Source organism: Mobula birostris, chromosome 12 (genome assembly GCF_030028105.1).
Source record: "Mobula birostris isolate sMobBir1 chromosome 12, sMobBir1.hap1, whole genome shotgun sequence".
Taxonomy (NCBI): domain Eukaryota; kingdom Metazoa; phylum Chordata; class Chondrichthyes; order Myliobatiformes; family Myliobatidae; genus Mobula; species Mobula birostris.
Genome location: NC_092381.1, coordinates 84,369,498 through 84,513,676, shown reverse-complemented (window position 1 = coordinate 84,513,676; position 144,179 = coordinate 84,369,498). Strand labels below are relative to the sequence as shown.

Sequence of the window (144,179 nt, the reverse complement as noted above, 5' to 3'; positions counted from 1 at the left end):
CAGTACTCACAATCAGCCTACCGTCCTCCGCTCAGTACAAAACAGTGCTCACCATCACCCTACCGTCCTCCCTTCAGTACAATACAGTGCTCACCATCAGCCTATAGTCCCCCCCACAGAACAATACAGTGATCACCATCAGTCTATCGTCCTCCTTTCAGTACAAAATGGTGCTCACCATCAGCCTACTGTCCTCCCTTCAGTACAATACAGTGCTCACTATCGGCCCACCATCCTCACTTCAGTACAATACAGTGCTCACCATCACCCTTCCGTCCTCCCTTCAGTACAATACAGTGATCACCATCAGCCTACCGTCCTCCCTTCAGTACAATACAGTGCTTACCATCAGCCTACCGTCTTCCCCACAGTACAATACAGTGCTCACCATCACCCTTCCGTCCTCCCCTCAGTACAATACAGTGCTCACTATCAGACTACCGTCCTCCCTTCGGTACAATACAGTGCTCACCATCACCCTTCCGTCCTCCCTTCAGTGCAATACAGTGATCACCATCACCCTTCCGTCCTCCCTTCACTACAATACAGTACGCACTATCAGCCTACCGTCCTCCCTTCAGTACAATACAGTGCTCACCGTCAGCCTACCATCCTCCCTTCAGTACAATACAGCACTCACTATCAGCCTACCATCCTCCCTTCAGTACAATACAGCATTCACCATCAGCCTACCGTCCTCCCTTCAGTACAATACAGTGATCACTATGAGACTACCGTCATCCCTTCAGTACAATACAGCTTTCACCATCAGCCTACCGTCCTCCCTTCAATACAATTCAGTGCTCACTATCAGCCTACCGTCCTCCCTTCAGTACAATACAGTGCTCACCATCAGCCTACCATCCTCCCTTCAGTACAATACAGTGCTCACCATCAGCCTACCGTCCTCCCTTCAGTACAATACAGTACTCACTATCAGCCTACCGTCCTCCCTTCAGTACAATTCAGCGCTCACCATCAGCCTACCATCCTCCCTTCAGTACAATACAGTGCTCACCATCAGCCTACCGTCCTCCCTTCAGTACAATACAGTGCTCACCATCAGCCTACCATCCTCCCCAAAGAACAATACAGTGCTCACCATCAGCCTGCCGTCCTCCCTTCAGTACAATACAGTGCTCACCATCAGCCTACCGTCCTCCCTTCAGTACAATACAGTGCTCACCATCACCCTACCGTCCTCCCTTCAGTACACTACAGTGCTCACCATCAGCCTATTGTCATTTCCACAGTACAATACAGTGCTCACCATCAGACTACCGTCCTCCCTTCAGTACAATGCAGCACTCACCGTCATCCTATCATCCCCCCCACAGAACAATACAGTGATCACCATCAGTCTATCGTCCTCCTTTCAGTACAATACGGTGCTCACCATCAGCCTACCGTCCACCCTTCAGCACAATACAGTGCTCACTATCAGACTACCCTCCTCCCTTCAGTACAATACAGTGATCACCATCACCCGACCGTCCCCCCTTCAGTACAATACAGTGATCACCATCAGCCTACCATCCTCCCTTCAGTACAATACAGTGCTCACCATCAGCCTACCGTCCTCCCTTCAGTACAATACAGTGCTCACCATCAGCCTACCATCCTCCCCACAGAACAATACAGTGCTCACCATCAGCCTACCGTCCTCCCTTCAGTGCTATACAGTACTCACCAGCAGCCTACCGTTCTCCCATCAGTACAATACAGTGCTCACCATCAGACTACCGTCCTCCCTTCAGTACAATACAGTGCTCACCATCAGCCTACCGTCCTCCCTTCAGTACAATACAGTGCTCCCCATCAGACTACCGTCCTCCCTTCAGTACAATACAGTGCTCACCATCAGCCTACCGTCCTCCCTTCAGTACAATACAGTGCTCACCATCAGCCTACCGTCCCCCCTTCAGTACAATACACTACTCACTATCAGCCTACCGTCTCCCCTTCAGTACAATACAGTGCTCACTATCAGCCTACCGTCTCCCCTTCAGTACAATACAGTGCTCACTATCAGCCTACTGCCCCCCTTCGGTACAATACAGTGCTCACTATCAGCCTACCATCCTCCCTTCAGTACAATGCAGTGATCACTATCAGCCTTCCGTCCTCCCTTCCGTACAATACAGTGCTCACCATCACCCTTCCGTCCTCCCTTCAGTACAATACAGTGCTCACCATCACCCTACCGTCTTCCCCACGGTACACTACACTGCTCACTATCAGCCTACCGTCCTCCCTTCAGTACAATACAGTGCTCACTATCAGCCTACCATCCTCCCTTCAGTACAATACAGTGATCACTACCAGACTACCATCCTCCCTTCAGTACAATACAGTACTCACAATCAGCCTACCGTCCTCCGCTCAGTACAAAACAGTGCTCACCATCACCCTACCGTCCTCCCTTCAGTACAATACAGTGCTCACCATCAGCCTATAGTCCCCCCCACAGAACAATACAGTGATCACCATCAGTCTATCGTCCTCCTTTCAGTACAAAATGGTGCTCACCATCAGCCTACTGTCCTCCCTTCAGTACAATACAGTGCTCACTATCGGCCCACCATCCTCACTTCAGTACAATACAGTGCTCACCATCACCCTTCCGTCCTCCCTTCAGTACAATACAGTGATCACCATCAGCCTACCGTCCTCCCTTCAGTACAATACAGTGCTTACCATCAGCCTACCGTCTTCCCCTCAGTACAATACAGTGCTCACTATCAGACTACCGTCCTCCCTTCGGTACAATACAGTGCTCACCATCACCCTTCCGTCCTCCCTTCAGTGCAATACAGTGATCACCATCACCCTTCCGTCCTCCCTTCACTACAATACAGTACTCACTATCAGCCTACCGTCCTCCCTTCAGTACAATACAGTGCTCACCGTCAGCCTACCATCCTCCCTTCAGTACAATACAGCACTCACTATCAGCCTACCATCCTCCCTTCAGTACAATACAGTGATCACTATCAGCCTTCCGTCCTCCCTTCAGTACAATACAGTGCTCACCATCACCCTTCCGTCCTCCCTTCAGTACAATACAGTGCTCACCATCACCCTACCGTCCACCCTTCAGTACAATACAGTGCTCACCATCAGCCTATCGTCCCCCCCACAGAACAATACAGTGATCACCATCAGTCTATCGTCCTCCTTTCAGTACAATATGGTGCTCAGCATCAGCCTACCGTCCTCCCTTCAGTACAATACAGTGCTCACTATCAGCCCACCATCCTCACTTCAGTACAATACAGTGCTCACCATCACCCTTCCGTCCTCCCTTCAGTACAATACAGTGCTCACCATCAGCCTACCGTCTTCCCCACAGTACAATACAGTGCTCACCATCACCCTTCCGTCCTCCCTTCAGTACAATACAGTGATCACCATCAGCCTACCGTCCTCCCTTCAGTACAATATGGTGCTTACCATCAGCCTACCGTCTTCCCCACAGTACAATACAGTGCTCACTATCAAACTACCGTCCTCCCTTCAGTACAATACAGTGATCACCATCACCCTTCCGTCCTCCCTTCAGTACAATACAGTACTCACTATCAGCCTACCGTCCTCCCTTCAATACAATTCAGTGCTCACTATCAGCCTACAGTCCTCCCTTCAGTACAATACAGTGCTCACCATCAGCCTACCATCCTCCCCCCAGAACAATACAGTGCTCACCATCAGCCTACCGTCCTCCCTTCAGTACAATACAGTGCTCACCATCAGCCTACCGTCCTCCCTTCAGTACAATACAGTACTCACTATCAGCCTACCGTCCCCCCTTCAGTACAATACAGTGCTCACTATCAGCCTTCCATCCTCCCTTCAGTACAATACCGTGATCACTATCAGCCTTCCGTCCTCCCTTCAGTACAATGCAGTGCTCACCATCACCCTTCCGTCCTCCCTTCAGTACAATACAGTGCTCACCATCACCCTACCGTCTTCCCCACGGTACAATACAATGCTCACTATCAGCCTACCGTCCTCCCTTCAGTACAATACAGTGCTCACTATCAGCCTACCATCCTCCCTTCAGTACAATACAGTGATCACTATCAGACTACCATCCTCCCTTCAGTACAATACAGTGCTCACCATCAGCCTACCGTCCTCCGCTCAGTACAATACAGTGCTCACCATCACCCTACCGTCCCACCTTCAGTACAATACAGTGATCACCATCAGCCTACCGTCCTCCTTTCAGTACAATACAGTGATCACCATCAGTCTATCGTCCTCCTTTCAGTACAATACAGTGCTCACCATCAGCCTACCGTCCGCCCTTCAGTACAATACAGTGATCACTATCAACCTACCGTCCCCCCTTCAGTACAATACAGTGCTCACTATCAGCCTACCATCCTCCCTTCAGTACAATACAGTGATCACCATCAGTCTATCGTCTTCCCTTCAGTACAATACAGTGATCACCATCAGTCTATCGTCTTCCCTTCAGTACAGTACAGTGCTCACTATCAGCCTACCGTCCTCCCTTCAGTACAATACAGTGCTCACCATCAGCCTACCATCCTCCCTTCAGTACAATACAGTGCTCACCATCAGCCTACCGTCCTCCCTTCAGTACAATACAGTACTCACTATCAGCCTACCGTCCTCCCTTCAGTACAATTCAGCGCTCACCATCAGCCTACCATCCTCCCTTCAGTACAATACAGTGCTCACCATCAGCCTACCGTCCTCCCTTCAGTACAATACAGTGCTCACCACCAGCCTACCATCCTCCCCACAGAACAATACAGTGCTCACCATCAGCCTACCGTCCTCCCTTCAGTACAATACAGTGCTCACCATCAGCCTACCGTCCTCCCTTCAGTACAATACAGTGCTCACCATCACCCTACCGTCCTCCCTTCAGTACACTACAGTGCTCACCATCAGCCTATTGTCATTCCCACAGTACAATACAGTGCTCACCATCAGACTACCGTCCTCCCTTCAGTACAATGCAGCACTCACCATCATCCTATCATCCCCCCCACAGAACAATACAGTGATCACCATCAGTCTATCGTCCTCCTTTCAGTACAATACGGTGCTCACCATCAGCCTACCGTCCTCCCTTCAGCACAATACAGTGCTCACTATCAGACTACCGTCCTCCCTTCAGTACAATACTGTGATCACCATCACCCGACCGTCCCCCCTTCAGTACAATACAGTGATCACCATCAGCCTACCGTCCTCCTTTCAGTACAATACAGTGATCACCATCAGCCTACCGTCCCCCCCACAGTACAATACAGTGCTCACTATCAGCCTACCATCCTCCCTTCAGTACAATACAGTGCTCACCATCAGCCTATCGTCCTCCCTTCAGTACAATACAGTGATCACCATCAGCCTACCTTCCTCCCTTCAGTACAATACAGTGCTCACCATCAGCCTACCGTCCTCCCTTCAGTACAATACAGTGCTCACCATCAGCCTACCATCCTCCCCACAGAACAATACAGTGCTCACCATCAGCCTACCGTCCTCCCTTCAGTACTATACACTGCTCACCATCAGCCTACCGTCCTCCCTTCAGTACAATGCAGTGCTCACCATCAGACTACCGTCCTCCCTTCAGTACAATACAGTGCTCACCATCAGCCTACCGTCCTCCCTTGAGTACAATACAGTGCTCACCATCAGCCTACCGTCCTCCCTTCAGTACAATACAGTGCTCACCATCAGACTACCGTCCTCCCTTCAGTACAATACAGTGCTCACCATCAGCCTACCGTCCTCCCTTCAGTACAATACAGTGCTCACCATCAGCCTACCGTCCCCCCTTCAGTACAATACACTACTCACTATCAGCCTACCGTCTCCCCTTCAGTACAATACAGTGCTCACCATCACCCTTCCGTCCTCCCTTCAGTACAATACAGTGATCACCATCAGCCTACCGTCCTCCTTTCAGTACAACTCAGTGATCACCATCAGTCTATCGTCCTCCTTTCAGTACAATACAGTGCTCACCATCAGCCTACCGTCCCCCCTTCAGTACAATACAGTGATCACCATCAGCCTACCGTCCCCCCTTCAGTACAATACAGTGCTCACTATCAGCCTACCGTCCCCCCTTCAGTACAATACAGTGCTCACTATCAGCCTACCATCCTCCCTTCAGTACAATACAGTGATCACCATCAGTCTATCGTCTTCCCTTCAGTACAGTACAGTGCTCACTATCAGCCTACCGTCCTCTCCTCAGTACAATACAGTGCTCACCATCAGCCTACCATCCTCCCTTCAGTACAATACAGCACTCACTATCAGCCTACCGTCCTCCCTTCAGTACAATACAGCATTCACCATCAGCCTACCGTCCTCCCTTCAGTACAATACAGTGATCACTATCAGACTACCGTCCTCCCTTCAGTACAATACAGCTTTCACCATCAGCCTACCGTCCTCCCTTCAGTACAATACAGTGATCACTATCAGCCTACCGTCCTCCCTTCAGTACAATACAGTGATCACTATCAGCCTACCGTCCTCCCTTCAGTACAGTACAGTGCTCATCATCAGCCTACCGTCCTCCCTTCAGTACAATACAGTGCTCACCATCAGACTACCGTCCTCCCTTCAGTACAATACAGCACTCACCATCATCCTATCATCCCCCCACAGAACAATACAGTGATCACCATCTATCTATCGTCCTCCTTTCAGTACAATACAGTGCTCACCATCAGCCTACCGTCCTCCCTTCAGTACAATACAGTGATCACTATCAGACTACCGTCCTCCCTTCAGTACAATACAGCTTTCACCATCAGCCTACCGTCCTCCCTTCAGTACAATACAGTGCTCACCATCAGCCTACCATCCTCCCTTCAGTACAATACAGTGCTCACCATCAGCCTACCGTCCTCCCTTCAGTACAATACAGTACTCACTATCAGCCTACCGTCCTCCCTTCAGTACAATTCAGCACTCACCATCAGCCTACCATCCTCCCTTCAGTACAATACAGTGCTCACCATAAGCCTACCGTCCTCCCTTCAGTACAATACAGTGCTCACCATCAGCCTACCATCCTCCCCACAGAACAATACAGTGCTCACCATCAGCCTACCGTCCTCCCTTCAGTACAATACAGTGCTCACCATCAGCCTACCGTCCTCCGCTCAGTACAATACAGTGCTCACCATCAGCCTACCGTCCTCCCTTCAGTACAATACAGTGCTCACCATCAGCCTACCGTCCTCCGCTCAGTACAATACAGTGCTCACCATCACCCTGCCGTCCTCCCTTCAGTACAATACAGTGCTCACCATCAGCCTATTGTCATTTCCACAGTACAATACAGTGCTCACCATCAGACTACCGTCCTCCCTTCAGTACAATACAGCACTCACGATCATCCTATCATCCCCCCCACAGAACAATACAGTGATCACCATCAGTCTATCGTCCTCCTTTCAGTACAATACGGTGCTCACCATCAGTCTATCATCCTCCTTTCAGTACAATACGGTGTTCACCATCAGCCTACCGTCCTCCCTTCAGTACAATACAGTGATCACCATCAGCCTACCGTCCTCCGCTCAGTACAATACAGTGCTCACCATCACCCTGCCGTCCTCCCTTCAGTACAATACAGTGCTCACCATCAGCCTATTGTCATTTCCACAGTACAATACAGTGCTCACCATCAGACTACCGTCCTCCCTTCAGTACAATACAGCACTCACCATCATCCTATCATCCCCCCCACAGAACAATACAGTGATCACCATCAGTCTATCGTCCTCCTTTCAGTACAATACGGTGCTCACCATCAGTCTATCATCCTCCTTTCAGTACAATACGGTGTTCACCATCAGCCTACCGTCCTCCCTTCAGTACAATACAGTGATCACCATCAGCCTACCGTCCTCCTTTCAGTACAATACAGTGCTCACCATCAGTCTATCGTCCTCCTTTCAGTACAATACAGTGATCACCATCAGCCTACCGTCCTCCTTTCAGTACAATACAGTGCTCACCATCAGTCTATCGTCCTCCTTTCAGTACAATACGGTGCTCACCATCAGTCTATCGTCCTCCTTTCAGTACAATACGGTGCTCACCATCAGCCTACCGTCCTCCCTTCAGTACAATACAGTGCTCACCATCAGCCTACCATCCTCCCTTCAGTACAATACAGTGCTCACCATCAGCCTACCGTCCTCCCTTCAGTACAATACAGTACTCACTATCAGCCTACCGTCCTCCCTTCAGTACAATTCAGCACTCACCATCAGCCTACCATCCTCCCTTCAGTACAATACAGTGCTCACCATAAGCCTACCGTCCTCCCTTCAGTACAATACAGTGCTCACCATCAGCCTACCATCCTCCCCACAGAACAATACAGTGCTCACCATCAGCCTACCGTCCTCCCTTCAGTACAATACAGTGCTCACCATCAGCCTACCGTCCTCCGCTCAGTACAATACAGTGCTCACCATCAGCCTACCGTCCTCCGCTCAGTACAATACAGTGCTCACCATCACCCTGCCGTCCTCCCTTCAGTACAATACAGTGCTCACCATCAGCCTATTGTCATTTCCACAGTACAATACAGTGCTCACCATCAGACTACCGTCCTCCCTTCAGTACAATACAGCACTCACCATCATCCTATCATCCCCCCCACAGAACAATACAGTGATCACCATCAGTCTATCGTCCTCCTTTCAGTACAATACGGTGCTCACCATCAGTCTATCATCCTCCTTTCAGTACAATACGGTGTTCACCATCAGCCTGCCGTCCTCCCTTCAGTACAATACAGTGATCACCATCAGCCTACCGTCCTCCTTTCAGTACAATACAGTGCTCACCATCAGTCTATCGTCCTCCTTTCAGTACAATACAGTGATCACCATCAGCCTACCGTCCTCCTTTCAGTACAATACAGTGCTCACCATCAGTCTATCGTCCTCCTTTCAGTACAATACGGTGCTCACCATCAGTCTATCGTCCTCCTTTCAGTACAATACGGTGCTCACCATCAGCCTACCGTCCTCCCTTCAGTACAATACAGTGCTCACTATCAGACTACCGTCCTCCCTTCAGTACAATACAGTGATCACCATCAGCCTATCGTCCTCCCTTCAGTACAATACAGTGATCACCATCAGCCTACCGTCCTCCCTTCAGTACAATACAGTGATCACCATCAGCCTACCGTCCTCCTTTCAGTACAATACAGTGCTCACCATCAGCCTACCGTCCTCCCGGCATCAACATAGCATGCCCGCAATTTACTAACCCCAACAGTAATAGCTTTGGAATGTGGGGGGAATCCAAAGAAAACTGACACAGTCACAGGGAGACCATGTAAACGCCTTACAGACAACGGCGGGAATCAAACCCCAATCTGTGATCACCGGCACTGTAGAGAAATTGGGCTAACAACTACACTACAATGTCCTTTTCATTTAAAGGGGTAATTCTATCCATGTTTTCCTTTGTCCCTTGCCTCCTTCCATACTCATATCATCCTACAGAAGACCCATCCCTGAGATCAAACATACTTTACACTTTTCTATCCTGCTCAGTACTGTAGGACAATTACTACTCTGCTGTCAAGTCAAATTCCGTCTGTCCAGCATATGACTGCAAACACTCGAGAAAACCAGCTGATGGTTGAGGGTGCTTCCCTATTTGCCTTCTATACTTATGCAGAGCCTCTATTGGACTACCCTGATTAATCGCTGCAGCTTCTAATGTAGCCCCTTATAAATCACCTAGTGCCCCCTGCTTGTGCCAGCTCCTACCGGCAGGGCTGAATGCAGCATTGAAGTTCGACATAGGAAGGTTAATGGTCAATCCTCCCCTTTGTCTAAGCCATGTATTATTTCTGTGTTGTTGATTGTGCTGGAAAAGTTCTCAAGGATCATTTGCCAGTCCACACTTGCAGCTACAGCACTCAGAGTACATCAAAAGTGGGAGGATACTATGTCACATCTGGTCCCCCTAGCTCTGGTGTCTCCTGAACGTTTCCCCGTGAAAGCTGTAAAACCACTGAGACAGCAAACTCAAACATCCTCGCTATTGTAATGTGTCACCTTGTCTGCTATATCACTCCAATCTACAACATCATTGTCACTTGTCCTCACCACAAATACACGTTTCACTTCTCTCTGAGCTGAGAGAGTTCACCTTGCAGCTTCTTCATCTGTTTGAAACACTTGGTGTGATCAGCGCAGCTTCTCCTCTTATCTAGTGCTGACTTCTGTCCTGCATCCATGGCAGTCCATAAGTCCTGAGGCTGACTTTTCCATTTCTCTGCTTCCATACTTACCTTTCAAGATGCCACTTTTCTCCATTTCTCTCATCACAAATTCACACTGAGCCTGAAACTGACACATATATCAAATATGCCCGCCCCTGCACCCGCACCATTTCCTTTTCTTTCCTTTCTCTCTCTCTCCAACTCTTCCATGCACTCACATTTTCTTTGTGTATAACTGTACAGTAATTTCCCATTTTAATATCCTAACCTCCTAATCTATGTGGTGGTTCAACTCAATGCAGGTCTAGTGTGACTTCTGCACTACGTTTACAGCAGGCCATATATCCTGACACTGACTTTTCCATTTCTCTACTCTATTTTTGCTTTTTTTTTAACATTCCTCTTCACTTTTTTCCTTCTTTTGTCACATGTTCTCACAGAGCCTAAAATGGACACGTGTATCAAATTCACCTACCACTGCTCCCAAAGCACTTTATTTTCTTTGCTCTCTCTCCCCAACACTTTTCAGTTTCTTTTTAACTCTATGCTACATAGGTGACCGTATAGATAATTACCCATTTCAATCTCTTAACCTCCTAATCAACTGATCAACACCATTCTTTCATTCATTATGTGCCATGTCATATGAAGTAGATGATCATGGGATTTCCACGACCATGATTGTTCTTGGCAAATTTTTCTACGGAAGTGGTTTGGCATCGCTTTCTTCTGGGCAGTATATTTACAAATCAGGTGACCCCAGCCATTATCAATACTCTTCAAAGATTGTTCACCTGCTGTGGTTGCAAAACCAGGACTTGTGATATGCACCAGCTATTCATACGACCATCCAGCAACTCCCCCCGTGGCTTCAGGTGACCCTCATCAGGGAGACTAAGAGGTACTACACCTTGCTGAAGGGTCACCTGTAGGCTAGTGGAGGGAAGGAGCGTCTTACACATCCTTTGGTAGAGACCTGTCTCCACTCAGCTACGCTCAACACCACTAAAGGTGTCAAATGTGTTACAGCTCTTCATACGGGATGAAATGAATTAGAGGGTAAAGCTTATTTTGATGCCCAACCAAAACCTAGGGAGTTGGAAATTGGACAGAAGGTCATCGACAGAGTGGTCTGAGTCACAGTGGTAGGGCTTTGGCTCATTCGGGCCTCGGCGAAATAAGTGGGTAGGTGGATTGCATTTTTTCCTTGCATTTTTTGAGGAATAGAGAGCATGTCTGTAGGGTTAGTACTTTGCACTGGGTGTCAGATTTGGGAATCTTTGGAATCTAGTCTCTCAGATGGCCACATCTGCGCCAGGTGCACCGAGATGCAGCTCCTGAGAGACCATGTTAGAATCTGGAGCTACGGCTTGATGACTTACAGTTTATGAGAGGAAATGAACTTGAGATAGATAAGAGCTACAAGGAGCTGCAGGGGTTAGCTAAGTGGGTGACTGTCAGGGAAGGTAAGTGAAGAGCTCAGATAGTAAAGAGAACCCCTGTGGCCATCCCCCTCAGTAATCGTCATCTCGTTTTGGATGCTGTTGAGGGGGGTTACCTGACAGAGGATGACTATGGTGATCGGGTCTCTGGCACTAAGCCTGGTTCTGTGGTGCAGAAGGGAGAGAAAAATATGAGGAATGCAGTAGTCATAGGGGATTCCATAGAGAGGGGAACAGACAGGAGGTTCTAGAAACATAGAACATAGAAATATAGAAAACCTACAGCACAATACAGGCTCTTCGGCCAACAAAGCTGTGCCAAACATGTCCTTACCTGAGAAATTACCTGGGGTTACCCATAGCCCTCTATTTTTCTGAGCTCCATATTCCTGTCCAGGAGTCTCTTAAAAGACCCTATCGCATCCACCTCCACCACCGTCACTGGCAGCCCATTCCACGCACTCACCATTCTCTGCATAAAAAACTTATCCCTGACATCTCCTGTGTACCTGCTTCCAAGCACCTTAAAACTGTGCCTTCTCGTGTTAGCCATTTCAGCCCTGGGAAAAAATCTCTGACTCGCCACACAATCAATGCCTCTCATCATCTTATACACCTCCATCTGGTCACTTCTCATCCTCCATCACTCCAAGGAAAAAAAACTGAGTTTACTCAACCTATTCTCATAAAGCATGCTCCCCAATCCAGACAACATCCTTGTAAATATCCTCTGCACCCTTTCTATGGTTTCCACATCTTTTCTATAGTGAGGCGACCAGAACCGAGCACAGTACTCCAAGTGGGGTCTGACCAGGGTCCCATATAGCTGCAACATTACCTCTCAGCTCCTAAACTCAATCCCACAATTGAAGGCCAATGCACCATATGCTTTCTTAACCACAGATTCAACCTGCGCGGCAGCTTTGAGTGTCCTATGGACTCGGACCCCAAGATTCCTCTGATCGTCCACACTACCAAGAGTCTTACCATTAATACTATATTCTGTCATCATATTTGACCTACCAAAATGAACCACCTCACACTTATCTGGGTTGAACTCCATCTGCCGCTTTTCAGCCCAGTTTTGCATCATATCAATGTCCCACTGCAACCTCTGACAGCCCTCCACACTATCCACAATGCCTACAACCTTTGTGTCATTAGCAAATTTATTAACCCATCCCTTCACTTCTTCATCCAGGTCATTTATAAAAATCACAAAGAGTAGGGGTCCCAGAACAGATTCCTGAGGCACACCACTGGTGACCGACCTCCATGCAGAATATGACCCATCTACAACCACTCTTTGCCTTCTGTGGGCAAGTCAGTTCTGAACCCACAAATCAATGTCCCCTTGGATCCCATGCCTCCTTACTTTCTCAATAAGCCTTGCATGGCATACCTTATCAAATGCCTTGCTGAAATCTATATACACTACATCTACTGCTCTACTTTCTTCAATGTGTTTAGTCACATCCTCAAAAAAATCAATCAGACTCGTAAGGCACAACCTGCCTTTCACAAAACCATGCTGACTATTTCTAATCTAATTCCTTACTGAAATAAGACTCACTGGTCTATAATTTCCTGGGCTATCTCTACTCTCTTTCTTGAATAAGGGAACAACATCTGCAACCCTCTACTCCTCCGGAACCTCTCCTATCCCCGTTGATGACGCAAAGATCATCTCCAGAGTCTCAGCAATCTCCTCCCTCACCTCCCACATTTGCCTGGGGTTGATCTTGTCCGGTCCCAGTGACTTAACTGACTTGATGCTTTCCGAAAGCTCCTGCACATGCTCTTTCTTAATACCTACATAATCAAACTTTTCAGTCCGCTGTACGTCATCCCTACAATCGCCAAGGTCCTTTTCCATAGTGAATAGTGAAGCAAAGTACTCATTAATTACCTCTGCTATCTCCTCCAGTTCCATACACACTTTTCCACTGTCACACTTGATTGGTCCTATTCTTCACGTCTTATCCTCTTGTTCTTCACATACTTGTAGAATGCTTTGGGATTTTCCTTAATCCTGTCCATTAAGGCCTCCTCATGGGCCCTTCTGGCTCTTTCATTCTTAAGCTCCTTCCTGCTAACCTTATAAGTTCTAAATCTCTACCATTACCTAGGTTTTTAAACCTTTTGTAAGGTCTTCTTTTCTTCTTGACTAGATTTACAACAGCTTTGTACACCACAGTTCCTGTACTCTACCATCCTTCCCCTGTCTCATTGGAATGAACCTATGCAGAACTCCACGCAAATATGCCCTGAACTTTTGCCACATTTCTTCCATACATTTCCCTGAGAACATCTGTTCCCAATTTATGCTTCCAAGTTCCTGCCTGAGAGCCTCATATTTCCCCTTACTCCAATTAAACACTTTCCAAACTTGTCTGTTCCTATCCCTCTCCAATGCTATGGTAAAGGAGATAGAATTCTGATTACTATCTCCAAAATGCTCTCCCACTGAGAGATCTGGCACCTGACCAGGTTAATTTCCCAATACCAGATCAAGTACAGCCTCTCCTCTTGTAGGCTTAGCTACATTTTGTGTAAAGAAACCTTCTTGAACACACCTAACAAACTCTACCCAATCTAAACCCCTTCCTCACGGGACATGCCAATCGATATTTGGGAAATTAAAATCTCCCACCACGACAACCCTGTTATTATTACACCTTTCCAGAATCTGTCTCTCTATCTGCTCCACAATGACCCTGTTACTATTGGCTGGTCTATAAAAAACACCTAGTGGAGTTATTGACCCATTCCTGCTCCTAACTTCCACCCACAGAGAGTCTGTAGACAATCTCTGCATGTCTTCCTCCTTTTCTGCAGCCGTGACACCATCCCTGATCAATAGAGCCATGCACCCACCTCTTTTGCCTCCCTCCCTGTCCTTTCTGAAACATCTAAAGCCTGGCATTCTAAGTAACCATTCCTGCCCCTGCACCATCCAAGTCTCTGTAATGGCCACAACATCATAGCTCCAAGTACTGATCCACACTCTAAGCTCATCCATTAAAATAGACACATCTCAAACCATCGGTCTGAGCATGTCCCTTCTTTATCACCTGTCTATCCTCCCTCTCATACTGTCTCTAAGCTTTCTCTATTTGTGAGCCAAATGCTTCTTCCTCCGTCTCTTCAGTTTGGTTCCCAACCCCCAGCAATCCCAGCTTAAGCTCTCCCCAAAAGCCTTAGCAAACCTCCCTGCCGGGTTATTGGTCCCCCTCAGAATCAAGTGCAAACCATCCTTTTTGTACAGGTCATTCCTGCCCAAAAGAGGTCCCAATGATCCAGATCTCTGAATCCCTACCCCCTGCTCCAATCCTTCAACCACGTATTTATCCTCCACCTTACTCTATTCCTATACTCAGTATCACGTGGTACAGGCAGTAATCTCGAGATGACTACCTTTGTGGTCCTGCTTCTAAACTTCCTTCCTAACTCCCTATAGTCCGCTTTCAGGACCTCCCTTTTCCTGCCTATGTCGTTGTTACCAATATGCACCATGACCTCTGGCTATTCTCTTTCCCACTTCAGGATATCATGGACATGATCAGAAACATCCCTGACCCTGGCACTTGGGAGGCAAACTGCCATCCGTGCTTCTCTCCTGCACCCATAGAATCACCTGTCTGCCCCCCTAACTATAGAGTCCCCTATCACTGCTGCCATCCTCTTCCTTTCCCTACCCTTCTGAGCCACAGGGCCAGATCCTGTGCCAGAGGTGCGGCCACTGTTGCTTCCCCCAGGTAGGCCATCCCCTCCAACAGTACTCAGACAGGAGTGATTATTGTCAAGGGGTACAACCACTGGGGTACTCTCTAGCTTCTGACTTCTGCCCTTCCCTCTCCTGATTGTTACCCACTTATCTGTCAGCCTGATAGAGATACCCGCATGGTGTGTTGCCTCCCAGGTGCCAGGGTACGGGATGTCTCAGATTGGGTGCAAAGTATTCTGAAGGGAGAGGGTGAACAACCAGAAGTTTTGGTAAATGTTGGTACCAATGACATAGGTAGAAAAAGAGAGGAAGCCCTGAAGAGAGAATTCAGGGAGTTAGGTAGGAAGCTGAAAAACAGGACCTCCAGGGTAGTAATCTCAGGATTGCTGCCTGTGCCATTTGCTTATGATCAAGCATATTAATGCGTGGCTGAGAGATTGGTGAAGGGGGCAGTGCTTCAGATTCCTAGATCATTGGGGCCTCTTCTGGGGGAGGTATGATCTGTGCAAAAAGGACGGGTTATACCTGAACCCAAAGGGGTCCAATATCCTAGCAGGGAGGTTTAACAGAGCTGTTAGGGAGGGTTTAAACTAATTTGGCAGGGAGAAGAGAACCGGAGTGATAGGGTTATGGAAGGGGAAAATAGAAATAAATCAAAGATAGCGTGCAACAGAGATGATAGAAAGGACAGGCAGGAGGTGAGGCATAATCACAGCCGGTGGGATGATATATAACAGAGAGCAACGAATACCGGACTGAAAATGTTATATTCGAATGCACGCAGCATAAGAAATAAAATGAATGATCTCGAAATTCAGCTACAGATTGGCAAGTATGACGTTGTGGCCATCTCTGAAACTTGACTAAAGGATGGCTGCCATTGGGAGCTGAACGTCCAAGGATATATGGTGTATCAGAAAGATAGGTTAGTAGGCAGAAGGGGTGGTGTGGTCCTGTGTATAAGAAATAATATTAAATCATTAGAAAGGGATGACTCTGATCGGAAGGTGTAGAGTCTCTATGGGTTGAGTTAAGAAATGACAAGGGTAAAAGGACCCTAATGGCAGTTGTATACCGTCCTCCAAACAGCAGCTGGGATGTGGATTACAAATTATAGCAGGAGGTAGAAAAGGCGTGTCAGAGGGCAATGTCATGATAATCATTGGGGATTTTAACATGAAAACTAGGCCAGTACTGGACCTTAAGAGACAGAATCTGTAGAATGTCTAAGGGATGGCCTTTTAGAACAGCTTGCTGTTGAGCCCATGAGGGATCGGGTGTGCTGGATTGGGTGTTGTGCAATAATCTGGAGGAAATAAGAGAGTTTAAGGTTAAGGAACCCTTAGGGAACAGTGATCACAATAAGATTGAATTCACTTTGAAATTTGAGAAGGAGAAACTAAAATCCAATGGGTCGGTATTTCAATGGAATAAAGGAAATTACAATGGCATGAGAGGGGAACTGGCCGAAGTTGACTGGAAAGGGACATTAGCAGAAAGGACAGCAGAGCAGCAATGGCTGGAGTTTCTGTGAAAAATGAGGGAAGTGCAAGACAGATATATTCCAAATAAGAAGAAATTTTCAAAAGGAAGAAGGACACTATGTGGCTGACAAGTGAAGTCAGAACCAAAGTAAAAGTAAAAGAGAGGGCATACAAGGAAGCCAAAGCTAGTGGGAAGATAGAGGATTGGGAAGCTTTTAAAAACTTGCAGAAGGAAACTGAGAAGGTGATTAATAAAGAAAAGATGAATTATGAGAGGAAGCTGGTGACTAATATCAAAGAAGATACTAAGAGCTTTTCTAAGTATATAAACAGGTAAAAGAGAGTTGAGGGTAGATATAGGACCAATACAAAATGACGCTGGAGATATTGTAAAGAAAGACACAGAGATGGCAGAGGAACTGAATGCGTATTTTGCATCAGTCTTCACAGTGGAAGACATTTGCTATATACCGGACATTCAAGAGTGTCATGGAAGTGAAGTATGTGCTGTGAAAATTATGACTCAGAAGGTGCTCTGGAAGCTGAATGACCTGAGGGTGGATAAATCTCCTGGACCTGATGAAATGCACCCTCAGGTTCTGTAGGAAGTAGCTGGAGAGATTGCGGAGGCATTAACAATGATCTTTCAAGAATTGATGGATTCTTGCATTGTACCGAATGACTGGAAAATTGCAAATGTTACTCTGCTATTTAAGAAGGGTGGCAGGCAGCAGCAAGGAAACTATAGACCTGTTAGCCTAACATTAGTGATTGGGAAGTTGTTGGAATCAACTGTTAGAGATGAGATTATGGAGTACCTGGAGACTCGTTACAAGTTAGGCCAAAACCAGCATGGTTTCCTGAAAGGAAAATCCTGTCTGACTAACCTACTGCAATTTTCTGAGGAAATTACAAGCAGGGTAGACAAAGGAGATGCAGTAGATGTGATGGATTTTCAGAAGGTCTTTAATAAGGTGCTGCACATGAGGCTGCTAAGCAAGATAAGAGCCCATGGAATTACAGGGAGGTTACTAGCATGGGTGGAGCATTGGCTGACTGACAGAAAACAGAGAGTGGGAATAAAGGGATCCAATTCTGGCTGGTTGTCAGTTACCAGTGGAGTTCCACAGGGATCGGTGTTGGGACCGCTGCGTTTTACGATGTATGTCAATGATGTGGACCATAGGATTAATAGATTTGTGGCTAAATTTGCTGATAATGCAAAGATAGGTGGAAGAGCGGGTGGTGTTGAGGAAACAGAGAGCCTGCAGAGATACTTAGATAGTTTAGGGGAATAGGCAAAGAAGTGGCAAATGAAATACAATGTTGGAAAGTGTATGGTCATGCACTTTGGTGGAAGAAATAAATGGGCAGACTATTATTTAGATGGGAAGAGAATTCAAAATGCAGAGATGCAAAAGGACTTGGGAGTCCTTGTGCAAAATACCCCAAAGGTTAACCTCCAGGTTGAGTTGGTTGTGAAGAAGGCAAATGTAATGTTGGCATTCATTTATTGGATATGATGTTGAGGCTCTATAATGCACTTGTGAAACCACCCTTGGAGGATTGTGTGCCATCTTGGGCTGCATATTTTAGAAAGGATACACTGACATTGGAGAGGGCTCAGAAAATGATTCTAGGAGTGAAAGGGTTATCATATGAGGAACGTCTGGCAGCTCCTGGGCTGTATTCCCCGGAGATCAGGATAATGAGGGGGGATCTCATAGAAACATTTTGTATGTTAAAACACCTGAACAGATTAGATATGGCAAAGTTATTTCTCATGGTAAGGGAGTCTAAGACAAGAGAGTACGACTTCAGGATTGAAGGATGTCCATTTAGAAAAGAGATGCAGAGAAATTAGTTTAGTCAGAGGGTGGTAAATCTGTGGAATTTGTTGCCACAAGCGGCTGTGGAGGCCAAGCCATTGGGCGTATTTAAGGCAAAGATAAATAGGTTCTTGATTAGCCAGGGCATCAAAGGGTATGGGGAGAAGACAGAGGAGTGGAGATGACTGGAAGAACTGGTTCAGCCCATGATTGAATGACAGAGAAGACTCGATGGGCCGAATGACCTACCTCTGCTCCTATATCTTATGGTCTTATGATTACTGTATGTCAGCTAGGCTCCTTTACATCTCCAAGATTTTTAGGGTGTAATGACACTAGTGACAGAATCAGTCCATCAATATATCCAATCCAGATATCTCCTGGTAAATTGGATTGGTATCACATAACCAACTTAACCCCTCAGAGTTAAGGTCAATGCCCTTTTATAATTGAGGTTCACAGAAAACTCTGACAATGGGATGCTTTAAACTGGAATGATGACAATGCTCTTAGTTTTGTTTTTCAGCCAAGTAGAAGTAATGAGGACAAAGGAGCAAGGCCCTCCCCAGTAAGCTGGGTGGGCATTTTGCTGGATGTGTCTGGAGACTTTAAAACGGAAGGCTAAAGCTAGACAATTGTTGCAATTAGAAGCAGAGACAATAGGAAAGGAAGGTATTTGAGAGACTAATCCTCACAAAAAGCAGAAGATGGAAGTGTTAAATTTAAAAAAATGCACCAGATAGATCAGATGTTTAGTCACATAGAGAAACTGCTCTTGATGTTCTTTTACAGGTATTCAAAAATAACTGGGGTTGGATGCTGTGGAGAAGCAGCCTGATAAAAGTCAAAGATTCTCCCGAAGGTTGCATATTGACGATTGCAGTGAACTACTGTCTATTTGAATATTCACCTGCAGAAATGCGAAGATTGAGGACTAGGATGGTTATGGATGAACTGGTTACAATATTCCACAGAAGTATTAACTTGGATTTCATCAGATGGCAACAACAAACTCTGTGGGTGGGTCAGATGTAAGGGTTGTGTGAAGTTACAAGGAAATAAAATGAAATTTAATCAGGACTTTGATCTAATAATATGGGACTGTCAGGATAAAGGTGGGGAGTAACTCTTTAATCATCCATGCTTCAGGTTACAAATGGGTTATTACTTGAATACAACTTAACTGTCAAAGTAATGTTGGGGCAAAACAAACCAAAAACAAATTGATCAATTGATATGTATCCTGGCAACTCCATTTCAGTCACTTTACTGCTTGAGACTGTCACCCTACCTCCTGAAAACTGAAAAATGACACTACTGTCTCCCCTCCCACTGTGGAAGGGATGACACATCTTTCTCCCTTGTTAGTGTCAGAGAGAGAGAGAGAGGTGGGGGGGAGAGAGAGAGAGAGGGGTGGGGGGGGAGAGAGAGAGGGAGAGGTGGGGGGGAGAGAGAGAGACGGGTGGGGGGGGGAGAGAGAGAGACGGGTGGGGGGCAGGAGAGAGAGAGGGAGAGAGCACCTGTGGCATGTCGAACTGTTGGGTGAACAATAGTTTCTGTTGGACTGCAGGTCATGGTCTCTCTCTGGGCACTTTGCTATTGCTTGCTTGGTGGGTAGTGGGTGCTGATGCTTTCTGCTGGAACAAGTGGGGGAAGGGAAGAGTTGATGCTTTGTTGCTGCTTATGCGTGGGAGAGGGGAGGGGGATTTGGGTTTGTAATGTTTTTCTGTCATTCATTCTTTGGGGTTTTCTTCTGTTTCATGGATGTCTGCAAAGAGTAAGAATTTCATGTTGTATACTGTATACATCCTCTGATATTAAATGGAACCAGTGAATTGTTGATCAGTACCAACAGCTACTAGTCTTGGTTGTGAATGAGGTCCAAAAAGAGACAAAGGGGACATTACTCAAACCTGGTGTGAAACCACCCATCCACCTCAGTATATAATGTGTCTTCCTCTGCATATGTCATTGGTAATTTAGATGGCTGTTTGCTAAGTTTGTCCATAATGAAGTTATTTTGACATTAGGCAATTTTATCAAACTTTTAATAAGAAGAACCTATTATATTGATCAGTATTACACTCACTACACTTACGATATAAACATTATGTATATACTTTATGTGTTTTATGATTAATCCTCTATTAATTCATTTTATACTGATTGTTTTTTTAAATACACATTAGTATTTTTATGGCAACATTCGAATATAGAACATAGAACAGCAGAGTGAATTACAGGCCCTTTGCCCCATAATGTTGTATCTACCTGCACTTTATAAACCTACTCCATGTTCAGTCTAATCCTCCCCTCCTACACAGCCCATAACTCTCTATTTTCTTACATCCATTGCCTACTTAAGACTCCCTTTAATGTCTCTAATGTATCAGGCTGTACCACAGCCCCTGACAGTGCATTCCAGGCACTCATAGCTCTGTGCGTAAAAACCCGAGCTCTGCCGCCTCCCCTAACATTTCCTCCAGTCACCTTATTTAATGTATTCTTGACCTGGTCTGAACTAGTATTCACCCGAACTACCTAAATTATTGTGATCCCCCAGAATATTCTGTGGATCTGAAATGAGCAGGTGTTGGCCTAAAGAACTTCAGAATCTGTAAAACAGCAGGCTCACTGGAACAAATCAAGAATAGTGGTTGAGTAGGTAAAACAAAGCAACACACATCAAAGTTGCTGGTGGATGCAGCAGGCCAGGCAGCATCTATAGGAAGAGGTACAGTCAACGTTTCGGGCCGAGACCCTTCGTCAGGACTAACTGAAAGAAGAGATAGCAAGAGATTTATATCAAACATCATTTTTGTCATGTGATGAAAAAAAGCAGAGGCTGATATTTTGTGAGACTGTTCTTGTGACCACCGTTTTGTGAACTGGTTTTCTGAATTAACTTATTTTTGGATTGTAGTAATCAAAAGTGGACATAACGAAAGCCCTGCTGATAATCTGTTAAATCAGAGAACGCTTGCAAATAAGAAGTTACTTGTGGGATGCTCATCGATAGTTAAAAAGATCAATGCAGGTTTATAAGAAGAGTACTCTGAGTCCATGAACTGAAATAACCTCAACCAAGTTTCTGACTTCATCTGGATGTAACTGGTTTGAAGTGTCTTGATTTATATAAAAAACAAAGGAATGACACTAGGGACATTTCTTTAACCGGGAGAAGAGGAAAGAGGTAATGCCACTTGTACTCTTGAGCTAGAGCCCCTGAAAAGTAGCCTGATAAATCAGAACCAATGGATTCCACATTAGCAATGCAGCATAGATAAGGAAAAAGAATAATAACGAAGAGTTTCAGAGGCAGAGCAGAGGAACTCTGGAGATTAACAATCACAAAGAAGACCCCCCCCCCCCCATTTACCTAAGTTGAAGTGTATGGTTATGTCCCATAGTGTTCACTGTCGAGTGAATCTGGAGTTCTATCATATTGTGTTGACTGTCTCCGGTGGAACCTTTGACCACAAGAACTCTTAATAATTGCTCATTATTCATGGCCAAGTCTAAAAAAGATCTTTGCAGGCTCGGTTATGTAAGATGCTGTCCCTGAGACATTCCACAAATTCTTCCTCAATAATACCCTTGTCTCTTTGGGTAGTCCAATAAATAAGTAGATTAAAATCTCCCACGACAATTGCTGTTCCCTTTATACCTGCCATATATATTTCTCCATTTCCGCTCTGCCCCATCACAAGGTCTGATTATAGGAGACTAAAGACTATTATCAAATGTGTCTTCTTTCCCTTGCTGTTAATGATTTCAACTCAGATCAATTCTACGTTACTATCTATTGTTTCTGTATCACAGCAGAACATTGCTCTGATACCTTCCTTGATTCACTAGGCTGTGCTGACTCTTCTCCTTTTTGGCCAGTTCTTTTGGAACATTGTACAACTTGGAATACTGAGCACCCAGTCCTGGCCATACCCCAGCCATGTCCCTGTAAAAGCTGCTACAACGTTCTTGTATGTTGCTATCTGTGCTGTCAATCCATCCAGATTATTGCAAGTGCTCAGTGCATTCAAGTAAAGACAGATAAGCTTTGATATTTTCCAGGTTTTATTAACTCTGGATTTGCTCTGCACCGCACACTGTGACCTGCTTTGCCTCAATTACATTTTGCTTGTCAATTTCCCACCTTCTCCATCCTGTATCACTGCCCTCTCTTTTCCTCTTGACTTATCAGACATCCCATTCTTAAACTTCCATGGTTGAATGAAATATGTCAATAAGTCAGCCAAAGTGACTGGCATTGAATACGTGATATCAATGAACTAATAATATTGAGTATTTGTCCCACTTTCGTTGTATAGAAGATGAAGCAGTACAGCACAGAAACATTTCCTTCAGCCCATAATAGCAGTGCCAACCATGATGCCAATTTAAATAGTGTGTACTGTATGCCTGCACATGGCCTGCATCCTTCCATTCTCTGCCTATTCATGTGCTTGTCTAAAGACATCTTCAATTTTACTATTGTATCTGTTTCCACCACTTCTCCGTCAGTGATTTCTAAGTGTTTAGCTCTCTCTTTATATGTAAATAATATTGCCTCATAAATCTCCTTTAAGACTTTCCCCCTCTCACGTTAGAGCTATGCCCTCAAGTATTTGAGAGACAGCTGGTGGCCATTTACACACTGGAGTGAGAGGTTAGCTGTGGAGCTGACATTACCGGGCTGGAGATTTTTCGCTGACCGTCGTTGGCTGTGGAACAGAAAGAAGGGAAATCTAGGGGAAGTTCTTTCAAGTGTGGCAGGCCATCTGAAAGAAAAAAAAGGTGCAAAATGATGTGGAAATGTCAGTGCAGTCATTTCACCAGAAGGAAGGGTGCTAGGAAAGCCTGTGAACATTGGATGTGTGGTGATCAAATCAAGGACTGACATAAAAGGAGGGCTTATTTCTGGTGGAGGATCTGCTTGGAAATAAATAATGTGGTAGAAAGCAGATGGAAATTGAAAAACTAATGCAGAGTTACTTAAGGGGATGTGATTTTTTTTGAAAAAAACAGGTGTAAGGATTTGATTGCACCTGTTGCAGACAATTTGGGTCTTCCTCTTCATTTTAAGGTTTTCAAAATTCAGCAGCACTAATCGCACTGCTTAAAGTTCACCTGCACTTTGAAAAGGGGTGATGCAAGTGGTCTTTGCAGAGATAACTGTGATGTCATTGCTTGAGTTGGGGATTTTTTTAAATCTTTCTATAGATAACTAAGTGGGAAAAAATACTTCACCCGTTGGCAGATTTGCCTTTTACAGTAATGTTTGCCTTTGATTGGGTCTGCATTTTGTTTCAATGTTGGATCTGACCACAGCAGAAAACATACCTGCACCCTATATTCAGGCATGCTTGCACACAGTCATTGAAGAGGGAAGATGACATACAATGTCAGTCTGAGTCATCTATTTTGGAAAGGGAAATTTACTGGAACTCAGTTATGCGAAACCACCAAGCAGCAGTACATAATGCATCTGAAAATGCAAACAAAAAGTAGGTCAAACTAAGATAAGTACTTTAAACAAAAGATAAAAACACTTAGCAAAATAAAGCCATGTTGTTTACAACGCATATGTTCATAAATTCCTGAGGTGATTCGATGGTCAACAGTGTTTGCATAACTTTCTAGCCATATTTCACAGGAGTCCACATTCAGTGGACTGGTTTAATTTTCCTTTCAACTCATTCTTATCTGTAATGATGTGAACATCTGGACTGAAGTGAATCCCTGCACTTTCTAAATATAACAAGAGAGGTATTTACCAGGGGTGATTGATAAGTTCATGGCCTAAGGTAGAAGGAGTCAATTTTAGAAAACCTAGCACATTTATTTTTCAACGTAGTCCCCTCCTACATTTACACACTTAGTCCAGCGGTCATGGAGCATACGGATCCCTTCTTTGTAGAGGTGGTCCACAGACCACAGCAGGGGTGATTGATAAGTTCATGGCCTAAGGTAGAAGGAGATGAGTTATTAACTTCAAACTTTCTGCATAATCACTCAAAGAGTTGACCTGCATATGCATGTAACGAGAGCTGTATAACTCATCTCCTTCTACCTTAGGCCACGAGCTTATCAATCACCCATCTGTGGACACTTTCTGGAGGTCCAAGATCCGTATGCTCCACGACCGCTGAACTAAGTGTGTAAATGTAGGAGGGGACTATGTTGAAAAATAAATGTGCTAGGTTTTCTAAAATGGACTCTCTCTACCTTAGGCCATGAACTTATCAATTACCCCTTGTAAAACAGTGAAAGTACACTATATTCTATAAAACCAGAAATCTATACCATTCAATTCAGACTGTTTCTCTCCTGTGATAATGAACTGAAGTCTCACAAAATCTTGACACTATTAACTAAATACCAGGTCTGCCAATTCATTCTGATCGAAGAATGCTGTGGCATTGAAAATAAGCTGAACACAAAATAGAGCAAAATTGTCTCCAAGTCCTAACTTTCTGACAGACTTCTATTTGAGCTAGAGACATGATTCCAGTGTAAAACAGACCTCAGTATTATCAGTAATATATGCTTATTTTCACATCCAGCATGATTTACAATGTCATTGGTCCAGAAAACAAGTCATTGCTCCTCCTTAGAAACCGCTGAAAGAAGTCAATTGCATATTGTTTTCAGGTTGCTATGTCACACTTTGTGGCTTCGCTGCCCATACTTAGGTCTGAAAATTACTTTCACACTCAATAGATCTTGCATCTTTTGTTTGTTTTTCCGGACAATATAGAAGGATGTTATCAGGCCCATTGAGCCCATTTTGGGTCCTATAGTTACAACCCCCTGTTTATTTCCCTTCATTGCCTCTCATCTGCCTATTGATCAACACCACACCCACACCAACTCACTCCAAACTCTCCTGCCACCCGCCAACACTGAGGATTGATCACAGCCAGCTGGTCTACTGATATATCTTTGGGATGTGCATTCCTGAAGAAAATCCATGTGCACGGCAAACATGCAGACTCTTGATGCATAGTCACCGTGGTCAGGATAGAGACTAGGTCACTGGAGCAACAGCTCTGCTCTGACACCTCCCTCCCATTTCTCGATCTCAATGTCTCTATCTCTGGTGACAGTTTGTCCACTGATTCTATTATAAACCCACAGACTCGCACAGCTACCTGGACTATACCTTCTTCCCACCCTGTTACTCGTAAAAACACCATCTCCTTCTCTCAATTCTGCAGCCCTCACTGCATCTGCTCTTAGGCTTTGCATTCTAGAATGAAGAAGATGATGTCTTTTTTCAAAGAAAGGGCCTGCACCATCAATGTTGCCCTCAACCGCATTGCTTCCATTTTGTGGACGTTTGCTCTTAACTCATCCTGCTGCCACCCTTGCAGTGACAGGGTTCCTCTTGTCCTCACTTACCACCCCACCAGCCTCCGTGTCCAGCACATAATTCTCTAAAACTTCTGCCATCTCCATCACCAAACACATCTCTCCCTTCCCCCTACTTTCTGCTTTCCACAGAGATGGCTCCCTACGTGACTCCTTTGTCCATTCGTCCCTCCCCATTGACCTCCCTCCTGGCACTTATTCTTGCAAGCAGAGCAAGTGCTACACCTCCTCCCTCACTAACATTCAGGGCCCTAGACAGTCCTTCCAGGTGAGGCAACACTTCACCCGTAAGTCTGTTGAGGTCATATACAGTGTCCGGTGCTCCCAGTGTGGCCTCCTGTATATCGGTGAGATCTGACATAAATTGGGAGACTGCTTCGCCAAGTACCTACACTCCATCTGCCAGGAAAAGCGGGATCACTCAGTGGCCACCCATTTTAATTCCACTTCCCCTTCCCATTCCAATACGTCTATCTATGGCCTCCTCCACTGTTGTGATGAGGCCACACTTTGGTTGGAGGAACAACACCTTATATTCCATTTGGGTAGCTTCCAACCTGATGGCATGAACATCGATTTCTCAAAGTTCTGGTAATGCCCACAACCCACCCTATCCTTCACCATTTCTCATCCCTTTTCCCTCTCTCACCCTATCTCCTTGCCCACCCATTGCCTCCCTCTGGTGCTCCTCCCCCTTTTCTTTCTTCCATGGCCTTCTGTCTCTTTCATCAATCAACTTCCCAGCTGTTTACTTCATCCCTCCACCTTCATGTTTCACCTATCATTTTGTGTTTCTCTCTCCCCTCCACCCACCTTTTAAACCTACTCTTCAGCTTTTTTCTCCAGTCCTGCCAAAGGGTTTTGGCCCAAAATGGTGACTGTACTCTTCTCCATAGATGCTGCCTGGCCTGCTGAGTTCCTCTGGCATTTTGTGTGTGTATCTCTGTTACTGTGCCGCTGTGCTGTCCTTGTATTCAAAACTGACTACCAACAGTGTTCCCCCAGACCCACTAATCCACCATTGGAAATGGAAGGTGAACCTTGGAGATGACACAGGCTCCTGATGGGAACGTATGGCGGAAGGCATTGAAGGCCACATCAGCAAAGACAAAGACTGTACCCACTGAGACCTTAAAGCAGGAGTTCCCAACCTGAGGTCCATAATGGTATTGGTCCAAGGCATGAAAAAAGGTTGGGACCACCTGTTTTAAAAGGAGACTAAGTTTTATCTGGAGAACGCCTACACAGTCTTCAACATTCAACAAGGTCTTATTGAGATTATGACTACATATACAGGGTCACATATGCACCTGCACTACTCTTTCAGACAGTCAAGGTCATGGTCATCTTCAGCCATTACAAGGTTCTTCCTAAGGAGGAAACATTTCAGCTACATCTATTCTATTAACTCACTGAGGATCTTGACAGACAATGAGAAATGGGGATATTTCTGGTCAAAGAAAAATCAGATAATTGCCATAATATTCTGTTGATCACATTATGCAGAATAATCAGATGTTTCTTCTGATGCTTCTGTGATATCGTTGGAAAGAGAATATAAACCCTTCATAAAACATTTCTATTTAATCTCAATTTCTCTGGCAGCTTCTTTAAATGAAGCAATCACCAAGAACCCATTGTTGCATTGCTGATCCCATTAATATGGTAGATACTGGCAGATATTTAGGTATTAAGAGAATCAAGAGATATCGAGTCAAGGTAAAAGACTAACCTTGATTTTGCTGAATGATAGATAATAAACTGTTCACTGCTGTCATTCTACATCAAATACTAATTTACTGACATACCAGAGTGTTTAGGACAACAGCTATACCACTGATAGAATTCCCTGGGACGATGGAAGAGAAGCCAGACAGAGTGTTGTAACAAGGATATGTCAGTCAGGTTGGTGTGGTGAATGGAAATATGCTGGGCTGGGTTTGGAAAAGGGAGAGGTGAGTGCTGTCCTCAGAATTGCCCCAAGGCCTTTAGCAGGCTCAGTCTGAGCTGGGTACCCTGAAGGAGGACTGTGTTACTATGTGAAGGTGATGTAGAATCTGAAAATCCCATGAATGATGTTACTTCTGGCTGGGTACACTGATGTAGCCTCACGAACTAGAGTCAAGCAATAGCCAGAGGGGTTGAGAGTGGCCAAAGGCACACAGTAAGGGAAGTCCAGAGATGATGGCTTTCAAGGGTTAAAAATTTCAGCAGGGGAAAGGGAGCCCCAGAGACTCTAGAGAGAGACAGAACAAGAGTTGGGATGTGAAACAGAATGGGACAAAATGGGAAAGATTAAGAAAAATTTTAAAAGTTTTGGAGATGATGTAGAACACAATTACTGAAGGAATTAATGAGATATTGTTGGACGTTAAGATTCAGGAGTTACACTTGTTGCTGAGAACTGTATACAATATGCTCTTCTTCTGGTCTAGTCAAGTATAGTAACACTCATTTCAAGATGAGAGGTTAATGAAATGTGTTGTAGAAAGCTTCTGTTGTTTATTTACTGTCAGCAGCTCACACTGCTGAAATGTTTATTTTTATTTATATTAGCTCCGTGACTAAAATAATTTATTAAAATAGTAACAACATTTTTAATTGATGACTGTTTTCTCAATAACTGGCATGCAACTTCATGCTATACAGTATGTAAATAGCAAATTGAAGAAAATATTTGAATGTATGTGGATATTATTAGATTAGAAATAGTTTAGGGAAAATCAAGCATATACCATGCATGCAATATGTACACATAATGTGTATATGTAATAGCATAATTATGGTATAAACCTAGTTAAGTGGATGGATTCAATAACCACTTTGTGCACCAGTTTTGACTCAGTGTTGGCTGTCTTATCCCTCTGTTAAAAGATTAGTATCTGCTCCTGAAGCTCAAAGGAAGTATCTTAACCCAGCTGGAATGAGGTTCTCTGGCTATTTTCTTATCTTTGCTGGAAGCTATTTTATAAATCAGGCAACCCCAGCTAGCCTGGGAGAGTTTGTAAACTGTGTAGATTATAACTCCATTCATGTGCTACTGACGTGAAAGTACGGACTGAATGTGATAGACTCCATCACAGCGGGCCTGATGTTTTGGCCTAGCCTTCTTCATTCACTACTTGCATTCATGATGTGCAACCTGCTGGTCCTTGGAGTAGGAACATATCATATGGCAGAAGGCAGTGATGTAAATACTCCAAACATTTGGCTGGTGTTTCCATGGATGAAGGCATTATAAATCCTCACAACATTTTGGTTCTCATGCCTGAGAAGGGCTTCTCCTATCTCCCACAAAGATGCATATTGGGATCAGCTAACAAAGTTAACGACACATGCCGGTGCTAATAAGCCTGATTCTGATTCTTATTCTTCTGCGCTGCCTGCCAATGCACCTCAACTCTTTTTTTTGCAAATCCAGCTCCTGCACGCCACTATCATTCTCACAGAAAGATAGAGCATGGAAACAGGCTCTTCACCCCACCAGTGCAAAGCTGGCCATCAAGCAACCATGTTTTTACACTAAACCCCGTTTATTCTTCCCACACCCCCATCAACTCTTCCCAAGATTCTAGGACTCACCTACAATTAACTTACATTGCCCAGTGAAGTGACCTAGCTGCATGTTTTTTGGGATGAGGAAGGAAAGCAGAGGTGAAGCCCCAGCTGTGTGTTTTTAGTTAATCCCATTAGCAACTTCGCTGGTGAACAAAGAACACAGGTCCCATCAGAGGTCAGCAGCAGCCATCTGGAGGACTTGCTTGCGAACTGCGTACCGTATGAGTCAGAGGCATGATATAGCTGTATAAAACTGGTGATTAGGCCACACGGCTAATTGCATGCATGTAGTTCTGGGTTCTCCGTTACAGGGAGGATGTGGGGAGCTTTGGAGAGGCCTCTGAAGAGGTTTACCAGGATGATGCCTGGATTAGAGGGTAGAAGCTGTAGGGAGAGATTGGACGAACTTGGATTTTCTCTAGAGTGCCAGAGGCTGAAGGGACACCTGAAAAAAATTATAAAGTAATGAAAGGTATAGATAAGGTAAATAGCCAGAACCTATTTTTCTGAAGGTAAAAAATTCTAATACTAGATAGTAAACTGTGTAAACTGCTTAAACCCCTAAATTTGTCATTGGTACTTAAATGCACACAAACAATGAAAAAATGATATATGGAGGAAATTCCCTAGAAAAACTTTTGAAATTAGCGATTCTGTATCTTATAAATGATATTCACCTTATTCATAATGCATATTAAAACTCTTACTGACATACAGACCAGACACAGTTTTAAAATGTAAATCATATCCCAATCCATCCTTTTTAATGCAATTGAATTTCAATTCATTCCTGTTATGGCTCTTCTCACCCTCTCAACTTCTCACCCTCTTCATTTGCTCCTGATCAATTTTCTATGCTGTTACATATTTTTTAGTTTTTTAGACATATAGTACAGTAACAGGCCCTTTCAGCCTACAAGCCTGTGCCGCCCTATTGCACCCATGCAAGCAATTCACCTAGTATCCTATTTGTCTTTGGAAACCAGAGCACCTATAGGAAACCCATACAGTCACACAACTCCTTACAGACAGACAGCAGGAATTAAACCCAGGTCATTGGCACATTATCAGCGTTATGCTAACTGCCACACTATCGTGCCACCCCAAATCATCTCCATCACTTTGAAGCCCCCTGTGGGCCATTATTACCATCTGAACCCACTATTGGCAAGCTATTTGGCCAGGGGAACTACAAACAAAAACCCCTTCCTAGAAGAATTGTGGTATTCTGACCACAAGGAATATAATCTCCGTCCATTTCTATTGAGGATACTGAACCCCAATGTATCACTCCTAGCTCCATCTGAGAGGAGGTAATTCATCATAAAGACCAAAGGGTTGGCTTTGACTTACAGCTAATGACTAGTGGATTTGCCACCCACCACCACCATAGACCCCAGTCTCAGCAAACTATGGAATGCACCCAGGCACCTTTCCGGACTACCATCTCAGAATCAAACCAAGGCAGTTAGCAGCAAAGGCAATGTCTTATTGTACACAACACAGTACACATTGCTTTCTGAGAAATACTAGGAAGAGACTAATCATTGTGAATATTTACAAACTAAAGTCTTCCTGAAAAATAAGTTACATAGCTTTGATATTATGTTTTACATTAGTTTAAGGCATGCATTGAAATAGGGGCAAACTGTTTTACTTGGAAGAGTTCACATCAAATGTCTGAGTAAATTATAGGATGATGCTTTAGAAAATGCATCAACCTTTCTTCCTAGATTAGAGTGCCCTCTGTTGGTATAATATTGTACTGCAGCATCAGAATTTCACAGTGGAAGCGTCTGTCAGAGACCGCTGCCATTGTCTGTCTAGGGTACAGAGACATCATGGCTAACTTATCGAGCAGATTCAAGTTGGCTCAGAGACACTGTGCTCAGTAAAAATTTGATGTACTAAGGGAAGGGGTAATCAGTACAAATTAACAAAGAGGGAAGGTCAGATAGGAGTAAATTATGGAAACTGCCTATCAAAGTTTCACCATTAATGTCCTTTCTCTCCTGCATGACTGCCCAGCTCTGCAATCCTTCCATCAGCAGTCCTCCAATTGCAGAAGTCCGAAGGAATTACCTCTCATTTTAAGATGAATGGAGAAATGTCAATGGCACTTCCCGTATTGTTTCACACAAGTTAAACTTTATGCTCCTTATTTCTGTGTCTGGTGATGACATTTGGTAGGGTGCCAGGGTTCGATTGTTACAAGACTGGATTGGACAGTGAATCAGTGGCTCATTGAAATCAGAGGCAATTTCAAACACAGAAGGTGGTCATTTAGCTATTGCATCTATGCTCCTTAACCTAACCCTGCCCTCCAGCACCAGGTCTTTTGCCCTGCAGTTTAGAGCTCTTCAAATGCTCTTCAATGTGAGAGGTGTTTGATTCTCCCAGAATGCAGAGTCTGAGCACTGGTAGGAATATCAAGCTTAGAAGTGAATTCGTTCTCATTTTCTTCCAAAAATATGTTTTAATCAATAAAAACTAAGGGAAATACAATACAATCAGCTCATGTCTTTCTTTACATTTATTGTGCTATTAAACTATCATATGTTCTTTGCAAAGTAGCAAATCTATTTATATTTCCTCTTAAAACCCGTGAGATATTTGAGATTTTGTTACGCAGAGCTCTGCCCTTCGGCTTCCGGTGGCGGCAGGACCATCGACTGTGTCCGTCCCCATCGGGCCTTTGCCGTGGCTGCGTTGAGCTTCAGTGCGTCCTTCAGTTTGTCAGAATCAGAATTACAATCACGTTTATTATCTCCAGCATATGTCATCAAATTTGTTGTTATGTAGAAGCAGCACATTGCAATGCATAATAATAATAAAATGTAAATTACTGTAAATATGAGGGGTGATTGATAAGTTTGTGGCCTAAGATAGAAGTACAGTAGTCAATTTTAGAAAACCTAGCACATTTATTTTTCAACATAGTCCCCTCCTACATGTACACACTTAGTCCAGCGGTTGTGCAGCATACGGATCCCTTCTTTGTAGAAGTGGTCCACAGCAGGGCTGATTGATAAGTTCATGGCCTAAGGTAGAAGAAGATGAGTTATTAACTTCAAACTTTCTGCATTATCACTCAAAGAATTGAACTGCACGTGCATGTCACGAGAGTGTCTTGGACCTTCAGGTGGTCCACAGCAGGGGTGACTGATCAGTTCATGGCCTAATGTAGAAGGAGATGAGTTATACAGCTCTCATTACATGCATATGCAGTTCAACTCTGAATGAAAATGCAGAAAGTTTGAAGTTAATGACTCATCTCCTTCTACCTTAAGCCACAAACTTATCAATCACCCCTGCTGTGGACCACACTCTGGAGGTCCAAGACGCCGACTTCTACAAAGAAGGGATCCATATGTTCCACGACTGCTGGACTAAGTGTGTAAATGTAGGAAAAATAAATGTGCTAGGTTTTCTAAAATTGACTCCTTCTACCTTAGGCCACGAACTTATCAATCACCCCTCGTATACATATTTAAAAAGTTAAATTAAATAGACAGTACTAAAAGAGAGAACATTAGTGAGGTAGTATCTATAGGTTCAATGTCCATTCACAAATCAGATGGCAGAGGGGAAGAAGCTATTTCTGAATCATTGAGTGTGTGCCTTCAGGCTCCTGTACCTCCTCCCTGATGGTAGCAGTGAGAAAAGGGCATGTCCTGGATGATGGATGGTGCCTTTTTGTGGCATCACTCCTTCAAGATGTCCTGGATGCTGGGTAGGCTAGTGCTAACTGTGTTCACAAATCTCTCCAGCTTATTTCAATCCTGTGCCGTGACACCCACCCCCCACTAGACAGTGATGCAGCCAGTTAGAATGTTCTCCACAGTACATCTGTAGAAATTTACAAGTGTCTTTGGTGACATATCAAACCTCCTCAAGCTCCAAATGAAATATTGCTGCTGTCATGCCTTCTTTGTAAGTGCATTGAAATGCTAGGCCCAGAATAGATCTTCTGAGATGCTGACACCCAGGAACCTGAAAATGCTCACCCTTTCCACTGCTGATCCCTCGATGAAGACTGGTGTGTGTGCTCTCAGCTTACCCTTTCCGAAGCCTACAAACAATTCTCTGGACTTACTGAGATTGAGTGCAAGGTTATTACTGCGACACCATTCAGCTAGCTGATATATCTCACTCCTGTACGTCTTCTCATCAACAATTCTGCCAACAATAGTTGTGTTGTCAACAAATTCCTAGGTGGCATTGAGCTGTGCCTAGCCACACAGTCTTGAGTGCAGAAAGTGTAGAGCAGTGGGCTCAGTACACACCTTTGAGGTGTGGCAGTGATGATCAGCGAGGTGGAGATGTTATTTCCAAGCCATACAGACTGTGGTCTTCCGGTGAGGAAGCTGAGAATCCAGTTGCTGATGGAGGTGCAGAGGCCCAAGCTTTGGAGCTTTTTGATCAGAACCGTAGGAATGGTTGTGTTAGACGTGGAGCTGTAGTCAGTGGACAGCAGCCTGATGTAAGTATTTGTATTGTCTGCTGATCCAAGGCCACGTGAAGAGCCAATGAGATTGCATCCGCTGTAGACCTCTTAGAGTGATAGGCAAATAGGTCCAGGTCCTTCCTTAGGCAGGAGTTGATTCTAGCCATGACCACCCTCACAAAGCACTTCATCACTTTAGGTATGAGTGCTAGCAGATGATATTCATTAAGGCAGATCACCCTCCTTTTAAACCATAGACCATAAGATATAGGAGCAGAATTAGGCCATTTGGCCCATCGAGTATGCTCCGCCATTCAATCATGGCCGATCATTCCTTCCCCTTTTTAACCCCATTCCCCAGACTTCTCCCCGTAATCTTTGATGCCCTATCCAATCAAGAACCTATCAATTTCTGCCTTAAATATACCCAACGACTTTGCCTCCACAGCTGCCTATGTTAACAAATTCCACAAATTCATCAACCTCTGGCTAAAGAAACTTCTCTACATCTCTGTTTTGAATAGACGCCCCTCTATCCTGAGGCTGTGCCCTCTTGTCCTTGACTCTTCCACCATGGGAAGCATCCTTTCCGCATCTACTCTGTCTAGGTCTTTCAACATTAAAAAAGTTTCAATGAGATCCTCCTCATCCTTCTAAATTCCAGTGAGTACAGACCCAGAGTCATCAAACATTCCTCATATGATAACCCTTTCATTCCCAGAATTATTCTTTGAACCGCCTCTGGACCCTCTCCAATGCCAGCATATCTTTTCTTAGATAAGGAGCCTAGAACTGTTCACAATACTCAAGGTGAGACCTCACCAGTGCCTTAAAAAGCCTCAGCATCACTTCCCTGCTCTTGTAGTCAAGACTTCTTGAAATGAATGCTAACATGGCATTTGACTTCCTCACCACCGACTCAGCCTGCAGGTTAACCTTTAGGGTGTTTAGCACAAGGACTCCCAAGTCTCTTTGCATCTCAGACTTCTGGATTTTCAGCCCCTTTAGAAAATAGTCAGTATATTTATCTCTACTACCAAAGTGCATGACCATTCATTTTCCAACATTGTATTTCATTTGCCACTTTCCTGCCCATTCTCCTAATCTGTCTAAGTCCTTCTGCAGCCTACTTGTTTTCTCAACACTACTTGTCCCTCCACCAATCTTCATATCATCTGCAAACATGGCAACAAAACCATCTATTCCATTATCTAACTCATTGATATACAACATAAAAAGAATTGGTCCCAAACCGATCCCTGCGGAACACACTACTAACTGGCAGCCAACTAGAAAAGGATCCATTTATTCCTACTTGCTGCCTCCTACCAATCAGTCAATGCTCTAACTATGTTAATAACTTGCCTGTAATACCACGGGCTCTGAACTTGGTAAGCAGACTCATGTGTGGCACCTTGTCAAAGGCCTCAGAAAGTCCAAATATCCAACATCCACTGCATCCCCTTTTACTTGTAATCTCCTCAGAGAATTCCAACAGGTTAGTGAGGCAAGATTTTCCCTGAAGGAAACTATGCTGACTTTGTCCTGTGTCTCCGAGTACTCCATAACCTCATCCTTAACAATTGACTCCAACATCTTCCCAACCACTGAGGTCAGGCTAACTGGTCTATAATTTCCTTTCTGCTGCCTTCCTCCTTTCTTAAACCGGGAGTGACATTTGCAATTTTCCAGTCCGCTGGCACCACGCCAGAGCCCAATGATTTTTGAAAGATCATTGTTTGCTAATGGTTCCACAATCTCTCCTGCTACCTCTTTCAGAATCCTAGGGTACAGATCATCTGGTCCAGGTGACTTATATACTCTTAGATCTTTCAACTTTTTGAGTACCTTCTCCCTTGTATTAGTAACTGCATTTACTTCTCTTCCCTCACACCCTTCAACATCTGGCACACTGCTAGTGTCTTCCACAGTGAAGACTGATGCAAAATACTTATTAAGTTCACATGCCATCTCCTTGGCCCCCATTATTATTTCTCGGGCCTTATTTTCTAGCAGTCCTATATCCACTCTCATCTCTCTTTTATTTTTTACATACTTGAAAAAACTTTTTCTATCCACTTTGATATTGTTTGCTGGCTTGCTTTCTTATTTCATCTTTTCCCTCCTAATGATTCTTTTAGTTGCTCTCTATAGGGTTTTAAAAGCTTCCCAATCCTCAATCTTTCCACTAATTTTTGCTTTGTTATATGCCCTCTCTTTCGTTTATACATTAGCTTTGACTTCATTTGTCAGCTACAGTTGTATTATTCGGCCTTTTGCATATTTCTTCATTTTTGGAATACATTTGTCTTGCATCTTCCTCATTTTTCCCAGAAACTCATGCAATTGCTGCCAGCAGCTCCTTCCAATTTACTTTGGCCAGCTCCTCTCTCATACTACTGTAATTTCCTTTATTCCACTGAAATACTGCTACATCAGACTTTACTTTCTCCCTATCCAATTTCAAGTTGAACTCAATCATATTGTGATCACTGCCTCCTAAGAGGTTTTTTACCTTAAGCTCCCTAATTGCCTCTGTTTCATTACATAACACCTAATCCAATATAGCTGATCGCCTCACAGGCTCAATGACAAACCACTCTAAAAATACATCTTGTAGGCATTCAACAAATTCATTCTCTTGAGGTCCATTATCAACCTAATTTTTCCAATTGATCTGAATGTTGAAATCTCCCATGACTATTATAACATTGCCTTTTTGATATGCCTTTTCTATTTCCTGTTGTAATCTGTGGTCCACCTCCCAGCCACTGTTGGGAGGCCTGTATATAACCGCCATCAATGTCCTTTAACCCTTGCAGTTTCTTAACTCACCCACAAGGATTCAATTTTTTCAAATCCTATGTCACATCTTTCCACTGATTTGATGCCATTCTTTACCATTTTTTTTTGGACACTGGTATGATTGTTGCCCTTTTGAAGCAGGTGGAATTTCAAAATGTAGCAATGGGAAATTGAAGATATCTTTGAACTCACCTGCCAGTCGGTTGGTGCAGGTTCCCAGAGCCCTACCAGATACACCACTGGGGCCTGTCGCCTTGCAAGGGTTCACCCTCTGAAAGACGTTCTGATGTCAGCCTCTGAAACAGAGATGAAAGGGTCAGTGAATGCTGTAGGGAAACTCTTGAGATAGCACTCCGTAAGTTGTACCTGGCCTTCTTGGATAGCTCTGGATTGCCAGAGTTCAATGTCACAGGCCTAGCCCTCAGCAAACTGCAACTCTCCTGGTTCATCCATGACTTTTGATTCGAGTATGTGTGTCAGGGCTTCTCAACCAGGGTTCTGCGAGAGATCATGATTAAAAATTAAGCATCGTTTTTTGAGCTCCGTATAACGCACGATGCTAGCGTTCAAAGTGGTGGGCAGTGACCAAGCAGCCCCGTTAGCAATCTCGTTAGAGGTCTCTCAGCCCAGTATGGCAGAGCGCCGTAGGACCATGTTTATTTGGTTGAGTCCATTCTCAGTTTTTGACACGAGATACAAGAAGTTGTTGATAATTGGTGTACGCTGAGGGGCGGACATTAGGCTGATGAGGAGCGCGAAGTGCGTTTTCCAAGCATTGAATGGACTCACTCAACTTGGGCAGTGATGACAGCCTCTCCTTCCCAAATTACCTCCCCCAGATTCCCCTTACGTGCTGCCGACTGACTTATGGAAGCAAACAAACTCTACTGGTGTGGTAGAAAATAAGGGGGAAATTTTCTTTCTAAAGGAATTTTTGCACACCGGGATTCGGCTGCTAGCCTACAGCTTTGCTATTGTTGTAAACATTACAAAAGTTGGATTGTGTAAATCAGAAGTGAATTGCACTGTGAAGTTTTTGCATCTTTTGCGATTTTCTCATTTAGTTATTTATTATGCTATTCTAATTAGCAACCACGGACACAAAAAAAAAGTCCATCTTGACAATCACAGCTACTTATCAAAGGGTTTTACATGGACTGGTGATCCAAGTTGTCCTATTCCATTGTGCCTAGTCTGTGGCAAACAATTTGCAAATAAAGCAGTGGCTCCAGCAAACTTGAAAAGACACTTAACTACAAATCATAGCCATATAACACGTAAAAGTGCTGAGTATATTATTGGAATCTCAAAACAGATTAAATCATTTGCTAATAAGGTCCCAGTCAGTAAAAGGACTCAGGAAGGAAGTTATTTAGTAGAAAAACTTATTACCCCAAAAAGGAAAAGTCACACAGTTGGTGAGAACCTAATAATGCCAGCATGTAAAATTATAGTGGGTGAAATGCTAAGACAGGATGCAATACAAGAAACTGAAAAGGTTTCGCTCTCAAACAGTATAAATAAGTTGACATATTAAGATATATCACATGATGCTGAAGAGGTCTTGTGTGATAAACTGAAAAACAACAGCCTCTCTATCCAGGTTGATGAGTCAGCAGATTCCACCATCGAATGTCATTTTATAAGATTTGTAAATGATGGTGACATTTAAGAAAATGTTTCTGTTACAAAGAGCTGCCTGAAACAAGCACAGGAAAGATATATTTAGTGTTTGGTCTTCATATCTTGGAACAAAAGTCTGTCTTGGAGGAAGTGTGTTGGCATTTGTACTGATGGCACCCCATCAATGGTTGGCTCCATGAGAGGATTAGTTTCTCGTGTAAAAAAAGAAAATCCAGATATTATCATAACACACCGCTTCAACATTGCAAATAAATTTTCATGCTGTAAATAGCATTAATTAAAAATCAATTTACAAACTTTATTTAAATTAAATCTACTGAGCTTACCTTTAGAAAAATTTAATACCATTTTGGCTTAAGCCAGTTATTTAACAGAAATGTTTATGTTTGCCTATGGGTTTTTAAAATTTATGAAAGGGAAAGAAAGAGATTAATTTCAACAAAGGTAAGCTAAGCTTAACTATCTGTTTTTTTTCCAAGAAAGGTTGGCTAAAAATTTATTCTCTGTTCAAAAGAGCATTCACAATTATTTTTGGATTATTATATCTACAACTTACTAATCATGCTAACGTACTGTGAGTTCTGGATATAATAATTCTTACTCAGTCGTTCCTTGAGACCTGAAAATTGATTGAAGAGTTTTCCAGGGCAGGAAGTTTGAGAAAGGCTGATGTTTGGTATTGTAGATCAGTGTGAGGCATTTGATGTTTAAGAAAACCCGTGACAACTCAATTATTGTAACACTGAACACAAAAACGAGGCAACAGTCCTTCATGTAATTACGTCATTACGCCAGACCAGCCTCTTGAAGTGAACCCCAGCTTAATGTTGGTGATTGTAAATTATGTATGTTTCCACCAATTACATTACCCTACTCAGGCCCCCCAGCATTCACTAAAACCGCCATTGTGAGCCTGTCTGGAGCTTGGACAAGCCACCCAGCTTGGATTTCATGTCCCATGGGTGGAGGAACAGCAGGCGTCTCTGGCTCATCCAAAGGTTTGTTGACAGGCTCATGGTCATGTCATGACAGCAGGGGCATGGTAGCGGAATCCTAAAAATCTTGGTGGGTGATCATGGCGTTATGAATAAAGTCACCTTGCACTCCTAGCGGCTGCCCGTAGACCAACTCAGCCAATAAAGACTGCAGGTCCTGAGCCCCAACAGGACCCAGAGGAGACTATCATGCCAACACTCATCCATCAAGGAGGTCCTCAGAGCAGCCTTTAAGGGGGGGGGGGTGGTAAAACTGCTCGCAGAGGCCATTGGATTGTGGGTGATGCACCCTGATGTGACGTAGCCTAACACCGAGGTTCTGAGCCATCGCAGCCCAGAGGTCTGGTATGAATTGGGGACTGCAGTCGGAGGAGATAACAGATGGGGTGCCAAACCAAGCAACCCAGGTACTGATGAACACCCGAACCATGTCTGCAGGCATCGTCGACGCTAGAGGGACAACCTCTGGCCACCTGGTGATACAGTCCACCATGGTAAGGAGGAGGATGAAACTACAGAAGGGGGAGAGGGGGCTAACAAGGTCCACATTGACATTGTCAAACCGCCACACAGGGACCTGAAAAGGAGCCAATGGCACTTGGACAACCTGGTTAATTTTTGCCCACTGACACTCCACACAGGCTGCAGTCCAATCACGTAAATCCGTTCCAGGCCGTGCCACACAAACTTTAGTGCGACCAGTTTCTGTGAGGCCTTCTGGCCTGGATGCAAGAGGCTATGTATAGAGTTAACACCAGTCCGCCTTCAATCTGTGGGCACTATGGGGCAAGGGCAACTGGTTGAGATATCACACAAGAGAGAAATACTAGCTTCCCTGAACTTAATGTCAGCCAGTTGCAAGCCTGTGACTGCTGCTCAGTAAGTCTGGACCTCTGGGTCAGTAGCTTATCCATTGCCATGCCGGCATAGTCGACCCCTATGTGTACGGTCTCAATGGCTGGCCATGAGAGGCAATTGTCCATGGCACTATTTTTCCCATTGATATGTTGTATATCAGTTGTAAACTCTGACAGGTAGGCTAGATGGCATTGCTGCCATGCAGACCAAGGATATTTTGGCCATCGCGTGCATGAGGTGTTTGTGGTCAACAAATGCCCGGAGTTAGCGACATTCTAGAAGAAAATGAAAATGGTGGACACCCCAAATAGAGACTGAGAAACTCATGGTCAAGCGTGCTGAACCTCCTGTCAGGGGATGGAGCTGCCAGCTGAAGAAAGCCAGCAGCTGCCACATGCCTTCGACCAACTGTTCGTGCACAGAACCCACAGCTTAGTCTGAAGCATCGGTAGTGATGGCTATAGGTCCATCAGGGAGCAGGTGAACCAGGAGGTTCACATTGAAAAGAGCTCACTTGGTATCATCAGATGCCCTGGTCATGTCCACTGACCCGTCAGGCACATGACTAGTGATATTGCCTGTCAGCACACTCTACAGGAGGAGCATAAATCAGCAGGTCGCAGGATGAAGTGGTGATAGTAACTCACCATGCCTAAAAACTCCTGTAGTTTTTTTAGTAGTGAGGGGTGATAGGAAATCCCTAATAGTGGCTACTTTTGATGGGAATAGTTTTGCACCTCCTGCAGAGATGCAATGGCCAAGAAAGTCAATGATTGACAACCCAAACTGCCATTTAGCAGGGTTAATAATCAACTTTTGTTGACTTAGGTGCTCAAAAAGTGTGTGGAGATGAGATACATGTTTGGATTTGTATGCAATGGCGACAAGTATGTCATTCAGGTAAACTAAAAGATTATCTAAGTCTTTTAATACAGAGTCTACATCAGCCTTTGGAAAGTCTGAACCACATTTTTCAGCCTAAATGGCATACACAGAAAGTCAAAGAGGCCAAATGAGGTTATTGCAGCCATTTTGGGAATGCCCTCCAAGCACACAGGCACCTGAAGGTAGCCTCTAACCAGATCAACTTTGGAAGAAATTAACTTTCCATCTAAACATGCCAAAAAGTATTGGATGCATGGGTTTGGGTAACAATCGAGCATGGCACCTCGTTAAGGCATCGGTAATCGCCACATAGCAAGCTCCATCAGATTCAGGGACCACATGGATTGGTGAAGCCCAGGGGCTATTTGACCAGCGTACAATACCGAGACTTTCCATGTTGGCAGACTCTGTCTTCGCAGTTGCCAGCTTTGCTGGGACCAGCCTACGCACGCGGGCATGGCATGGTGGGCCTGTTATAAGAATGTGGTGCTCGACCCCATGTTTTGTGACTGCATTGGAAAATATGGACTTTGGTGAAGCTTGGGAATTCACCCAGCAGGCGAGTAATCTCACATGTGGTGGTGCGTGTGCTTGACAGAGTCGTTGTGGGGAATTTACTGGGGAAGCAGGGTAATGACCCAAAGCCCTTGACACCCACAAGCTGGAAGTTCTTAAGATTGACTAACAGTTCTTGGGTACACAGGAAATCTGCACTGAGCAGAGATCTAGCCACTTTAGCCAGGATGAAGACCCAAGCTGAACGTCACCCACTGAAACAAAGCATCACCCATCATGTCCCATAAGTCTGGATCCTGCTGCCAAGTTGCTGACTGGGCTTACTGAGGTAACAAAAGGAGGAGGTATGATGCAACCCTCCCTAGCTGAGTGTAGACTATCAGCCAATTTAGCAAGTTCTCTGTAGTCCTTCATGGGTACATTAATGAGGGTTATGCAGACTTGATCAGGCATTTGTTGCATGAAGAGTCTTTTAAAAAATAAAACAAGGGTAGTGATATCCCAGGAGAGACAGAATGTGGGCCATTCACTGTGATGACTTAGCATCACCAAGGCCAGGCAAGGAGAACAACTGTTTGGCATGCTCAGACTCTGATAGTCCAAAAGTCTGTCCAAGGTGAGTTTTCAGTGCCTGGTATTTAACATGTTCAGATGGGTGTTCTAGCCGTCTCACCCCTCTCGATGCTGTGGAACAACTGAGGGACACTATCACATTGTAGAATTTGGCGTTATCAGCGGTGATTTCCTGCAATGTGAACTGGACATTGGCTTGTACAACCAAGCAATGGCATTTTGCTCCCAAACCTCCAGCAGCTTCAAAGCAGTTGTGTCGGCTGACGTGTTCAATAACTCTGAAATCATCCTAGATTATCAGGATCACCAATGTGGATTGTCACAAATAAAATGGCGTGAGGCTTTTTATGTTTAAGAAAAGCCGCATTAACTCATATAATGTAATCCAAACACTGAACATAAAGGCGCGGTAACAGTACTTCACAAAATTACATCATCATATCAGCCTCTTAAAGGGAGCCCCATCTCAATGTTGGTGGTTGTGAATTAGCTACAGTACATTTCCACCAATTACATTACCCTACAGTACGTTCTCTTAGGCACACGCTCAACCACATAGGTTTTAATGAAGTCAGTGACAACTGTGGTATACTCGTTCAGACTCAGAGATGAATCCCTGAATGCTGTCGAGTCTACCAATTTAGAGCAGTCCTGTAAGCGCTCCCATGCCTCCCTCGTCCATACCTTCTTGGTCCTCTCTACTGGTGCTGCTGTCTTCAGTCTCTGCCTACACTCAGGGAGTAGAAGTACAGCCAGATGATCAGACTTTCCAAAGTGTTGGCATGGGATAGCACAGTAAACGTTCCTGATGGTAATATAACAGTGGCCCAGTGTGTTATCTCCCCTGATTCCACAAATGATATGCTGGTGATAATGACTTAAGGATTTTTTTTTCAAGTCGCCCTGGTTAAATCCCACCCACCCCCCAAAATGATGGGAAGGCACCAGGGTGTGCTGTTTCCTGCCTGTTGATTATGTTGCTCAGATCGTCTAGAGCCTGTTTGACATGGGCCTGAGATGGGATGCACACCACTACCAAGATGATGGCTGAAAACTCCCACAGGGGATAAAATGGATTGGACTCGATCACTAAATACCCCAGGTCGGGTGAGCAGGACTGGGACAGAACCACCGCATTTGTGCAGCACAAGGAGTTAATCATACAGCAGACTCCACTCCCTCTGCCTTTGAAAGACTCAGCAGTGCTATCTTGGCAGTGAATTATGAAGTCAGCGAGCTGTATCACTGTTCTCTTGCAACTCAGATAGTACTGGCTGGTGGAATTTCCTTACCAACGTTTTCTTGCAATCGAAGTTTCAGTTCAGAATCATAATCATATTTTTTTATCACTGACTTAGATGTTGTGAAATGTATTGACCTGCCATAGTAGTTCCATGTAAAGACATAAAACTACTATAATTTACATAAACAATAAATAGTGTAGACAAAACTTGTTCTTGGGTTCATGAACCATTCAGAAATCTGATGGCAGAGGGGAGGGCAATCATACATGTAGAAGGAAGTCAGAAGTTCTGTATGGTGTTCATCAATAATCTTCCAGCAGTGCTTGATATTTGTCCCACTGTATATCCCCGGGAACAATTCCTGTGTCAGAGTCCTCTATTATGCAGGTGTAGATAGTAATGGAAAAGGATGGGTCAGGTCCACAGGTTACGGTCCTAGGCTTAATTAAGGGTAAATAGACAGGATCCAGCAGAGGTCAATTGAGTAAGTGTCTTTGAAAGAAAAATAACAAAAGGCAAGTGAGGGTCTTTTCAGAGTTGGATTGCAGCATGTTCTTGTCAGAGTGAAGAGTAAACCTGACAAGTTTAGGGGAATTTGGCTGATGAGAGATATTGAGGCTCTGGTCAAGAAAAAGAAGGTTTAGAAGCTTGAGCAACACACATCAAAGTTGCTGGTGAACGCAGCAGGCCAGGCAGCATCTGTAGGAAGAGGTGCAGTCGACGTTTCAGGCCGAGACCCTTCGTCAGGACTAACTGAAGGAAGAGTGAGTAAGGGATTTGAAAGTTGGAGGGGGAGGGGGAGATCCAAAATGATAGGAGAAGACAGGAGGGGGAGGGATGGAGCCAAGAGCTGGACAGGTGATTGGCAAAAGGGGATACGAGAGGATCATGGGACAGGAGGTCCGAGAAGAAAGACGGGGGGGGGGGGGGGACCCAGAGGATGGGCAAGAGGTATATTCAGAGGGACAGAGGGAGAAAAAGGAGAGTGAGAGAAGGAATGTGTGCATAAAAATAAGTAACAGATGGGGTACGAGTGGGAGGTGGGGCCTAGTGGAAGTTAGAGAAGTCGATGTTCATGCCATCAGGTTGGAGGCTACCCAGACGGAATATAAGGTGTTGTTCCTCCGACCTGAGTGTGGCTTCATCTTTACAGTAGAGGAGGCCGTGGATAGACATGTCAGAATGGGATGTGGAATTAAAATGTGTGGCCACTGGGAGATCCTGCTTTCTCTAGCGGACAGAGCGTAGATGTTCAGCAAAGCGGTTTCCCAGTCTGCGTCGGGTCTCGCCAATATATAAAAGGCCACATCGGGAGCACCGGACGCAGTATATCACCCCAGTCGACTCACAGGTAAGTGTTGCCTCACCTGGAAGGACTGTTTGGGGCCCTGAATGGTGGTAAGGGAGGAAGTGTAAGGGCATGTGTAGCACTTGTTCCGCTTACACAGATAAGTGCAAGGAGGGAGATCAGTGGGGAGGGATGGGGGGGGACGAATGGACAAGGGAGTTGTGTAGGGAGCGATCCCTGCGGAATGCAGAGGGGGGGGGAGGGAAAGATGTGCTTAGTGGTGGGATCCCGTTGGAGGTGGCGGAAGTTACGGAGAATAATATGTTGGACCCAGAGGCCCAAACAGTCCTTCCAGGTGAGGCAACACTTCACCTGTGAGTCGACTGGGGTGATATACTGTGTCCGGTGCTCCCGATGTGGCCTTTTATATATTGGCGAGACCCGACGCAGACTGGGAGACCACTTTGCTGAATATCTATGCTCTGTCCGCCAGAGAAAGCAGGATCTCCCAGTGGCCACACATTTTAATTCCACATCCCATTCTGACATGTCTATCCACGGCCTCCTCTACTGTAAAGATGAAGCCACACTCAGGTTGGAGGAACAACACCTTATATTCCGTCTGGGTAGCCTCCAACCTGATGGCATGAACATCGACTTCTCTAACTTCCGCCAGGCCCCACCTCCCCCTCGTACCCCATCTGTTACTTATTTTTATACACATTCTTTCTCTCACTCTCCTTTTTCGCTCTCTGTCCCTCTGAATATACCTCTTGCCCATCCTCTGGGTTCCCCCCCCCCTTGTCTTTCTTCCCGGACCTCCTGTCCCATGATCCTCTCGTATCCCCTTTTGCCAATCACCTGTCCAGCTCTTGGCTCCATCCCTCCCCCTCCTGTCTTCTCCTATCATTTTGGATCTCCCCCTCCCCCTCCAACTTTCAAATCCCTTACTCACTCTTCCTTCAGTTAGTCCTGACGAAGGGTCTCAGCCTGAAACGTCGACTGCACCTCTTCCTAGAGATGCTGCCTGGCCTGCTGCGTTCACCAGCAACTTTGATGTGTGTTGCTTGAATTTCCAGCATCTGCAGAATTCTTGTTGTTTTAGAAGATTGAGATTGAGTGAATCCCTTGAAAACTATAAAAAGTTCAAGGATATTCTTGAGGGAAATCCAGAGGGCAAAGAGAGGTCACAAAATGGAACTAGCAGGTAAGGTTAAGAAAAATCCCAAGAGGTTCTATAGCAATGTTGTTGTTCGTCCATCGTACGTCGATGAGGACCTTAACACCATTATTGATGGTGTCGAGACTAGCGCGTGACTTGGATTTAAGTGAGGGAGAGTTGCGCAGCGTCAGCCTCACTCTCTCTTCCCAATTCCCATCTGGATCCAGTGGCAAGACAGAGTCGAGACGGCTGGAAATGGGACTAGGCGCAGTGGATGACCAGGACGCCTTCTGTGTCTTGTCCTGCTCAACACATTCCATGACGCTTGCAGAGACCGCCTTCTTGACCGTTGGACCTTCCATTGGTCTCGTCCGCTCAATCCGCTGGAGTCTGTCTTCACATGCTGGGATAGACAACTCCCTATCTCACCAAGGGTTTGAGACCCGTCGGCTACCCTCACCTGGTTTAGCCGGCTTGTCGAAGCCATTGCCCGGGGTGTGGCCGCTGTCGCATGCAAACAGCTATGGGGAGCCACAGGTGAGAGCTGAGTGTCAGATGGGGACCAAAGGTGGAGTAACCGCCCTGAAAAGGACGCGACATGTTACCCCACCAGAGGTGCTACCCCCCCCGACACCCCATACGCCCCAATATTAAGAACAAAATGGTGGCTACAGAGAATAGGTCCCCTTAGAGATTAGAAGGGCCAACTATATCTTGATCCACAAGAGATAGGTGGGATTTTTAATGAAGTTTTTGTGTTGCTGTTTACTGAGGAGAAAATCATTATTGCTCAAGAAATAAGGAAAACAAGCCGAGATGGGCTTTGGAAGATATTCATATTACCATGAGATGCTGGAAGACTGGAGGACTGCAAATTTTGTTCCATTGTTCAAAAAAGGCTCAAAGAACAAACCGGAAAATTATATGTCAGTGAGCCTGAGGTCATTTGTAGGTAAATTAATGGAAGGTATTCTGAGGAATTGGATATGTAATCATTTAGAGCAGGGGTTCCCAGCCTGGGGCCCATGGACACCTAGGTTAATGGTAGGGGTCCATGGCATAAAAAACAATCAGGGACCCCTGACATAGAGAGACGGGTCCTGATTAGGGATAGTTAGCATGGCTTAGTGTGTGGTAGGTCAAACCTAACCAAGCTTATAGAGTTTTTGAGGAGGTAAGAGGAAGGTTAATGAAGGAAATGCAGTAGACATTGTCTACCTGGATTTTAGCAAGGTCTTTGACATGAGAGATTGGTTCAAAATGTTAACTTGCTTGGTATTCAGCATGAAGTAGTAAATTGGATTCAGCACTAGCTCAGCAGAAGACTGAGAGTGGTTGTGGATAGTATCTCTCTGGTTGGAGACCTATGTCTAATGATGTGCTACAGGGATCGGTGCTGGGTCCATTGTTTTTTTATCATCTATATTAATGATTTAGAAGATAATGTAGTAAACTGGATCAGCAAATTTGTGGATTACTCTGAGAATAGGGGTGTAGTGGAGAGCAGGGAAGGCTATTAAAGCTTGCACTGGAATATTGACCAGCTGGGAAAATTAGCTGATCCATGGCAGATGGAATTAATGCAAACAATTGTGAGGTGTTACACTTCGGCAGGACCAGCCAGGGTAGAACTTACACAATAAATGGTAGGGCACTGAGGTGTGTGTAGAACAAAGAAATCTGGGAATTTGTTGAAAGTAATGTCACAGGTAGATGGAGTCATAAAGAGTTCATTTGGCACATTAGCCTTTGTAAATCTAAACACAGAAGTCGGGACAGTATGTTGAAGTTGCATAAGATATTGGCGAGGCTGAATGTGGAGTATTATGCACAGTTCTGGTCACCTAGCTACAGAAAGATATTAATAAGCCTGAAGGAGCACAGAGAAATTTTACAAGGCTATTACCATGACTTGAGGACCTGAGTTATAGGGAAAGGTTACTGGGTTGGGACAATATTACCTGGAGCTTGGGAAAATAAAGGGAGGTCTTATAGAAGTATATAATATACTGTGGGATATAGATAGGGAAAATACCTGTCAGTTTCTTGCCCTGAGGTTGGGTGAGACTAGAAATAGAAGTTTAAAGTGTAAAGTGAAATATTTATGAGTGTGGTATGAGCTGCCAGCAGAAGTGATAGATGCAGCTTCAATTGTAGAATAAAAGGGAATTTTGGATAGATATATGGATGACAGAGGTATGAAAGGCTATGGTCTGGATGTAGGTAGATGTGACTAAGTATAATATACTGTAGGTCAATACAGGTTAGATGGGCCAAATGGCCTGTTTCTATGTGTAGTGCTTGGTGACTCTATGGCTCTCCAATGAGGAGGTGTTTGCAGCCTTACAGCACACTAAGGGGGATTGGACAAGTGCATCCTTGGACTTTGTAGGAGGCAAGAGTGGAAACTGCCAGGGTACTTGCAGAGATATTTCCTGCAGTGTTAGCCACTGGTGAAGTTCCAGAAACCTGGAAGGTAGTAATATTGTTCCATTGTTTAAAGAAGGTAGCAAGGTCAAGACCAGGAGATAGAGTCAGGTCAGTTTGACATCAATAGTGGGGGAGTTGCTGGAGGACATTCTGAGGAACAGCAAGTGGTAGACAGAATCTCACCAGGAGGAGTCAGCATGGCTTTGTGTTTCAGAATTTATGCTTCATGAGCCTTTTTAAGTTTTTTTGAGGAAGTAACCAAAAAAGTAGATGAGAGTAAGGGAGGTAATGTTGCCATTTCCAGGGCAGCATGCATTAGGAGGGAAGCTCCAACTCTGCAGGATCTAACTGCCAGACAAGCAAAGACTTGATGCCTGATAGCAAGTTCTGACGGTGAAGTATTAGACTCAAAGTGCCTGTGCTCTGCACCACACTCCTCCTTTCCTCATCACCTTTTTATACTATGCTCCTAAATCACAGTATCTCCCTCTTCAAGAGATGCAATCGCTCTCCAATACAAGAAATCACTCTCAGTACTAAATTCCTTACTTAGGTTTGCTCTGGACACATATGCCAAATACAACAGTTTCTTCGCATTTTCAATCTCACCAAGCAGTAACTTGCAGCAAAGCCATTGCTTTTGCACTCATGTGAAAAATTTGCACCACACCAATACAGTATCAGCTGTGTAACACAATACCAAGCCAAACTTCACAGCAACCACAACAAAAGCTCAAGAGCTTATACTGCCTACAGAAAGGAGTACAATATATCGACTTCTGAGAAGGATTAGTAAACATTATCATTCTTCACTCCCTCCTTGGAAATTAGAGAGGTTTCTTATGCAACACACCCAAAGAGTGAAAGGCAATTTTATATCATTTTGGCAATTGTGTTGACTAGATCTATGTCTAAGTTTCTTCTTACCCAGAACCTTGGTCATTTTTTTAGTAAATAGCTCTGGATAGTATCTGTTAAAAATACTGTCATGTCTGGTTTCAGAATTCCTAAACTTTAAAGCTTTAAAACTAACACTTGGAGATTCAATCTGACTCTGTGTTGTAATGTAAAATGGTGATCATTTTATATCACCCAATTTGTATTTCCTTTGAGATACTGGGAACAGATTCCTGATTGGCCATGTGCAACCAGTTTAGTCAATCACTGTATCTCACTGCCTAAATGCTAATTGTTCATATTGGCAGATTCAGTAGTGGCGAGTGATCTCAAAATTCTATTGAGTCTAAATGTCCATCCCAATTTTACTCACCTGCAAACTGCAGCACAGAAATCAGGAATGTCTTAAAGAACAGATGTCATCCCACCCGATCTCTCATCCCATCCCCACACTCATTGCAAGGAGCTGAGCCAAGAAATCAGAATGACTTTGTATCAAATCCCTCCACTTCCTGCGAGCCAGACTCTGCTATGTTGGGAGTCACTAAACTTACTGTAAATGCAGATAAGTGGTTGTTTATCCTTGTTTAAATTAATATTATTGCTTATAACTAAAGAATATCATTAGATTGCTGTTTATATATAAAGTATACAGTATAAATAAACTTTACATACAGTACAGTAATATTGATTGTTAAATAAAGTTAATCAATATTACTGTATATAAGTGGTCTATTCACATAAAATTTATGAAAAGCAACAATTGAAAAATGAATTTATTTTATTTGATTAAATGCTTTTGCCATTCTATTAACGCCCACCTTCATCTCTCTTTTACTTGTCTGTTCTCTAAGCTGAGCTCCCCCATCAGCTTCAGCAGAGCCGGTTGAAGGGAAATGAACTTGAGGAGATCAGATCAACTTGGACCCGCCACAACTCAGCACAGTTGGCTGTAGCCAGGGTGAGTGTAATTGAAATCATCGTTTTGGGATTTCACTCTAACTTTCAGCCTTTGGGTGAAAGTAGTGCCATGGCTGGGGCTTCTAGAACATCAGTGGTACATGTCTGTCCTACAAAGCTGGACAGAATAAGATTAAGGGTTTGCACTAAGGCCTCTGCAAGGTTGGAGTCATTCAGCATGGAAACTGGCCCTTTGACTCAGCTCATCCATGCTGACCACAAGCTAGTCCCAAATTTGACCCATATTCCTCTAAACCTTTCCTATCCATCTACTAGTCCATAGGTCTTTTAACATTGTTTCTGTACCAACTCAATCACTTTTATCCACCTACAAACTCCTGGTGGCAAAAGATTGTTCTGGAAGTTCATATTAAGTATTTCCCCTCATACCTTTCCCTTCCCAGCCAAACTCCATAATATTGAATGTTAGCTTTCTTCAGGATTGCCAATGCATACCCAATTATATTATGCATACATATTAGCCATCTTCCATAAACTACTCAAGTCACCGTCCTCACTGAGTTCTCTGCAGCAGCACTTGCATAAGACTTCATCCTCCAAGCAAACTGGCATCCTTCCTCATCCTTGTTTACAATGCTCTTGTGCCTGGGGCCTTACCACATGTAGATCCCACCTCTGACTATCCTGAACTGTATTTGGGTGGTATCCACGAGCACGAGAACAAGTGAGGGCGAGTCCTTGTTAGCACTTTGAATAACCAATAGAAAGAGAGTTCAAGCGTGAGGCTCTTTTTGTTTGCACCTGGTGATTTAGAAGAGAAACGAGAGATGAGAGGAAGTGGGATGTGGCAGGGATGAGTGGATATACTCTCAATGGACTGTCCCTGATTACACACCATGAATTCTGACATAGGGAGCTACTGTGGGGAATCAGGCTCGTTGACCCCCCCCCAAATCCTCACTGACTATCAAACACACCCCCACCCCATTTACAACAATTCCATATTAGCCACATTTTGTTATTCCCCCCTTATTAACTGCCCCATGTTCTTCCACTCACCTGCACACTAGGGGCAATTTACAGTGGGCAATGAACCAACCAACTTACACATCTTTGAGGCTTGGGAGGAAATTGAAGCACTTGGGGGAAATCCACATGGCGACAGGGAGAATATGTAAATGCCACACAGACATCAGGATTGAAGCCCAGTTTCTGGCACTACGAGGCAGCTGCACTGCCAGCACTGTGCTGCCCTTGGTCCTTCTGTAAGTGCTTGTAATTCAATGTGTTTAGAACATACAAGCCATTTCTTCCCTTCTAGTTACTTAGCCTGCAGCTGCTTGGTTGCCATCTTCTCCTGTCAGTGGGGAAGGATGCTAGTGAATGCCTGGCCTGGCTGTCTGTTGGGTAATGTGGCTATCGTCTGTGAATAACCAGAAGTGTGTGCAGGTTGTGGCAAGAGTTGCGATGGTTGTGATTGTGAGGCAGGGTGAAGCATGCACATGTTGAGTACAAGTCATGGTCGAAGAGGCTTGGTGGGTGTAGGGTGAGTGGTACTGTAGTGAGCAGAACTGGAATAGTGCTACCAGGGGTGGACTACAGGATCTATAAATCATTCACTGACCCTGATCGTTCTTGTGAGGTCTTTCAAATTCTGGCATTGCATCTCAATCCTGAAGCCATAATCTTGGTATTAATCCCAATTCCCTCTGTGCCTACTGCCACCATCTATCTATAGGGCTGCTTTCACCATTGTAGATAAGAGGCGTACATCCTTGTAGCCACCTCCTCCGCCAAAAGGATATCTATAAATGGTGTTTGAGTTCTCCTTTAATCGACCATTATTCCTCCTTGCACAACTCTGTTGCAATAATTTCAATCCTTCCATTTGCTGAGGGGTACAGGCTGACTTCAAACATTGCAGGCTGGCATCAAGTACTAATACTGAATCCCTATAAAGTAACTGACATAGTCTAGTGCGTCTGCCTGCAGCAATCGTGATGATATGCACTTGGCCCTATTAAATCTTTCTACCCTGTACTGTGAAATACGTAGCAATGGCCAAAGCAGTATGAGATGGCTTTCAAAAGGGCAAAGAAATGGTGACATCAGACACTGTACTCACATGTTATGATCCACATCATCCAGTGAAGCTTGCCTGTGACCGCTTGCCTTATGGAACAGGTGCAGTAATGTCACATGTTATCAGTCATGGAAGTTGTTACGAAGTTAGACTCATATTTTGGACAACCATGTCTTTCTGTGAATTAGTTTAATGTTTAATGTGGGCATTAATTAATCAAGTAAACTGAACAGAATATATCTTTCCACGGATCAAATTCTCCATCAAATTAGAGAGAAATAAGAGCATTGGAAGCGAAGAAAATAACACAAAATTGTGTTAAATTGAAAACTCTGTATCTTATGCTTTCAAAGTCCTTGCATGCTTTACTAAAATCTGTCAGATTTAAATAGTAGGGGTCTAACCCAAAGCAAAATATTGCCAATGCTGGTTGCTTCTTACAAAAACAGAGTATGCTCTGAATGTTCAACTACTTCTGCTATAGCAGAGAGTTCTTGAAGCAACAGGTCAAACAAAAGCTATCTGTGTATTTTCATTTTAATTAATACTTATCACCAGGAGATGGTGCTTTAAGATCACGGGTTCTGTTTAGCTGATTTAATATCTATGTCCAACAGGAGGAGCCCTGATGTTAATGAGAATAAGAGAATCATATTTGAATCCTGAGAAGCAAACAAGAGATAGTCAAGCTTCCTGGATTTTGAATGTGGCTTTTCAAAATTCCAAGCAGTGCCTGTGCAGTTGAGTTTCATTAGCAGCACAGCACATACAACTTTGGTTTCAGTGAAGAGGTGATTTGATGGAGGTGTTTAAAAAGTTAAAAGAAATAATTTGGAGAACTATTTCCTTTGATGGTCGAATCAAGAACAGAGTTATTTCAGAAGAAAGCTTGTTTCTTCTACGGGGTAATCAGATAGCCATTTCTCACACACTATAATAGAAATTTGGACTCTTTCTCAGCATAAGCCTTCTGAATGTAATGAAAATCATTATAGACTGACAACCCAGAATATTAGTTTTATATAAACAGAGAATGCTGGGAACATTCAGCAGGTCAGTCAGCACCTGTGGAAAGAGAAATAGAGTTAATGTTCCTTTGCTATTAATTGACAATTCTGTAGTATTTTAGAAAAATACCAAAATACCAAGAGATCTCTGATATTCAGTTGAGAGAGCAGATTGAGTGTTACATGGACATTTAATTTCAAAGGCAACTTGTCTAACAGAGCAGCCCTCCTTCAGCTCTGCATATGAGGGTCATCCAGGAATCTGTGCTCAAGTGCCTCTTAATTCTGTGAAACAACAGCTAAAAGCATTCCCCTTTGTTGCCATGGATACTTGCTGGGGAGCACTTGAAATGATCCACCAATTTCTGCACTAAAGGAGTCTATTTTCTCACTAAAATCCATAGACAGCTGTCTTATATGGCAACTCTCTGCTGTGCCTTGCATTACTTGTATTGTGGCATGTGAATCGTGACAACCAGATAGTTTCCATTCAGTTCCCAACCACACCAATGAGTGTGTGGGGTAGAGTGAAACTGATAAATGTCAACTGGAATATTTGAATATTGACCCAAATCAAATGAGCTATCGTACTCAAAGTGATGTTAAAACCGAAAATACCAAATTAAGAGATTGTGCATATCTGAGGATCGTCATTTCTTCTGGAAATTTGGGATTTCCACATAGCCTATCCTGCCCATGCTGAAAATGCTGACAGGTCACCTGCTCTCTAGCGTCTGTGAACATTAGTTGTAACTGACCGCAGGAAACCTGATAAGTTTCATCCACCTCCACTGCAGCTCAGCGGCGGCCTCACGTGCTCAAACACTTTATCTTTCCCCTTCCCCCTCGCCCTTGCGCATGAAAACTTCCATATCACAGACATGATCCATACTGTCCTGTGTTCCTCAAGGCTCTTCTCTTTTCTTGCCACTGCCACAGCCTCAACTTTTTCCTTCTATTCATTGCTCTGTCCCCCTTTCACCTTTTCACTTCCTGTCAAGCTGTTTACAGCAGATACATAGAAAATAGTAAGGTTATTAATGTTGTTAATGCTTTGTCAGGATTAGTAAGGCTATTGAAATTTATTCTTTGAAAATTGGAATAGGTTTATTAATTCACATGAACAAAATACAGTAAAAAGCTATGGTTTTCCATGCCATCCAGACGGATCATTCCATACACAAGTACATTGGGGTACCAAAAAAGAATCAATGCAGATCACAGTGTTAGAATGCCAGGTAGGCAAATAAAGTACAGGGGTCACAATGAGGTAGAGTGAGAGATCAAGTTCATCTTTTAGTATATGGGAGTCCAATAACAGTGGCATAGAAGTCGTCTTTGGATCTGTTGCTTTGTACTTTCATGCTTTTGTACCTACGTTCTTGTGCAAAAGACTTTGGCACATTTACAGTATATAGTTAGGGTGCCTAAGACTTTTGCACTGTACCATAATTATCAATGTGGAGCGGAGACCGAGTTTGTAAATCTGGCGGGAGCAAAGGATATTAGGAATGGTGAGGGCAGAGCACCGTGGGAGGGGTGTGGGGCAGGTGGCAGAGAAGGAGAACCAATGGTGTGCCCTGAGACACCAGGCAAGGTCATTTGATTCCAAATAATTGGTTTATTCATCTTTATGGAATATCTCTCTGGTGTTCCTCACTCCCTCCCCTCTTCCTTCCCCTTCTCACTTCCAGTCCACAATAGAGACCCAGGTTTCAGAATCAGAATCAGGTTTATCATCGCTCGCACGTCATGAAATTTGTTTTTTTTTCTCTGCAGCAGTACTACAGTGCAATACATAAAATTACGACAGTACTGTGCAAAAGTCTTATGCAAGCTAGCTACAAGTATGTGCCTAAGACATTTGCACAGTATTGTATTACCACGTGAGTGGAGAGAAGAGAAGATAACCAAGATGGCAAGGGCTCTTGATCATATTGGCTTACAGTGGGAAGTGTAGATGGAATCAATGAAGCAGAAGCAGGTTTGTGTGATGGACTGGGCTATGTTCACAACCTAGAATCTGATGGAATTAGAATAACATGTTAAGACATGTTAAAGTCCTTGTATTTAACAATTACTGAGCAATAATCTAGTTTGGTATCTTTATTAAAAGAGATGTAAGAAAGATATATGGAATACCAAAGTAGCTAAATTAGATAGTTAACTTATTTAGTTGACACACACAAATAAAAATTGGAACTAAGCAACTACCAATTCCATTACAGTTGTGAGAAAAAGTATTTGTCATCTAAGTTAAACATAGAAAGAAATTCTAAGTCTGGATTCAAGAGAACAGCTCAATCATTTGGTTTCATCTGAGTGGTTTTGATGTGAAACCAGTCAGCCTCTAAACAAGCTCAAGTTTATCATTAAGGGCATACATACCCAGAGTATGTATAAATGCCATGAAAATCAGCTTTTGACAGCAGTTTATCACAAATAATAAATACAAGCTACATTGTAATGAAAAATTGTAAGATTTGTTCTTAAACAGCAAGTGGTATTTGCAAACAAAGGAAGCACTGCACATGTCTTGAAGGTGAGAGGATCTACATTATTACAACTATACAAAGAATTAAATACAAAAAAAGAAGGATGCTTTTACAGAAGGATGCAATATAGCACTCATCAACCAATTATGAACCTATGATGGACGGAACCTCAGGTGTCCGATAGCCTTTCATGCAGCCTTTTCTCTATCTCTTAGTACCAAAGCATCTGGCTAAAGGGATGATTCCCATCCGTATTAGGAAGGAGACCATTCTTATACCTTTCAAAAATCTAACCTAACTTTTGCCCCAGTATTTCTCCATTTCCTAGTGGTACAAGCCCATGCCTTCTTACTTCTCACGACCTTTGGCCCAGGTACATAATTTAGAAATAGAGACAGCAAGACTGCAAAGAAGAAAGCATTCTTCACCAGTACCAAGACTTAGGGATATATGTCCGTGCACATCTTCAGGCCATTCCATTACCACATTCCAAGATGATACTATTTTATCCTCTAACTTCCATTTTGTGTTACACTTTTTACTAAGGAGGAGTCAAATTTAACTCTTTCCTTACATACTTCAATTTACCATATATCATATCATAAAAATGAAGATAGCATAGTATCATGACTGAGAAGGAATTTTTAACCTCCTCCTTGTATGTGGAATCAGACAGGATTGGATACAACAAGGAGCTCGCTGCCTGCCTTATTTTGTTCTCGATTGAAGTCAAAGGGCAGGCAAGCAGGCCAGCACAGTAGTGTCCTGGTTAGTGCAATGTTTTTACAGCACCAGCGACCTGGGGTCAATTCTGCTGCTGTCTGTAAAGAGTTTGGACATTCTCCTCGTGACCACGTATGTTTCCTCTGGGTGCTCAGGTTTCCTCCCACATTCCAAAGATGCATGGGTTAGTTGGTTAGTTGGGCAGCCTGGGTTTGTTGGGCCAGAAAAGCCGGTTATGGGTGTTCCAGTGATGTCATCATTCAGAATGGCTGCTTAAATCAATAGCTCCTCTGGAAAAACGCATATTTTGCCACGTTAATCTATCAAATATAAGATCTTTAGAAAATATCTGAATTGATAAGGGGGGAAAGAATGAGGAAGAAGAATGATTTAAAAAAGCATGACTGCAGAGCCTATGGAAGAGAGAGATACAACAAGCGGCTCTCCTATACGTGCGCATGGTGGCGAGGTTGACGCGGGGCCTCGTTCAGGCAAAGTGGCAAATATGATAAGGGAAGTCCAAAAAGATATAAAACAGCAACTAAATGATATAAAGTCAGAGCCCGCCAACGTCAATCAGAAAATAGCGATGGCAGAGACTCGAATTGAGAAGATGGAAGATCACATGCAGACCGTGGAACAGATACTAAGTAAGATGGTAAAAATACTAAATCAACAGGAAAGTAAATTGCTTGACCAGGAGAGAAGATCACGACTGAAATATATCAGGATTGATAATGTTTCCGAAGGAGCAGAGGGATTGTCGATGACGAAGTTTGTAGAAAAGTTGCTGCAGGAAGCGCTGGAGATACCGCCAACTATGGAGATTGAAACTGAGAGGGCGCATCGTGTGCTCGCCCCACGGCCCTCCAGAGACACAGAAAGTAAGCCACGCTCAATAATACTTAGATTCCTTGGATTCGAGAGCAAGGCAGAGATTCTACGAAGGGCCTGGGGTAAGAAGAGGGTGTTTTGGAATAGGAAGTTACTATATTTCGATCATGATTACCCCCTGGCAGTCCTACAGAAATGGAAGGAATATTCCGAAGCAAAACGAATATTAAAGCAAGAAAAGATTAAATTCCAAACCCCGTACCCTGCTAAACTGAGGGTATTTTACCAAGAAGGGGTAGAACTATATCAGACGGTGGAAGAGGCGACTACAGACATGAAGAACAGAGGGCTGCCTGTTAGTGTGGTCAAACAAGGGAAAGCCTGGCCGAGCAGTTATCCCGATCTGCTTGGGAAATAGTAAGAGAACCGAGAAAGCAGGGGATGGGAGGAGGACGAGAGAAGAATATTAGGAAGAGACTGTGAGTTCTCTGAGGACAGCCCTCACCTCCTCCAGAAGAGCCATAAGGTTTGACTAACTTTAAAAGTGCTGATCAACTAAATGGAAGCAAAAATAGATGGTGATATACCTATCTCGAGAAACATGTATTATAATGTGGATTTTATATTACTCAATTTTTTAAAATTCATTCATTCAATCCTTTTTCCCCACCTAAATGAGAATATATACACGGGAGGAATACACAGGGAAATCATTTCTGTGGACATAGATTTTTTTACTTACTTTTATAGGTACTGCAGCGGGGGCCCTCAACTCACAGGTAGGAGGGGCTATCCCCCACAGCTAGACGTTCCTTCTAGCTCAACCCAGGGTCATCTAGAGACCCCAACCTTGGAATCACACCTTGGTTACCTTTTTTTTAGTATCCACGTTTCTTGGCTCTTATTTGTTCAGGGAGTAGATCAATTAAGTTAAATTCTGCAAATTTCAATAATATACTAACAGATAAATACACATGGCTAAGGACAAAGTAAAATTCATTTTTTTAATGTCAGTGGGCTGTTGAATCCAGTCAAGCGCAGTAAAATTCTATCAAAAATGAAAAAAGAACAAGTCCATGTAGTATATTTACAGGAAACTCACTTAAGTGATAATGAGCATGGAAAATTAAAGAGAATGGGCTTCACTAATTTGCTTTTCTCCTCATATAAATCAGGACATAGAAGAGGAGTTGCTATTCTCATCTCAAGCAAGCTAAATTTTGAAAAAGTATTCGAAAGGGGAGATAAGGAGGACAGATATATTCTGGTAAGGGGGAATATAGATGGAAAGCCAGTTACTTTATTGAATATATATGCACCCACAGGAAGTCATATTAGTTTCTTCCAGAAAATTACTAATATCATGGTAATGGAAACAGGTCTCTTGATATGTGGGTGAGACTTAAATTTAAAATTACAACCAAAGTTAGACTCTTCCAATAGAAAAACTTATGAAACAAAGTCTTTACATAAGAAAATTAACACTCTTTTTAAGGATGTTGGTCTAATTGATATATGGAAGGACCTTTTCCCCGACAGAAGGGATTACATTCATTATTCTTCCCCCAATTCCATATCTACAAGAATAAACTACTTCATAACATTTGGAAAAGATAAAGACAAAATAATCACCTGTGGAATTGGGACAATAGATGTAAGTGACCATGCACCTATGTATTTATCTGTTGATTTTGACCTACAACCAAAGAATACTATTTGGGAACTAAATTCAAGTCTACTCAATGATCCCTATTTTAAGAAACAAATTAAAAAAGAAATTGGTCTTTACTTAGAATTCAATAATACTGGAGAGGTTTCACCTCCCATTTTATGGGATACTCTGAAGGCTGTCTTAAAGAGGGAAAATTATAGCTATATCTTCATATAAGAAAAAAATGGAATAAAACATTAGGGGAATTACAAAATAAGCTGAAGGAACTAGAAAAAATCACGAATTGAGTTTGGCACAGGATACACTAGAGGAAATTTTAAAAATTAAGAATGAAATTAATAGTTTGGTTACACAAGAAATTAGAAAAAAATTAATGTTTCTGAAACAGAGACACTATGAAAGTGGATCTAAATCAATGAAAATACTGGTGTGGAAACGAAAAAAAAAATAGCAGAAAATATAATCCATAGAATTAGGGATCCAAGAACAAAAGTGATAAAAAATAAACTAAGCGAAATTCAAGAAGCTTTTGAAATGTTTTACGAATCTCTATATTCCAAAGTTCCAGGGGAAAGCATAACCCAAATTGACACCTTCCTGAATTCTTTAGAATTACCCAAGCAAAGAACAAAACAGAATGATGACTGCTGACATAACTGAAGCTGAACTAAAAACTACAATTAGTAGGCTTAAATTAAGCAAATCACCAGGATCAGATGGATATACGGCAGAGTGGTATTAAGAGTTTAGAAGTGAGTTTTACTCCCCACACTGAACTGGGCTCTTTGAAAGGCGCAAATGTCACCCGCTGGAAGGAGGCAATAATCTCAGCTACAGGTGTCCCCCGCTTTTCGAACGTTCGCTTTACAAAAACTCACTGTTACGAAAGACCTACATTAGTACCCTGTTTTTGCTTTCAGAAGGTGTTTTCACTGTTACGAAGAAAGGTAGTGCGCGATAAAAAATCAGCTGCTCTCCCCCGGATACGGAACGGCATTGCTTAAACACGTTGCATTGAGCAGCCGTTAGCAAGATGAGTTCTAAGGTGTCGGAAAAGCCTGAAAGAGCTCATAAGGGTGTTACACTTAGCGTAAAACTAGACATAATTAAGCGTTTAGATCGTGGTGAACGAAGCAAGGACAAAGTGAGTTTGGCTTGTGGAAGCTGACGAAGATGATGTTGAAGAAGTTTTGGCATCCCATGACCAAGAACTGATAGATGAAGAGCTGATGCAATTGGAAGAGGAAAGGATAACAATTGAAACCGAATGCAGTAGCGAAAGTGAAGTCATCCAGGAACTGAACGTGAAGCAACTGCATGAGATTTTCGCTGCAATGATAAAGTACAACTTTAATTTTGAAAGGGTACGTAGGTTTAAGGGATATTTGCAGGATGTTTTGAGTCCTTACAAAGAACTGTGTGATAGAAAAATGCTCGAGGCTCAGCAGTCAAGCAAGCCTTCCATATCAGCCACAGCAGACGAAGAACATCGACCTTCGACATCGAGGCAGGCAGTCGTAGGAGAAGATGAGCTGCCTGCTCTGGTCGATGATGAGATGACACCCCCATGTCCCACCACCCCAACCCCCGGGCCCCGGGCCCCGGACCGCTACTGTACCGATTCGCGGAGAATGCAGCGGTAGCCGGGAGGCACACAGCACATCTTTAAGAAAAAAGCTGAAATAAACATGCTAATTAATTAGGTGCCGCCTAGCACGTAATTGTCAGCCCAGATCAGTGCCGATGCAATTGGCAATCGCCTCTGATCTGCGCCGACATTTATGTGCCGGGCTGCACCTAATTAATTAGCATGTTTATTTCGGCTTTATTCTTAAAAATGTGCTGTGTGCCTCCCGGTTACCCCTGCGTGCTTCGCAGCAATGTATCAGTCGGCAGCCCGGAGGGTGGGGGCCACTGCACCACCCAACCTGCAACGACTCAGTCTAACACACCATCATCAGTGTGCTCGATGTCTTCCCAATTCCGGTAAGTGATACTACACTGTACATACATTATTTCTACTTTATATAGGCTGTGTATTTTTACATGTTATTTGGTAGATTTGGCAGCTTCATAGTTTAAAGGTTACTGGAGAGCGCCTTTATGCCAACAACGCTTGCGTGAGATTTTCTGCCGAGAGCATTTGCATGAGATTTTCGCTACGGAGATCTGTGCAGGCAATCGTTATAGAGAAGTATTTCTACTTTATATAGGCTGTGTATTTATCATATCATTCCTGTTTTTACTGTATGTTACTGTTATTTTAGGTTTTATATGTTATTTGGCATGATTTGGTAAGTTAATTTTGGGTCTGCAAACGCTCACAAAATTTTCCCATTTAAGTAAATGGTAATTGCTTCTTTGCTTTACGACATTTCGGCTTACGAACCGTTTCACAGGAATGCTCTACCTTCGGATGGCGGGGGAAACCTGTACAGGTTGGCGCAGATCAGAGGTGATTGCCGATTGTATCGGCACTGATCTGGGCCGACAATTACGTGCTAGGTGGCACCTAATTAATTAGCATGTTTATTTTGGCTTTTTTCTTAAAGATGTGCTGTGTGCCTCCCGGCTACCGCTGCATTCTCCGCGAATCGGTACAGTATCTGTCCGGGGCCCGGGGGTTGGGCTGGTGGGACACGGGGGTGTCATCTCATCGTCCATCAGGGCAGGCAGCTCATCTTCTCTTATGACTGCCTGCCTCGATGTCGAAGGTCGATGTTCGTCGTCTGCTGTGGCTGATGTGGAAGGCTTGCTTGACTGCTGAGCCTCAAGCATTTTTCTATCACACAGTTCTTTGTAAGGACTCAAAACATCCTGCAAATATCCCCTAAACCTACATACCCTTTCAAAACTAAAGTCGTACTTTATCATTGCAGCGAAAATCTCACGCAGTTGCTTCACGTTCAGTTCCTGGACGACTTCACTTTCACTACTGCATTCGGTTTCAATTGTTATCCTTTCCTCTTCCAATTGCATCAGCTCTTCATCTATCAGTTCTTGGTCATGGGATGCCAAAACCTCTGCAACATCATCTTCGTCAGATTCCACATGCCAAACTCACTTTGTCCTTGCTTCGTTCACCACGATCAAAACGCTTAATTATGTCTAGTTTTACGCTAAATGTAACACCCTTATGAGCTCTTTCAGACTTTTCCGACACCTTAGAACTCATTTTGCTAACGGCTGCTCAATGCAACGTGTTTCAGCAATGCTGTTCGGAATCCGGGGGAGAGCGGCTGCTCGGGGCACGCGCTGCCTTTTATCGCGCGCTGCCTTTCTTCGTAACAGTGAAAACACCTTCTGAAAGCGAAAACAGGGTACTAATGTAGGTCTTTCGTAACAGTGAGGTTTCGTAAAGTGAACGTTTGAAAAGCGGGGGACACCTGTATACCGAAAGATGGAATGTGGGTCATTTAGACCAATATCTGTTCTTAATGTGGATTATAGAATACTTACCTCCATCATGGCCAAATGATTAGAAACGTTTCTACCCACACTGATACATAATGATCAGACAGGTTTTATACAACAACACCAAACACAAGACAATATACGAAGGACACTTCACATTATGGATCATATAAAAAAAATGAAATTGAAGCAATAGTGATAAGCGTGGACACTGAAAAGGCATTTGATTCAGTTAATTGGAATTTTCTATACAGAGTTTTACATAGATTTGGTCTACCTGACACAATTATTAAAACTATACAGGCACTATACGACAATCCTACTGCCAGGATTAAAATCAATGTATATTTATCTAATAGTTTTACGCTAGAAACGGACACGAGCCAGGGTTGTACATGGTCACCGCTACCCTGGGCATTATACCTGGAACCATTAGCTCAATACATCAGACAAAATGAAGATTTCAGGGGAATTACTATTAAAGGGACAAAGCATAAATTGGCCTGTTAGACAGATGATTTTTTGATCTCTCTAGGGCAACCAACATACTTTTTACCTAAATTGATGCAGTCCTTTGAACAATATGGCCAATTATCGGGATACAAGATCAACACAGATAAAACCCAACTACTTTCATATAACTGTAGCCCACCAAGAAAAATTGAAAGTAGATATCCTTGGGCATGGCAAACAGAGTCTGTCAAGTATTTGGACATCATTATGCCAAAAGATTTGGCAAAACTATCAGAATGCCATTATCAACCTATATATAAAAAAATTAAGGAAGATATAACAAGATGGAACCTAGTTCCTTTTCTTGGTCTCAGTTCAAGGATTGAATCTATTACTCTCTGGAATTTAGAAGATTGAGGGGGGACCTTATTGAAACGTATAAAATCCTAAAGGGATTGGACAGGCTAGATGCAGGAAGATTGTTCCCGATGTTGGGGAAGTCCAGAACGAGGGGTCACAGTTTGAGGATAGAGGGGAAGCCTTTCAGGACCGAGATGCGGAAAAACTTCTTCACACAGAGAGTGGTGAATCTGGGAATTCTCTGCCACAGGAAACAGTTGAGGCCAGTTCATTGGCTATATTTAAGAGGGAGGTAGATATGGCCCTTGTGGCTAAAGGGATCAGGGGGTATGGAGAGAAGGCAGGTACAGGGTTCTGAGTTGGATGATCAGCCATGATCATACTGAATGGCGGTGCAGGCTCGAAGGACTGAATGGCCTACTCCTGCACCTATTTTCTATGTTTCTATGTTTCTACAATGAATATACTGCCCAGACTACTATATCTCTTTCAGACTCTACCAATAGAGATTAACCAAAATTAATTCAATGAGTGGAACAAAATGCTATCAAGATATATATGGCAAGGTTAAAGGCCTAGGGTTCATCTCAAAACTTTGCAATTAGTCAAGGAAAAGGGGGGATGGGGCCTACCTTCTCTTAGGCATTATTATTTTGCAGCACAGTTGAGAGCTGTGATATGCTGGTGCAACCCATCATATGACATTCAATGGAAAAAAATTGAGGAGAGGATACTTTCCATCCCCATACAGGCAATTTTGGCTGATAACAACCTACAAAGTTACATAAATAATATTGATAACCCGTGGGTGAAATGGACTCTTAAAATATGGAAAACTATCATAAAAGAATATAAACTAGAGAGAGACATTGCAATTCTTAAATGGTGTGCATGTGACTCGGATTTTATGCCGAATAAACTGAGTGCTAGATTTAAGGACTGGACAGCTAAAGGAGTAACAGCTATTTGCAATATAATGAAAGAAGGAAAATTGTTCAGTTTTGAAATGCTCAAAGAGAAACACATTAAAAAAACAAGACTTTTACCGATATTTACAGATGCAACAGAATGTTAATAGGACGGTTAAAAATGTAACCGAGTCAAGTACATGTCTGATAGAGTTATTTAGAAAAGCATATAATTCAGACAACGGTAGTAGAATCATTTCAAGCATGTATCAGGGTTTGTCAAGTCTTAAAACACATTCAACTTCATACATTAAAACAAAATGGGAGAAGGAAGGAGGGATAATAATATCTGAGGAAGACTGGGTAATAATATGGAGATATCAATGGAAGTGTACCAGTTCACAGAGTTCAGGTGGAAAAACTTGATAAGATATTTTATTACACCCTCTCAGAAATCCCCCTGTTTGCTGGAGAGATTGTGGAAATCAAAATGCAAACCATTATCATATTTTCTGGGAATGCCCCATCATCAAAGACTATTGGAGTGGGTTACATAATGTCCTACAAGACATCTTTAAATGTGAAATACCCTTAGAAAGTAAGACCATATATTTTGTGTCTATACTTCAAGAATGGTTGAAAAGGGATAAATATTTAATGAATGTACTGCTGGTGGCTGGTAAAAAGATCCTTACCAGGAAATGGTTATCACAGGAGAGCCCAACTTTAAATGTATGGATGAAAATTACAATGGACATTTACAAAATGGATAAGATAACAGCATCTGTTAGTCATAAGTTGGAACAATTTTATTCATACTGGAAAAAATGGTTTAACTACATAACACCTCATAGGCCTGATTTTATTCTCACAAGTCAATGAATATGTTGTAAAAAAAAAGATCACTCCCTACTCTGTACATAGTTTTCTTCTTTCAACTGTTCTTTCTTTCCTCTCCTTTCTATAAATGTATACCTCAGTTAAAAACTATGTGGAGATTTGTGACAAATATGATTATATGATATATATGTACAGTATCTGAAATACATGTAATGGAAATGTTTGTTTGATGATGAAATTCAATAAAAAATACATTAGAAAAAAAAGAGAAAGGCCGGTTACTGTGCTGTATCTCTAAAAATAAGTTCCTGAACTTAAAAAATGAATGAACTTACTTCCAGCCTGACAACTGATGTTAAAACGTTCACCTAAAATAACACGTGATATGGCAATGTCCAATGGAATCAGAAGGAGAAGAAATGGAAAAAGCTACCACAAAATAAATCAATGTTTGCAAGAGGAAGTTGGTGCAGTCCATTGGGTAGGGAAACTGGCCAACTGGCTGTGGATGGAATCCTTATGAAGGAAGACAATGGGAACATGCACAGTTCCACACAATACCAATTGGTTTCTGAAAATTTATCACAGACGGGCAAAGTTGTGAAAATATATCACGGGGAGAGGCACTTGGCGCAAACAGCATGGGTTAAAGGCCTGTTCTCACGTTGTACTATTTTATGTTCTGTGGTTGTATGACCACAGTGAGAGGCCACTGCATATTTCACACAGGAAAATTAACTCAGAAACCAGGTCAGGTGAATGGGCCTGTTAAATTCGTCACTTTCTTTCTACTCTGTTCATGTGAGTTGACCTGTGTGGACGACAAGCAACTGAATTAACTCACTGAAGTCCACTGGCAGGAAATGTCACTTCACCCCTTGATTGCAAAGCAATCAAGCACATTCAATCTCTGCACTGAGTTGTTGCAGATCTTTTCCAGGTTATTGAAGAAGCAAGGAAGAGATTATGTTTTTGGTGTAAGTGCATTGAGTTGCATCAAATGAATCCATCTGAGAATTTCTCCAAAACTAACTGCTACAGATAAAACAAAAGACATGCCAAGGGGTGGTAGTTTCAGAGATAACAAATGATTGTCAGCTTCCTGTGCAATCTCAACTCAAGCATGCCGCACAAATGTTACAATCTGATTTACAAGGATGTTGCCTGGATTGGGGAGCATACCTTATGAGAATAGGTTAAGTGAACTCAGCCTTTTCTCCTTAGAGCGACGAAGGGTGAGAGGTGACCTGATAGAGGTGTACAAGATAATGAGAGGCATTGATCATGTTGATAGTCAGAGGCTTTTTCCCAGGGCTGTAATAGCTAGCATGAGAGGTCACAGTTTTAAGGTGCTTGGAAGTAGGTACAGAGGAGATGTCAGGGTAAGTTTTTTAGTCAGAGAGTGGTGAGTGAGTGGAATGGGCAGTCAGAGGTGGTGGTGGAGGCGGAAACGATAAGGTCTTTTAAGAGACTCCTGGATGGCTACACGAAGCTTAGAAAAATAGTGGGTTATGGGTAAAGCCTAGGTAGTTCTAAGGTAGGCACAGCTTTGTGGGCCGAAGGGCCTGTATTGTGCTGTAGGTTTTCTATGTTTTATGATATGGCAATGTTTCAGTACCTTCAGATTCAATATCAACAATTTCTCCTTCAGCTCCTCTCACTTTCTCCAAACTCAAGGGATAGTCATGGGCACCCACATGAGCCCCAGCTATGCCTGCCTTTTCATTGGCTCTGTCGAACAGTCCATGGTAATGCTCCCCATCTCTTTCTGTGCTACATTGACAACTGCATTGGTGCTGCTTCATGCACCCATGCTAAGCTTGTCAAATTCCAGTTCTCTGGCACAAGTGTTTCATAGAATGTAGACTGAATCGTCAGTTGATAGAACATAGAGCATGGAAGAGTACAGCACAGCTACAGGCCACTCGGCACACAAAGTTATGCCAGACCGGTTGAAAAAGCACATCAAAAATATCCAAACACAAATCCGTCCTATCTGCACCATACCTATATCCTCCCATCTTCCTTACATCAATGTGCGTATCAAAATGTCTCTTAAAAGCATTTAATGTATTTGCCTCCACCACCATAACAGGCAGTGCATTCCAGGCATCCATTGCTCTCTGAGTAAAAAACTTACCCCTCAGTTCCCCCTTGAACCTACTCTCTCTCCAATTTAATACATGCCCTCTTGTATTAGACATTTCAACCCTGGTGAAAAGATACACTCTACCCACTCTATATATGCCTCTCACAACTTTGAAAGCCTCTATCAGATCTCCCCTCAGCCTCTGATGTTCGAGAGAAAACAACCCCAAGTTTATCCAGCCTCTAAACCAGGTGGTATCCGGGTGAACTCTTCTGCACCCTCTCTAAAGTCTCAACATCCTTCCTATAGTGGGGCAACCAGAACTGAACACAATACCCCAGATGTGGCCTAACCAGAGTTCCAATAAAGTTCCAACATAGCCTCCTAACTTCTGAACTCAATGCATCAACTATTAAAAGCAAGCATTCCATAGGCCTTATCAACCTGTGTAGCCACTTTCAGGACCTAAAAACTTGGATCCCAAAATCTCTCCGCTCAACAACGCTCTTAAGGACTTTGACCTTAAAAGTGTACTGACTCCTTGCATTTACCCTGCTGAGGTACAACACCTCATATTTAACTGGGTTAAACTCCATCTGCTGTTTCTCTGCCCATATCTAGAACTGATCTATATCTCACTCGTCTTCTATTCTATCCACAACTCCAACAATCTTCGTATCATCTGCAAATTTACTAACCCACCCACCTACATTTTCATCCAGGTCATCTATATACATTACAAACAGCAGAGATCCCAGCATAGGTCCCTACAGAAAATCAGTAATGACAGATCTCCAGCCCCTTCAACAACTATTGTCTGTCTTCTATGCGCAAACCGGTTCAGAATGCAAACAGTCAATTTGCCACAGATCCCATGCATCTTAATCTTCTGGATTAGCCTCCCATGAGGGACTTTGTCAAACGCCTTACTAAAATCCATATAGACAACATCCACTGCCCTACCCGCATCCATCTCTCTTGTCACCTTGTCAAAATACTCAATCAAGTTGGTAAGGCACAACCTGACATGCACAAAGCCATGCTGGCTCTCCTTAATTAGGCCATGGGTTTCAAAATGCTCACATATCCTATCCCTAAGAATTTTCTCCAGCAATTTCCCTACAACAGACGAGAAGCTTATCGGTCTATAGTTCCCAGGCTTTTCCCTTGATCTCTTTTTAAATACAGGTACAACTTTAGCCACTCATCAGTCCTCCGGGACCTTGCCTCCAGAGACCATGAAGATACTGGTCAAGGCCCCAGAAATCTCATCTCTTGCCTCCTTCAATAACCTGGGGTAAACCCCGTTAGCCGTCTTAACACTCCTGAGGAGGCCCAACACTTCTTCCTCCTTGACCTCTAAAAGTCCTAACATATCTATACACTCAGCACTGATCTCCTGTTCCTCCACATTCTTTTCTTTCATAAATACTCACCAAGTACCTCACTCACATTCTCTGCATCCAAGCAAATGTTCCCCCTTCATCCTTGAGTGGTCCCACCCTCTCCCTAGTTATTCTTTTACTTTTGATATGTGTATAGACTTCCTTGGGACTCACCCTAACCCGACCTGCCAAGGTGTTTCCATGGCCCCCCTTGGCTTTCCCAATTTCCTTCTTCTATTCTTTTCTGGCTTCTTTATAATCCTCATGCGCTTTGTTTGATCCTGCCTTCCAAAACTTCACATACCTTTCCTTTTTTCTTCTTGACTAAATCCATCACCTCCCTGGATTCTCTTATCTTTCCATCCCAGTCCTTCCAACAGGAACATACTTTTCCTGTATCTACACAATTGACCTTTAAACACGTTCCACATTTCTGATGTGGACTTGCCAGGGAAAAGGTGTTCCCAATTAATTCTTCTTAGCTCCTGCCTAATGCTCTCAAAATTCATCCTAATCAAATTAAAATTCTACCACAAGGACCATACCTATCCTTATCTATAGCTCTCCTGAAATTTAAGAAGTTGTGGTCACTATTCCCTAACTGTTCACCCACAGAAAGGTCAGTCACCTGGCCAGGCTCATTACCCAACACCAGGTCCAGTACAGCCCCTCCTCTCATCAGAACTAGAGGGCACAGCCTCGAAATTCAGGGGCGACTTATTAGAACAGAGGTAAAAGGAATTTTTTAGCTAGAGAGTAGTGAACTTGTGGAATGCTCTGCCACAGACTGTGGTGGAGGCTAAGTCTGTGGGTATACCTAAGGCGGAAGTTGATCATTTCCTGATCAGTCAGGGCATCAAAGGATATGGTGAGAAGGCAGGTGTATGGGGTTGAGTGGGATCCGGGATCAGCATGACGGAATGGCGGAGAACACTCGATGGGCTGATTGGCCTGATTCTGCTCCTATGTCTTATGATCTTATGGACCATCCACATATAGATTTAAGAAACCTTCCTGGATACACTCAACAAATCCTGCCCCATCTGAACCTCTTACACTAAGAAGGTTCCAGTTTATATTAAGGAATCTCAAATCCCCATGACAACAATACTATTATCTTTACTTGTTTCCTTAATCTGATTCTTCAATGTCCTGGTGGCTATTAGGGTGTCTGTAGTACAATCCTATCGGTGTGAATACACCCTTCCTGTTCCTGAGATCTACCCAAATGGACTCAGTGCCTGACCCCTCCATTATGTCTCCTCTGAATACAGCTCTGATATTGTCTCTGATTAGTAGTGCAACTCTACACCCTCTTTTCCTCCTCCTCTATCTTTTCTAAAACTTTGAAAACCTGATACATTAATTGCCCATCCCTGCCCCTCTCCCAACCAAGTTTCGGTATTGACCACAATATCATAGTTCCATGTACTGATCCATGGTCTGTTTATCACCCTTACCCATAATACTCCTAGCATTAATATATACACACTTCAAGCTATCTAGCCCTTTGCACCTGTTTTATCAATTTTGCCTTTCAGTACTTTTCCTAACATTTACCTTCTAGTCCAATCTTTCCCTTACAGACTTAGGGCTCCAGTTCCCAGCCTCCTGCAAAACTAGTTTAAACTCTCCCGAGAAGCATCAGCAAACTTCTTGGCCAGGACATTGGTTCCTCTCCATAAAGTACACGGACAAAATGGATATGTTAAATTCCTGTAAGTCAATGGTTAATCCTGAGCTGACTTATCTTGCACAAGTCTGTATAAAAGAACTTTGAGAGAAGTGTCAGTTTCTTTGAGAGGATGTGGAGGAGGGTTACGAAAGTCATGCCAGCTGCAAAGGATTAGAGAACATTAAGACCATTTCCTTAGAGCAAAAAGAGGATAAGGAAAGAGTTAGCAGTGATGTCGAAAGTTACGAAGAGCTCTTATAGAGTAGATAGGAAGAGATAGCTTGAAATCCAGAACTACAGGGCACAGATGTAAGGCGTCTGGGTGGGAGGAGGGGGCAGGAGGACAGTGATGAATAATTCTCTGCAGTAATTATGAGCAATGCACCAAACAGCTCATCCTCTGTTAGGATTCTGTTCGCTCCGTGTTTCTATTAAACTGCTTTTCTCTTCCAATGGCTTCCACTCTGTAGTGAGCCTGAGGGAAAACTTTGAACATAAGCTTACAGTTATGCTGTTTTGGACATCCACCACATTTTTTTTTACTGAGATACAACACAGAGGAAGCCCTTTGGGCCCTTCGCTGCCTGCACAGCAATCCTCCAATTTAGTCCAAGCCTAGTCACAGGATTGTTTACAACAAGCAATTAACCTACAAACCAAGTCAAGTCAAATTTATTTATAAAGCGCATTTAAAAACAACCCATGTTGACCAGCGAACTGTACAAACCATAACAGATAGCTAAAATCACAAATACAAGAAACACAGATATAAGTAACAAGGCACACAGCTTATAGGCACAAAATAAACAACACATGAACCTAGGCACAAGCCAAAAATCAGCCACACCAGGAAGATTCAAACGCTAGTGAATAAAGATAAGTTTTGAGCCTGGACTTAAAAGAGTCGATGGAGGGGGCAGATCTGATAGGGAGGGGAATGCTGTTCCACAGTCTAGGGGCTACAACAGCAAAGGCGCAGTCACCCCTGAACTTAAATTTAGATCGCGTGTCAGCCAGGAGCCCCATGTCAGCCAGACTGAGGGACCTGGAAGTAGAATAAGGGGTTAGAAGGTCTGTGATATAGGAGGGGGCCAGCCCATTTAGGGCTTTATAAACAAACAGGAGAACCTTAAAATCAATTCTAAACCCTACTGGTAGCCAGTGGAGAGAGGCCAGGATAGAAGTCATATGGTCCCTCTTCCGGGCACCTGTCAGGAGCCTGGCTGCGGCGTTCTGGACCAGTTGCAGGCGGGACAGGGACAACTGACTAATCCCAGTTTACAGGGAGTTGGAGTAGTCCAAGCGGGAGGATATGAGGCGTGGATGACTTTCCCGAGGTTTTTTAAAGAGAGATACAACTTGATTTTGGCAATAGTACAAAGCTGGAAAAAACTGGCTTTTACTACTACAATAACTTGCTTGTCAAACTTAAAGGTGAATCAAATATCACACTAAGGTTCTTGACATGAGGTTTTGACCAGTACATGTTTAGCCTCTGAGAGGAATCCGGAGCATCTGGAGGAAACCCACACAGTCACAGGAAGAAGGTAAAAGCGCTTACTTTCATGGCCAACAGAAGAAAATCTAGAGTGCCCTGCCTAACTCCATTGTTGGAAGAACTTCAGCAGATAGACAGAAGGAGCTGATGAAGCAACTCACCATTTCCGTTCTGTGTGGGCAATAACTACTAATGTTGCCAGCAGTACCCACAACCTGTGACAGAATACAAACCTGGAAATAACTCATACAGAAACCATAACAATGGAGCAAAGTGTACGCTCAGTGAAGTCCTGATGAAGGGTCTCGGCTCATCACATCAACTGTTCATTCATTTCCATAGATGCTGCCTGAGCTGCTGAGTAGTTCCTCAAGAATTTTTATGGGTGGAGCAAAGTGTAAGCTTAGATATTCCAGGATCGTTCACTGTTCTGATGCGCCCCTGAATTGCATTAGCCTACCCGACTTCAGCCAAGCCTGAACTGACTGAAGATTATGTGTAAAGCCAAATGCCAAATAAATGCCAGCCAGAGAATTAAAATCAATTGACTGGGTAAAGAAGAACTTGCCAGCTATTTGTCTCAACATTTGTCAAAATTTCCTGTCTGTGAACAACTAAATCTTTTACAAGTAAAAACTACCATCCCCATATCACAATCAGATAAATTCCAGTCCACACTCAAGTAAAATACAATTATCGTTGTGTTATTTATTGCAAATGGTAAGGCAGATTATTTCTTAGCTATAAAGTTAGTGAGTACAGACACTCAGTGGCCACTTTATTAGGCTAGTTATCTAATCAGCCAATCATGTGGCAGCAACGCAGTGCATGAAAGCATGCAGACATGGTCAAGAGGTTCAGTTGTTGTTCAGGCCAAACATCAGAATGAGGAAGAATGTGATCTAACTGACTTTGACTGTGGAATGATTGTTTGTGCCAGATGGGATCGTTTGCGTGCCCCCTAAAGTACTTAACTACGCAACAGTACAGAGTTCATCAAGAATGGTGTGAAAAACAAAAATAAAATCCATTGAGCAGCTGTTCTGTGGGTGATAATGCCCTGTTAATGAGAGAGGAGAATGGCCAGACTGGTTCAAGCTGACAGGAAGGTTCCAATAACTTAAATAACCACGTGTTACAACAGTGGTTTGCACAAGTGCATTTCTGAATGCACAGCATGTCAAACCTTGATGTGAATGGGCTACAGCAGGAGACGACGAACATACAGTCAGTGGCCACTTTATTAGGTACAGGGGGTGAAAAACAGGCTGTCTATTTAGAGCAACACAAACTAAAACCTGGAGGTACTCAGCAGGTCAGACAGTATCTATAGAGATGAATAAACAGTTAACATTTTGGGCCGGGACCCTTCTCTAGGACTGGAAAGATGACAGAATAAAGAGGTGAGGGGAGGGGAAGGCAGATAGCTAGAAGGTGATAGGTGATAGAGGGGAAAGAGTCTGATAGGAGAGGAGAGTGGACCATAGGAGAAAGGGAAAGAGAGGGCCGGGGGAGATGAGAAGAGTTAAGAGACCAGAGTGGGGAATAGAAGAGAGGAGAAGGAGAGGGAATTTTTTTTTACAGGAAGGAGAAATCTATATTGATGCTATCAGGTTGGAGGCTACCCTGATGGAAGATAGGGCTTTGCTCCTCCACTCTGAGGGTGGCTTCATTGTGGCATAAGAGGAGGTCATGGAGCCACATGTCGGAACAGGAACAGGAATTAGAAATAAAATCTTTGGCCACCAGGAAATTCTTCATTTGGCAGGTGAAGCGGAGGTGCTCAACGAAGCAGTCCCCCGATTAACAACAGGCCTCACCAATGTAGAGGAGGCCACATTGGGAGCACTGGACACAATAGATCCCAGCAGATCCATAGATGTTTGGGGTCCTGAGTGGAGATGACATGAGACAAAGTGGGAAGAAGTATAGTCAAGATAACCATGGGAATCTATAGCTTTATGAAAGATTTCAGTTGACAGTTTGCCTCCAGAGATGGAGACAAAAAGATTGAGAAAGTGGAGGAAGGTGTCAGAAATGGACCAAGTGAATTTAAAGGCAGGATGGAATTTCGAGGAAAAGTTGATTAAATTGTCAAGCTGAGCATGGCTGCATGAAACTACATTAATGCAGTCATGAAAGTAGTGGAGGAGTAGTTAGGGAGCATTATCAGGGAAGGCCTGGAACATGAACTGTTCTACATAGCCAACGAAAATGCATGCATAGCTGGGGCCCATTTGGATGCCCATGGCTACCCTACAAGTTTGAAGAGAGTGGGAGGAGTCAAAGGAAAAATGGTTGAGATTGAGGACTAGTTCTGCCAGAAGGAGGAGGGTGGTAGTGGAGGGGAACGTCGGTTCTCTTATTGGGAAAGAAATGGAGGGTTTAAGGCCTTCTTTATGGGAAATAGAAGTGTATAGGGACTGGACATACTTGGTGAAAATGAGGCAGTCAGGGCCAGGGGATTGAAAATTAGTGAAGGGATCGAGAGTATGCAAAGTGTCACCAATGTAGGTGGGAGGGCATTGAACCGAGGCGTACAGAATGGAGTTGAGGTATGAAGACACGAGTTCAGTGGGGCAGGAGCAGGCAGAGACAATGGGTCTACACAAATAGTCAAGTCTGTGGATCTTGGGTAGGAGGTGGAAGTGAGCAGCATGGGGTAAGGAAACTATGAGTTTGGTGGTAGTGGATGGGAGTTCTCCAGGGTTGAAAACTCAGTGATATTGTCGGAGACAATTTTCTGATGGTCCGGAGTGGGATTCACTTCAAGGGGCAGGTATGAGGAGGTGTCTGAGAGTTGCCCCACCTGGCCTCAGCAAGATAGAGGTCCAATTGCCACACTGGAACAGCTCCCCTTTGTCTGATTTGATGTTAAGATTGAGTCTATTTAGATACTGTAATATGCGTTGAACTTTCCTAACATATGTAGAAAATCTAATGTTAACTTGCTTTAAAATACAATCAGGTTCCCAAGCACCCCCTTGAATTTGCATATGGATGGTTAAGCTATAACTAAAATCAATTTATTTGTATGCATACTGCTCAGCTGAAGCTACTCCAGTCTTCTCGGTTACTTAAGTTGTCTATTTAGTATGTCATACTTACCTGGCTTCTGCTACAGTCTCCACAGTTCCCTCTCATTGCCATCTCCTGTCCTGCTCTGGGCTTTGCTCAGTCTCCATCCTTGAACATCGAGTGACCAGGGGGAGCTGGACCTCAATAAAATGTTGCCTCATTCACCACTTCAAAGAGGCCCTGCCCCTTGTGCACACTGACCACCTTTGACAGGTAAGGCTGGTGGTGGAGCCACACCTCGTATTAAACTGGGAGCTATGCTTATAGATTTTATATCTCCCTGATATTCTGAGGCATTTGCATCATTGAGATAGCTGTACAGGGTAAAAATCACCTTAAAAATTGAAAATAAAAACTATATTTATATTATTATATATAGAATATATAATATAAAAATTATATAAACGCACAGTATATATACTATATAAGAGACAAAACTATACACTATTCCACCTAATCTCCAGGTTAGGATTCCCTGTTCAAATGTAATAGCAAAATGGGACATTCTTAAGATAAAATTTTTGATGCACAATCAGCCATGTTCTTATTGGTGGAAGGGTAAGGGAGCCAAAAACTCCATGATTATCCTTTTAATGAAGAAAGAAAACATGATGACTCAAAAAGCAGATATATGAAGTTTGTCAAGTGAATTTCTCAGGTGACAATATACTGTAGGTTGACTGGGAAGTTGAGGCTGATAAAAAGAATGGGAGTAAAATGACATAAAAGGAAACCCGAAATCTTGTATCAGCATGGAAGCTACGAAGCTAGTAAGGAAAGGTGGGGAGAGATCTTTAGAGAAAATCAAAATGGTATACTTATATGATGAGAGAAAGATGGAATATGAAATGAGTATTATAATTTACATCGGTATTTACCATGGAAGTGGATACTGAGAAAATATCAGTAGAAACAGAGATGAGAAGACTAATGTAGAGAGTGGAAGCTGATGAACAAGATGTGCTGGAAAGGCTAGCTCAGCTTAGAGTGGGTAAGTCATCTGGTCCATATGGATTACATCCCAGCATGTAAAGGAAAGTGGGTGTGCCTAAAGCAGAAGTGGTTACCATAATCTTCCAGTCTTCCCTAGATATAGGGAATGCAATATCTTTGTTCAAGGAAGGCTGTATGGATGTTCTTTATGATTACAGATTAGTCCATTTAGCCTCAATAGAAGGGAAATCAATTAATGCGCTTGGAGAGGTTTGGGTAAAGGGGAACCAGCATGGATTTGTGAAAGGGATGAATGAAAGGAATTCACTGGATGTTGTTTATATCCAGCATAGACCAGGCTTGTCTGCCTATTATTAGATTAGATTAGATTATGAGGACACACAGTCCTCTTTTATTGTCATTTAGTAATGCGTGCATTAAGAAATGATACAATGTTTTTCCAGAATGATATCACGGAAACACATGACAAACCGACTTAAAAACTAAGAAAAACCACATAATTATAACATATAGTTACAACAGTGCAAAACAATACCATAATTATGTCTGTGCCAACTACAATGCCAATTGAAACTGTGGATCCACCTGCACATGGTCGATATCCTTCCATTCCCTGCCTGCTCATGTGTCTATCTGAATGCTTCTTAAACATTGCTGATCCTGTTGGGGGGTCATGCTCATCACGTCCTGATGAAAGGGTTCCACTGTTTATTCTCTTCCACAGATGCTGCTTGATTTGCTATGTTCTTCCAGCACTTTATGTGGATTGCTGAAGATTTCCAACATCTGCAGAACCTCTTATGTTTAAATATTGTCATCATAGCTGGTTCCACCACTTCCCCTGGCAGCATGTTCTGGGCACCTACACTCATTGTGAAAAAAATCCTTGCTGTGTAAACCTCCTTTAACCTTCCCGCCCCCGCCCCCCCACCACACACACACACACTTCCCTCACTTTAAAACTATACCTTAGGTGTTTGACATTTCCATCCCAGGGGTAAAGGCTCTGACTATCTATCCCCATCTCTGCTTGTCAGAAATGTATATACTTTGATCTGCTTGCACCTTAGCCTCTCTCACTCCAGAGTAAACAGTCTAAGTTTGTCAAACCTCTCTTTATCACCTGCTCTCCAGCCCCAACCAATGGGTGGCCCAGTCTGCACATTCCCCGAAGCTTCTATATCCTTCCTGTCACCCAGTGACCAGAACTGTATGCGAAGTGCAGCCTAACCAAAGTTCTATATAGCTGCCACATGACTTCCTGCCTTTATACTCAACACCCCACCAGTAAAGGCAACTAGCCACTTTCGTTCTTGATCACAATGTCTTCTTGTATTGTCATGTTCAGGGAGTTATGGACTTGCATCCCAAGATCCCAATATACATCAATACTCCCTGGAACCCTGCTATTTACTGTGTACTTTTCTCTTACATTTGACTTTACCAAGTGCAGCACCTCAGAATTTTCCTAATCAAACTCCATCTCCATTTCTCTGCTCATATTTCCAACTGATCTATATCCTGCCAGATCTTTTGACAACCTTCCTCACTATCCATAACTCCCTCCATTGTTTGCATTGTCTGGACTTCAGCTAAATGTTTGATGAAGCACCACACAAAAGACAAATGAATAAAGTTGACATTCAGAGAATTGGTCAATGTTCATTTGCATTTGAAGCTGTTGAACAAGTGAACATTGTAGATGACACCAAGATTGGGGACGTAGTGGACAGCAAGGAAGGCTATCAATGCTTGCAGCAGGATCTGGGCCAGCTGGAAAATGGGTTGAAAAAAATGGCAGATGGAATTTGATGCAGGCAAGTGTGACGGGTTGCACTTTGGCAGGATAATCAGGATAGGACATAGACGTTGAAAGGTAGAGTATTGAGTAGTGCAGTAGAAAGTAGGATCTGGGAATACAAATCCATAATTCCCTGAAATGGTGTCACAAGTAACTAGGGTCATAAGTAAGGTGTACATATATCAGAGCATTGAGCACAAGAGTGGGATGATATGGTGAAGTTGTATAAGATGTTAGTGAGGCAAAATTTGGAATAATATGTACTGTTCTGGTCACCTACCCACAGAAAGGATATCAATAAGATTGAAAGAGTACAGAGAAAATTTACAAGGCTGTTGCTGGGACCTGAGTTATAGGGAAAGGTTGAATAGGTTAAAACTTTATTCTCTAGAGTGTAGGAAATAAGGAGAAATTGTATAGAGGTATTCAAAATTGTGAGGGGTATAGATAGGATAAGTGCAAGCAGGCTTTTTCCACTGACGTTGGTGAGGCACGAACTGGAGATTATAGGTCAAAGGTGAAAGTTGAAATATTTAAGGGGAACTTGAGAGGAATGCTCTTCACTCACAAGTTGGTGCAAATGTGCAACGAGCCACCAGCAGAAATGGAGGATGTGGGTTTGATTGCAACATTAAAGAGTAGTCTGGATAAGTACATGGATGGGGGGGGGTGCATGGAGGGCATGGTTCAAGTGCAGGTTAATGGAACTAGGCAGAATAATGGTTCAGTATGGACTCAATGGGCTGAAGGGCCCTTTTCTGTGCTGTAGTACTCTGTGACGATAAGTAGATACAATAAATCATTTTTCCTGATTCAAATAGACAGTATTGCTTTACAAAGACCACTGTTTTTATGGATATAAATGCGAAAGATTTAAGTATTGGAACACAGAGTAAAAATGCATAATTTTCCCAAAAGCAAAATTGGAAGTGGAAAAGAAATGAGGCAAATGCCAGTTGGCTGTAACAAGAGATGGGTAAGTAGCAGAGTATTTATCACTGGTGAGGTCACTCTGCACGGAGAGGAGAGACTGGCTTCTTATCACTGGTGAGTTCACTCTGCTACGGAGAGGGAGAATGTTGCCCAGGTTTTCTGCATTTTGAATGTGGACTTGGACTGTGGACTTTTTCCAGCATTATGGATTTTTTCTGAATTCTGTGTTTCTCCCCCCAATCTCTCTTGTTTGTTCTTTGTGTGGGGGGGGGAGGGGGATTTTGGGGTCAACGTGCCTGTTCTATTTCTGTTCATTATTTTTGAGCGGGATTTGGGGGTTGACAATCGTGCTGCCTTTCTTTTCTTTCTTGGTTTCATGACTGTCTGGAGACGAAGAATTTCAGAGTTGTATACTTTGATAATAAAAGAACCTTTGAATCTTTGAACATTTGAAAACTGTCTTCAGTTTTAATAAAATTACAGAACATGCTGGAACCACTCAGCGGGTCATGCCACTTTCATTGGAAGTGAAACAGATATTGCCTTGAGTCAAAGATCCTGTGAGAGAACGGGGAAGGAGACAACAATAATTTGTTAAGTTGTATAGAGGGTGGGAGAGAGGGATTGTCTCTGACAAGGTAAAACCAGGGTAACTTGAGGATAGGCAGCAAATAAAGTTATCTGGTGAATGTCTGCGTGGGAGCTGTGAGAACATAAGCAAAAGACTGCAGGAATTCTCAGATCCATTACTACCTAATTCCACTTCATTAATCCAGATTGAAACAGTCATTAAATTTTGATTTTGTTATCAATAACAACTTTAGGTATTGAAATGCTGAAGCTGTTGGGAAAACGTTAGTTCTCTGCTATTAGATACAGCAGTGTTTCCTATTCAATTACAAAGGCAGGAACATACTTGTGTCATGTGCATGGCTGGATCACTTGTGTCCAATATACTGTAAATCTAATGAGAAACAGACTGGGGTTCTGATATTAAGACTGCCACAGTAAAGGCCAATGAGGCTTGTAAGATTCTACCTCTCTTTCACTGCCCATTCTTCACAATGGCTGCAGTTTGTATCATCTACAAAATATATTATCATTACTCACCCAGGCCGCTCTGACAAAATCTCCCAAATCTATGAGCTCTGCCACTAAGATGTGCAAAGGCAGCAAGCACAGGGGAACACCACCCCCTACAGGTTTCTCTCTAAGTTACACCAGCCTGACCTGAACATTTATTACTGATCTTTTATTGCTGAAAGAAGTGGTAGGAAATGTCTCCTCAGCCATTAGTGACAGTAGGCAACTCCACTAATGCAGAAAGCCCATAGCCTTTGACAAAGCTGGAGAGCAACCACAGTCTCAGCCCAGATCACCAGCAGGCTTGCCCACCATGGCATCTGACTGGCAACTAATATCGATCTGGGCAATCAATTAAAGTTCTCTGACTTCTTTACATCATCATCCCTGAGGTCTGACATGGTCATTCTGTCAGAAACCTCAAAGCATGTTGTTATGGTAGAACTGACAGTTCCTGGGAAAACCAGATTGAGGAGGTGTTCAAGCAGAAGAAAGCCAAGTACCAGGAGCTGGTAGAGCAGTGCCAAAGACAGAGGTGGGGGTACAATGCAACCCTCTAGAGGTGGGATGTTGGGGTTTTGCTGGCCACTCACTGTGCAGAACCTACTCTCTCCTTGGTATTATGAGGGCTGCAAAGAAAAAAGCCATCAGGGTCGTTACAGAGGCTGCTGAGAGAGCCTCCAAATGGCTATGAATCAAGAGGCGTGACTCATGGACACATGATGCTGGGACACAAACCAGGGCCTGATCAACCCTGGCTGGGTCACCTGGGCAAGAGTGTCTAATGGTGAAAGACCCGAAACACCCGACGACCCCAGGTTATATCATTGATAATGTGTCTCAGTGCATCCCAGGACATATCTCAGCATCTACCTGATCTATGTCCTTGAACACTCTACTTAACATCACTGAGGGAAGGCTTTCACCTGAAGGAATACAGAGATTCTAAAATGCAGATTGCTGCAGTATGTCAAGGGCACTTAGGGATGGGCAGCAAATGCTGGACTTCCTACCCACCAATGCCTAATGCACATAAAAACAGTTTTCAAAGAAAACACACCCAGAAAGATGATACCTTTTAATCGTCTGGCTCTAGATATAATTTGATCTTCACCCTGTTCCAAATTTCCAAAAGCAAAATACTTGCAGAAAAATCAGAAAACATTGAAACTGTTCAGTAAAATAAGCATCTGTAGAGAGAAAAATAAAAGGAGTTAATGTTCGGGCTTGATTACCGTCTATTAGCTGTGGTTGTGTTGAGCTCCAGTAATAGAACATCTTCCTGAAGGTAGACAGACTAATAGGGAAATTAGAGTTGTGTGCTTTCAATGCTAAATTCAGTCATTTCAGATAATCAACCAATCCACTCTTATATTTCCTGCATTCATTTTTCACTCTCTCTCTCTACCTGTGCTGTTTTACACATTATATATCCCTTCCCATTCACACCAAGTGTTAAATAAGAAAAAAAGATTTGTTTACACTGTGAGTAGAAAGGCCATGAATCAAATACAATTGAATATTGAAAGGCCTCAATATAGCCTCTCCTCAGGATGTGGAGAGGATGTTTCTTATGGTGGGAGAGTCTAGGACCAGAGGGGACCACCTCAGAACAGAGGGATGTCCATTTAGAACAGAGATGAGAAGGAATTCTTTTCGCCAGAGAGTGGTGAATCTGTGGAATTTGTTGTCACAGGCGGCTATGTAGGCCAAGACATTGAGTATACAGTATTTAAGGCAGATGTTGATTAGTCAGGGCATGAAGGGTTAAGGGGAAAAGGGCCAGTGATTGAGGCTGAGAGGGAAATGGATCAGCCAATGATGGAATGGTGGAGCCGACTCAATGGGGCACATGGCCTAATTCTTCTCCAATGTCTTATGGTCATATGGTCAGTACCAGAGGGAGCTACTGGGAGGATTCATTCATGGAATTCAGAAGGAGATAAGATAGGAAGTACTTGAAACAAAATATACTTGTAGGTTGTGGGACTAACTAGGTTGCTGTTCGATGAAGCCTGTACAGACATGCTAGGTTGAATTGCTTCCTTCGATGCCGGAACCCCTCTCCTGAAAAAAAATCTTCCGTTATTCACTATTTGGTACCACCACCATTTGCCTTAGTCACTCTCCCCAGTCCACATCCTCTCACAGATAGTCCCTTTCTATTCCCTCCAGCCCCTCACACTGACACCTCTCCCAACAATACCACCTACCCCAAACTCACACCCCTTCTCCAAAACAACTCACAACACCCCCATTTCCCTGCAGTTTAGAAGCTGCTTTAACTCAAATGTTTTCCAGTACTGGTACAAGGCCAAGGGGCCTGGGCCATTAACTCTGTGTCTCTCTCCACAGATGCTGCTACTGCTGAGAATGTTCACCATTTTCTGATTTTACTTCAGCATTCCATCCTGCTTGCACAAACTTTACAATGTCACTATCTGCCCACTATATCTACCCATTGACATACATTGAGGTTGTGTTTGAGTGAGCTGTCAAATTTAAAATGAATGGTATAGTACCAATGCAGTAGTGAAAAATATTTGTTGCAGTGATTTGTATCTGGAAATCTACTGGAAGCAGATTCAATAATAAAATTCCAAATGAAAATTGGATCTATACTCCAATAGGAAAAGGATTGCATGACTGCAGAAGAAGCAACATACCAGGAGTATCTTGAAGGATCTTTTCTAGGCTAGGCACAGATATGATGGGCTGAGTGGTCTGTCTCTGTACTTTTCATTCTTTGATTCTCTGATCTTAGAGTGAACTCAGCCAATTGGAGATGCTGAGTCAACCAAGTAGAAGGGGGAGATCATCTGAACTTCTCACACTCAAGGTCAAAGTGCATCCAGTTACCATCATCCACCCACTTGCTCGTTTCAGAATGAATGCCTTTGTTCAGTATTCACTATCTGACTTTTAACTTGTGGCAGAGTCAGACTGGCAATTGTCGAAGAAAACAGGAAACTCCATCAGATGCTGTTGCTTTGGTGAGGTTTTTGCACACAGCATTGGTGGCACAGAATGCTTGTTACCTGGCAACTGAACCAATATGAGTTATTGTAATAGGAAATATTATGATTGAGGCATAAAAGGAAGGCATAGGGTTGTTTGAATGTAGAGAGGCTCTAATTTGGCTAGCACCTGAAAGGGATGAGGAGATCAAAGTGCTAAATTAACCTTTGGGCCTGTTGATTACAATCTAAGTAGCATCTTATTGCATGCCCACTATATTGATATCTGTATACAGTCGGTGCATGCCAGGAGCCTATTGCCTGCAAATAACAGAGTCCAATAAAGCAATTCATAAGCGCATTTTAAAGGTAGCTTATCTGCACATGTGTTAAAGAAGAGTTAGAACACCTCTACTTCCTCAGGAGGCTACAGAAATTTGGTATGGTCCCATTGACCCTCACCAGTTTTTAATAGATACACCATAAAAAGCATCCTATCTGCATCCATCACAGCTTGATATGTCCAAATGTTCTTCCTGAAGCAGGAAGGGTAGATGGAGCTCGTCAGCCTGGGAAGGCAGTCCATCTAAGAGAGGGAAAACTCTGATTTCAAATCTCCGCTGCCTTGCGGCTATACTAACTCATGGGAAAGGCTTCGGGAGTAAACCCTGAGGACAAATCTGGAGCTGGAGTCCCTAAGGCAGACCAATGTTGCCTTCAACCTCGTTCTGACAACCCCTGCGACGACACTGGTGCCAAGCTGTATCGGACCTTGCCCTTCCCTTGGACAACATTGGTATGGTGAAGGGGGGAGACTTGCAGCATGGGCAACTGCCGGACTTCCATACAACCTTGCCCAGGCCTGCGCCCTGGAGAGGACACTCCTGCGTCGTCTCTGAAGCAGACTTTCCAGGCACAGATTCATGGTCTCACGAGACTAACGGATGCTACCAATCTTCCTGAAACCACAAGAAACTACAGAAAGTTGTGGACACAGCTCAGCATATCCTGAAAACCGTCCTCCTCTCCATGATCTCGGTCAATAATTCTCGCTGCCTCGCTTCCCCCTCCCACCCTGGCCCCCCCCCCAACATCAGGCAGAAGATACAAAAGCCTGATACAAACTTTCTACCAGACTCAAGATCAGTTTCAATCCTACTATTAAAAGACTATTGAACAGACTTCCTGTTGATAAGGAGGACTTGTGACCTCACAGTCTACCTTGTCATGGCCTTGCCCCTTATTGTTTGTCTCTGTAACTGTAACACTCTATTCTACATTCTATTTTTGTTTTCCATTGTACTTCTTCAATGTACCAATGTGATGAAATGGTCTGTATGTATGGCATGCAAAACCAAGTTTGTTTCTGTACCTTGGCACATGGAACAATAACAAGCTAATTGGTTAATCCAGAGAAGAGAGATGCAACAAGGAAGAAAAGATCCTCAAGCATTTTGGCAGTTGCTTAGATGATCTTGATGGACGATGCGGGAAGATGTCTGAACTTCTCAACAGCCAGGAATGTCTCTGGACAAGTATTCAAGCACCAGTAGGAACAGGTAACCACAGAGTTCAGAACAAGGCCCAAACAAGTTCAATAACCTCACATGAGCAGTCAAAGCCTAGTGAATGCATCTTCAAATGCCATACTCCACCAGTTATACAACTGGTCTCCGCACTGCTCAAAGCACCATACACTCTGTGGCCATTTTATTAGGTACACCTGCTCGTTAATGCAAATATCCAATCAACCAATCATGCCATACCAACTATTTGCACAAAAACAGGCAGACGTGGTCAGTTGTTGTTCAAACCAAATATTAGAATGGGGAAGAAATGTGATCTAAGTGACTTTGACCATGGAATGATTGGCAGTGCCAGATGGGGTGGTTTGATGATCTCTAGAGACTGGTATGTGTTAAAGTCCCAGGAGATCAATTGCAGATCTTCTGGGATTTTCACATACAATAGTCTCTAGAGTTTACAGAGGATGGTGTGAAAATCAGAAAAACATCCAGTGAGCATCAGGTTCGAGGTCAAGAACATCTTGTTAATCAAAGAGGTCAGAGGGGAATGACCAAGCTGATTCAAGCTGACAGGAAAGTGACATCAACAGCGGTATACAGAGGAGTCAAATGCACAACATGTCAGACCTTGAAGTAGATGGACGACAGCAGCAGAAGACCACGAACACACACTCAGAAGCCACTTTACTAGGTACAGGAGGTACCTAATAAAGTGGCCACTGAACGTACTTCCATCAACTGCCCACCAGTAACCTATCATTAAACCAAAAGACATTTGCTACATACACTTGGTGCTGCTGCATGCTACCTCCCTACATCAGTTTGTACTTACTGACATCCATTCACCTGTCACATCACCCAAGCAGATTGAGTTTACCTCTGGCCCAGGAGAAGATGGCACAAGACGGAAGATGGGAGAGCTAATTGGAGAGTGCCAGGCACACTTCAATAACCTAATACACTTGTAGGAGGCAGGAGTAGCCATTACCAGAATGCTCATTATTTATGCCCTGTCAGAAGAAAGGCTGAAGTCATCAAAGATGATGCCAACCTCAACAGGACCTCCACCCAACTCCCCCTTAAAGCTGCTGTCTCTTCCAAGTGGCAAATGGTATGTAACACTTACCTTATCTAACCCAGCACATCGCAGATGCAGATGACATTGACAAGTTTTGTCACCAACCAGCTGAAAACTGAATAAGTGGAAACCCTTTTGGTTCTGGCAGAGCTGACATGTGGCAACTGGAAAACAATGTGAGTGTAGTCAATAGCAACTAACACACCTGTAATCCATCCAAAAGCTCAACCATCCAATATCATACGATTATAGAAAACCTATGAAATAGGAGTTTGTTTGGCCCATCATGTCAATGCTGATCATATAAATAGCCACCGATCCCACCTTCAAGTAACCCTGCAAATCAAGAACGTTGTCAAGTATTGTTTAAGTATGAGGAGAGTTTCTGCCTTGACCGTCTTGTCTGGCAGCGTGAACCAGATCACCAACATCCTCTGATTCATAAGGTTTTTCCTCACCTCCGCTCGAATCCTTCCAGCATTTTAAAACAATCTCAGTGTTCAACCACTCTGCTAATAACAGTATTTCCTTTTGATTTTAGTGCAACCTTTCCTAACTTCATATGCCTTATGTCGTCTCCACTCTGCCTCTTCAAAAAAAACTTTAGCTTATCCAATGGTTAATTTTTTCCATTCCGGGCAGCATCCACAAAGTTCTCCTCTGCACCTTTCCCATATGTTTCAAGTAGTGTGATGACCAGAAGTGTACAAAGCCCTCCAGTTGTGGCCTATCTCCTGTCGTATATAGCTCTATCTTAAACACCTTATTATTATCCTCTGCCTCTCAGCCAATAAAGGAAAACATCCCAGGCACCTTTTTAACCACCTTATCAATCTGTCCTGCTTGCTACCTTTAAAGACCAGTGGACATAGATTTCTTGGAGACCCTAGAAACTGCAGGTGTTGAAATCAGGAATAAAAAACTACTTGTTGCACAGTTTTCCGAAGCTGGATTCAAGGATCTAAGTTATAGAAGAGGTTGGCCAGGATATGTCTTTAACCCTTGGAATGTAGGAGAATGCAGAGTAACCTTAGAGAAATGTTTAAAATTATGAAAAGGCATAGATAAGGTGGACCATTACAGTCTTTTTCCCAAGAAAGACGAGTCCAAAACTAGGGGCACAGGTTTAAGGTGAAGGAGTTAGGATTTAAAAGAGGTCTGAGAAACAAGTTTTTCAGAGAATGGTGAACATGCCTAAGGAAGTGGTTGAGGCAAGTGCAGTAGTATAATTTAAGAAGCACATAAATAGATACATGAAGAGGCAAGTCTTGGAGGGATATGGGCTAAATGCAGGAAATTGAGACCGGCTGGTGGGCACTGTGGTTGGCATAGACTCATTGGGCTGTAACCATGATGTATCGCTCTTCGACTTTCTCTGCCTCTAAGAACTCTCAGTATCTTCCAATCTATTGTCTAATCACTTACCATTATGTCTATATACTAATATGTCTAATGCATATCCTTGAATGTATTACCTCATACACAAAAAATTGAATTTTATTTGTCTCTGATTTATCTCACTGACAAAATTATCTATATTGCTGCTCTAATCATTTAACCCTGTTGTGTTTCAGAAACATGCATCAGTCTAGCAGAACCTTACATTTCACCTCCTCTTCTCCCTCTTTCAGTATCTCATCCAACTTATTGTTCTTACATCTCACAACTTGTCTGGCTCACAGGCAGCATATTTTTAGCACTCGTACTATACGTAAGTGCTGTGATCATCAATAAATATGAATGGCAGCTTTCATTTGTAGGTAACAGAAAGAAGAACAGTGTGAAGACATCAGCAATTTCAGATAATTCCTCCATATTCATGACTTTCATTCTGCAGCTTATCTCAGCATGTTTGAAACTGCTTACCTAAACACATCTTTCACCGGCTGTGAGAAAATAAAACCAGATAGTGTCGCAGCTCATGCTGCTTGACGATATGCCTGGCAAGGTGATACCATAATATCTGCCTTCATTCATTAGTCACTCTTCTCCAATCGTAGTAGCCACGCTTTAACTGAGGGAAGTCCCAGAGCTGTAACGTTACGGCGCAGCTTCTGATTGGTTTATTATGGGGATTCCGCACGTCAGTTTCACACAATTCAAAGTTTTTGATTTCACACTGCTGCCCTAGAAAGATCTACTCAGTGATAACGTGCTTGGCAGAGCACCTGATCAAATATATTCTTGCAGGATCAGCATGAATCTTGTATACTTTATTGCACACTGCAGTGTGGAAATGTAGCCTCTTTCTAGGTGTATTTTAATCCTTTTTATTTCTTATTTATTGTGATACAGTGTAGAGTAGGCCCTTCTGGTGCTTTGAGCCACACTGCCCAGCAACCCTTGATTTAACCCTAGCCTAATCATGGGATAACTTACATCAACCAATTAGCATACCAACTGGTACATCTTTTTGGGCAGTGGAAGGAAATCGGACCATCTGGAGGAAACCCATGATGTCACGAGAGGAATGTACAAACTCCTGACAGGTAACAGAAATTGAACCCGGGTCACCTGTACTGTAAAGCATTGAACAAAACACCACATTTCCTTCCCTTCACTGAACTGCATGTTATAGAGTATCAGACTTGGCTCATGACATATGGTTACCCTGTTATATGAAAGATACTATTAAACTAGAACAAGTGAAGAAAAGAGTTATGAGGCTGCTACCAGAACTTGAGAGATGAGGTTACAGGGAGATGTTAAGCAGGCAAGGAGCATATGTGACTGAAGGGTGATCTTATGGAAATGTATAAAATCATGAGAATGAATGCACACGATCTTTATTTTCCATGTTTGAGGGATTAAGAGCTGGGGGCATGGGTTTAAAATAAGAAGAGGAAGATTTAGTAGGAACTGAGGGGCAACTTTCCCACCAAGATGGTGGCACATGCAGTCAAAAGGTCTGCTTCCATGGTGAATGATTCTGTGCTCTCTGTATTGTATTTTAGTTTCCCTATGCATAAAAGTTTTACTCATAAAACCCAAACCCTTAGTAACCTGGGGGGTACAAAATTTAGAGCTTCTAGCTCGTAGCCTCCAGAGACACGAGTTTGATTGCCTTTTCATGTTCTGTCTGTCTGGAATTTCCATATTCTCTATGTAACTGCATGAGTTTTCCCTGATGTTGCTGCTTACCTCACACCCTTAAGGCATGCCCATAGGCTAGCTGCCAACATAAATCTCCAATTTACAGTATCTATTGTACAAATTTACAAATTTAATAATCTGCTGTAAATCTCTGATCTTACAAGAATCACTTGTAAGAATCATTACCAGAGCAATGGAAAATCACCAATGTCACTCCACTCTTTAAGTAGGGAGGGAGGGAGGCAGAAGATAGAAAATTATAGGCCAGTTAGTCTGACCCCACGGGTTGGTGGGACGTTAGAGTCCATTATTAAGGATGAGGTTTTGGGGTACTTGGAGGCACATGATAAAATAGGCTGAAGTCAAGAGGGTTTCTTTAAGGGGAAATCTTGCCTGACAAATCTGTTGGAATTCTTTGAGAAAACAACAGGCAGGATAGACAAAGAAGAGCCAGTGAATATTGCTTATTTGGATTTTCAGAAGGCCTTTGACAAGGTGCCACACATGAGGCTGCTTAACAAGATAGGAACCCATGCATGGTATTACAGGAAAGATATTAGCATGACTAGAAGACTGGTTGATTGGCAGGAGGCAAAGAGTGGGAATAAAGGGGAACTTTTCTGGTTGGCTCCCAGTGACTACTGGTGTTCCACAGGGGTCGGTGTTGGGTCCACTACTTTTCACGTTAAATGTTAATGATCCGGATGAGAGAAATAATAGCTTTGTAGCCAAGTTTGCAGACGATACAAAGGCAGGTGGTGGGGCAGGTAGTGTTGAAGAAGCGGGAAGTCTGGAGAGGATTATAAGAAGGGGCAAAGAAGTGGCAGATGGAATAGAAAGTAGGGATGTGTATGATCATGCATTTTAGTAAAAGGAATAAAGGCATAGACTATCTTCTAAATGCAGAGCAAATTCAGAAATCAGAGGTACAAAGAGACTTGTACCTCTGCAGTTTCCCTAAAGGTTAAATTGCAGTTTGAGTCATTAGTAGGGAATGCAAATGGAATGAAAAACATTGGATGTATCACAGTCTTTTTTTTTAAATGGGTTCTATTGGGTTTCGTTGTTTTGCGGCTGCCTGCAAGGAGACAAATCTTGAGGTTGTATATGGTATACATACAATGATAATAAATGTACTTTGTATTTTCAATGTTAGCATTCATTTCAAGATGACTGGAACATAAAAGCAAGGATATAATGCTAAGGTTTTGTAAGACATTGGTCAGACTGCACTAGAAGCAATTTTGGACCCCTTAACTAAGTGCTGACATTGGAGAGGGTCCTGCGGAGGTTCACGAGAATGATTCCAAGAATGAGAAGGTTAACATATGAGGAGAATTTAATGGTCCTAGGCCTGTATTCACTGGAGTTTAGAAGAATGGGGAGAGATCTCACTGAAACCTATTGAATATTGGAAAGCCTAAATGGAGTCAATGTGGAGATGATAGTTTCCTGTAATGGGGGAGTCTAAGACCAGAAGGCACAACGTTAGAGTAGAGTGAAGTTCGTTTAGAACAGAGATGAAGATGAATTTTTTCAGCTAGCAGGTAGTGAATTTGTGGAATTCATTACCACAGTCAGCTGTGGAGATCACGTCCTTGGGTATATTTAAAACAGAGGTTAATAGGTTTTTGATTAGTCAAAGGTAATGGAAAGAAGGCAGGAGAATGGAATTGAGAGGGATAATAAATCAACCATGCTGGAATGGTGGAGAGACTTGAACGAATGAAAGGCCTAATTCTGCTCCTATGTCTTATAGCGTTATGATCTTGTTTTGTGTTGAATTGTTTTTGTTTTGCATCCATCAGTGGTTTGAAACACATTTAACCTTTAAGCATCATTGGAGCTGTAAAATAGTTATACATAGGAAACTGGCATTGCAGTCCAAGCAACATATCACTTGCTATAGTAATTCATATCGAATAAACATAACGTCCTTCACTGATTTTCCCTTTCATTACACCTATGAAATGTTTTCAAAACTGGCAACAAGTATAAAACATTAAAGTGTCTCGAAAACAAAAAACATTTCTATCAACATTCTGCTCTGTTTACAAGAGGGATAATACCTACTCTAAATAATTCATAAAACTGTGTGCCTCCAAGTACACCGAACCCTCATCCTCATGAAGGACTCCAATAAATTCCCAACCACTGAAGTCAGGTTAGCTGGCCAATAATTTCCTTTCTTTGACTTCCTCTTTCCCTCTTAAAGAGTGGAGTGGCATTTGCAATTTCCCAGTCCTCTGGAACCATTCCAGAACCTAGATATTCTAATCATTACTAATGCCTGCATAATCTCTTCAGCTAATTGCTTCAGAACCCTGGTGTGCAGTCCATCTGTTCCAGGTGACTTATCTACCTTCAGACCTTTCAGCTTCCCAAGCACCTTCTCCTTACTCCTTCAACTACACTCACTTCTGCTCCCTGGCACTCTTGAATTTCTGGTGTACTTCTAATGTCTTCCACAGTGAAGTCTGATATAAATTACATAGAAACATAGAAAACCTACAGCACAATACAGGCCCTTTGGCCCACAAAGTTGTGCTGAACATGTCCCTACCTTAGAAATTACCTGGCTTACCCATAGCCCTCTATTTTTCTAAGCTCAATGTACCTATCCAAAAGTCTCTTAAAAGACCCTATCATATCTGCCTCCACCACCATTGCTGGCAGCCCATTCTACGTACTCACCACTCTCTGCATAAAAAACTTACCCCTGACATCTCCTCTGTACCTACTCCCCAGCACCTTAAGCCTGTGTCCTCTCGTGGCAACCATTTCAGCCCTGGGAAAAAGCCTCTGACTATCCACACGATCAATGCCTCTCATCATCTCTTACACCTCTATCAGGTCACCTCTCATCCTCCGTCTCTCCAAGGAGAAAAGGCTGAATTCACTCAATCTGTTTTCATAAGGCATGCTCCCCAATCCAAGCAACATCCTTGTAAACTTCCCCTGCATTCTTTCTATGGTTTCCACATCCTTCCTGTAGTGAGGCGACCAGAACTGAGCACAGTACTCCAAGTGGGGTCTGGCCAGGGTCCTATATAGCTGCAACATTACCTCTCGGCTCCAACCACTGAAGTAAGACTCACTGGTCTATAATTTCCTGGGCTATCTCTACTCCCTTTCTTGAATAAAGGAACAACATCTGCAACTCTCCAATCCTCCAGAACCTTTCCCGTCCCCATCGATGATGCAAAGCTCATTGCCAGAGGCTCAGCAATCTCCTCCCTCGCCTCCCACAGTAGCCTGGGGTACATCTCATCCGGCCCTGGCAACTTATCCAGCTTGATGCTTTCCAAAAGCTCCAGTATATCCTCTTTCTTAATATCTACATGCTCAAGCTTTTCAGTCCACTGCAAGTCATCACTACAATCACCAAGATCCTTTTCCATAGTGAATACTGAAGTAAAGTATTCATTAAGTACCTCTGCTATTTCCTTCGGTTCCATATGCACTTTCCCACTGTCACACCCCATAGGTCCTACTCTTTCACGTCTTATCCTCTTGCTCTTCAAATACTTGTAGAATGCCTTGGGCTTTTCCTTAATCCTGCCAACCAAGGCCTTCTCATGGCCCCTTCTGGCTCTCCTAATTTCCTTCTTAAGTTCCTTCCTGTTGGCTTTATAATCTTCTAGATCTCTAACATTATCTAGCTCTCTGAACCTTTTGTAAGCTTTTCTTTTCATCTTGATTAGATTTATTACAGCCTTTGTACACCATAGTTCATGTACCCTACCATAATTTCCCTGTCTCATTGAAGCGTACCTATGCAGAACTCCACACAAATACCCCCTGAACATTTGCCACATTTATTCCATGCTTTTCCCTGAGAAAATCTGTTCCCAATTTAAGTTTCCAATTTCCTGCCTGATAGCCTTATATTTCCCCTTACTCCAATTAAACACTTTTCTAACTTGTCAGTTCCTATCTCTCTCCAATGCTATTGTAAAGGAGATAGAATTATGATCACTATCTCCAAAATGCTCTCCCAATACCAGATCAAGTACAGTCTCTCCTCATGTAGGCTTATCTACATATTTTGTCAAGAAACCTTCCTGAACACACCTAACAAACTCCACCCCATCTAAACCCCTTGCTGTAGGAAGATGCCAATTGATATTTGGGAGATTAAAATCTCCCATCATGACAACTCTGTTATTATTACACCTTCCCAGGATCTGTTTCCCTATCTGCTCCTCGATATCCCTGTTACCATTGGGCGGCCTATAAAAAACACCCAGTAAAGTTATTGATCCCTTTCTGTTCCTAACCTCCACCCACAGAGACTCCATAGACAATCCCACCATGACGTCCTTCTTTTCTGCAGCCGTGACACTATCTCTGATCAACAGTGCCGCACCCCCACCTCTTTTGCCTCTCTCCCTGTCCTTTCTGAAACATCTAAAACCGGGCACCTGAAGTAACCATTCCTGTCCCTGAGCCATCCAAGTCTCTGTAATGGCCACCACATCATAGCTCCAAGTACTGATCCACACTCTAAGCTCATCCGCTTTGTTCACAATACTCCTTGCATTGAAATAGACACATCTCAAACTGTCGGTCTAAGCGCATCCCTTCTCTATCACCTGCCTATCCTCCCTCACACACTGTCTCCAAGCTTCCTCTATTTGTGAGCCAAGTGCCTCTTCCCAGTCTCTTCAGTTCGATTCCCATTGTCTGCCATTTCTTTGTCCCCCATTACTACATCTCCAGCATCATTTTCTAGTGGTCTGATATCCACTCTCGCTTCTCTTATACTCTTTATATATGAGAATAAACTTTGGTATCCTCTTTTATATTATTGGTTAGCTTACCTTCATAGTTCATCCCTTCTCTCCTTATAGCTTTTTTAATTGCCTTCTGCTGGTTTTAGGAACTTCCCAATCCTCTACCTTCCCACTAATTTTTGCTATACTGTATGCCCTCTCTTTTGCTTTTATGCTGTCTTTGACTTCCCCTTTCAACCACAATTGCATCATCCTCCCTTTAGAATACAGTACTTCTTCTCAGTTGGGATGTATCTATACTGTGCCCTTGAATTGCCCCCAGAAACTCCGGCCATAGCAGTTCTGCTGTCATCTCTTTTTGTCTCCCTTTCCACTCAACTTTGGCTGGCTCCTCTCTCATTCCTCTATCTCATAGGCATTCTACAAGTTTGAAATCTTGGGATAAAGTAAGCCATGAGTAATTAACCAGGCATCTGGCATCTGCTTTTTCTTTAGTTACACCCAGGCTATGAGAAGTACTGGAAAATCAGATCTGTATTGGCCATATTTTTTGATGAACTTTAGATCATGGTCTCCTTGGGGGCTTTGCTATTGCTTGCATGGTAGCGTGTGGGGGGTGGGTTCGGTGCCTTGTTGAAGCAAGTGGGGGGAGGAGGGAGTATTGATGCTTTTACTGCTGCTTGTGCGTGGGAGAGGGAGGGGGTCTTTGGGCTTCTAATGGTTCTGTCATTTATTCTTTGGTTTTTTTTCTGTTTTGTGGATGTCTGTGAAAAGGAAGAATTCAGGTTGCATACTATATACATTCTCTGATATTAAATTGAGCCAAAGAACCATTTATGATGTGCTAATGGGGCCTTGAGATGAGCTGCTACATATAAAATCTCTGCAGTGAAGATGGTCCCACAGTGCTATCAGGTAAGGAGCTTTAGTGTTGTGGCCCAGCAATAATGAAGAAATGGCCACTGTCTTCTTTCTGAAATGGAACACAAGTTGCATTGACTATAAGTGCTTGTTCTCATTAATCCATTGCAGCTCCAGTCTCCCAGTGTTGTAGACTTCAGATCTCACACTAGGTCTTTCCATCATCCATGGGTCTGGTACTTGTGAAATGTAAAAAAAAATGTTCAAGAACCTCTAAATCCAAAATACTGTACTGGAAATAAATCACATCATCAAATTTCCTTCCAGCCCATGCACTCTCCAATTGTTCCAGAAGCATTAATATGCTTGACAGGAATCAATGTGCCCTAAGGTATTGAACAAAAATTAATGTAACATAAAGGCACTAAACAGTAGCATGATTTACATACTAAACTATTTGCTGAAGAGCATACTTGTTTCTTCCTCAAAATGTGCAGTGCACCAAATAAGTTTGTAAATTTCAAATGCAATATCATCAGTTTTTGGTTCTGAAGTACCTATCTTCGACTCCCAGTCTCACTTCAAACGTTTGCATGTGAAGAGATGCAGACAAAGTTTTTAGGGTTCTAGTAATTTGTCCCTCCTTCCCACTTGCATGCCACCATCTGCAATCTTTCCTTTTCTGCATTACATGCCTAAATCATCAAAATACAAACTCACTGCACGGGCTAGTTGCTCTTTTTTCCCCACAGGAGTGATCTTGGCAACATCATTTTGTGACACTGACTCCTAGCAGCTGGCAGTACCACAAGTCAGTTCACACTCACAATAAACTTACAATCTCCAATGACAAGAAAGATTTATCTTCCGTGTCCGCACCACTTTGAATTTAAACCTCAGAGGTGAAAGTGTATAATTGTATACTTTAATAATTGGTGTTGCATTCCATGCAACATTAAAATTCACTACGAGGTAAAGGCATTCTTGTTCTCTCACTCCTATGATGAAAGGTAGGGTGTAGAATTTGATTTTCAGCACTGAATTATTTTGCAAAGAATGTTTATTTAAATAACTACACTTTTTGGATGATTGGTTTCAGATCGCCAACCTTTCATCAGATGAGACCTAAGCTGCCATTTCCAACTTCTTCCAGTTCTGATTAAACTCGAACACAGACTCCATTCATCTATTGATAGGGCTTCCCTGAACTTCTGAGCATTTCACATATTCATCTTCTGCAGTGTTTTGCATCTTGCATTAAGCTTCCTGCAGTTCTTGGGCAAATTGTCAAACCCATCTCGGGTTTTAGACATTTGCAGGTTTGTTAACCACCAGATGGTCTATTTCCATTTCCTGTTACATATGGTATTGCTTTGTTCTGATTAATGCTGCAAATTCACACACATTTTTAGCCATCTGATTGAGAATGTGGCTGCAATACATATCCATATGAATTATATCATTTCTAGATATGTATATAGTGGAATACAGATATATATGGAACTGATGTTCACCACCCAAGTTCATGGTATATTAGCACTGTGGTTTGTTGTGCTATTCACAAAGCAATGGAAGTTTCCCCTGAGTAACTATTTGGAAGAACACATTATCATTATTTCACGCCATTGATTCACCCTTTTGACAAGCGGTGGTATGAGATAAAGTTTCACAAGGTGACCACAATACAAGTGACATATTTCCTGGAAACCTCTTTGAAGTCGCCTCAGGTAAAGGCTTAGTGGGCTGATTCTTCTGTCTCAGCACATGAACCCTCTCAGTGGCTGAGCTATGTTCGAGTTGCTTGAATACTGGTCGGAAAAACTAAATGAGCATTTGAGATGTGAGGATTAGAATGAAAAGTGGCATCATGAGTTTCAACTCAGTAACAGTCAATAACTTGAGAATCAACATAGACACAAAAACACACAAAGATTTTCCCCAATATAAGGGGAGGGGATAAAGTCTGTAAAGCATCTGAGAAGCATACTTTTCACACAGAGATAGGTGGATATATGGAACAAACTGCCAGAGGAAGTAGTACAGGTGATTACAATTACAGTGACATTGAATGAAAGGCATCTAGTCAGACAGTAAAGATTTATAGGGATATAAGCCAAACACAGGTAAATGGGACTAGCTTAGGCATTTTAGTCAGCAAGGACGTTTGGCAAAAGGACTGCATTCCAATCTGTATCACACTTCGGCTCGCTCTATGACCTCCGGATCCCAGGTAGGGTAAGATGATGAATATCACAGATTTATTATGAATCCTTTGAAGAAGTTAGGGATGGCACGGTAGCTTAATGATTGGCCTAATGTTTTTCAGCGCCAGTGATACAGGTTCATATCCCAACACTGTCTGTAAAGAGCTTGTTCACCCTCCCGTGACCGGATGGGTTTTCTCTGAGTGTTCCAGTTTCCTTCCATATTCTGAGGACATGCGGGTCAATAGGTTAATTGGTCACATGGGTGTAATTGGATGGTGTTGTCTCATTGGGCCGGTTACCGTGCTGTATATCTAAATGAATAAACAAATCTGCTCCATTATTCAACAGGGTCTTGGCAAACCTTCCTCCCCCAACACCATTTTCCTGCAGTATCGCTGTAGCCTTTACATCCAACTATCTACTGATGTTTGTTTAGTGGAGATAAAAGAGCCAGTAAATGCTGGGATCCTAGCAAAAAAAAGAGTTGCTAGTGGAACTCAATAGGTCAATCACAAAGAACATGTGAACCTCTGCAGTATTCAGTGGCAGGGAATTCCAAAGGAAAGGGAAAATAATTCCCCTCATCTCAATCCTATATGTCTTACTCATTATTATTGCATGATATGATATAACCATGGTCTGACTTGCAGACCACAGTTTGCGCGGCTTCAGAGCTGTGTGTCAGACATGGTTATAAACAGCACTGGGGACTGTATTGGCTCCCTTCCTGTTTACCTTGTATACCTCAGACGTTAGATACAACACTGACTCATGTCATCTGCAGAAATTCTCTGAAGACTCAGTAATAGTTGGGTGTATAAAGGGAGGACGGGGGGATGAATACAGGGCCCTGGTGGAGTTCTTTGTCAAATGGTGCAAGCTGAATCATCTGCAACTTAACATTAGTAAGACAAAGGAGATGGTGATGGACTTTAGGAAGATTAATCCTGCACTGCTCCCTGTTACTATTGATGGTGAGGACGTGGATGTGGTGAGGACCTACAAGTACCTGAGGGTGCACCTGAGTGACAGACTTGAGTGGAGCACCAACACAGAGGCTGTGTACAAGAAGGGTCAGAGTTGCCTCTACTTCCTGTAGGGACGGAAGTCCTTTGGAGTATGCAGGCATCTCCTTCACATGTTCTACCAGTGTGTTGTCACCAGTACGATCTTCTATGTGATGATGTGTTGGGACAATGGCATCAACAGAGGTGATGCCAACGAGCTCAATAAACTGATTAGAAAGACTGGCTCAGTTCTAGGAGTCAAACTGGACACACTGGAAGCTGTGGTAGAACAAAGGCCCCTACGGAAAATCCTGGCAATTGTGGAGAATGTTTCTCACCCCCCACATGCCACTTTGGCTGAACAGAGGAGCACCGTTAGTAATAGACTAAGACAACTGCGTTGCTCCAAAGAGCGCTATATGAGGTCATTCTTACCCTCAGTCATTAGTTTCTATAGTGAGTCAACCTATAGACAGGGAAGTGATGACCCCATCCTGTTAGGCTGCTTGACGGAACTTATTTTTTATTATTTCTTACTTTTCTTCTAATATCTGTATATCTGTGCACTTGTAATGCTACTGTGACACTGTAATTTCCTTTGGGATCAATACAGTATCTGTCTATCTTTCTATAATGTTCTTCCAATTTGCTTTTGGCCTCTCCAGATCAATGGACAAAGCTGAGGACTGACAGATTAACATGGAGTGGGAAGGAGAGTAAAAATGACATGACCAGTTTTCTTCTCCCTTTGTTCACCTCATTTCTCCCCGTCTGGTTCCTACTATCACCCACAAGCCTCAATCCCACCATCAACCTTATCATAATGTTACACAGTGATAATATTTCTTTGTCTCTCTCAGTTCTGATGCAGAATGTTGTCTCAATATGTCGGTTATCCATTCTGCTTTCACAGATCCTGCTTCACCTATTGAATTCTTCCAGTGTTACGCATAATATTTCGAAGACTCTTCAGGAAAACTTTAAGCCCTGCATCCCATCCATGAAACTGGTGGAGTGTGTTATTTGCCCATCACAGAATCTGTCTGCATTTTGTTCCTCTGTAGGGGGGTCAGGCAGATTGTATTCAGAGAGGATCTGGTTGGTGTGTCCATTCAGTTTCCAGTAAGCAGATAAGTTTGGTTTTACGCATGGAACAGCCTGGTGGCAAGGGGAATCTCATTCAGAATTAACCACATCTGAAACTTTTGCTCCAAATCCTTCTGCTCCCATGTAAGAGATAAAGATATTACTAAGACGACATACCTAACACAAATATTTACTCATAGAATGGCACTGAGGAGATGCTAAAGCATGATGAAAGCTGAAATTCGCTTCCTATACCAAGCAAAAGAAAACTAAAGAAAGGTTTGCACCAAGATATCCGGAAGCCAATCAATTTGAACTGTGGTGATATTAGAAGACCATAAGACACTGGAGCAGAATTAGGCCATTCAGCCCATCACTTCTGCTTCGCCATTTAATCATGGTTGATCCATTTCCCTCTCAACCCCATCCTCCTGCCTTCTTCCCATAACCTTTCACACCCTGACTGATCAAGAACCTACCTCCACCTTAAATACACCCAATGACCTGGCCTCCACAACCATGTGTAGCAATGAATTCTGTAGATTTATCACCCCCGGCTAAAAAAATTCTTCAGCTCTGTTCTAAATGGACATCGCTCTATACCGAGGCTGTGCCTTCTGGTCCTAGACTTCTCGGAAACATCCTCTCCACATCCATTCTATCTAGGCCTTTCAACATTCGATAGGATTCAATGAGATCCCCCTCATTCTTCTAAATTCCAGCAAGTATGGACCCACAGCAATCAAATGCTCCTCATATGATAAGCCTTTCAATCCCGGTGTCATTTTTGTGAATGCCCTTTGAACCCTCTCCAATGTTAGCACTTCTTTTCTTCGGTAAAGGTTCCAAAACTGCTCACAATACTCCAAGTGAGGTCTCACCAATACCTCATAAAGCCCCAGCATTACATCATTGTTTGTACATTCTAGTCCTCTCAAAATGTTCAAAGTTCAAAATTCCAGAGTTCAAAGTAAATTAAAGTACATATGTGCCACCATTTACAACCCCGAGATTTATCTTCCTGCTGGCATACTAAGGAAGTCTATAGAATAGTAGCTATAACAGGATCAATGAAAGATCAACCAGAGTGCAAAAGACAAAAACTGTGCAAAGGCAAATATAAATAAATAACATGAAAATGAGATCCCAAGATAAAGAGTCCTTAAAGTGAGATAATTGTGGGAAAATCTCAATGGATGGGCAAATGAGCATCGTTATCCTTCATTTTGTTTAATAACTTGATGGTTGAGGGGTAGTAACCGTTCTTGATCCCAGTGATGCAAGTCCTGAGGCTTTTTTACCTTCTACCTGATGGCAACAGCGAGAGAAGAGCACGGTCTGGGTGGTGGGGATCTCTGCTTTCCTATACCCGTTTTCCGTGTAGATGTGCTCAATGTTTGGGAGGGTTTACCCATGATGTACTGGGCTGAATCTATTACCTTTTGGAAGATTTTCTGTTCAGCAGCATTGATGTTTCCAATACAACTTCCAAAACACATCCATAGAAGTTTGTCAAAGTTTTAGATGTCGTGCCAAATTTCCACAGACTCCTCAGGAAGTAGGCGCGCTGCTATGCTTTCTTCACATTTGCAATTATGTGCTGGGTCCAGGACAGGTTGCTCTGGAATAGTAACACCTGGGAATTTAGAGTTGCTAACCCTCCCCACCTCTGATCCTCCAGTAAGAACTGGCTCATGAGCCTCTGCTTTCCCTCTCCAGCAGTCCACAATCAGTTCCTTGGTCTTGCTGACACTGACACCGAGAGAGAGGTTGTTCTTATGACACCATTGCATTTGCCTTCCTCACCACTGACTCAACTCTTTAGAGAATCCTGCACGAGGACTTCCAGGTCCCTTTCCACCTCATATTTTTGAAATTTCCAGTCCTCTGGAACCATTCCAGAATCTAGTGACTCTTGAAAGATTATTACTAATGTCGCCACAATCATATCAGCTACCTCTTTCAGAACTCTCGACTGTAGTCCAGCTGGTCCAGGTGACTTATCTACATTCAGGCCTTTCAGCTTCCCAAGCATCAACTCCATAGTAATAGCAGCTATATTCACTTCTGCCCCCTGCGCTCTTGAACATCAGGCATATTGTTAGTATCGTCCACAGTGAAGTCTGATGCAAATACTTATTCAGTTTGTCCTCCATTTCCTTGTCCCCATTACAAACTCTCCAGCGCCATTTTCCTTCAGTCCAAAATTCACTTTCACCTCTCTCTTTACTCTTTATATACCTGAAAAAACTTCTAGTATCTTCTTTTAAATTATTGGCTAGCGTACCTTTATATTCCATCCTTTCGATAAGTTTCAAAAGGTTTCAATAGGTACATTTAATGTCAGAGTAATGTATACAATGTACATCCTGAAATGCTTTTTCTTTGCAAACCTTCAAGAAAACAGAGTGCCCTGAAGATAGTTAAATGTTAGAGCCCCAAAGCACCCCCCAACACCCCTCACCCACACACAAGCAGCAGCAAGGCAACAACCACCCCTCCCTCTGCCACAACCAAAAAAGCATTGGCGTCCCCACCAAGCACTCAAGCATGCAGCAAAGCATCAAGAAAGGCACAGACTTGCAGTACTCCAAAGACTACTCGTTCACCTGGTATTTGACATACCACAGGCTCTCTCTCTCTCCCTAATAAGGAAAAAAGTGGTGTTTCCGTTTCACAGCAAGAGAGGAGACTAAACAAAACAACTCGCTGATTTATGGTGTTAAAAGTCTGTTGTGTTGCTTTTTCTGAGCTCTGTGCCTCTGGGCACACAGCCAACAGCAAACTCGCTACTTCCGATCTTCCTTGTTCTCCCATGACGCATCAGATGGCGGCAGTGGCACCAGCCTTGAAGCCACCTGCCTCCAGGTCCAAGAAGATCTGGCGTCCTGAAGGTGCACTAGTATCCTAGGGCGTGTCCTTGTCATATCGAAAAGCCGCCGATCGTGAGACCCTGAGAGCGGGTCCCATTCCCGCAAAGAACTGAAGTCAGAGTGCAACTCCAGGTCGGGGTCATCAAAAGAACCTTGAAAGGGAAAAAAAGCAGCCTTTTGCTCCTTAAGGCTGATTTAGTTGCCTTCTGTTGGCTTTTAAAACATCCCAACCTTCACACTATTATATGCTCTATTATATGCCCTATCTTTTGCTTTTATGTTGGCTTTGACAATCCTTGTTGGCCACGGTTGTGTCATCCTGCCTTTAGAATACTACTTCTTCTTTGGGATGTATCTATCTTATGCGTTTTGAGTTGTTCCTAGAAACTCCAGCTATTGCTTCTCTTCTGTCATCCCTGCTAGTGACCCCTTCCAATCAACTTTGGCTAATTCCTGCCTCATGCCTCTGTAATTTCATTTACTCCACTGTAATATTGATACATCTGACTTTAACTTCTCCTTCTCAAATTCCAGGGTAAATTCTGACATATTATGATCATTGTTTCCTAGGTGTTCCCTTACTTTAGGTTCCCTAATCAAATCCAGTTTATTAGAATAGCTGATATTTACTGTTATGTTGATCATTATTTCCTCTGGGCCTTAGAGTCTGAGATGTTGACTCTGGGACTGTGGTGTCCTTTTAAAGGCTGCGACATCAGGCTGGTTAGAAATGACTGACCCTCAGTCACCCTCAGCTTGACACCCACCCCCAGCTCTTGCTTAGAAAGAGGGTTTTGAAACAAGAGGGCGCCATCACGTAACCACAAGTCAGTTGTTTCTTTCTATCCTTCCCATCATATACCTCTCTCCATTTCAATTGAGTGCCTGATATTTGAGCCCCTCCAGAATCAATTGTGTTTCATGATGTGTGTGTAATGAAACATCCTGGTAGTAAAGATAGAAGGTTTTGGCTGCATTTAAGGTGGTATGAATTATATACCTCATTATATTTACGCAGGTCTGGAATGTGCTTTGTGGTTATTTGAGGGGCTGTGCTACTTGTCGCCCTACAATGACACCCCACCCTACTCTCCACTCTTCCACTTCCCTCTCCTCACCTCACTCCTCCACCCACCACTACCAGCTCTCACTGTGAACAGCTGCTTTAATGGATAAAGGCATAGATTACCACAAAGCTTAAAAAAGACTGGCCAGAACTATGTTCAACCACATGAATAAAATTATTTTCACAATAAGCTGCTTGAGAGCAAATGTGAACATTTCTAGAGAGATGCAATTGTACTGGAGGGTGTGAATGAGATTCACCTAGTTGTTGCCTGAGATGAAATATTTCACTCATGAGGAGAGACTGGAAAGGCTGGGACTGTGCAAGGCTGTAGCGGAGGCTATTGGGAACAATTCTGCCACTTTGTAGCTGCATCCACTATTACCAACAAATTTGTGTCGATGAATGGTCTGGCAAAATCCACATAAATTCTGCATCACTTCACACTGCCTTGTCCAATGCCATTTCTTCCCGATCTTGTCGATCCACGTAGAAGTTAATATTGTCTCCCAAGCTCTTGTCAACTTTGAGCAAAAATTCAACCACAGTGTCAAAAAGATCAAAGAAACGTTTTAAGCAGCAGCTTTTTGACAGTCAAAGCACTTCAGTGTGAAGCAAGCAAGCATTCAAACTCTTCAACATTATCTTGGCAAAATATTCTGCTATTTAATAGGTGAGCTTTAATTTTTTTGAATGCAGATACTACAAGAGTTATGCTTGAAAATGTCACTGGCTGAGGTTTTTGGCTGTGAGATGTTGATGATAAATTACACAATGGATTCCAAACAAGCTAGTTTTTTTTTTCATAAATGCCACTAAACCAGCATGGCAACCATATATGGTGCTCCATCTGTTGCCCAAGAAATCATGTTCCTAATCAGAAAACTTTTATCCTCAATATACATTTTCAGCTTGTTGTAGATAGATTCTCCATTGATTTTTTTTTACTTTTTACAGGACAGAATCTCTTCATAAACTTTTTCATTTTGATAAACCGTACATATTCCATTAGCAATGCCTCATTGTCTTGCAAAGTTGACTCATCCAGCTGTATCCCAAATTCTGTTTTCAGTAGCTCTGTGTATAGTTGATACTCAATGCCTCCACTCATTTTGTCAATATGATGAGCTACAGGGTTATTACTCAGAGGAATTGATTTTAAAATACTGGTATCTATTTTGAGTGTGCAATGTTTTTCAAATGCTTCTTTCATCTTCTGGAACTGTGTACGTAAGCTTTTCAGGGTATCTTATACAGAATCTTGATGGGTCCATGGCTTCATTACACAGCACAGTATTACAAATAGGACGTATGGGGCATTGCTGATCTGATAGGAATGGAATAAAAGCATACTCCAGGGATGTAACATTGGATTGACACACCTGCTGCTGTTTCTCTTTCTTAGCAGGATTAGAATTCAAGGTTTTGCCATCTTCAGACTCAAAGAGATCACAACATCCCTTCGGATGTTGACGGCGACAGTAAGTTGGCACGGATGGAACGATGGTAGTGGCATGCAAAGGAACAGCAAGGTTAAAATGAAGATGATCGCAACAACGAAAATTACGTTGATAAAGATTCAGATTGGAATCTAAATATTAGTCAGGATATAGCTGGTGTTTGGCAAGCTACCTTTATACTATTCCAGTTAGCATGATTGACCAATCATGTAAGGTCTCCTAATCCCCAAAGATGGTTCTTGACCGGACATATGAAGCCAAGGTCACTTTGAACACTTCAAGAGGAATCCTTGGGGGTGGCAGGTTCACTGATTTGTTCTATTTCACCATTTGGTTCCAGCCAACGCCGTATCATTGCGCAACCTGATTTCTGTAGATCTGTAGGGGAAATTGAGAGGGTGTACTTGACTTACCAGCTGTTAAATTGCATACATTTGTTTCCTGCCACAAATCAAGGGAAACTGTTGGGGGTTGTAGGTTGCTAATTTATTCATCCCAGTAATGTCTGTTTGGTTGGTGAGGTTGGATGAGATCGCTGAGTTTCAGACGCTTTGTGACGATGAGTGCTCACCGCCCGCAGAGCTTTGGTTCTTCCTGTGTTCCAGTGCCTCATCCATTTTTTTGGAAGTGCCTATTCTAGTAACGGTCAGTCAGGTCTCTTGCCTCTAGTTAAGGTATCACTTACAGGCCCCCCCCGAGAACCCTGAATACCACCCCCAACGACTTCTATTTCCCCTAACACCGTAAAACCACCTCTGCTGGGAATCGCTGATCTACCTTATTGCCTGTGCTGTGTATATTCAAATATAACACCTTCTGTCCTAAAATCATCACCCATTTCCGACTTACACTTCAACTCATCCCACTGGCTGCAACTCTGCTCTGCCATCTGCCTGTCCTTCCTCTCTGACTCACAACACAATACATTAATTTGTAAACTGAGGTGCAAAGGGACTTGGGAGACCCTGTGCATGATTCCCTAAAGGTTAATTTGCAGGTGACATATGTAATGTTAGTATTCATTTCAAGAAGATGAATATAAAAACAAGAATGTAATGTTGAGACTTTATAAAGCACTGGCAAGGCCTCACTTGAAGCATTGTGAGCAGCTTTGGGCCCCTTACCTAGAAAGGATATGCTGAAACTGGACAGGGTTCAAAAGAGGATCATAACAAATGATTCCAGGATTGAATGGTTTGTCATATGAAGAGCATTCGATGGTTGTGGGCCTGTATTCACTAGAATTCAGAAGAGTGAGGGGAGACCTCATTGAAATTTATTGAGTGGTGAAAGGCCTTGATAGAGTAGATATGGAGAGGACGTTTCCTGTAATGGGAGAGTCTAAGGCCAGTGGACAGCCTCAGAATAGAGGGGCATCCTTTTTAGAATGGAGATGAGGAGAAATTTCTTTAGCCCGTGAATGGTGAATCTGTGGAATTCTTTGCCACAGATCATGAAAGTCTTTATGTATATTTAAGGCATAGGTTGATAGATTCTTGATCGGTCAGGGCACAAAGGGATATGGGGAGAAGGCAGGAGATTGGAGCTGAGAGGAAAATTAGATCAGCCATGATGAAATGATGGAGCAGACTTGAAGGGCCAAATGGCCTAATTCTGCTCCTATATCTTATGGTTTTATAGTATACCAACTGCCCCCATCTTCAGCCCGATCAATCTGGTTCCCACCCCTTGCCAAATTAGTTTAAACCTTCCCCAACAGCTCAAGCAAACCTGCCTGCAAGGGTATTAGTCATCCTTGGGTTCGGCGGTAACCCATCATTTTTGTACAAATCATCCCCAGAAGAGATCTTAATGATCCAGAAATTTGAAACTCTAACCATAACTGAGAGAAGATGTGAAATGTGGGATAAGTTAACAGAGTCACAGAGTCATACAGCTTAGAGGCAGGTCCTTCCATCAACCATGCTGATCATCAACCACAATTTACTGCTGAATTTATTTTGTTCTTCCCACATTCCTATCAGCTCCCTCCAGATTCTACCATTCAACTTCACACGGGATCAATGTGCAGTGGCTAATTAACCCACCAAGCCGCCAGGTTTTGGGTGTGGGAGAAAGCACACGTGGTCCCAGGAAGAAGGTGCAAACTGCACACGGGTAGCACCTGAGGTCTGGATTGAACTCAGATCTCTGGACCTGTGGGGCAGTAGATCTACCAGTTGTGCCAAAGAGCTGTCCGTGTAGAAGCAAGAGGAAGCGGATGAACAGAGAAGACTTCCTGTCTGACGCCACACATTTAGAGAGTAATCTTCAGACCAGAATATTAGCACTCTTGTGATTTTGCAAGAATTTATTGCAGGACCTGGCATTTGAGGATGCATTTTCTGGAAACAGCAACTGAATGAGGATATCCACCTTTTTGATGTGCTCTAGGGTTGGGGGGCTTGATTCCTGTTATTGAACATACTGTAGTTATTTTTTTCCTGTTATCTTTCGATCAAGGTTTTTTTTGGAGGAGTTCCTGGCCTGGCCTTCCATACATACAGTTCGACTCTCACACTTTCTGTCTCCCTGTGAGAGCCCTTACTCCATTGACCACTGCTGTGCTATGCACCAATGTTTCCATGTAAGGTTCACTTGGAGAAAGATTGTCAACAATCTGCCAAAATACTTCTTATGATGCGGAAGAAATCATTTGCCTATTGTGTGCATTAGCCCATACTCATGCCATCCACTGATATATTTTCCCACAACCCATCCTCCCTCTCATACCCATCAACAAAACAGTGACTCCTACTGGTAATTTATCGCAGAAATTTAACCTACCAACAGCACAGAGAGTAGGGATAGAAGCGAGAATAAGTCAGGGAAGGGAAGGCAGTGGGATAGGGAAGGAAGAGACAGAGGAAGGGAAAGGAGAGACAGAGGGAGGGAAAGAAGAGGTGGAGAGCAAAAAGGAAGAGACAGAGTGGGGAGAGACAGAGGAAGGAAAAGGGGAGGCAGAGAGTGGGTGAATGAGAGATGGAGAGCAGAGAAGGAGAGACAAAGGGATAGATGGTGGGAGGGGAAGGAGAGACAGAGCGGGTGAAGGAGAAATGGAGAACATGAGAAAGAGAGATAGAGGTCTGGGGAAGGGGGAAGGGAGACAGAGCAACAGACGGAGGGGGGGAAGGAGAGAGAGAGGGATGGAAAGCGAGGACTGAGAGTGAGGAGGAGCAAGGGAGGGCAGGGGAAGAAGAGATAAACAGTGGGGGAAGGAGACAGATAGAGACTGAAGGAAATATGTGGGAGGAAACTCATAAGCTCAGAGGGAGAAGATATAAATTGCACACAGACAGCTCAAGAGGTCAGGATCAAACCCAGCTCCATAAGATCATAAGATCATAAGACACAGGAGAAAAAATAGACCAGTCGGCCCATCAAGGCTGCTCTGCCATTCCATCGTGGCTGATCTTAGATCCCACTCAACCTCATACACCTGTTTTCTCTCCATATCCTTTAATGCCCTGACTGATCAGGAAACGATCAACTTCTGCCTTAAATACACCCATGGACTTGGCCTCCACCGCAGTCCGTGGCAAAGCATTCCACAGATTCACCACCCTTTGACTAAAAGAATTCCTCCTTCCCTCTGTTCTAAAAGCTCGCCCTCAATTTTGAGGCTGTGCCCTCTTGGTCTGGACACCCCCACCAAAGGAAACATCCACTCCACATCCACCCTATTTAGTCCTTTTTAGTCTGTTCAGTAGGTTTCAATGAGATCCCCCTGCATTCTTCTAAATTCCAGTGAGTACAGGCCCAAATCTGCCAAATGCTCCTCATATGTAAACCCCTTCATTCTGGGAATCATCCTTATGAACCTCCTCTGGACTCTCTCCAATGACAACACATCCTTTCTGATTCATATATGAGGTTAAAAACTGTTGACAGTACTCCAATTGCGGCCTGACAGGTGGCCTTATAAATCCTCAGCATTATCTCCTTGCTTTTATATGCTATTCCCTGTGAAATAAATGGCAACATTGCATTTTCCTTCTTTACCACAGAGTCAACCTGTAAATTATCCTCCTGGGAGTCTTGCACGAGGATTCCTAAGTCCCTTTGCACCTCTGTCATTTGAATTTTCTCCCCATATAAATAAAAGCCTCCACTATTTTTCCATCTGCCACTTTTTTGCCATTCTTCCAATCTGTCTAAGTCCTGCTCAATCACATTGGTTCCTCAGCACTACCTACCCCTCCACCTTTCTTCATATCATCTGCAAATTTTGCCACTAAGCCGTCAGTTCCATTATCTAAATCACTGACAAACAATGTGAAAAGTAGCAGTCCCAATACTGAACCCTGAGGAACACCACTGGTCACTGGCAGCCAACCAGAAAAGGCCCCCTTTATTCCTACTTACTGCCTCCTGTCTGTCAGACACTTCTCTATTTATGTCAGTATCTTTCCTGTAACGCCATAGGATTTTACCTTGTTAAGCAGCCTCCTGTGTGGCAGCTGATCAAATGCCTTCTGAAAATCCAAGTAAATGACATCCACTACCTCTCTTTTGTCCACCCTGCATGTTATTTCCTTGAATAACTCTAACAGATTTGTCTGCAAAGACTTTCCTTTATAGAGACCATGCTGACTTTAACTTATTTTATCACTGGTCTCCAAGTACCTTGAAACTTCAGGCTTAATAATAGACTCCAACACTTTCCCAACCACTGAGGTTAAGCTAACTGGCCTATAATTTCCTTCCTTTTGCCTTCCCCCCTCCTTAACGGGTGGAGTAACATTTGCAAATTTCCAGTCCTTTGGAACCATGCCAGAATCAAGTGATTCTTGAAAGATCATGACCAATGCATCCATTATCTCTTCAGAAACCACTCTCAGGACTCTGGGATGTAGTCTATCTAGTCCAGGTGACTTATCCACTTTTGAGTTTCCCTAGCACTTTTTCCTTTGTAATAGCACCTCCTATTTATTCTTTTTAAAACAGAAGAAAACTTTTGGTATCCTGTTTTATATTATTGGCTAGTTTGCCCTCATATTTAATCTTTTCCCTTCTTATAGCCTTTTTAGTTGCCTTTTGTTGGATTTTAAAAGCTTCTCAGACATCCAACTTTCCACTCACTTTTGCTACCTTGTATACCATTAACTTCCCTGGTCAGTCATGGTTGCCTACCCCTGCCGTTTGAGAACTTCCTCTTCTATGGATCATATCCATCCTGTACCTTGTGAACTATTCCCAGAAACTTCAACCATCTCTGCTCTGCTGTCATCCCCGCCAGTATCCTCCTCCAATTCTGGGCAAGCTCCACTCTCATACCTCTGTAATTCCCTTCATTCCATTCCAATTCTAATACATGTGACTTATGCTTCTCCCTCTCAAATTGCAATGTGAATTCAATCATATTATGATCACTGCCTTCTAAGGGTTCCTTTATGTTAAACTCCCTAATAAAATCTGGGTTATTACACAACACCCAATCTAAGATAGTCTTTCCCCTAGTAGGCTCAAGCACAAACTGCTATAAAAAGCCATCTTGTAGGCATTCAACAAATTCTCTCCTTGCAATCTGCCAGCAAACTGTTTTTCCCAATCCCTTGTATATTGAAGTCCTCCATAACAATTATGACATTACCCGTATTACATGCCTTTTCCAGTTCACTTTTCAATATCCCAACCCCACCTCTAGACTACTATTTGGAGGCCTATATATGATTCCCATAATGGTTTTTCTCACCTTTGAAGTTTAATACCACCCATAAAGATTTAACTTTCTGACCCTATGTCACCTCTTTCTAAAGATGTAATTCCATCTCTTACCAACAGAGCCACACCACCACCTGTGCATTCCTGTCTGACCTTTTGATACAAAGTACATCTTTTGGCATTAAGCTCCCAACTATGGCCTTCTTCCAGCCACGGCTCAGTGATGCCCACAACGCCATACCGACCAATCTCTGATTGCGCCATGAATTTGTCCGCCTTATTTCAAATACTACAGGTCGATGAAACTGTGAGGCAGCATTCTTATCTGCTATGTTATTGTCCCACTCTTCAAAATCTACACTTCTATTTTAAATAAATCCAAACCATTTTGATGACAAAGTATCTCAAGACCACATGATGTTCTGGTGATCATGTCTTATCCAGAACCCCAAGATGTCCTACAGTCTGAATGAACTAAAAGTGTACACTGGCTGACACCTACAAAGTAAATATTATATTGTATTCAACATGCCTAACTATGCCTTGATCAATTTATATTGAGACCTCCTTCAGTCAGGATCGATCATGGACGTTGTATCCTGGCTGTCTGGATATGCAAGCCTGGACGGTATAATATGGAGAGCAAGATGTTGCCCACGTAGCAAGTGCCCCCTCTCCACACATCTGATGAACCTAAAGGAGTGGCAGGGACCGATACAGTTTAGCATCAACAGCATTTCACGGGTTGCCAATCAGCAATTAACTCAATGTATGACTGCCTTAGGAAGTCCAGCTCCAGATTTTTCCCTCAAAGTTTATTCTTGAAGCCGTCCCTTTGAGTGAGGAAGCCGCAAGGCAGCTGAGGTTTGAGACCTGAGTTTTCCTTCCCCTAGATGACTTGCTAACCATGACTGACAAGCCACATCTGCCCAAAGTGACTGGTTTTAAAGCGCCAGTAACCCATCTTTGCCCCTTCTCCTGTCAGTAGAAACAGTTCCACTGGGCTTAGTAGCTAAGCCACACGTGAAGGCCATGAGCTGTCCTTGGTTGTCAGAGACTATTTAAGATGCACGCTGTTGCAAGAATTTAATAGGTAATAGCAGCTTCTCTCCATTACCACCCCTGGCTATAACAAACTTAAGGAACCAATCAAGTTACATGACGTATTTTCTAACTGACATGTTTCATCAACAACTTTGCTTTTACGGAAGTGTGTTTGCAATATGGAGCAAGAGATGCACAGAAATTCATTCTGCATTATCCTACAACAACCTTCTCTTCAGACCTACACTTTACCTCTGCACTTAGCATTGTGCTGTACTTCCCCACCTCCCCATCTGAAAAGAAACTAAAATAGGCACATGACACATTACAAGTACAAATTTATTATCAGATTTTCAACCTCCACAGAAACCTCCAGAATGAAACACAGCCCGTTGTTGGTAGGTACTTTCAGAGACAAGAAATGCCCCAACAATCAAAGAAATTAAAGTAATATTGTGATAAACCACTGGGGAAAAACCTGAGAAGGAGATCCCAGTTAAACTAGTAATGTAACTTAATAATTTTCATTTCCTCTCTGACAGGTTGTGGAAGGCCTCACAAAAGAGGACTTCTAAAGAAATATTGAATTTATTTTTGTAACCAATGGCAGCCAATAATGCTAAAGTCTCTAATTTTATTCAAATATCATGAAGTAACTTCTCTAACACAGCATTCAGAAGGTCACTTGTTTCACAAAAACTGCTCCTTTTTCTTACTTCCATGGCCTTCTGTCTCTTTCACCAATCGACTTCTCAGCTCTTTCCTCCCCCTCCAGGTTTCACCTATCACCTGGTGGTTCTCTCTCCCCTACACCCCCCCCACCCAATTTTTAAATCTGTTCCTCAGCTTTTTTCTTTCTCTAGTCCTGTCAAAGGGTTTTGGCCTGAAACATCAACTGTACCTTTTTTTTCAATAGATGCTACCTGACCTGCTGAGTTCCTCCAACATTTTGTGTGTGTTACTCCAGTGAGGAGGGGTTATAGACAGATGGAGAAGAGGTGACTGGAAATTGTAACAGAAGCTGGAAGGTGAAAGACGGAGGAGACAAAGGGCTGCAGCTGATGGAATCAGATAAGAAATCAATATGCAGCATGGAACCAATGAAGGGAAGTGGGTGAGTAGTGGGGGGACAACAAAGGTACTGTGTGGACAGATGAAGTGGGAGGAGGAGAGGAAAGAAACAATATGATAAGTGGGCTGGGCTGACTGTAGGAAAACTGTGCTGATCGGGAGGGTAGTGAAAGGAACTTAGGGTCCAAAAATGAAGAATTTGTTTTCCTACCATTGGTTTGTGCATAGCCTGGTTGAAGATGAGATGCTGTTCCTTTATTTTGTATAGACATTTCGTTGGGGGAATGGGGAGGAAAATTAAAATGACTAGTAACCAGGAACTCCTAGACACCCACAGCTGTTTCTCACTGTTTTGTTTGCTAAATTTCATATGCCAGATTTAATGCTGGAAAGCAACTGGAAAGCTTTCGAAAGCAAATTTGGTCAGTTGAGTCCAAGAGCAAAGTAAGTGGATTAGACAGGAGGGAGTGAGTTAGACAGCAAGCAGTAATGGATTGGGCAAGGACAAGCTTGGCCAGAGGCCGCCATGATTTAGATTTTGAGAACCAGTGGCAAATTAATGAGCTCAGTTTAAACAGATAGTAGGGAAAAGCACAATTCATACAACTGCAGCCACTCCACGGATGTCAATGTTCCAATACCATGATACTATTCAGGTAGGTTCAATGAATCAAGGATCCTCTTCTGGAAACTATGAATCTCATCCCTGCTAATTTATGTTTTTCCAGTAAGGGGCGCTTCACATTTCAAAAATCATTGCATAAACCTTCCTAGTGGTGTCAGTAGTGGTAAATTATTCAACACTAAGCTGTATATCAGCACAGCAATGATAAAACCTATACAGGAAATTAGGAATGTATTCCAAATTTATTTAAACTGTAAACATACCGTTAACTGCTATGTAACAATGGCAACTTATTCAAGTCACGTATGGTCACTGGGTGAACTAGGAAAAAGTTCAGAGGAACAAAAACTAGTTCTGGAAAGGAACAAGAGGAACTGAACTATGGTGTGCAGGTGTCATCATGGAGAATGCTTAACCTCTGTGGTTCCTGAGCAACTCTTCAGAGTTGTTCTGTGGTCACCAGTGCACTTCCTTCGATCTGCTTCATTAATGTTATATTGTGATTAGGATCATAGAATACCTTTTTTGAAATTGTCCCTCACCCTTTGCAGAAACATACTGGATTGTGGCTATTTGTTACATTAAATAGTGCATTTTCATCATTGTTTTGTTATAGGTTCTAGAACAGACAAGCCCAATAGGTGGACCATGGGCCAGGTCCAGACCATGAGAACCAAATGTCTGGACTGGGCTGACCCAATGGCACTTACATGAACGCACCTGTCATAACATGTAAATAAAGCGCGCTGCTCTAATTTATTTTAAACTCATCCCACACCGTACACTTGACCTACGCCTCCGTAGAGCGCATGACCTACTGCGCGCTCTCTACAGTCCTCGACTAGACAGCAGCATGCACCAGCTACCCGCCTGTCATCTGAGAAGTGAATCTGTCATCTAAAAACAAATCTGTTATCTAAGTGAATTGTTACCAGCAGTAAGTCACGGACCCTAAACCAAGAACAATGTGGCCTGCGCAAGAAAGCGCAAAGTCCACCAGGAAAACCATCAGTTCAAATCTGACTGGACTGATCAGTTTTATTTTATTTTACCGGACCATGCCAATGCTAAACCAACATGCTTAATATGCATGCAGTCCGTAACTGTCTGCAAATCAGAAAATCTAAAACGGCCCTTCAACACTATGCATGCTGCCAGTTTTAATGCCAACTACCCTGCAAAATCAGATCAACGCAAACAAAAAATTGCAAATATGATAACATCACACAAGCGTAAACATGAGGAATTCTGCAGATGCTGGAAGTTCAAGCAACACACATAAAAGTTGCTGGTGAACGCAGCAGGCCAGGCAGCATCTCTAGGAAGAGGTACAGTCGACATTTCGGACCGATACCCTTCGTCAAGAGAACTGAAGGAAGAGCTAGTAAGAGATTTGAAAGTGGGAGGGGGAGGGGGAAATCCAAAATGATAGGAGAAGACAGGAGGGGGAGGGATGGAGCCAAGAGCTGGACAGGTGATTGGCAAAAGGGATATGAGAGGATCATGGGACAGGAGGCCCAGGGAGAAAGAAAAGTGGGGGGGAACCCAGAGGATGGGCAAGGGGTATAGTCAGAGGGACAGAGGGAGAAAAAGGAGTGAGAGAGAGATAGAATGTGTGTTTATAAATAAATAACGGATGGGGTACGAGGGGGAGGTGGGGCATTAACGGAAGTTAGAGAAGTCAATGTTCATGCCATCAGGTTGGAGGCTACCCAGACAGAATATAAGGTGTTGTTCCTCCAACCTGAGTGTGGCTTCATCTTTACAGCAGAGGAGGCCGTGGATAGACGTATCAGAATGGGAATGGGATGTAAAATTAAAATGTGTGGCCACTGGGGGATCCTGCTTTCTCTGGCGGACAGAGCGTAGGTGTTCAGCAAAACGATCTCCCAGTCTGCGTCAGGTCTCGCCAATATATAGAAGGCCACATCGGGAGCACCGGATGCAGTATATCACCCCAGCCGACTCACAGATGAAGTGTCGCCTCACCTGGAAGGACTGTCTGGGGCCCTGAATGGTGGTAAGGGAGGAAGTGTAAGGGCATGTTTAGCACTTGTTCCTCTTACAAGGACAAGTGCCAGGAGGGAGATCAGTGGGGAGGGATGGGGGGGACGAATGAACAAGGGAGTTACGTAGGAAGCGATCCCTGCGGAAAGCAGGGGGGTGGGGGAAGATGTGCTTAGTGGTGGGATCCCGTTGGAGGTGGCAGAAGTTACGGAGAATAATATGTTGGACCTGGAGGCTGGTGGGGTGGTAGGTGAGGACCAGAGGAACCCTATTCCTAGTGGGGTGGCGGGAGGATGGAGTGAGAGCAGATGTACGTGAAATGGGGGAGATGCGTTTGAGAGCAGAGTTGATGGTGGAGGAAGGGAAGCCCCTTTCTTTAAAAAAGGAGGACATCTCCCTCGTCCTGGAATGAAAAGCCTCATCCTGAGAGCAGATGCGGCGGAGACAGAGGAATTGCGAGAAGGGGATGGCATTTTTGCAAGAGACAGGGTGAGAAGAGGAATTGTCCAGATAGCTGTGAGAGTCAGTAGGTTTATAGTAGACATCAGTAGATAAGCTGTCTCCAGAGATAGAGACAGAAAGATCTAGAAAGGGGAGGGAGGTGTCGGAAATGGAACAGGTAAACTTGAGGGCAGGGTGCAAGTTGGAGGCAAAGTTAATGAAGTCAACGAGCTCAGCATGCGTGCAGGAAGCAGCGCCAATGCAGTCGTTGATGTAGCAAAGGAAAAGTGGGGGACAGATACCAGAATAGGTTTGGAACATAGATTGTTCCACAAAGCCAACAAAACATCATACAAGCATTCCGTTTCTACTATCTGTAAGTCAACATCTGCACAAGAGAGCGCAACAGCTGCATCATTGCATGTGTCAGGGAATCTTGCCAAATCTAAGAAGCGACTCGCTGATGCCGAGTTGACTAAAACGTGTGCAATTGACATGGTTGGCGAAGTTTTAAGTCATGATGAGAAAACCAAGAAAATGGTTGTGGAGCTATTAAAGACAGTTTTTTTGAGAAGAATGGCTTGGATATGAGCAAAATTGTGTCCGTTGTCACCAGTGGGGCTCGGTCGATGGTGGGACAACACAAGGGCTTGGTAAGCAGGTTGCCGCTTTTAACCCAGCACTCTTGGCATTTCATTGCATTATTCAGAAATCAGTGATGTGCGCTAAACTGTGTGGCTAAATGAAAGAGGCGATGGATACTGTGAAGAGACTGGTAAATTTTGTTCGTGAGAGTTCTAGTCTGCAATATCGCCTTTTCAAAGCATTGCTGGAGGAAATGTCAGCGGAACACAAAGATCTTTTGCTGCATAATGATGTTCACTGGCTGAGCAAAGGCCGTGTGTTCGAAAGGGTGTGCGACATGCGCGATGAGCTTGTGTCATTTTTATCCAGCCTGCAGAGCCAAGAAGCCCAAGGATTTAAGAGGTTTTTAAGTGACAACAAGGTGATGGCACATGTTCTATTTTTGTGTGACATCATGTCTCATCTAAATCAACTTAATCTGCAAGTACAAGGAAACAACCACACTGTTGCGGACATGTAGGAGGCGATTGAAGCTTTCCAGTCAAAGCTGAACGTTTTTGAGAGAGACATTCACGGGAGAAAGTTGCACTTTCCACGTCTGTGGGAGCATTGCAAGAAGAACGAAATGTGGGAGGATCCAGTGATAAAGGATTTCGTGACGAGCCTGGCAGAAAACTTCAGAGAACGATTTGAGAGCTCCCCTAAACTCTCAGGTGACATCCTCCTCTTCCTGAGACAGCCGTTCTCCGTTTCGGCTGACGGCTAGTGGACTGCCGAGGCCAAAAGGCTGGTGCCTTCCATAGATGAGGCAACTCTTCAGATGGAGGTCTTTGAAATGGGAACATCTGATTTGCTCAAAGCACAACACAAGGACGTTGGGGTGACTTCTGGATCAACGTGGTTCCCCAAGCTCAATTCAAAAACACGAGAGCTATTGCAATGCTCCTACTCACACTGTTCCCCTCCACGTACGTATGTGAGTCATCGTTTTCTTCAATGAACTCTATCAAGAAGCAGGACAGAAACAAACTCTCCAATGCACATTTTGCCCAGTGCCTCAGGATTGCCACAACAGAATACAGGCCCGACATCAGAAGGATTGCCTCATCACGTCGCTGTCACTTCTGTGACTGATTGGAGAGTGAATCAATTTATTTTTGTCCATTTGTCAATCTTATTGTGGTATAATACTATTGCAGCTGCAATCATACTGATAATTTCATTTATAGCTACACTTCATACTTCAAATGCTACATAGCTTAATTAAAAAGAACAAATAGATTAAATGAGAGAACAGAAACAGTGGAAAAGGCAGTACTACTAAAACTCTTTGTGTGGGAGAGAAGTGTTCTTTGTGTGGAAGAGAAGTGGTAAAGACTACCATGTTTACTATGTGTGTGTGTGTGTCTATTTCAAGTCCCAGATGAGTTCTCAATGCAGCTGACAGTTGTGATAGCTAGAGTCATAATTAAATGGCTGGTTTTGGACTTATTTTGTTTCAAGAGTGCATTTTTTTTTATCTTGTGTGACCTACAACACAGGCTTTGAGAATCCCAGGCCTAAATTATTATTACTACTACTACTACTACTACTACTAATAATAATAATAATAATAGTAATAATGGTAATAGCAGCAACAACAACATCTGCCCATAAAACAACTTACTGGCACAATGAAAACAAACCCTGGACGTTTTGGCCCTTGGCTTGGCATGATTGACATAATTTGGGCCTTGTGGAAAACTAGTTGGGGAACCCTGTACTAGAAATAGAACATAGAATATTACAACACAGTACAAGCCCTTTAGCCCATGATGTTGTGCCAACACTTAATCTAATCTAAGATCAAACTAACCCTTTCCTACCTACATAGTCCTCAATTTTTTCTATCATTCATGTACCTATCTAAGAGTTTCTTAAGTACCCCCAATGTGCCTCTACCAGCACCTCTGGTAGTATGTTCCATACACCCACCCCACTCTGTATAAAAAAACCATACCTCTGACATCCTCAAATCACCTTAAGATTATGCCTCCTCATTTCTGCCCCGGGAAATAGACTCTAGCTATCCACTCAATTTATGCCTCTTATCACCTTGTACACCCTATCAAGTCACGTCTCATCCTCCTTCACTTCAAAGAGAAAAACCCTAGCTCTCACAAGCTATCCTCATAAGACATACTCTCTATCCAGACAGCATCCTGGTAAATCTCCTCCGCACCTCTCTAAAGCTTGCACGTCCTCCCTATAATATGGTGACCAGAACTGAACACAATATTCCAAGTGTGGTCTAACTGGAGTGTTGTAGACCTGCAATATTACCTCCTCATACTTCTTGAACTCGATCCCCCCAAGTAATGAAGACCAACACACCATACACCTTGTACCCTATCAACTTTGAGGGATCTATGGATGTAGACCCAAAGATCTTTCTGTTCCTGCACACTTCTAAGAATCCTACCATTAACCCTGTATTGTGTCTTCAAATTCAACCATTCAAAGTGAATCACTTCACACTTTTCTGGGTTGAACTCCCAACTGCCACGGTACCGCACAGCTTGATATTCTGTGAATGACCCATTGTAACCTACAACAACCCTCCACACCACCCACAACACCTCCAACCTCATGTCATCTGCAAATTCACTGTGTTGCTTCACTCTCAGATGAGCTAAATACCTTGCATGTACATTTAAGAGGAAGAATAAAACTACAATGTATGTAACCCTGTCATCTCTGTTTCATAGGCCAACATTAGGATATCTTCCATGAGGATGAACCTTCGCAGAGTGCTAGGCCCTGATTGTGTACCTGGAAGAGGACTAAAAATCGATGTCAATCATCTGGTGGGAGTGTTCAAGAACACCTTCAATCTCTCAGTGCCGAAGTCAGAGATTCCCACCTGGTTCAAAAGGGCGATAATCTTATGTGCCCAAGAACAGCAGGGTAAGCTGTCTCAACGACTATCACAAAATTGCACTCGTATTTACTGTGATAAAGTGCTTTGAGAGGTTGGTCATGGCCAAAATCAATATCCTGTCTAAGCAAAAATCTGGACCCACTGTAATTTGCCTATCGTCATAATTGGTCTACAGTGAATGCAGTCTCACTGGCTCTCCAGCTGGCCTTGGATCAATGGGACAATAGCGTCAGGCTGGCGTCTATTTTTCAGAAGACCTTTGACAAGGTGCCACATGTAAGGCTGCTTAACAAGACAAGAGCCCATGGTATTACGGGAAAAATACTGGCATGGTTAGAGCATTGGCTGATTGGTAGGAGGCAAAGAGTGGGCATGAAAGGAGCCTTTTCTGATTGGCTGCTGGTGACCAGCAGTTTTCCGCAGGAGTTAGTGTTGGGATTGCTTCTTTTTACGTTATGTGTCAATGATTTGAATGACAGAATTGATGGCTTTGTGGCCAAGATTTCAGTTGATATGAATATAGGTGGAGGGGCATATAGTGTTGAGAAAGCATGGAGTCTCCAGAACGACTTAGACAGATTAGGAGAATAGGTGAAGAAGTGGCAAATGGAATATAGTGTTGGGACGTGTATGATCATGCACCTTGGTAAAAGAAGAAAGGCATGGACTATTTTCTAAATTTGGAGAAAATTCAAAAAATCTGAGGTGCAAAGGGACTTGTGAGCTCTTGTGCAGGATTCCCTAAGGGTTAATTTACAGGTTGAGTGGGTGGTGAGAAAGGTAAATGCACCATTATCATTCAACATCCCTGAAGTTCTACCCTGGGCCCAGAATATTGATGTAATGACAAAGAAGGCATGGCAGAAGGCTACATTTCATTAGGAGTTTGAGGAGACTTGTTATGTCAGCAAAAACTCTCACATATTTCTACAGATGTACCACTCTAATTGGTTCCATCACCATCTGGTATGGGGGGGCCCACTGCAGAAAGTTGCAAACTCAGCTCGCTGCATCACGTGCACCAGCCTCCCAGCATTGTGAAAATCTTCTAAAGGTGATACATCACAAAAGCAGCATCAGTCATTAAGGACTCCATCACCCAGGACATGCCCTCTTCTCATTGTTAACATCAAGGATGCGGTACAAGAGCCTGAAGACACACACACAGCATTTTATGAAACGCTTCTTCCTCTCCACCATCAAAATTTTTAAAAGGACAGTGAATCCATGCAAAGATCATCAAAGGTCCAGAAATCTCTTCCCTCATTTCACAAAGTAACCTGGGTCTATCCCGTCAGCCCTTGGGGCTTACCTATCCTAATGTTTTTCAAAAGTCCAAGCACATCCTCTTGCATAAAATCACCATGTTCTAGCAAATCAGCCTGTTTTACATGGTCCTCACAAAGGTCAAGGACCTCACAGTGGTGAATACTGAAACAAAAGCATTCATTAAGGACCTTCACTACCTCCTTCCTCCAACTCCAGGTACATACTTCCTCTTCTATTGCTGACTGATCCAACCCTCATTCTAGTCATCCTCCTGTTCTTCACATATCTATAGAATGCCTTGGAGTTTTCCTTAATCCTACTCACCAAGGCCTTCTATATCCCCTTCTAGTTCTCCTAAGTCCATTCTTCAGCTCCTTGGTTGCTACCTTGTAACTCCCAGGAGCCCCGTCTGGTCCTTGCTTAGTAAACCTTAAGCAAGCATCTTTCTTTCTCTTGACTAGGTGTTCCACATCTCTTGTCAACCACGGTTCTTTCACCCTACCATCCTTTAGATGCCTTAGTGGGGCAAACCTATCCAGAACCCCATGCAAGCATTCACAAACCAACGTACACATTTACATTGTGCATTTCCCTGAATACATCCGTTCCCAAATTTTGCTCCAAAGTTTTTGCATAGTAGCATTATAATTCACCTCCTCACAATTAAGTATGTTCCCATGCCATCAGCTCCTATTTCTATCCAAAGCTATGATAAAGGTCAGGGAGATGTGGTCACTGTTTCAGAATGCTCACCCATACTATACAATCCATTCTTTATAGCAAGCAGAGGAAAGCAGTGACCAACCTTCCCAGCATTTATTTATGGTTGTTTCTGGTTGATGTCCGACTTGTCACATTCCCCAGAAAAAAGTTTTGGTGCTTTAGCTGTAGACTGAGCACTTTTAGAGAGAGAGAGAGAGAGAGAGTGAGTGTGTGTGTGTGTGTGTGTGTGTGTGTGTGTGTGTGTGTGTGTGTGTGTGGTGTGTGTGTGTGTGTGTGAGTGTGTGTGTGTGTGTGTGTGTGTGTGTGTGTGCGCGTGTGCATGCATCTACATAGTATCCAATGAGTTTAAGAAAACATGGTGAAGTGTCCAGTTGATAACAGCGTTACCCTTGAATTGGTAGCTAAATATCACGGTCCTTTTTTTAGTTTTGTGATTGTTCGTGAGTCTATTTTTGGATTTTGAAACTCCAGTTTATTTCACATGGTCTTGAAATGTGTTGTGCAGGAGTTATGTGATGGGGTGCACATCCGGTGTTGTAAACTATTAGACGTGCATCATTACTGCAAATATTTGATACAATTTTGTTACCTGCACAACTCTGTTCACTTGAATGATTGCTCACATGTATATGTGTAGGATCACAGAGCAAACCTGTGTGGATAAAATTTGCTCTTTTTTTTTTGCATGTTGGCTGTTTGATGTTTTCTATGAATAGCATCATGGTGATTCTTTGTTTCATGCCTGCCTGTGAGAGGACAAACCTCAGAGTTGTAGTCTGAATGCATACTTTGATAATAAATATTTGAATTTTGATTCTTGGCTGAGCAGGGCCTTGGAGAAGCTTGATACCAGCTGTGAGTTTACAAATCTAATGCCGGTAATCATTCAGCCACCTCAACTCCCTTTCCAGTCCCCCAGCCATTTTTCCACCAACCTCAACTCAAGACCCTACCTACTTTGCAATTTTGGTCACCTCCCTGTAGGAAAGATGTAAACAAGGTTGAAAGAGTACAGAGAAAATTTACAAGGATGTTGCCAGGTCTGGAGGACCTGAGTTATAAGGAAATATTGATTGTTAAGACTGTATTCTTTAGGATAGAGGATTGAGAGGAGATTTGATAGAGATTTTCAAAATGATGAGAGGTATAGATAGGGTAAATGCAAGCAGGCTTTTCACACTGAGGTTGAGTGGAACTACAACTAGAGATCATGGGTTAAGGGTGAAAGGAGAGAAGTTGAAGAGGAACATGAGAGGAAACTTCTTCACTCAGAGAGTTGTGAGAGTGTGGAATGGGCTACCAGCACAAGTGGTGTATGTGACCTCGGTTTCAATCTTCATGAGGAAGTTTGGATGGGTACATGGATTGTTGGTGTATGGAGGGCTATGGTCCCAGTGCAGGTTGATAAGAGTAGGCAGTTTAAATGCTTTCAGCATGGACTAGATGGGCCAAAGGGTCTGTTTCTGTGCTGTGCTTCTCTATGACTTCTCCAAATTAATTTACTAATGGCCATTTAGCTGAAAAGCATTTCAGATAACACTTTAAAATTGCAAGTTGAAAGTTCAGTGTAAATTTATTATCAAAGTACGTATATGTCACCACATGCTACCCTGAGATTCATTTCCTTGCAGGCATTTAATGTAGAAAAAGAAATACACAAAGACTGACAAGTGACCAAGATGCAAAAGAAGACAAACCGTGCAAGTACAAAAATGCGGTAAGGGTATGAAAGGATAACAAGATCAAATGATAATACAACCTGTAATTCTAAACTCACTCTCTAATTTACCGAATCGAATGAAAATAGCGTATCAAATCTGAGACAACCAAATAAATTATACCTTGACACACCTTCTATACATGGACAATTTGAAATTATACACTCCTTCATCAGAAAAGTTAAGTGGGCAAATTCATGGCAGATGCAATTTAATGTGGATGAATGTGAGGTTATCCACTTTGGTGGCAAAAACAGGAAAACAGATTATTATCTGAATGGTGGCCGATTAGGAAAAGGGGAGGTGCAACGAGACCTGGGTGTCATTATACACCAGTCATTGAAAGTGGGCATGCAGGTACAGCAGGCGGTGAAAAAGGCAAATGGTATGCTGGCATTTATAGCGAGAGGATTCGAGTACAGGAGCCGGGAGGTACTACTGCAGTTGCACAAGGCCTTGGTGAGACCACACCTGGAGTACTGTGTGCAGTTTTGGTCCCCTAATCTGAGGAAAGACATCCTTGCCATAGAGGGAGTACAAAGAAGGTTCACCAGATTGATTCCTGGGATGGCAGGACTTTCATATGATGAAAGACTGGATCAACTAGGCTCATACTCATTGGAATTTAGAAGATTGAGGGGGGATCTTATTGAAACGTATAAAATCCTAAAGGGATTAGACAGGCTAGATGCAGGAAGATTGTTCCCGATGTTGGGGAAGTCCAGAACGAGGGGTGACAGTTTGAGGATAAAGGGGAAGCCTTTTAGGACCGAGATTAGGAAAAACTTCTTCACACAGAGAGTGGTGAATCTGTGGAATTCTCTGCCACAGGAAACAGTTGAGCCCAGTTCATTGGCTATATTTAAGAGGGAGTTAGATATAGGCCTTTTGACTAAAGGGATCAGGGGGTATGGAGGGAAGGCTGGTACAGTATTCTGAGTTGGATGATCAGCCATGATCATACTGAATGGTGGTGCAGGCTCGAAGGGCTGAATGGCCTATTCCTGCACCTATTTTCTATGTTTCTATGTTAAACCAAGCCCAGTAGAAAAGCAGAATTCTTTCATGTTGTTAATATTGACCAGCAAAAAGCATTCGATTCTGTCCCACACTCATGGTTATTAGAAGTTCTTAATATATAAAAACTACACCCAATACTTGTGAAGTTCCGACAACATTTGATGAAGCATTGGTGTAATCACCATATCTATTAATGACCAAAATGGAACAACCACTGTTATCAAAATAAACCAAAGTATTTTCCGGGGTGACTCTCTCAGCCGACTTTGGTTTTGTCTAGATTTAAACTCACTCTCTAATTTACTGAATCGAATGAAAATAGTGTATCAAATCAGAGACAACCAAATAAATTATACCTTGACACACCTTCTATACATAGACAATTTGAAATGATACACTCCTTCATCAGAAAAGTTAAAGCAATTAATTCAAATAAAGATATAAACATGAACTTTGGACTAGATAAGTGCAGAATATTAAATATAAGAAAAGGTGCAATAGAGCTAGTAGAATATAAAGCAGAGTAGCATGATACAATACAACCGAGGGATGAATATGAAAAAAATAAGTATCTGGGATATCAACAAGCAAAGAAAATCGATCAAAGGGAAAATTTTCAATGGAATTTACTTCAAGGTTCAAGAGAATCTACCAAACAGAAATCAACAGTAAAAATATAACAAAGGCAATAAACACTTTTGCTGTACCCCATATTAATACATTCTTTTGGCATAATAACTGGAAAAACTACAAAGAAAAATAAGGACTGGTAGGACAAATTTAAAAAAACTATGCACACTCAAACACACTTAGACTAACACTACCTAGGACAAAGAAGAATGAAGAATAACAGACATTAAAAAATTACACAACAGTTAGATAAAACCTCCAAGGATGTACTGTACTTTCATCAACAAAAATAGAATTCTGCACTCCACATGAGCATATACAATCATGATAAGAAGTATACACCACTAAACTTAGGTGAATGCACAACTCAGAAACAGGAAAAAATTATCACCACAGAAGAAAAAGTTAACCAATGGAAGAGCATGACACTACATGGAAGGCATCCCCATGATCTGAGCAGACTAGATGTTGACAAGGAAACATAGAACGCCTGGCTCAGAGCTGGAAACCTCTTCCCAAGAGCAGAGAGGTTCCTTGAGCGAAACAGGACCAGGTGGTGAACACAAAAATGATCAACAATGCATAATAAAAGACCAAAAAAATTCAAGATGATAAATGCAGAAAATGCAAAGAGAAACCAGAAACAATCCAACTCATTTCAGGATCCTGCAGCAGTTTAACTTCAATCTGATTACTTACACAGGCACAATTAGGTCGCAAGCACCTTTCACCAAAATCTTGCTTTAAACTCATAAGAGACACCACACCTTACTATAAATACAAGCTTGACCCAGTTTTAGAGTCAGAGTCCTGCAAATTATCCATTGTTACAGATAGGACGATCTATAACAACCGTCCAGATAAAATATTACAGGATAAACAAGCAAGAACAACTTACTTAGTAGATATAACCAGTCCAAGCACACATAACATTTAGAACTCAATAAATCAAATGACACCAGAAATATGTTGAATTTATAGGGGAAATTGAAAGACTATGTAACATGAACAGGATATACATTGTCCCTATAGTAATATCTACAACCGTATCATCCCAAAGCCCCCACACAATAGAATTGAACGATTATGCCTACACAGCAATACTTAGGTAAGTCTCCAGAAAGCCACAATACTAAACATCATTAGAATAGTCTGAAAGGTCCTAGCATTTGAGAAAGGAGTGAGCTTGCCCATGCTTGTATCTCAGGTTTTACTAGCTTGAGTTGAGCGAAAAAAACAATACTAGGTAGTAGGGATAGTCCGGGTAATTATAAACCAGTGAGCCTTACGTCTGTGGTGGGAAAGCTGTTGGGAAAGATTCTTAGAGCTAGTTTCTCTGGGCATTTAGAGAATCATGGTCTGATCAGGGACAGTCAGCATGGCTTTGTGAAGGGCAGATCGTGTCTAACAAGCCTGATAGAGTTCTTTGAGGAGGTGACCAGGCATATAGATGAGGGTAGTGCAGTGGATGTGATCTATATGGACTTTATTAAGGCATTTGACAAGGTTCCACACGGTAGGCTTATTCAGAAAGTCAGAAGGCATGGGATCCAGGAAAGTTTGGCCAGGTGGATGCAGAATTGGCTTGCCTGCAGAAGGCAGAGGGTCGTGGTGGAGGAAGTACATTCAGATTGGAGGGTTGTGACTAGTGGTGTCCCACAAGGATCTGTTTTGGGACCTCTACTTTTCGTGATTTTTATTAACGACCTGGATATGGGGGTAGAAGGGTGGGTTGGCAAGTTTGCAGATGACACAAAGGTTGGTGGTGTTGTAGATAGTGTAGAGGATTGTCGAAGATTGCAGAGAGACATTGATAGGATGCAGAAGTGGGCTGAGAAGTGGCAGATGGAGTTCAACCCGGAGAAGTGTGAGGTGGTACACATTGGAAGGACAAACTCCAAGGCAGAGTACAAAGTTGATGGCAGGATACTTGGTAGTGTGGAGGAGCAGAGGGATCTGGGGGTACATGTCCACAGATCCCTGAAAGTTGCCTCACAGGTGGATAGGATAGTTAAGAAAGCTTATGGGGTGTTAGCTTTCATAAGTCGAGCGATAGAGTTTAAGAGTCGCGACGTAATGATGCAGCTCTATAAAACTCTGGTTAGGCCACACTTGGAGTACTGTGTCCAGTTCTGGTTGCCTCACTATAGGAAGGATGTGGAAGCATTGGAAAAGGTACAGAGGAGATTTACCAGGATGCTGCTTGGTTTAGAGAGTATGCATTATGATCAGAGATTAAGGGAGCTAGGGCTTTACTCTTTGGAGAGAAGGAGGATGAGAGGAGACATGATAGAGGTGTACAAGATAATAAGAGGAATAGATAGAGTGGATAGCCAGCGCCTCTTCCCCAGGGCACCACTGCTCAATACAAGAGGACATGGCTTTAAGGTAAGGGGTGGGAAGTTCAGAGGGGATATTAGAGGAAGGTTTTTTTACTCAGAGAGTGGTTGGTGCGTGGAATGCACTGCCTGAATCAGTGCTGGAGGCAGATACACTAGTGAAATTTAAGAGACTACTAGACAGGTATATGGAGGAATTTAAGGTGGGGGCTTATATGGGAGGCAGGGTTTGAGGGTCGGTACAATATTGTGGGCCGAAGGGCCTGTACTGTGTTGTACTGTTCTATGTTCTATGTTCTATAAATAGTGATTAAATAATACAGAGAAAATGAGTTGTAAGGACCTTGTAAGTGAGTCCATAGCTTGTGGAATCAGTTCATTGTTGAGGTGAGAGAAGTTGTCCATATCAATTCAGGAGCCTGATGGTTGAAGAGTAATAACTGTTCCTGAAATTGATGTGGGACTTAGGGCTCCTGTACCTCCTTCCCTATGGCATCAGCAATAGGAGAGCATGGCCTAGATGGTGAAGGTCTTAATGATGGATGCTACTATCTGGTGACAGTGCAGTTTGTACATGTACTCAATGGTGGGAAAGGCTCTGATCGACTGGGCCATATCCACCACTTCTTGTAGCTTTTTTCGCTTCTGAGCGTTGGTGTTTCCACACCAGGCCATGACACAAGCAGTCAGGATACTCTTTACTGTCCATCTACAGAAGCTTTAGATGATGTCCTGTATGCATTTAATATTTCATATATTTGAGTAATATGGTAAATATATTGTTTGATTAAGCATTCTTTGTCTCTTTAAATAACTCATTACTGGTTTTATATATAATACTGTGGGAATAGCATACATTATAACACCACATCATATGAGTATGCCTCACTTAAAGTAAAAGAAAACTAAGACCCGTTCTCCTGGGCTCTCATCTTAAAAATTACATTTTTTTACGTTTTGGAGTTACAAGACATAACAGTGCCAAATCTGTGCAAACTTCTAAGGAAGTACAGGTGCTGCCGTGCCTTCTTTGTCATGGCACTTACACCCGGATGAGAAGTCATATGATCACAAGTAACCTTGGTGCTTTTTCAAACCAGGGCAGTGTTCTGCTCACATTTCTGTCCCTCAGCAAAATGCTACAGAATAGATAACATGATCATATCACAGATTCCTAGCATTGTATAGGCCCAGTCCAGTGACTTTGGCAGGCCATCAAACTCCCATTAAAGTTACTTCTTGTGGGATCATGCTGTGCACAGCTTAGCTGCCTCTTTCCCCACATAAGGCAGGTTGCCCATTCTTCTGAAGTACTTGATTCATTGCAAAACAATTGTTAAATATGCTTGTTACAGACCTCAGACCAGACAGCAAAGTCAAATCCCATTGCTAATTCTGCTAAGATCTGCCAAGGTCTTCAAAGGAGCGCAATTGACCAAAATTTGTTGCCAAGCAACATGCGATATTAAGGCAGATTCTGAGAAGCTTGGATGGAAAGTGATGGAGAGATGAAGAAGTTTGGGGATAAAATTTGAGAACTTAAACACAAGGCAGCAGATGGCATGACCAACTTTAATAGAGCAAAGATGCTCAAGAGCTCAAACTTAGAAGTCATTTGATACCATGAGGTTTAATAGGGCTGCAGGAAATGGTAGAGATTGGCAGTGGTCAGGCTGTGATTCTAGAAAATGCTCAAGAATTGTGAGGCTATCTCTAGTATGTAGTGACTATTACTCTCACCATCCGATTGAGCATATCAGAAGCAGAGCATAAAACCAAAATATTTAGGGTGAGGATATTTAGATTATGAGGACACACAGTCCTCTTTTATTGTCATTTAGTAATGCATGCATTAAGAAATGATACAATATTTCCTCCGGTGTGATATCACAAAACACAGGACAGACCAAGACTGAAAAAAACGACATAATTATAACATATAGTTACAACAGTGCAACAATACCATAATTTGATGAAGAAGTCCATGAGCACAGTAAAAGTTCAAAGTCTCTCAAATGTCCCACACCTCACGCAGATGGGAGAAGGAAGAAAAACTCTCCCTCCCATACCCGACCACGGTCCGACTCTGAGTCATCCGAAAACTTCGAGCTCTGATCAGCTGTCCAACACCGAGTACTGAGCGCCATCTCTATCCGAGCGATTCGACCTCCATCTCGGTCGCCAACAGCAGGCAGAGCTGGGCATTTTGAGGCTTTCCCTCCAAAAGATTCTCGGCCGTGCAGTAATGACAGCAGCGAACGAGCATTTCAGAAGTTTTTCCAGATGTTCCTTTGTGTTTTCACGTCCGTCTCCATCAAATCAGAATTGTCCACGGCCCCTATTTAACGGATACGATATCATTTTTCACCGGAGAGCTGCGCGTGCGCGACCCACTGTTTTCTCTCCTCCCGCCTTATTTTAAATCAGCTTTCCCTTGACTTGAGTAATATGAACATACAGAAACAACAGACAAGAGCCATTGGTTCATCCCATAGACCCAATAAATTGCAATGCCATTGTGCAATACAATGCTTACATTACCCAGTGTCACCATTGTCTGCTCTTTTCAATCTTCTGGCAGACAAAAATCAACAGATTTAGAGAGCACAGGACAAGATTCAAAAACAAAGAATAAAACTAGAAAGCTGCTCTCTGGTGCATTTCAATATCGGACACTATTCCAGGGAATCACGTTCATCCTAATTGGCCATGGATACTATTTTATTGCCCTACAGTTTCCGTCTGGGAACACACATTAAATCAGACTTGCATGGGAGCATTCTTTTACATACTCTAAGGACAAGACACTATCCTCATACACCTTTGTACTAAATATCCCTTCCTCCATGTGATACATTGTGGAAGATGGGTCTGATTCATTGCTTGTGGGGCAGGAGATTGTGGTCACAATGGGGAGGGCCCATGGCAAGGGTGATTCATGGAGCATCAGCTGGAGGTGGGAGGGGGCTGGGGACCTCAAGTACTGAGTCACTGCATTTAGGCGGAGGGGGTGGTGGTTGGTGTTGGTGAAGTGACAGTCAGTTGGCTGCTTCTGGTCCCAGTTGGTGGGGCTCTTTGGGTTTGGGATGAGTTTTCCATGCTTCCTGTGGGACTTGCACACACAGAACAGAACAGCAAGTATGAGGTGAGTTTATTTATTTATAGCTCCGGAAGGAAAATCACAATCTGCAAGGTTTAATTAAAGAAAAAATGCATACAACCCACACTGTGCACATAAATGTCACTGTGCACAATACAATCTCCAGACATTGTTTCCTGCAGCCAAGACAGAAGCAGGCTAGGCTCGCAGTTCAATTCCAACATCTTGGAATCAGACTCCAGGCATGCATTGAATTGTGTCTCCTCAAGAACATTGTCCTGGCTGGGAAGCAATACAGCTGGCAACGTAACTTTGTTAGGACTAAAAACTATGTTATGCCAGCAGGAAAAGAGAATATTTTGAGATTCCCTTTAGCATCTAATATAACTACACTTCACAAGGACAGATGGTTATTTATGTACCTTTTTATACATGACAACATGTTATCCTGAAGCATTTACTCCTAGTGAAGCACTTTTGAAGCATATCACTATAGTAATGAAGGAAATTCTGCAGCACTGAAAATTTGTGTCCACTGTTGACTCAACCTCTAGCCAAGTTGTTCTAGTGCGAATATGTTAGCCATCTACCAACAATATGGAAAGTTATCCAGGCCTGTTTTTGTAATAAAATGCAAGACAGTTCTAATCCAGCTAATTCTTGCCCATTCTATTCTCAATCATCTGCAAAGTAATAGAAGATGTCAGCAGTGTTATCAACCAGCAATGCCAGGTTTGGATTTTACCTGAACTACTCTGCACCAGGAGTTTATCATCATCTCAGTGCACACAAACTAAAAAGCTGAATTTCAGAGGCAAGGCAAGGTGCCTGCTCTTGGCATCAAAACAAACATGGCATCATGGAGCCCTGGTAAAGCTGAAATCAATGAGTATCCAGCGGAAACACTGTAAAGATTAGAGCCATACCTCAGTCAAAAGAAGTTTGCTGGCTTCTCCGAGGTAAATAGTCCTGTCCTCAGGGCACCACTGAAGGGAGCTGCCTTGGACAGAGTCCTGGGTCCATCTGTCTCCAGCTACTTCATCACTAGTCTGCAACAAACACAAAATCACAAATGAGTTACAGATGAGATGAGAGATTATTTGTACTGAAAAATGCAGGAATACTTTACAAAAGATAATACCAACAGACTGTTACTGTCCCAGAGATATGTTTCATTGAGATGTTCATTTTATATGTTTTTGTCGTAAATTCATGATTATTTTATCATCTTAAAGTAATGTTTGATTAAAAGTTTTGTGCTCTTTATGTAAGGTTTTATTTAATGTAGAGTGTAACAGGCCACATGACCAGAGTTTAATAAAAGCGTGACTGTGGCATTATGGGTCAGAACCAACATGGAAGCAGAGAGAGTTATATAGCCCTAAAATAACCTTATTCTGCATATGGTCCAAGAGGTGCACACAGTAATTATTTGTTTTATATTGTGTATAATGTTGTTGATGTGCCTTTACGTGGACAGGGTGATATGTTTTTAGTGATTTTATTTGATTTCAGCACACCTTTGTTGTGCTAATGTGTTTGGGCATGTTTATTGGCGGACACTAGCTTGAGAGATTTTAAAAGACTGAGAGATGTATGCTTCAAACCTCCTATGTCCTTTATTTTCTTGTAGCTTTCACGGTGTCTACTGAAGAAAGAGAGAGAGAGAGAAATAAAAATAAATCTTCAAGGACATCTGTATGATGGGTGGCCATTATTTCATTGGACCAGTGTAGTTACAAGAACACTTATAAAACAGTGCAAATATGAGGAATGGAGGTCATGTTTAACAAATCTACTGGATTTTTGTGGAGGAAGTATCTGGTGGAATAAGCAGGGGATAACCAAATGATATAGGACATTTAGGCTTCCAGGAAGCTTTTGATAAGGTCCCTACAGGCAAGTTTTTCCTTGAAATCAGTGTGCAATATTATAGCATTAGGATATGTGTCAAGAACTGAGGATTGGTTGATAGATAGAAAATAGAGAATAGGCATTAACATTTTTTTTCTGATTGTTTGCATTTAGAACTGGGGTTCTGGGGGCCGGCTGGTATCGCAATGACAACAGCGCCGGACTCTGGAACGAAGGTTCCCGGGTTCGAACCCAGTCGGGTCCGCTCCCGAGTACGCCTACCATCCGCAACTCAACCTCGTAAAATAAGGGGGAAAATGCTGCGAAATCTCTGTGTGGGGAGTGGTGCGCCACACAGTCTCTCTCTCTCTCTCTCTCTCTCTCTCTCTCTTTCTCGCTCCGTGTCTTGTAAAAGCATGGAAAAGACATCGTTCCGCCAACATCACAGATGCACACGCATGCACACACACACCAAAAAACAAAAAACTGGGGTTCTGCAGGGATTGGTGCTTGGCCCAACCATTCTCTATATTAATAACTTCGATACAGGAACTAAAAGTAACATCCGCGAACCTGCAGAGGAAAAAGTGTCAGGGGAATACTGTATAAGTTGTGTGTTTTCCATGGAGTGATTACAAAGAGTGTCAGGGGAATACTGTATAAGTTGTGTGTTTTCCATGGAGTGATTACAAAGAAGGTTCATTAAGCCGATTCCTGGAAAAAAAGCAAGATTGATATATGAGGAGAGGTGTTCACAGGAGTTTAGGAAATAGGAGAAGATCTCACAGATACTTATAACATTTTAGGTTCTTGTGTGTGATTCTCTTTCACATTTCTGACATTTTTCTAGCATCAGGTATGCATCCACAGACATCATCTGCAGTGCTGCAGACTTTTGCACACTTACTGGCAGGAATCGGCTGGTAAAGGAGCTAACTAAAACTTGCATTTTTCGATAACAGAACGCAGAGCAAGTTACCAAGGTGACTCAAGTTAAAGGGACCCCACTGGGGTGTCAATATTTTGTGCATAGCCTCTGGGAAGTCACATTTCTGTGCACAGTTTTTGTGCACAAGTTTCATTATCGATCATCTCAGCATCTCAGTATTATGCAGTTTTATTTTAGTTTTTGTGATTTTACTGCTTTTTTGTGTTAAAGTCTTATTTGATACGTCTTTTTTCACTGTCTTGTATAATTTAGGTGTAAGTTAGGTTTTGTGTGTTATATGAATGAAGATGCAGGCAGGTTTGTCGTTAACCCTGTATCTCACTGTTCTTGCTGACATGACAATGAACTCGACTTGACTTGGCTTCCACCTCAGTACCTGATACTGCAGTCACAGGGCCTGTAATGTGCCATTAACCCCCAGTGGCCTCTCATGGGATGGTGATCCATCAGATTAGCCAATTGTGTGAGGAGACATGCCATCTCCCCTTCCTCTGTTTTCTCTCACCTCTATGGTACCCTCTCTGCAGATCTACTGCAGAAGTATTCCATAAGGCCTGAGCTGATTCCAAGCCACCAGTGCAGCAAGGACACGGCAACTACAAGCAGGAAAGACACTTGACAGGTTGCCATGTATGAAGCTGTGGCATAAAGTAAGAGCACATGGTGTTGGAGGAAGCATTAGAATTGATTGAAAATTAGCTCCCAAATAGGAAGCAGAGAGTTGGATTAAGCAGGTTCTTTTCATATCTGATGGAAGTAACTACGGGAGTACTACAGGGATCAGTTTTTGGTCCCCAGATGTTCCCTATTTACATTAATGAGCTGAAGAAATGAACAATATGTGAAGTTTCCAAATTTGTTAATGGTACGAAAATTGGTGGAAGGGCATATTGTGATAAAGATGCTGTGATCCTGCAATTGGATATAAATTGAGTGAGTGGGAAAATGGAACAATTGGGGAAGTCTGTGATTGTGCCCTTCGGTAAGAGAAATCAAAAGGGCAGATTATTAACTAAATAGATAGAGACCGCAAGTGAGTGAAATACAGGTGAATCTACTTCTTCGAGTGCATGATTCATAAGAAGCCAGTAATTAGGTCCAACAAGTAGTTAATGAGGCAAATAGCATTCTGGGTTTCATTGCAAGAAGATGGAGTTGAAAAATAAGGAGGTTTTGTTGCAATTGTACAGGGTGTTGGTAAAACCTCACCTGAAATACTAGGTACAGTTTTAGTCCCTTTGTCTGAAAGTAAATATAGTAACATAGGAGATCCACCAGGTTAATTCCTTCTCATCTTTCTTTCCAGTCCTGATGAAGGGTGGTGGCCTGAAGTGTCAACTCTTTACTCTTTTCCATAGATGCTGCCTGGCCTGCTGAGTTCCTCCAGCATTTTGTTGCTTGGATTTCCAGCATATGCAGACTTTCTCATGTTTGAAGTTAATTCCCGATATGAGAAGGTTGTCCTACCAAGAGAAACTAAATGATTTGTATCCCTTAGAATTTAGCAGAATGAGGAATGATCTTATTCAAAGATATAAGATCCTAAGAGGGCTTGACAAAGTAGACGGTGGGATGCTTTCATTAGTGGGAGAGTCTTGAACAGGATATAACTACAAGTCATTGAAATATCAATGAGGCCAATCATTGAAATGCGTTGAATATCAGAATTTCTTCTCACAATTTTTGAAATCCTCTGCCCAGACAGATGGTGGAACCTGGACCATTTCAAATATTTAAAGTGGAGGTCGATATTAATTGACAGATGAAAGAATAGAGGAATATGGAAAACTGGCACAGAAGAGGAGTTGAGGCCAGAGTAGATTGGAAATGTTAAATGGTGGGGCCTGTGTGTCCACTTTCTTATCTTCTTGTGGCCAGTACGGATTCTATGCTTCACTTATGGTGAAAACCACCCTAACATCTTTTAGTAAATCCCATGTCCTGAAAAATGACTTAGTATTTTAAATGCAGCATGCCAATCCCAACAAAGAGAAGAATAAAGACATGCATTAAACTTCCTGAAGGAGCTTAATTGGCTGTAGAGATCTCTGAGACATCCAGGATTTTGGCAGCACTCCTCCTGGGCACTGGCTACACACAACATCAGTTCAGAGCCCTCACCCACAAATGGTGATCTCTAATTTCTAAACAAGCTCAGTCCGTGCGCGCGCACGCGCGCGCGTGTGTGTGTATGTGTGTGTGTGTGTGTGTGTGTGTGTGTGTGTGTGTGTATGTGTGTGTGTCTTATATTTTTTAGTGATGCTGACTAAGAGGTCAGAACACCAAGGAAAAACTTGTCTGCTCTTTTTCAGAAAGGAATACATCCTCCCAAGGGAGCAGAAGGGCAATCATTATAACAGGTTATCCAAAGCATCGTGCTCCTGCCTGCACGGCTCAAGCTCCGTATGTCACTCAAGTGAAGGTCATCCTGGGCTTGTGCTCAGATTGCCAGAGAGAGACCTGAACCTACACCTTTCCTATTCAGTGGCACTTTGATATTGAATAAGTATACCTGTGGATACCATTCATCAAAATCTTTTTAATTAAATTGTGCATTTTTATCTTTATTTCCAGTGGAAATTAATCAGTTTGGCAGCTGTAAGGGTCGAGCAAAATTTGCATCTGGACAGATTATTTGAATAACCACTCCAGACGGTCAACTATCATAGCAGATGATTTCTCACTGACACCCACATTACGTTCCCCTCTGAGATGGAGGAGGTTGATAATAAGGAGGAGGAAATCAGTCTTTCATGTCTTAATTTCCTGAGACTTAATATAAGTCTGGGTTATACGGTGGTACAGTTTGCAAAGCTACAGCCCTAATATTCCAAAACTTCCAGTACAGCCCCGACCTTGGGCACTCTCTGCCTGAAGTTTACACATTGTCCCTGTGACTAAGAACTAACAATGTTCTTCGACTGCTGTAGTTTTCTCGCACATCTCAAAGATGTGTGGGCTGGTAAGTTGTGTGTAGGGGCGAGCAGTAACACCTGGGGGAGTTGAGGGGAACCTGTCATGGAATCAAAGGAGGTTAAGGCACGAAAATGGCCTCTTTTGTCCACTGAGTCCACACTGAATGCTGTATTAATCCCATTTTTAAATTATTTCTTAGTCTATTTGCGCTAAATCAAATAGAATAAGCATACATAAATGGATCTGGCTGGTGGCGTAGTGGCATCAGCGTCAGACTTCGGGATGAAAGGTCCTGAGTTCGAATCCAGCCGGCTCCCCTGCACACTTTCCATCCATGCTGGGTTACGAGCTGGTGATCTCTTTGGAAACTCACCCAGCAGAAGCCAATGGCAAACCACTGCTGTAACTTGCCTCGTACGCGGTTCCCCACTACGTCAGAGAGACGTGGAGGGAAATTACCTGCTAACCAGAGAAACTCCGGATGCGACATACCTTTCCTTTTCCATACATAAGTGATCGATAGTCAGTGCAGGCATGTTAGATCCTGAGGTATGTATGATGCTAGGAATCTATAAAAGTCACAGTTACATTCCCCCTACTCCAGCGTATAAAGTGAAGCACAATGCAACTTTCCAGCTAAAGAATCCAAAGGTAGCAGGAGATAGAGAGTTGTTAGACAAGAACAGTTATGGCTTAAAGCTAGTGCTTCACTCTGTGACGAGAATACACATAGATTAAGATGTTAGTTGGCCTGTGCTGGCACCAGTGGGATCAGCAGTTGGTCTGCCACCCGTCCTCAGGAGAAAGAGAGATAAGGAAAACAATGGAGCAGCATTTGGAGATGTTAAAGAAGGGACGGGAGAGTTTAACGGAAGGAGAGCTGTCAAGATCGGCTTCCCCTTTGAACCCTGAACTGTTTGAAGTGATGGACAGGCGAAAACCCAGCAGGGGAATAAAAAGGGACAGGTTCGCTAAGGCAAGACACACACGACACCACGAGGTAACGAGACCCTGGAAGCGGTGCGCCTCCCATAAGTCGGTGGGAAGTTTTGGAGGGCTGGTCGCGGGACCAAGCCATAGACGCACAGGGTGGAAAGGCACGATCGGCGGGAACCTGGTGTGTGTGTCCGCCCTTGCCTGGGTGCCATGTTCACCACAGAGAAACGATCGTATCTGGAAACGGAGGGGTCACGGTCGGTGACCTCAGAAGACATCACAAAGGGCTCGCCCGAAAGCTGACTGCAAAGAATATCGAAGGTCTGTGTGGAAGCCGCTTGAATATTCATTCGTTTTTGCTCTCTCTCTCCTTCCCCCCACTGTCCATCTCCCACGGCAGTGATTACTGCGAACTGAACTGAATTCAATTGAACTGAATTTTGTGTCACTTTGAAACTGGTCATTTACCCCTAGACGACGATAGAGCTTGATTGATCCTGTTATCCTAATTCTGTGTACATGTGTGTTTATCATTGCTGAACTGTTGCATTTATTATCCTTTTGATTAGAGTATTGTGTTGCTTGTTTCTTTAATAAAACTTTCTTAGTTCTAGTAATCCAGACTCCAACTGAGTGATCCATTTCTGCTGGTTTGGCAACCCAGTTACGGGGTACGTAACAACTCGTATTCCAGTATCCAACCTTCCTCGCTACATCTCTGGAAGATGTAATTAAAATATTTTTTTAATTTTAAAAAAATGATATCAGAAGTAGAAACTGGAACCTTTGAATAAGAGGTGAGGTGGAATCTCTTCAGCCAGAAGATGATGAATCTGTGGAATTCATTGCCACAGAGGGCTGTAGAGCTCAAGTTCTTCTGTCCTGTGTGTCTTGATTCCTCTCATATGTTCTCCAGAGTAAAGGCCTAAGGCCCATGCTGCTGCTGGTGACTCTTCACCACTTGAATCTGTCCCAATGAAAGTTGGAGTAAGGGGAATTGATATGGAATTCTGAGGGGAAAATATTTCACACAAAAGTAGTTAATATCTAAATGAGCTACCAGAAGAAGTGATGGATGCAGGAATATTTAAGGCAGAGATAAATATGTTTTTATTATTGATAAAGACAATTTAATTGGAGGAGACTTAATGGGCCAATTGGCTTAGTTCTGGTTTTATATCATATGATATAAATCCAAGTGTAGTAAGAACAGGTGAGAATAATTGAATTCATGTCATTTATTTAGTTTATCCAAAAGATGTAAAAGGCCTAGATTTTGCAGTAAAATTAATTGGTTTTTATGTTTTAAATTGTACAAAGTATTTAAGTATATTTGACTGGTTTAATTATTTCAATATTTTTATTAATTCATATTTTTTAAACTCTGAAGTTTAACTGTGTCTGAGCATAAGGTCATAGAGTTCTACAGAACAGAAACAGGCCCTTCAGCCCATCTGGTCCATGCAGAACTACTATTCTGCCTAGTCCCATTCACTTGTGCCCTCCATAGCCCTCCATACCCCTCCTGACCAAGTACTTATCCAAAATTTTCTTAAATGTTGGAATCAAACCCACATCCACCACTTCTGCTAGCAGCTTGTTCCACATTCTCACTAACCTCTGAGTGAAGCAGATCCCCCTCATGTTCCCCTTAAATGTTTCACCTTTCAACCTTAACCTATGACCTCTAGTTCTAGTTTCAGCTGACCTCAGCAGGAAAAACCAGCTTATATTTATTCCATCTGTAACTCTCATAATTTTGCATTCCTCTATCAAATCTCCCTTCATTTCTCTTAACCTCCAAAGAATGAAGTCCTAAACTTTTCGGCCTTGCCTATGACTAAAGACCCAGTGACATCCTTGTAAGTTTTCTATGTACTATTGCAATGTTATTGATATCTTCCCTATAGGTAGGTGACCAGAACTGCACATAGTACTCCAAATTAGACCTTTCTAATGTCTCCTGTACTCAGTACTCAGATTTATGAAGGCCAATGTGCAAAAAACCAACTTTAAGTCTCTGTCTACCTGTGATGCCACTTTCAAGGAATTACAGATCTGTATTCCCAAATCCCTCTGTTCTATCGCACTCCTCAGTGACTTACTGTTCACTGTGTGGAAGTCCTACCCTGGTTGGTCCTCCCAAAGCACAACACTTCACACTCATCTGCATTAAATTCCATCTGCCATTTTTAAGCCCATTTTTTCCAACTGGTCCAGATCCTGCTGCAAGCTTTGATAGCCTTCCTCGCTGTCTACTACGTCGCCAGTCTTGGTGTTGACTGTAAATTTTCCGATCCAGTTTATCACATTATCATCCAGATCATTGACATAGTCATAGTCATACTTTATTGATTCCGGGGGAAATTGGTTTTCGTTACAGTTGCATCATAAATAATAAATAGTAGTAAAACCATAAATAGTTAAATAGTAATATGTAAATTATGCCAGGAAATAAGTCCAGGACCAGCCTATTGGCTCAGGGTGTCTGACCCTCCAAGGGAGGAGTTGTAAAGTTTGATGGCCACAGGCAGTAATGACCTCCTATGACGCTCTGTGTTGCATCTCGGTGGAATGAGTCTCTGGCTGAATGTACTCCTGTGCCCACCCAGTACATTATGTAGTGGATGAGAGACATTGTCCAAGATGACATGCAACTTGGACAGCATTCTCTTTTCAGACACCACCGTCAGAGAGTCCAGTTCCATCCCCACAACATCACTGGCCTTACGAATGAGTTTGTTGATTCTGTTGGTGTCTGCTACTCTCAGCCTGCTGCCCCAGCACACAACAGCAAACTTGATAGCATAGATGATAAACAACAACTGACTGAACATCGACAGCTGTGGCACACCACTAATTACAGGCTTCCTGTCAGACAGACCATCATCTACCACCACTCCCTGGCTTCTCCTGCAAAGTCAATGTTGAATCCAATGTACTTCTGATCCTGATGGTCAAAAAAAATTCAGAAACCTCTGTCAACTGGCAGAGCAGGTAAGAGGGATAATGAGGAGGTAATGGCATTCCAATCACACATCTATGCCATTTGAGATCAGACATTGCCCGGCCTCTTCACTGGAGGTTCTTATGTTCAGCGAGATTGGCCCTCCACATCTGGATAAAGAGCTTTACAGGGGTGGCAGTTGTGGTTGGTAGGAACCAGTAAAAAAAAATCTGGTCAATCAGCTGCCACAGGATTGAATATTTAGCAAGTTTAGATATAGAATGGAATAGAAGAATTGCTAGCTATCTGGTTTAAATAATGAAACAGCAGCTACTTTTTTTTAAGAAAAGTTTAATATGGACCGCAGTAGGATTAGGATTGGGAACATTTTGGTTCTGAATTTAATCATTTCGAGTTCAGAATTTAAAAACAATGTTTATATTTGTTAATGACACAAAATTGCAAAGGAAAGTCAATGTTGCAAAAAAAATCAAGATAATGTTGAAAGAAATCAACATTTGCTAATCTCCTTAAAGCTGTGAGGAACTTTCAGTCATTGAAATCAACTTCTCTCCATTTACTCTAGCTGAACCTTTGGTGATCTTAAATGTCTCTATCAAAACTCATCTCCTTTCTGTGAGGGGAACAAACCCAGCTTCTCCTGTCTATTAATATCAATTTCAGCAACCTCCTGGTAGGTTTCTTTTCCCGAGTGTTTACTTTTCCCGGACAGGAAAAACAAACACAGTTACAAAGCTTCTTGTCAAGTATTTGAATGAGCAGAACATAGAAGGACAAGGAATTAATGCAAATAGATATGATCCTGATGAAGGGTCTCAGCCTGAGATGTCGACTATACTCTCTTCCATAGATGTTGCCTGGCCTGCTGAGTTCCTCCAGCATTTTATGTGTGTTGCTTGGTAAAGATAGGCACGATAATTGGTACCTTTAAACTTGGATGATATCATCTCCAGTTTGACGCAGAAATAAAACATTGTGAAATATTTACAGGAAATGCTGGTCAGAGAAGTCATCTTAACAATACAGACGATAGTTACCTGATGTCTTCAATTATCAGCCAGTTCTAAGAATTGTTTCACATGTTTTATTACTTACAATGGTGTGAACGGATGTACATACCGTTGGCAACCACTGACTTCTGTCTTTCTGTAATGATCGCAAAAGATACCGAATGACACCTCAGTTAAATGACCCTCAAGGATAAGTGATGGGGTAGCAATGGGAGGATTAGTTCTTGTCCATTGTTTCCATTGCTGAGAATATCAAGTCTGTTCAGCATGCTAAGTATAATGATTGAAGTTTACAGCTAGCTGTTGTTACTACACACACAGTGGGGACCAGTATAATATGGGACCAGTACCACTTAAAGGTAACCCGTTCTACAAAAAGACAGTACGCACATCTTAAAGGGGAACTGCCTAGTAGTGTCCATCTCCAGTGAGTTTAACCATTTACCTTTGATAGTTAATGGTTTCACCATAACCTACTCCCCAATCATTAAAATGCTCACATCACCATTGACCAGAAACTCAATGGATCGTAAATGCCACGTCAGATTAAAATCTGTCTCTCATTGGCAAGTGACGCACCTCCTGATACCCCAAATACTTTCGACCACCTACAAGTCTAGAGTGCTATGGGAAACTTCCCATTTACAATTCTCAATAAGTCTGACATCATCCAGCCAAATCAAACTTAATAACTGGCTCCCTGTCCAGTGCATTAAACCTTGTTTCAGCCAATGGTGTACAGTAACTGCAGCATGCAACCTCTGCATTCACTCACCTTGCCACAGCCTCAGACTCTGCCACGCTGTCTGCGCGCCCTGACAGATGGGCTACCTGCATGGGCACGCAGACAATCACACTCACGAGTATGCAAGTTCCAGCCAATTAATGTTTCATTGTGGTGGCGTTCAACACCCCTCCTCTCATTCCAGTCTTAATGAGACTTGAGCAAAAGCACAGCAACATCTGCAGTACGTGCCCTGCTTACCTTCATCCTTGGTCTGGGAAGGAAGACTACTGTTTCAATCGACGCTGTAAAGAAGCACCATTCATTTAGTAATAAGATACTGCTTCCTAGCCACAGTGTTGGCATTTGCTTTCAGTTTGAGAGTTTTAGTCAGCCCTTTTGGCCTAGCGTTTATTATTTTTCCTTGATGCTGCACACTTATTAAAAGTCAGTGAACTGTTCATCCGTTCTCCCTCTGCACTTGCACTATCACCACATACTTGTGTTGCATCTAGGCTACTTAATTACAATTACAAGGTAAGCATAGCAGTGCCACTACTTCCTTGAGAGATTGCAAGGATTTGGCATGACATCCAAAACTTTGACAAACTTCTATAGATGTGCAGTGGAGAGTATATTGACAGGGTGCATCACAGCCTGGTACAGAAACAGAAATGTCTTTGAACGGCAAGCCCTACAAAAAGTAATGGGTTCAGTCCTGTCCATCACTGGTAAAGCCCTCTCATCTACACAGAACGCTGTCGCAGGAAAACAGCATCCATCTTCCTTGATCCCCACCACTCAGGTCATGCTCTATTCTGGCTGCTTCCATCAGGAAGAAGGTGCCAGAGCTTCAGGACTTAAACCACAAGGTTAAGGAACAGTTCTTACCCTTCAACCATCAAACTCTCAATCCAGAAGGGATAACTTCACTCAACTTCATTTGCCCCAGCATTGAAGTTCCCACAACCAGTAGACTCACTTTCAACGACTCTTCATCCCATGGCCTCGATACTTATTGCTTACTTATTTTTTTATTGTAATTTAGTTTGTTTATTTGCACAGTTTGTTATCTTTTGCACATTGGTTGAACACCCAAGTTGGTGCGGTTATATTATTCTATTGTGGATTTATTGAGTATGCCTGCAAGAAAATGAATCTCAGGGTTGTATATGGTGACGTGTATGTACATTGATAAAATATTTACTTTGAACTTTGTCAGTACCCCTCAAAACTACCACCTACACCATGAAGACCGATAAGGGCAGCAGGGACATGCATGAGAGCACCAACACCCTCCAGTTTATATACCAGTTGCATCACTGGGAAATGTATTATTGATTCTGCATCGTTGATGAGTCTGAAGTCAGGAACTTCCCCTACAATACTGTGGCAATACCTTCACTAGAAGGACAGCAGGGTTCAAGAACCTTAATCCTATTTTATATTCCCCACACGTTCTCTTCAAGACACAGTTAGTGTAATGCTATTACTGTGCCAATGACCTGGGTTCAATCCCACCACTGTTCTTAAGGTGCTTCCATGTTCTTTCTGTGACCATGTAGGTTTCCTCTGGATGCTCTGGTTTCCTCCCACATTCCAAAGGCATAGGGTCTGATGGGTTAGTTAGTCACATGGGTGTAATTGGACCACACAGGCTCATTGGACCAGAAAGGCCTGTAATCCTGGTGTATCCTTAATTAAAAAAAGTCCTCTCAAGTACTTGCACACTAGGGGTAATCTGCAGTGGCCTATGAACCTAACAACAATCAATGTGGGAGAAAACCGGAGGAAATCCCACACCATCACAGCAAGAGCATGCAAGCTCCTTTCAGACAGTACCTGAGGTCAGAACTGAATCAAGGTCTCTGGGACTGTGACTTAGCTGACCTACCAGCTGCACCCCTATGCTGCCCTCTGAGGAAATATATATTGGCAGGGCCAAGGTTTCCAAAGTTGTTATTCGGCAGGAAAACCTGTGGAGACTGCTGTCTCCAGGGAAGCTGGCATTAGGCTGATTCTTTTCTACCTCTCCACAAAACCATTCCAAGTGGCCACAACAGATATCTGCCATTCCTCCAAACAGGCTGCCGTTGTGGCATCTGAGAGGACAGCAGGCATCTGCACTGAAAAACGAATTCATCTGCTTCAGCTTTTGTGAAACATACAGTAAATGACGTCTCTGTCACTGGGATGTGCCAATTTTGCTGGCTTCCACAAGTACAGACAGCCTATGAATACACCCATGTGTCCACAAGATTCCCCCTTGACAGCCCATTCATTGTCATAGCAGAATCAGAATTAGGTTTATTAGCACTGGCATGTGTCCTGAAATTTGTTAATTTGGCAGCAGAAATTCAATGCAATACATCGTAAAGAAGAAAAAAAAACAAAATGAAGTAATAATAAATAAATTACAGTATACATATGTTGAATAAATTAAAAATTGTGCAAAAACCAGAAATTAAATATATTAAAGAAGTGAGGTAACGTCCAAAAGTTGAGTGTCCATTTAGGAATCGGATGGCAGAGGGGAAGAAGCTGTTCCTGAATGTGTGCCTTCAGGCGTCTGTACCTCCTACCTGATGGTAACAGTGGGCATGGCCCTGGGTGCTGGAGGTCTTTAATCATGGACACTGCCTTTCTGAGACACTGCTCCTTGAAGATGTCTGTAGATGTTTGTAGGCTAGTACCCAAGATGGAACCAACTAAATTTACAACCGTCTGCAGCTTCTTTCGGTCCTGTGCAGTAGCCCCGCCACACCCCGCCCCCCCATACCAGACAGTGATGCAGCCTGTCAGAATGCTCTCCATGGTACATCTATAGAAGTTTTTGAGTGTATTTGTTGACATATCAAATCTCTTCAAATTCCTAATGAAGTATAGCGCTGTCTTGCCTTCTTTATAACTACATCGATATATTGGGACCAGGTTAGATCCTCAGAGATCTTGACACCCAGGAACTTGAAGCTGCTCACTCTCTCCACTTGTGATTCCTTTATGAGGATTGGTATGTGTTCCTTCGTCTTACCCTTCCTGAAGTCCACAATCAGCTCTTTGTCTTACTGACATTGAGAGCCAGGTTGCTGCTGTGGCACCATTCCACTAGTTGGCATATCTCACTCCTGTACGCCCTCTCGTCACCACCTGAGATTCTACCATCAATCTACCAATAATGATCATATCATCAGCAATTTCATAGATGGTATTTGATATGGCTAGCCACACAGTCATTGGTATATAGAGAGTAGAGCACACACCCCTGAGGTGCGCCAGTGTTGATCGTCAGCGAGGAGAATATGTTATTACCAATCTGCATAGATTGTGGTCTTCTGTTTAGGAAGTCAAGGATCCAATTGCAGAGGGAGGTACAGAGGCCCAGGGTTCTGCAGCTTCTCAATCAGGATTGTGGGAATGATGGTATTCCTACTGCTCCAGAAAACACAGCTGCTCCTTCAAAGTGCAGCTGGTTATTGATTATGAGAGGAATTTTCTCATTGTGAATGCCACTACTCTGAAAAGAGTGTATGACATCTTCATCCAGACAAAGTCTGCACTGTATGCATTATCAGTGGCCAGAAGAAAAGAGTGTTCTGTCTGATGACACGAGCCAAAGACAGACACCACACGACCCAAGACAACATCATGATCAGTGTGGAGAGCATGAAGAGGAAATCACATTAGCCGAGGTGCACCTGCAGTAGGTGCCAAGCAGATTTGAATACTGCACCATCGACTGTTTTGCGCTGCACAACATAGTGGACCAACCACAGCAGATGGGCAGCAAAAGGGGCTCAGAAAACGGGGGCCAGGATGAGGAGCCTGGAGAGTGGCAGGAATAAGAGGAGCATGCAGAAAATGGCGGCAACTTGGGGGTTGTCTCCGCTCAGCTTGGACAGCCTCATCTTCCTGCTGAGTGGAAGAAATAAGCGGTAGCCAGAAGGTAGACCAGCAGGGACAATTTTCCATAAGAAGACTTTACATCACAGACCAAAACTCTCAATCCCACCAAAGCAGCAATGACTACTGATGATATAAAAAAAGATCTTCTCGTGGCCTGCTGTACAGGCCCACCTGCACTGAACTGG

The 144,179-nt window shown here is 42.9% G+C and overlaps 1 long non-coding RNA gene across 1 annotated transcript; it reads right to left on the bottom strand.

Moving 5' to 3' along the window:
- Positions 1-32,331: 32,331 nt before the first annotated feature.
- LOC140206382 (uncharacterized) lies at positions 32,332-129,715 on the bottom strand. Its single transcript, XR_011888132.1, has 3 exons — positions 129,661-129,715; positions 37,123-37,226; positions 32,332-32,404 (listed from the first exon to the last, which is right to left on the bottom strand). It is a non-coding gene; the product is annotated as an uncharacterized lncRNA (long non-coding RNA).
- Between the last annotated feature and the right edge of the window lie 14,464 nt (positions 129,716-144,179).